This window comes from Lactuca virosa, chromosome 9 (genome assembly GCF_052849685.1).
Source record: "Lactuca virosa cultivar CGN04683 chromosome 9, Lactuca_virosa_CGN04683_v6, whole genome shotgun sequence".
Lineage (NCBI taxonomy): Eukaryota > Viridiplantae > Streptophyta > Magnoliopsida > Asterales > Asteraceae > Lactuca > Lactuca virosa.
The window spans coordinates 200,159,554-200,303,732 of record NC_136434.1 but is presented as its reverse complement, the minus strand read 5'-3'; the positions used below and the strand labels follow the sequence as shown (position 1 = coordinate 200,303,732).

General features: G+C 38.7%; 1 protein-coding gene across 1 annotated transcript; it reads left to right on the top strand.

Annotated features, from left to right (window-relative positions):
* The first annotated feature begins 66,874 nt into the window (after window positions 1–66,874).
* On the top strand, window positions 66,875–67,680 carry LOC145138769 (uncharacterized). Its single transcript, XM_079072791.1, has 2 exons — window positions 66,875–67,162; window positions 67,286–67,680. Exons 1-2 carry the CDS (start codon window positions 67,022–67,024, stop codon window positions 67,490–67,492), a joined length of 348 nt encoding a protein of 115 aa, XP_078928917.1. The 5' UTR covers window positions 66,875–67,021; the 3' UTR covers window positions 67,493–67,680.
* Window positions 67,681–144,179: the final 76,499 nt, after the last annotated feature.

Sequence of the window (144,179 nt, the reverse complement as noted above, 5' to 3'; positions counted from 1 at the left end):
CTCTCCTCAACTGTCATCCTGTCTAGTCACCCGTGTGAAGGCAACCCAAAAGGACCATGCTCACAATCGGGTCAAGTACATACCAAAATAGTTATGGACTTAGACACTAATCTAACAGTCTCCCACTTGGATAAGTCTAATAACTATTCTGCGTATGACTTCAGAACCTGATCAGCAATCGTAGCTTTCAAAAGCCGCTGTCAACTCTGATCAGTAACTTGTCCTTTAGATAAGGGATCGCATATTCCTCCATTCTCAAGATATCGTATAGACACGAGACATGGATTTAAATCATTATCTCTGTCTATGTATTGTTTCCCGACTTCTGATTCATGACGACTGACAACAGACTACAATTGAACACATCAACTTAGTCCCGACTTGGCCAAGCGCTTAGGTGTCATCACTAAATCATCGAGGGGCCCACAGATATCGCTTTTATCCCACTTTGGGTAAAAGGAATGGATAAACTTTGACTCAAATGCTTGCTTGCACCTACTAATCGAATCACACACAACAATAAGTTTTATAACACCAAGTTACTGGTGCGTTTACTTATCATCAATGTGCAACCGACCAGCAAATAACAACTCACACGTCTCGGTTTCAAGAATATACAATGTTATTGTCTCACTAATCACCCGTGATAAATCCATGAAGTGATTCAAGTGAGCGTGGGTTTAATCCAATACTTTAATCTTACCAAAGCACTCATGAACTCTGCAGCAAACTTGTGCTATGTCTAAACACTTTAGACAATCTGCAGACAGATTCATGACAGTCTTCCTTCATACCTACTTCCAACGTATGACCAACTGTGGAGGTTCGAATAACCCAGTTATTCTGGAAGTCAAAACATGCAAAGTGAAACGCAATAATAATATTAATCCTATATGGCCCCAAAACTTTTGAGCGTAAATAAAAACACTTTTATTTAAACACCATATTGATTACTCATTATTCATTGCTTACTGTTTCGGAAAATCAACTTATTACTCGAATTATAACCACAATTGTCCCATGCTCCAAGCATGCACACTTTGGTTTCCTATGGTCCATACTTTGTGAAATAGATCAATTGAAAAACTTTTACAATGAAACTCATTTCACAATCCCCAATCCTTATTATTAGTATAAGAATACCAAATTCTTGCCACTTTTAGAATATGTCAGATTCTAACATTTTATGCAATGATTCTTTCGTAATGTCATAGCACAAAAGTCACCAAGACCCGGCTAATGAAATTACAAGTTATTCTATCGGAAATTGTTACAAGACAATTCCATAGACGTGAAGTCTCACATTCAAAGTACATTCCTTTGAACATCCTTCTCGCATAAAAGTTTCTAATCTAGACATATTTCTTAATATCCAACTCCCATTAATGGAAACATTTCCATATTTGTCATATGACAACTCATTCTTAATAAAATCTTATCTATTCATAATAATGTCAATATAGTCCATCCAGTACTATACTTCCAACTACTCACAAGCGACAAATCCTCAGTGAACCTCAGATCGTCCTTTGATAGTTGTTTAATTATTTTAGTCAAAACCGATTCTAGTCCCTTTTTCCCTCTTAATGCCCTAGGCATTTGGAAAATTTTAGAATGGTCAAATATTACAGCATATGCAATCGATCCTATACCCGAAGCGTACTAGACACAATGCATAATGTCTCACATAAAGACATGATACTTTATCGGTCTTTTTCCATAATATTTTGTTAGCCATGTTCTCACAATTCGAACTATGAAGAGGGATGTCGTAATCATAATCGAATTTTGAGAACGTGCTATGTATCCTTGACTAAATTTTATTAACATTTCTTGATCTAAGCTTTTAGATTTTGAAACGAAGTATAATATTCTCTCCCTTAATTATAGCAAAACAACTTTTCAACCCCTACAACTTTGCAAAGTTAATCTTTGTTTTCTATAATTAATATTGCTAACTCGCAATACTTGAAATAATAATCATGCTCCCACTAACACAATGATTATTTCCATACAAGCATAACACTTATGCTCCCACTAGCTTTGACATGTATTCAGAAAACACTTGAACTTCTAGAAAACAATGCTTATTGAATTCCTTAAGTTCATATTTCTAATACCTAATGCTTTGATAAGCCTTTATCTAAGCTTTTTAAGCTCATACACCTTTCCTTAGATAGCTCACATGTGTGTCTAAACAATTCAGAATTTATGTTACTAAGTCCCAGATGTTCAGACTAATTGCCAAATCTCACCATTCGAACTATGAAGAGGGATGCCGTAATCATAATCGAATTTGAGAATATAATTATCACAATTGCTATCTTCTTAAAATCTCTCTTAGTGAAAGCATTTCCTCACAATCATTTTCATGAAGGAGGGAGACCTTATGACACTTAGATTTTAAAGTGTATGTGTTCCTATCCATTTGAATTTGTCATAACAATAATTGTAAGACAATGTTCGTGACAAATCTAACTCATATGGACTGAACTTGTTCAATCTCGATTTCCTGCCTCATGGTAGCACGAATGCCCACCATTGCTTCCAGGTCGTTGAGTAGTTCACCCTTTCCTATCAATGTATTTTCCATTGATTAGGGTGCCTTGCCTTTATGCAATCAATTCATAGAACTCATATTCCATAGTTGACTTCATCTGGAATGGCGCAGAAACAAAATTATGTCAACACGATAGGTCGCCAACCTCAAGTCGTGTGCTAGTGATTAACTATCGGTTTATTCTTGATTTGTTCTTGAAACTTTTCAAGACAATTGAGACTCCCACTGACCTCTTGACATATATGATTCTCTTGTCAGGAACCTTTCCTAGACAAAACAAATATTCAAGAGTTAGTGTAGTTCTTATCAAGACAAAACACTTCACATAATTGGTCCTAGTTGGTCTTTGTCTTATCCAAGACAGCACAACTCACCAATTTCAAATGTGCAAGAATAAGAAAGCCTTTTCCAAACTCCACATTTGATGAGTGTTATAAACCTACTTAAGACTTGTCACTCAATTCACAATCTTGGAATATAACTCTAAGACTTGATATTGGAACGAAGTATGATTGACTTCTTGATTTTAACCATTTCTACAATTCTCGTTTCCTCTTCTTAGACATACGATTGCACTAAGACTCACTTGGAGGATCAATTGAGATATGGTTCTTAATCATTAAGACTTATCATAAAACACAATAAAAGGTACTCTCCCTTCTTCTTAGAATAGAGAAACTTTTATCTTTCTGCCTACTTGATTCTTCTTATTCGTTCTGCTATTGATTGAAACTCTTTCAATAAACTCATAATTATACTTAATCTATAAGTATAACCATATTTACTAAACTTTAGTAAATCATGACGAATATCTTTATCACTCTTGTGGTGGACTTGATCAATGCACAACCTAGTGTACTCGATCTCCTAGTCCTTCTCTTGACACTTTGTCAAAGAATTAGTCTAATTTCCAAATATGAAGTTTCTCATTCATCACGCAACCAAGTTGCATGACTCCAAGTTTCTGTCCAACTGAAACTTGGGCGATGAGAATCTTCCCTTATTTGTCAAATTCTCGACATTTCCACAAATAACATAATTAAGAATCAAATCCATTATTGCTAACAATAGAAACAATCAAACATCAATTTTTCATACACACTATTGCAAGGATAAATAAATAAGACAAAATCAAAATTTATTTTATTGCGGAAAAATTTGTCCTTACAATGCAATTCAACTAAAAAACTATGCTGTTACATATTTCTTATCAATCTATCCTAACTCTACAGTAGCAGCTCAAAAATCTGATCCTTGAGTCCATGCGATCGAAATCCATTTCTTCATGATCAGATTCAGCACGCTTCTTCCTTAAGCTTCCTCTCTTTTCTTCGATCCTGCAAAAACATCAAAATGTAATCTTGTCACATCATGTATTAAGAATCAAAGAATAGGAACTTATAGAGTTAGTTAGTAGATTTTACCTGAAGTAGAGCCATACGTCTTGACTCTCCCATCTCTCAGATCTCTCAGGTAAATAGGGCAGCTTCGTCTCCAATGCCCCTTCTCTTGGCAATAGAAGCAAATGGACTCTTTTGGAATGACACAAGGAACTATCTCAGAATTTATCTTTTCTGGATTCCCAATGTCACCATTTTCAATGTCCATTGAAGTTTGGGAGTTTGATTCACCAGACAAATTTGCTCGATCAGCACGCCAAATCATTTCTGATTCAGCAGCTATAAGCAAATAGGTCAAATCAATGAGGGTCACGTCATGGTCCATCATATAGTATTCTCTAATGAACTCACTATATGATTCAGGAAGTGACTGAAGAACCCAGTCAACAGCCAACATTTCTGAGATATCGACACCCATCATCCTTAACCTATCAATGTGTGACTTCATCTCTAAGATGTGTGCACACACAGGTTTCCTATCTTCGTGTTTACTTGCCAAAAGGGCTTGAGTGAGCTTGAACTTTTCAAGCCTTTGAACTTGTGGGTTAGGGAGAATAATTGGAGGAGGTGGAGGAAGTGAAACATGACTCTTATTTCCTTGATCGTATCGTGGAACGTCATCTTCATTTGGAAAGCTTGTTCCAAGGGACTTGGGAAGACCATTGTAAGATTTAGACATCTACAAAACGGGAGAAAATTCAAGTTAGTTGATAAGAATCCTTGATGTAACACCCAAATGAAACATCAAGGCTAGGATCCAACACAACATTCTACAACCTAGAAGAGGGATGCCGTAATCTAGTTGCAGAATATTTGAAGGTAGGTAAATGACGATTTACCAATTCCCACCATGAAAAACAAAAATGAAGTTTAAGTTTTAAATGAATTGAAACTCCTAGATATTTTGAGATTCATTGAACTTTTCAATGGCATGTTTAATCTCGATTATGCCCTTCAAATTTGCGACTGGGATACCGAGGATCACAAACAAGGTGTGAATAACCATACGAATCTACGTGATGCACTCAATGATACTATCACCTAATCAATGTGCCGGTTAACCACACACGCTCCATTGATCTATGATAAACATCGAGCCACCCTTCGCCACCAATGACAATCCCAAATTAGTGTGCCGGTTAACCACACACGCTCCACTAACGTTTGACAAGGGTACGAAGTGTAATTCCATGGATTAGCATACAATTTCACATTTTGCCTAAAGTAACTAGAATTTGGGAATTTGTAAAAGCATGTAGTTACTTTGTACTTCATTATACTTATAATGGAAGGTTTCGTCCTATCCTACGCGTTCGGCTAACGACCCTCCACTAGTCAAGAGTGTGATGGGTAAGAGTGGATACCCATTCAATCGCCATTTTATAGGCAATTTCCTTAAACACCCCTTATAGACCAGCTTCGTGAATGAGGCCTACTAACGGTAAGACTGACTGTTTACTCATAGATATATATATATATATATATATATATATATATATATATATATATATATATATATATATATATATAATATTAGACTTTTAATGTCATATATATATATATATATAGTATAGGGTGTATTTTTTTTACACTTTTAAAATACTAGGTGGTTTTATTAACTTTCTCTTTTAATTAAACTTTTAATTAACTTAACAAAACCATAAGGGTGTAATTTGAACTTTTCAAAATACGAGAGCTTTAGAATTTAACATTTCAAAATTAAACTTTTAATCAACTTTTAAATTCCAAAACTTGAGGGCAAGTTTTGAACTTTTCAAAACAATTAGGTTTAAAAAAAAAATTTCGAAAAATTAAAACCTTTTAATCTTAAATATTAAAATTTGATTTAATAATTATCCAAAATTAAACAATTAATTTGAATTATTAAATCTTGGAGGATATCTATTAAATTAAACACTTAATTTAACCTAATCCCTTAAATCCCCTAAAATTCGAAATTATGGGATGAGATAATTCAAAATCTTTAATTATCAAATTTAAACACTTAAAAGATAATTACAAGATATGACATTATCCAAATCCCAAAAATTAGGATCTAATCTTGGGGAGGAGGCCAATTTCGAAATCCTAGGGTTGGATAACCCTAGAATTGGAAATCTTGGAGGCTAAGGAAAAGATTTGGGAAACCCTAACCAAATTTCGAAATTTAGGGTTTGTGAACCCTAATTTCGAAAATCATGCCTTTAGGGTTTATTGGCTATAAATCCTAATATGTCAAATTCATACTTTTGTATAGAATCTAATTGAAAACAAAAACCAATGGCTCTGATACCACTGATGGGTTTTATACAAACAATCCTATGTGTGCATGCAACCCTAGAGTTGGATCTATGTTATCACTATTAGTTATACAACTTTATGAACACAAAAGAACCCTAACATGCATCTACTATTTTCGAAATTGACATAGGAGAATAGAATACATACCTTTTGTTGTTATGTAGTAATAACAACTAGTTCCTTGAGTTTCCTTAGCTCTTGAAAGCAAGCACCACAAGTGTAGTACCTCTAATGGCTCACAAACACACTAGGTGAAAGGATGAATATGGGAGAGAGGAGAGAAGGGTATCTTGCTCTAAAATTCGTCCCTTTTAGGGTTTTCCCAAGGAGTGGTCGAATTCTAGTGCCTTAGGGTGCTATTTATACTTGAGGCTAGCTAGGGTTTCAAGGTGGAAACCCTAATCCCTTAGCTTAGGGCCTAAGCAAGTCCATGGACTCCTTTCATTAAGCTCTTGGACGAAAACTCCTAGATCCTTCTAGGATTTTCGTTCAAGCCTTAATAAAGGTGATCCAATAGCCCAAAGTCTCAACTATCAAATAATTACAAAACAGCCCCTGTACTTTTAATTAATTCCTTTAATCCCGAAATTAATTCCTAATTAATTTCTGATTAAATACTAATTAATAATATGATTCTAAATTATTATATTAATCATATAATATAATTAATAAATTATATTTATTCCCTAATCAACCTCTCTCCTCAACTGTCATCCTGTCTAGTCACCCGTGTGAAGGCAACCCAAAAGGACCATGCTCACAATCGGGTCAAGTACATACCAAAATAGTTATGGACTTAGACACTAATCCAACAGGAAAATCTTTTAGTTTAATTTTCTTTTTCTTCTTAACTTGGGAACCCAAAAACTTAAAATTTTCCTTTCATTTCATTCGAACTCGGGAACAAGGAATTAGGAAAATTTTCCTTCCCCTCCATTTCTTTCTATCAATATATTCATTCCCTTTCCTTTATTGAATTTACAAAAAAAAACTCTGGAACAAGGCATTATTGTTAGTCAAGACTCTTGACTTTGACCTTTGATTAGTGAAAAAGTTAGATAATTTAGATTTGTATGACCCATTTTTTGGTATCTATTACATATTTTTAATAGTTTCGACTTAATGTTTAAGTAGGACCAAAATGAGATGTATTGTGATAAGGAAGGACCACATGTGTAAAATAATTAGTGTCTAGCTTATATTGTGTCAAATGTAAGAAATATAGAAACACGAGGGCCCAAGTGTCAAAAATTAGAAACTATAGACATAAGCTAGCGAGTTATCTTCCTCATTAGAGTGAGATGAATGGTTTTGAGAGGGAAGAAAGTGAAAGGGGAGATTTTCATGAGGATTGAGGAATTAGAGTGAATCACTTGAATAACAAGCTAAGAATTAGCGTTAGAAGTGAAGAAATAAGCATTTAAGATATAATTTTTCCATTGTTTTCCTAGGGATCGATCTAGGGTTTGGCAAGCAACCAAATCCGAAAAATCTATAATCATTTTGTGTGTATTCAACTCTCTTAGCTCAAATTAACAATCTATCTATGATTCTAAGCTCATATTATCATTCCTTTTATTATTTGGAGCTTGAAGGTGATATGAATCATGAACTCTGGATTCATAATGAATGTGAAGAAATGGATTGAGATTGTGTCTATGAGTTATTTCTAAGTGTTTGTTAATGAAAATACTCGTTAACGTTAGCATTGTATTCCATGTCTTTAAATAGTACAAACATTAATACATTTACACAGAAGACCCCTATATTATATGAGAATATGTATCTACACAATAAAAAAGAAACAATATTCTAAAACTCCCCCTCAATTTGATCAGGGTTTTGTTGAATGCTTAAACTGTTTCTAAAATCAATGAACAACTTTGTAAAAAGTCCTTTAGTAAAAATACCAGCAAAGTGGTGAGTGGAGGGAATGCAAAATGTGAACCTGTATACTGGCAATGCGTTCCCTAACAAAATAGTCTTTTTTTCACATGTTTGGCTCTTTGGTGTTGAACATGATTAGAGGTTAAGTACATGTCACTCACATTGCCACAAAACACAAAGATGGTTCGAGTTAAAGGGCACGAAAGTTCAAGAAGAATATTATGAAGCCATGCAGCTTCAGCAACCACATTAGCTAACCCCTATACTTGGCTTCGACACTAGACAAAAAAATGACGTGTTGACATTTTGAAGACCCATAAATGATATTATCGCCAAGATAGACATGGAAGCCGAAAGTAGACCGGCGTGTTTAAGGACAAGCGACCCATTCAATATCAGAGTAAAAGACTAAACCATCGACATGCGATGGACGAAGATAGAGACCATGATGAAGATTTCCCTTAGAATAATGAAAAATGCATTTAAGGGCAAGGAAGTGAGGTTTACATGGGTCATGCATAAAGAGATAAACTTATTGAACAACATAGGCCATATCTGGTCGAGTGAATGTCATATCGGAAACCAAGATTCCAAACGGAGAAAGCTATGGTTTAATGTCCGTCAGAGTGTCACAAGGATTATAGGAAGTCATGTTAGTACGAGACAAAATCTCCTTGACGAACACGGTTTGCAAAAGAAAAAAACCATGAAATTTGCGAGTGGCAACAATACGGAGAAAAAAAATGAGAGAAGGCCTAAGTCTATCATAGAAAACTCATAAGAGATACAAGAATTGACTCTTGTAACTAAAGAATGACTGGAGGCATTGAGGATGATGTCATCAATGTATAACATGAGATATATAGTCTCTGAACCTCGATGATAGGTGAAGAGAGAATTGTCATAGCGACGACTCTTGAAACCAACAGAAAACCTTTGGTACCAGGTATGGAGTTCCTAATTGAGGCTATATAGAGCTTTTCTTAACCGACTACATAGTCTGGATGATGAGGTTGAACTTATAACTCCATTCTAACATACAAGGATACATATAGTGAGAAAACTCACCTGAAACACAGGCTGAAGATTAACACTCATTGACCAAAAGTCTATTACTTAAAGTTCCCAAGTTTGACCAAAAGTCAAAGTAGTCAAAAAGTCAACGGTCAATGGTCAGACCATCGTGTCGTAGCCAACCCCATGGCCACGTTGTGGCGTGTAACACCCATAAAAATCACAAGAAATTTAAACTTTTTAAAACCAACCCAAATTCATAAATTGTTTACAAACAGTTTTCAAAACATTTTCAACATCAGAGTCTCCCACAATCATAAGTCAAACATGAGAATGTGTACGGTCATGCCTTCGCCTTCCCGCAGTCATCTGAAGTAGCTAAAACATAACCCAAAACTGTAAGCCAACGCTTAGTGAGATCCCCCCAAAGTACCAAAACACAAACAAATAACATATACAATAACATCATGTCGGGTCCAATCAACCATCGGGTTGGAATACCCTGTTGGGATTTTGGTATAATACAACATCCTATGGTGCACATACAACCCTAAATACCTTGGATCTATGTTTTATCTATTATACATGCAAATATCAATTTTTCCAAGGTATTGTTCTAACTAGCATAATATGAAGAACATATAATATAAATTCTAGTAGAATTACATACCTCTTTGTTGTAGCTTGATTCCATGGAGCTTAAGAGCCTAGTGCCTCAAGTGTGACACCTCAAATGGTTCACACAACATCACCAACATCTTGGAATAACTTGAGAGAAAAGGTTCCTATGCTCAAATTGGCTAGCCCTCATGTGTACACACACTAGTGCCAATTTCTTGAGCCATTGGGTCCTTATATATGGTGGCTATTAGGGTTACACCATTTAACTCATGTCTTTCCATAATCTTCATGCTCCATGGGTTAAAACCTCCATGGAGTATCCATGGGTTACTCCATGGGTTTAGCCCAACATGAAGAACTATGGATCATAAGCCCACATATATAAGAATGAATGATTTACACAATCAATCCCCATATATTTAATTAGTCTCCTTTTGATCACATAATTAATTCCAAATTAATTCTTGATCAATACTAATTAAATAATATGATTTCATATTAATATATTAGAACTTATAATATATTAACAAATCATAATTATCCTTTTCTCACAAAAGTCTATCCAAATTGTTCCGATGCCATGCAACCCAAATGGACCATGCCAATCGGGTCAAGTACATACCAATTATAGTTATGGACTTAGACACTAATCCAAAAGTCTCCCACTTGGATAAGTCTAAAACTATTATTGCGTATGACTCCAAAACCCGACTAGCAATCGTAGCTCTTAAAAGCTGCTGTCGAACTCTGAACAAATCAATGACACGCCCATTAGATAAGGGATCATATATTCCTCCATTCTAGATATCATATGGACTGAGACATGGATTATAATCATTTTCTCTGTCCATTTGTTGTTTCCTGATTTCCGATTTATGACTACCGACTAATTGAACAAATCACATTAGTCCTGGCTTGGACAAGCACTTCGGGGTGTCATCACTAAATCATCGAGGGGCCTACAGATATCGCTTTTATCCATTCAAGGGTAAAAGGAATGGATAAACTTCGACTCATATGCTTGTTCTACTACTTGTTGAATCATACACAAAGGCACGTTTTATAACATCGAGTTACCAATCCGTTTTCGTACAATCAATGCATAACCATATTTGATTTTTCTCATTCGTTCTGCCATACATCGAAACTTTTCCAATGTTTCAGAATTATACTTAAACTTGTAAGTATAACCATATTTACTAGGCTTTAGTAAATCATGACGAATAGTCTTATCGATATTTTGTGGTGGACTTGATCAGTGCACCAGAATGTGTACTCGATCCCTTAGTCCTTCACTTGACTCACTGTCACACCCCCAAACCAAGGATGGCGGAAACGTCCGGGGGTGGAGGACTTCATGTATAGTATCACAACAACGAGTATAATAGTGCTCAAAGTAAATACAACCATCATAAATATAATTGAAAGAGCTACACCAAAGTATATGTTTACATGATTCAAATCAATTACATTATGATGACAAAATGAACTATTTGACGATTTATCGTCCCATCCTCAAAATGCTGTTGGTCTTCCTGTTTCACTGATTTCCTGAGAATACAAGTAGTTTTGAAAAAGTGTCAACAATTAAGTTGGTGAGTTCATAAGAGTTTTGTTCGAGAAAGAAACCGTTTTCCTTGTAAAAGCGGCAAAATATGTTTCCAGAAAATCCAATATTTTCTTTATTAAGTGAAATGAATGCTTCTATGTTATGCGATAATGAACCCTAGAAAGACCCATAGATTTCTTCTATAATCGCCCAGCGTATATAAGTTGTACAAAATTTAAGTTAAATAAACCGTTGAATATAATGGGTCTGCCCTAGGTCCACAACCAAACAAGGAACAGGAGATGAGGTGGGCCCACCAATTCTAAGTCGATTGTGACTAAATTCTTATATAACTCTATCATATACACTTAGAAATTATAGCTGAAGTCTAACAATTCTAGATGAAATATAGTTTTAACAGAGATATGATTCCAAAGAAAATCCTATATTTTCCTTATAAAAGTTATGTGGTCCTAAATCCCAGGACCGAAAACAAGTATATTTCCATACTTAAAGATATAAAAGCGATTTTAAATCGGCATAAAACCCTTTTTAAAGTTAGGTGGTCCTAAATCCCAGGACCGAAAACAAGTATATTTCCATACTTAAAGATATAAAAGCGATTTTAAATCGGCATAAAACCCTTTTTAAAGTTAGGTGGTCCTAAATCCCAGGACCGAAAACAAGTATATTTCCATACTTAAAGATATTTCCTGTGAGTTAAATCGACATAACTCGCTAATTTAAAACAGAACCCGTAAATCTTATAATTTATTAATACCACATGTGAGCTATTATAACCATGCTAAGACTAGTTCGAATGGCCTCATAACACGACGTTCTTCAGGCGTCGCACGTTAAATGACACTTGTCACCACAGACCTGCCAGTCTAGCTGTTGCATGCAGCTCAGGTGTGGGTTTGTCAAACCCAATATAGATCTATACACAACTATCACGCTCTCCCTACAAGAGACTCTGGTTATAATTTACAGGACTTTTTGATTTATTACCATGAAGGTAACTCGAAGCGAACGACTCACAAATTTATTCATTAACAGATTTACGTGAACTTAACTGAAAACCTTTGGTAAATGAGTTTGAAATGTAAATGATACATAAACTATACCTATTATAGTTTATCCAAAATGTTTGTACTGAAAAATGACTCTTTTATGAAAATACATTAGTGCTATGAATCCATAAACTATGCTTATTATAGCTTATTATATGTGTTCGAAATGAATGAAAAATCTTATCATGAATGACTAAATTTCAGTTTATGATGATAAACTAACAAGAAATTACATTCAATATTTAGAACTTATTGTTATACACTTTGCTCAACATAATACAAAGTGTTATGAAAGTTATAAGTTGTTAACTAGTTTAAGCTTTTTGCACTGTTTTAGAAAAATCATACGAAGTCGAAAACTGAATCCGTAAATTCTTAGAGTTCAATAAATGTGTCTAGTTTATTCATAATTTTTATTATGATTTTTAGAAGTCTTTAACTTGTGTTAAAATGTTCATATTCACAGACTGGTCCGAATTTGTTTCTAAAATGATAGGCAGTTTTGTAAAAATCACCATAAATCGTAGAAAAATCGTATGGAGATGTGCAAATAGTCATTTTAAAGGTATGTACCTGAAATATTTTCAATTAATACAGTTTTGAAAACTAAAATGTTTAAGTTTACCAAAACAGTCCGTGAATGGAGTTGAACTTTTCTGATGAAGGCTGTTAAATGAGTTTAGTTGTGTTCTTGGTGGTTTAACTTGTATTCCCCCCCTTAAAAATTAAGAAAAACATGAAAAGATAGGGGTATGAACTCACCTTGAGTGATTTCAGAAGATGGATGATGAAGAAGAGAAGTGTTCAACTCAAGAACACTTAGAAGATGCTTGGTGATTCGAAGATCTAACAACAAATATGACGATATTTGTGTAAGGAACTCATGATTTGAGTGGAGAAGTGTAAGGAAATCAAGTGTGGGAAGAGATTTACTTACCAAGAGTGGAAGAAAGCTTGATGATCAGCCTTGGAAGTCTCGAAATTGAGAGAGAAGAGTTGAGAGAAAAGTGTTTGATCTTTTGGAGGAAATGAGAGAAAATGAGTGAAGTGAGGAGAGAGGGTGTGTTTTCCAGCACTTAGGACGTGGGGAAGGCTGGAAAATGATGGAAAAGTACATTGACATGACTTAGGTATGGTGGAAGGAGTGTGGCTGGTCATGGAGTGGGTATGGGTGGTTGCTTGTGTCATAAACTAAAGAAAAGTCAACACTCCACCTCTTGTACTTCATCCACTCTTCTTGGATAAGATTTATCCCCAAAAACATGATTAAATAATAAATATGGGGCCTTATATGTTAAAATAAAGTTTTGGGTGAAAATCCCGCGTTAAAATAATTAAAAACGGGCCTAAAATGCAAAACTAGTCGAAAACCGGGTGAAATTGGCCTGCCTGCGAGACCTCTCGGTTCTGGGCCGAGGTTCAGTCCTAATGCTGCTGGGCCCGAAGGCGAAATGGAGCGAAAGGGTAAGAAGCGAAATAGCCCGAAGGCGAAGGTAGGAAGCGAAGGCTTCAAGTTCGGTTCGTCCGCGGTTCGGGCCCGAGAGGGAGGGTTCGGTCCGAAGGTAAGTTCGGTTCATGGCAGCTTCGGTCCTTCAGCAGTTCGGTCCCTATAGGGACCTTCGGTTCTAAGGGGGTTCGGCCCTTTAAGAGGGGTTTCGGGTCCTTAAGCCTAATTTACCCGTATTTACCCCGTTTTAAGCGGTTTTTGACCCGGTTAAGGGTCGGAATGGCCCGAAAGACTATAAAAAGTTAAAGGAACTTTTGAGAGAGATTCGGAAGAGATTTAGGAGAGATTTGGGAGAGATTTTTAATAGAGAGAGATAGAGTGAAAATGATCGAGAGAAGTTTCGTTTGTGACATTTTTGAGTGTCCGGCTTCGCAACGCAAGGTTTGTGAACCTCGTTAAGTCTTGTTATGATTGTTATATGCCCCCGAGGGTTAAGGAATAATGTTTTATCGAGTAGTTTCATCACTTGCCCTGACTTGGGTTTAGAATTTCCGAACACGTGAAAACTCTAAGTGATACTTTGTATTAAGATTGCGGGTTGTTCAATAAGAAATATAATGGAAACCCTAATGTACAAGGGTTAGATGAGTTGACCGGTTTGACTTGTTGACTTTAGTTGACTTTGACTTGGCCAAAAATTGACGGTTGTCACACTCACATATTCATGTGAACAAGCAATTAATCTTAATTTTCCAAAGATGAAAATTCTCATTCATCATACTATACAACTTGCATGATTTCCAAGTTTCTATCCAACCGAAACCTTGGGTGATGAGAATCTTTCCTTATTTGGTAAATTTAGACACTACCACAAATGAAAGAATCAAATTCATATTTCCATTATTGCTAGAAATATAAAAACATCAATTTTCCATAAGTGCCATTGCAAGGACATATAAAATAAAACAAAATTTTATTTATTTATCAAATGCGGAAAAACTTTCCTTACAATGCAACTTTAAATGGAAATTATGCTATTACATATTTCCTAGCAATCTATCATAACTCTCTAAGTAGTAGCTCAAGAATCCGATCCTCGAACCATGCGACTGAAATCCATCTTCACGATCAGATTCAACATACCCTTTTTCTAAGTTCCCTTCCCTTTGCTTGATCCTGCCATACATTAAAAATGTATTAAGAATCTTCAAATAGGAACTTAAGAGAGTTAGATAGTGGAGTTACCTGAAGCAGAGTCAATCGTTTTTACTAGACCTTCTCTCAGATCTTTCAGGTAGTTAAGGCAGCTTCGCAACCAATGCCCCTTCCTTTGGCAACAAAAACATATTGGACCCTTTGGGAATGGCACACGGGACTATCTCAGACTTAGCCTTTCTCTTTACCATTTGGTCAACCGAGTTGACTATGGCCAATCCCTTTCCATTGGGAAGAGAAAGCTTTTCTGGATATCCAATGTTACCAATTGCCAATGTCCATTGTAGTTTGGGAAGTTGATCTTCTAATCAAATTTGCTTTACTAATCCTCCAAATCATTGCTGATTCAGCAGCACAAAGAAAATAGATAAGATCATTAAGGGTCATGTCATTGTCTTTTACATTGTAGTCCATAAAGAACTCACTATGTGTCTTAGGAAGTGATTAGTCAACATCCAACTTCCTCAAGACTTTGACACCCAAGTCTCCAGGCTTGTAAATATGTGACTTCATCTCCAAGATGTGAGCACACATAGACCTTGCTTGCCAATAGGGCTTGAGTGACCTTGAACTTGTGGGTTAGGAAGAATAATTGGAGGAGGTGGAGGGAGTGAAGAATGATTTCCGGGACATCATCTTCATTAGGAAAACTTGTTCCAAGAGTTTTTTTGGGAAGATCATAGATGTCTGAACCAGACATCTTTTGGGAGATATTCAAGATAGTTGATTTAAAGTCCTTAATATAACACCCAATATGAAATATTAAGGCTAGGACACAACACAATATTTTATAACTTGGAAGAGGGATGCCGTAATCCAAGCTATAGAATATTTGAAGGTAGGCGAATGACGATTCACCAATTTCCACCATGAAAAACGAAATAGTTTATTAGGTTTTAATTGGATTTGAAACTCCTAGATCTTTTGAGATTCATTGAACTTTTCAATGGCATGTTTCAATCTCGATTGTGCCCTCTCAGGTTTTGTGACTGGGATGCCGAGGATCATAAAACAAGGTGTGAATAACCATGCAAATATACTTGGTACCCTTAATATTTACCCCTCAATCGATGTGCCGGTTAACCACACGCGCTCCATCGATACTATGATAAACATTAAGTTACCCTTTGCCTACCTTGTTAAATCAAGCTAGTGTGCCGGTTAACCACACACGCTCCACTAACCGACTTAAGCAAAGTGCAAAGTGTAATTTCATAGGTTAGCACCAAATTCACATTTTCCTAAATTAACTAAGATTGGGAATTTATAAAAGGTTTAGTTACTTTATATTTATCATTAATACTTTTAATGAAGGGAGAATTCTAGTCCTTGTTCTACCCGTTCGGCTAAGGACCCTCCACCAGTCAAGGAAGCGGTGGGTGAGAGTAGACACTCATTAAACTGCCATTTTATAGGCAGTAACCTTATACCCCCCTTATAGACCGGCTTCGTGAATGAGGCCTACTAACGGTAAGACTGATTTGCTCTTATATATATATATATATATATATATATATATATATATATATATTATTAACTTATAATACTATAAAGTATAAGGGTTGAATTTTAAACTTTTAAAATTCTAGGGCTTGATTTGGAATTAAAGCATTCATAAGTAAATCTTTACAAATTCCAAAACTTGAGGGCAAGTTTTGAAACTATTCAAAACTCTTTGATTTTCATAACTTATGAGTTTAATTAAAGTTTTAGAGGCTTAAATGAAGAGACTCTTGAACATCCATAACTTGAGGACAAGTTATGGAGTTCATAAAAACTATTTATGAGAAAAAGACTATTCATTTTGTAACCTATGGCATTATTTATGAGTTTTAAGAATCATAAATGTGTCTTTTCATATAACTTGAGGACAAGTTACAAAAACACATTTTATGAACAATTTGTAGATTAATTTGGATTGAAAACAACCAACACAAAGTTTTTTCATTAATGTAAATTAACTCATAAAACAAGGTAACACGAAAAAACTTTTGATAATCCATAACTTATGGAAGTTTCAAAACTCTTAAGATCATAACTTTTAAAAAAGAGTTTTGAGTTCCAAAATTTTATGACAAAATTTGTAACTCCTTAAAAAATTTAGATCAAACTTTTAAAACAAATAAAATAATGATATCATTCTATCTTTTAATAAATTGACCGAATTCAACTCTTGTAGTAAAACTGACTCAAATTTTACAAATATCTAGTTTTCCATAAAATCAAGTAATTATCTTAAAATTTGACAAACTTCATGTTTTTTTCCTTTTTGTTTTCAACTTTGAAAATCAAACATTTGCATCAAAATATAATAGAAAACAACCCATGGCTATGATACCACTGTTGGGATTTTGGTATAATACAACATCATATGGTGCACATACAACCCTAAATACCTTGGATCTATGTTTTCTCTATTATACATGCAAATATCAATTTTTCCAAGGTATTGTTCTAACTAGCATAATATGAAGAACATATAATATAAATTCTAGTAGAATTACATACCTCTTTGTTGTAGCTTGATTCCATGGAGCTTAAAAGCCTAGTGCCTCAAGTGTGACACCTCAAATGATTCACACAACATCACCAACATCTTGGAATAACTTGAGAGAAAAGGTTCCTATGCTCAAATTGGCTAGCCCTCATGTGTACACATACTAGTACCAATTTATTGAGCCATGGGGTCCTTATATATGGTGGCTATTAGGGTTACACCGTGTAACTCATGTCTTTCTATAATCTTCATGCTCCATGGGTTAAAACCTCCATGGAGTATCCATGGGTTACTCCATGGGTTTAGCCCAACATGAAGAACTATGGATCATAAGCCCACATATATAAGAATGAATGATTTACACAATCAATCCCCATATATTTAATTAGTCTCCTTTTGATCACATAATTAATTCCAAATTAATTCTTGATCAATACTATTTAAATAATATGATTTCATATTAATATATTAAAACTTATAATATATTAACAAATCATAATTATCCTTTTCTCACAAAAGTCTATCCAAATTGTTCCGATGCCATGCAACCCAAATGGACCATGCCAATCGGGTCAAGTACATACCAATTATAGTTATGGACTTAGACACTAATCCAACATACCCCTGGCCCATCAACCATCGGGTTTGAATGTCAATACACTATGGATCCAGTTAACCATTGGGTTGGAATACCCTAGGCCCATCAACCAACGGGTTGGAATGCCAATATACAACGGGTCCCGTCATCCTCGGGATGGAATACCCTCGGGTCCACTCAACCATTGGGTTGGAATTCCCCGGTCTGTTGGCTCACGTACAAAGCAGTAAAGCCTCAACCACCAACCAAATATTTGCACATATACATAACAGATATAATCAACCAACAAACAAACAGGCAGATCTACTGATTACTAAGCATAGCAACATCCTATATACTAGGATACCGATCTAACAAATCACTACAACTCAATAACATACTATTACATAACAGGAAATCAAATCCAAAGGGTCGGCCTTGGTGCCTTCGACCCGCAAGTAGAGTGAGGAAGACTCACCTCGCAAACTAGACAAAGTTGATGAGGTCTCGACTTAAAATCTCAGCTCTCTAACGAACACCTATTCCAACCAAATAACCAATCTCCATACAAATTCCAAAATACCCTTAAGGTCAAACTTGGTAAAAAATAAAGTCAACTGGTCAAACCCACTGAGTCAACTGAGTCAACCCAACCGAGTCAACTCGACCGAATCCACTCAGGGTACATATGTAGGGCGTACTCCGAAGGTATTCTAGGCGTACACGAAGCCGTGCAGGTTGACCACCATCAGAGTGGTTGTCCTCGTACGCAGGGCTTACTTCAAGTACGTGCGGCGTACCCTCACAAGTCAAAAAAACCATTAAGAGCTTAATGGCTTAAATCCTCTTAGGAGTCATAAAGTCTCCAACTTTATGACTTAGCATGTCCAATAAGTGCTTAACTCAAGGTATTATTCCATTAAGACCTTCTAAATAATGCATGAAGCAAAACTAACCACTTGGAACCCATTTTTATGACTTAAGACCCCTCTTAGGGTTTGAAAGGACAACTTAATGGTCAAGTACATGCCATGTTCAAGATCTAACATTTTTGGGACCAAAAACTTCATAAAGACATCCAAAACTTGATCTATATGCTAGAGGGATAAAGTTGCAAGCTTTATACCTTATGAAGGTTGCAAATGATGTAGAAATCCCAAATCGAAGTGTTTCTCTCCTTCAAGATGAGCTTAGCTTCCTTCCTTCTTCTTTTAAGGCACCAAAGTACACACTCTAAGCTTGAAAAGGCTCCTCAAGGTGAAACTAGGGTTACAAGGACGTATGAGAGGGATGGAGACAGATAAGGTGGATGAAATAAGGCCATAAGAGTGCTTAAATATGAGTCACACCCTAAAAATTAGGGTTTCCATATGTGGAAAGTACGCCCAGCGTACACTGATGTACGCCCCACGTACTAGAGCGCACCCTAGTACACTCAACGTACGCCACGTACGCATGGCGTACTCTTAAGGCCAAAATTAGAAAAATGCCCATTGGGCTCCTTTTTCAGACTTTCTTGAACTTAGGGACCAAAATGCAACATAATTAAATTGTAGGGTTAAAATTAGAAGTACCTTATCATCGGGATATTACAATTCTCCCCCACTTGGTCTAGACTATGTCCTCGAAGTCTGCTACAAAGAGTAACTCAGGATAATGCTCCCACATCTCAGCCTCTGGCTCCCAGGTCCACTCGGAGCCTCTCCGATGCTGCCACTGTACCTTTACCAAAGGTATCTCCTTGTTGCGCAGGACCTTAATCTTTCTCTCCAAGATAGTCACCGGCCTCTCAACATAGTTCAGGCACTTATCGACTTGAATATCGTCCAAGGAAACCACTGCCTCGTCATCCAATACGCACTTTCGCATCCGCTAAACATGGAAAGTGTTGTGAATCTGACTGAGCTCCTCAGGTAGATCCAACCTGTAAGCTACCTTGCCAACCCTGACAATCACTCGAAAAGGCCCAATATACCGGCGACCCAATTTCCCCCTCTTCCTGAAGCGTATCACACCTATCTAGGGTAAGACCTTCAAAAGGACCAAATCGCCGACCTGAAACTCTAACTCTGACCGACGTCGATCGACATAACTCTTCTGCCGACTTTGAGCTGTCTGTAGTCTCTACCTGATCTGTTGAAGAAGATTTGTGGTTTGAAGGACTACTTCGGTCCTTCCCATAACCCTGTGACCAACTTTTCCCCAACAAAACGGGTTATGACACCTCCGACCATACAAAAGCTCAAATGCAATGTTGGAGTGATAACTATTGTTGTAGGAGAACTCCGCAAGGGGTAGGTAAGAATCCCAACTGCCACCGAAATCAATGACACATGCCTACAATATATCCTAAAGGATCTGTATCATTCGCTCACTCTGGCCGTCGGTCTGCGGATGATATTCAGTGCTGAAATACAACCTCGTGCCCAATTCCTCGTGGAACTTCTTCCAGAATCGGGAGGTGAACCAAACATCACGGTCTATAACAATGGAGATCGGAACCCTATGATGAGCAACGATCTACCAAACATACACATCGGCCAACCTTTAGGCCGAAGAGCTCTCCCGGATAGCCAAAAAGTGGGCACTCTTGGTTAATCGATCCACGATGACTCATATAGCATCAAAACCCTTCGCCGTCTTCGACAACTTGGTTATAAAATCCATAGTGATCTGCTCCCATTTCCACATGGGAACTTCCATAGGCTGCAGCTTGCCATGCGACCTCTGATTCTCGGCCTTGACCAACCTGCAGGTCAAGCAACTCTCGACATACCATGCAATCTCCCTCTTCCTACACGACCACCAATAGCTCAATCTCAAATACCGATACATCTTGGTGACCCCGGGTGAATCAAAAAGCGAGACTTATGAGCCTCCTCCAACACAATCTGCCTGATTCCACCCGAAACTGGAACCCAAACTCAACCACACCGGGTCAACAACCCTCGACTATCCGTGACAAACCTGTCGATCTCACCCATGATACTTTCCTGTTTCTAGTTCTCCTGCCGAACTCCCTCAACCTGAGCCTCTCTGATCAAACCCAAAAGTGGAGAATCAACAAATATCCTAATACACATCTCCTCAACCAAATATCCAACCGACTTGCAGCTCAAAGCATCCACTACCACATTTGCTTTACTCGGATGGTAAAAGATCTCGCATTCATAATCCTTGACTACATCCAGCCACCTGCGCTGACTCATGTTCATGTTCGGCTGACCCATAAGATGTCTCAAACTCTTGTGATTTGTGTAAACCATACAACGGACCCCATAAAGATAATGTCTCAAAATCTTGAAGGAAAAAACCACTGCCCCTAACTTCAGGTCATGAGTGGGATATCGCGTCTCATGCAACTTCAACTGCCACGAAGCATAAGCAATCACTCGTCCTCTCTGCATGAGGACCACCCCTAAACCGGTGATGGATGCATCACATAATACCATAAAATCCTCAAATCCCTCCGGGAGCGTCAATACTGGGGCCTCACATAACCTCTGCCAAAGAGTCTTAAATGTCGATTGTTGCTTAGGACCCCGTCGGAAAACTGCCCCTTTCTCATCAGACGAGTGAGGAGTACCACAATCTTGGAGAAGTCCTGAATAAATATCCGATAGTACCCTGCCAATCCCAATAAACTCCTGATCTATGAGGGAGATTTTGGAACCAAAATCCCATCCTGGTTAACGAGATGCCGAAGGAATTGGACCTCTCGTAACCAAAACTCACACTTCGCGAACATGGCATAAAGTTGTTCCCGCCTCAAAACCCCAGAAGCTCTCGAAGGTGCTCTTCATGCTGCTCTCTAGTCTTGGAATAGACCAAGATATCATCAATACACACAATAACGGATCGGTCGAGCATCGTCCTGCATACCCGATTCATCAAATCCATAAACACAACAGGCACATTGGTGAGCCTAAATGACAGCACCACGAACTCGTAATGCCCATAACGAGTCCGAAACACGGTCTTCTCCACGTCCTCCTCTTTCACTCTCACCTGATGATACGCAAACCTCAGATCTATCTTGGAGAACCACAATGCACCATGCAACTGATCAAAGAGGTCATCAATCCACAGAAGGGGATAACGGCTCTAAACCGTTAACTTGTTCAAATCACGGTAATCAATGCACATCCGGTGCGAACCATCCTTCTTATTGATGAACAGTATCGATGCTCCCCACGGAGAACTGCTCGGTCTGATGAACTGCTTGCCTAGCAGCTCCTGAAGCTGAGATGACAACTCCTGCATCTCAGGTGGTACGAAACGGTAAGGTGCATTGGCGATCGGAGCCGAACCTGGCACAAGATCAATCTTGAACTCAACCTACCTCTCAGGAGGCACACCGGGTAACTCCTCCGGGAACACATCAGCAAACTCCCTGAAAACTGGAACCTCTGAAACTGAAATCTGATCCCCAAATCGAGTATCAACCACATAAGCCAAGTAACCTGCACACCCGTGCTGGATATACTAACGATCCCTGGCCGTCGAACAAAACCCTGAACCTACCCTGGTGCCCTCTCCATTGATGACCAGTTCTCCCCCACTTGGGGTTCAAACTACCACTCGCTGTCCCTCACAGTCAGTCATGACACCAAACCTGCTCAACCAATCCATACCTACTGTCACACATACATCCCCCATGGGAATAAGGATCAGATCGATCGGATAAGACACCTCGAAGATCTCCAATATACAACCTTGATACACTACGAATGCAGAAACTCGATGTTCGTTGGCGATGGAAACTCGCAACGGACACTCCAACTCCCTAATAGGCATATCAAACTACCTACTGAGTGATCGAGATACAAAGGACCGAATCATGCCTGAGTCAAATAACACAAGAGCAGGTAAAGAGTTCACTAAGAACGTACCTATGAGGAGCATAGATATAAGAATAAAATAAAACATAATCAACAGAATAATAAATAGAAACATACCGGTCACGACGTTTGGAGCCGACCTGACCCCCTCTGCCGTGAGCTAGAAATCTCGACCCCAAGCTCTCGGGGGCTCCGCCCCGCCCTGAATCCCATCCGTGATCCTCAAAGTAGCCGGCGCTGGAGGCTGTATCGACCTGGCAGGAAGCAAGGGGTATTGGCCCTTTATAAGGCTCACCTGTTCACAATGATAAAAAAGTCTGACGCTGGAAGCTGGAGCCTGCTGCCGGCAGTCCCTCGTAATGTGGCCCTGCTTGCCACATTTGTGGCATCCCGAAGAAGATTGACAAGCTCCAATTTGTCAAATTTTAACACAGGCAAACCTCAGACCAGATCATCAACTACCAATTTGTTGATATTTCGAAAATTCAAGTGAGAAAGTCTTCGATGCCAAAGCCAGCTAACATCAGCTGAAGCTTTCGAAAGTAAACACATTGAGAGTTTTCCTACGATTGGATTGATATCGAGAGTAAACATGTCTCCATGTCGTTTGGATGTGAGCAAAACTTCTTTAGTGTTAACATTTGAAATGATGCTTCTTGCTTCGTTAAACACCACTTGATTGCTAGTGCCCACAACAAATTGTGAAACACTTATCAAGTTATGTTTAAGAACTTCGACATAAGCAACACGATTTACAGTAAACTGTCCATTCGTTACTTTCCCGTAACCTTTTACTTGACACTTGTGATTGTTCCCAAACTTCACTACACCTGCATTGTCCAAACTTCGAAAATCATGCAAATTCTCCTTCTTTCCAGTCATGTGACGAGAGAAACCACTATCAATGTACAATTTCTCATCATATTGCTCGTCACACAAAACCTGCAATTAATGAAAGAATTTAGGTACCCAAGGCTGTTTGGGTCCTTGGTTATTAGCTTTGAAAACGGAGTGAAATGAAGAACCTAAAACCCAATCACGAACTTTTGATTTGAAAATGTCAATTAAGTCGACATCATTAGGTAAAGGAGCAGAAACATAAGTTTTCGAAGGTTTAGGATTGTCACAGACAATTGCCTTTTTGTTCGCAGCTTGTGTTTCAACATGTTTATCTTTCGTAACTGATTTCCATGTTTTCACAGAAATATTTGATTCTTTCGAAGATGAACTTCCGTTTGAAGAATCATTCACATATTTCTCATAAGCTTCTCGAATTTGTTGTTGGGAAAAATTTCGAGATTGAAACATCTTTCCTTTCCCTTCAAGCCAATGGTCGATATTCTTCACATTTGACGAACCCTTTGTGTATGAAACTTTTGAATTCTGCTTCGCATAAGGATTTGGAAAATTTGGTTTTTGAGGAGTGAAATCAACATTTGATTTAGGACGAAATTTTTCAAATTGTCGATTTTTAACATTTGTGGTTCGTGAAAATCAATTTTGAAAATTCTTTGATTGAGTTAATGGATGGGTGTGTTTTAAATTTTGATTTTGAAAGAATCTTTGTTGTGAATGAGGAGAAAATCGTTTTTGAAAATTTGGATTTGGAAATTTCTGTGATGACTGATTGAAATTTTTCGAAAATGATGTAGTGGCTTGAGTTATATCTTTCGAAAATATAGTTTGTGAAATGGATTCAGACAATGATTTCTTAAATTGAGCGGGATTTTTCTGATTGCCTTATTTTGACAAAGACTTATTTTTAACAGATTTGAATTCTGTCTTTTCAGATGTTTTCTTTGTCAATCCGTTTTGTTTCTTTCGAGACTCAACAGTTTGTCAGAAAATTTTCTTTCGTGCTTTTCTTTTTGAAATGTCATTATCTTTCGAAAATTTGTCAATTTGATCTTTAAATTCTTTTGGGTTGATTTTGACAAATTGTTCAGTTTTCTCCTCATTTTGTTTTGGAATTTCGTTTGAAACTCTTTGTTTCTCAATCCATTTTCTTTGAGGTTTTTGTCTTTGAAAAGTGTATGTATTCTTTGTGAGATTATTTTCGATAATAATCAGATTTGCAAAAAATCCTTCATCAGATGTTAGTTTGTTATCTTCCTCAACCAATTTGTTAAATTCTTGTTTAATGGTTTCGACATTTCCTTTTGCCACAAACACTTGATTTGGAAAAACAACATCATCTGAGCATTTGAATTTCGGATACACCACTTGATTAGTTTCGAGATAATGAGCACCCTTCTCAGTCATTACCTTATCGAATTTTTCAATGTCACCATACACCTGATCAACAACAATTCGTTGAATTGCTGTTTCTTTCGAATCGTTATTTGTTGATGGTGTTTTGTTCGAAACTTCATCATTATTTTCATCATCACTACTATCAATTTGACTATCTTTGAGACTCACATGATCGAAATCAAAAACTTTCGAAGTTGAGGGTTTGTCAATGTCAATCTTAACCTTCGAATCATTACACTTTTCTTTTCCTTTAGACTTAGATGCAACATTAACGATAGACAACTGAGAACAATCAACATCCTCAAAATCACTAATTTCGCTAATATTATCAAAATTATCTTTAATATCAGCAAAATTAGATTGAGAATCAGATGTTGAATTCTCAGTTCTTTTCAAAATTTTAATTTGTTCAGTTTTGGTTAAGGTATCATTCACAATATCAACTAATTCATCTGCATCAAGATATTCATCAATTTTCACAATTCCATAAGCATATCTATCATCATGAATTTTATCGAATTCGACAATTGTTTTCTCACAATCATAAGAAATGTTATCAACTTTCTCTCTCTCGTAAGCTAAAAAAGGTAATAACTTCCTATGTTGTTCCTTGCTTATATCAGATGAATGATGCAAAGAAGTTAATTTCGCATAAAGTCTTTTCACAGAATTACAATATATGTTCCTTTGAGCTAGCAACAATTTTACTTCACTACTCAATGAATCCCTATCACACATTATATTTGTAATCAGTAACTCTAGAGTTTCTATTTTTATTTTCTTGAAATCTAACTGCTTCTGAACCTCTAGCAACTGAGAAGTTGATTTCTTAGCTTCGTTACTAGCAGATATAACCAAAGTATCGAAATAAGCAACAATATCATCAAAAGCAATTAGTTCAGAATCATATGCACTTAAAGGAATATTGAAAGATTGAAGAATAGAACGTACCTTTGTTGTCATGGGTGTTTTATCTCCTCCTTTGGTCATAAAACAACGACCAGTCACCTCTACGTTAATTTCTTCCTCATACTTTGCATACATGGCACCATGCGTAGGATTACGCATTTCCTCATCATCCGAACATGACGACCAAATCTGGTAAGTTCCTTCATCATCATCCTCACCCTTCGCCACCAGAGAAATTCCTTTCGCTTTTGCCCGAACTTCTTCTACACGCTCCACATAGTATGCTTCGTCCTTGACTTTATTCTTCTTTTCATCTTTCTTACGAAGCATACAATCATTCGCCATATGATTAGCTCCGTGACAGTAGTGACAATCAATTCCTGAATCTCCTTTAAGTTTCTTCTCAGCTTTGGACTCATCAGTCTTCGCTTCATTTTTCTCAAACTTTTTCTTTTCCTCACCAGCTGACTTTTTAACGAAACTTCCTTTAGCATCACCTTATTTTATCTTTGGATTTAACGGTTTCTTGAAAAACTTCTTTACTCGATTGTTTGAGTAAAAAGCAATCGCCTCATCATCTGAATTCATAAGAAGTCCTTCTTCATCTAAATTCTCTTTTTCAGTCGACTCTTTCTCAGTAACTTTCGAAACAAGTTCCAAAGGACCTCCTAAACTTAGTTTCGACTCTTCTGCCATCTCATTTACCTCTCCTTCGTCAGTTTTCAGAAGATTGTACAAGTCATTCAAAGATGAATTATCAAAACTTGATTGTGTTTTGACCATCAAAGTAACACTTCTCCATTCCTTTCGAAGCCCCATGATGAAACTAAGGTTAAACTCCATTGTTGACCACGTAATCCCAAAGCGATTACACTTATAGATCAGTTCATTCAAACGATCATAGTAGCTTTCAATTGTTTCGTTGTCTTTTTGCTTGAATTCTTTCAACTCAACCAAACATTGCTTAACTGAATTGATCTTAGTTTTCTCGCTTCCTTGAAACTTTTCTTTGAGATTGTTCCAGACGTCTTTTGCAGTTGTACAGCTTCTGACATAGTTGTACACAACAGGAGGCAACACACCACATAATTCTCTCATACATCTTTTCTCAAGCTTCTTCAGCCTATCAGATTGATCAATAACACTTGAAGTTTCAGATGAAGATCCAATTGCTTGAACATTTGGTGGAGGAGTTCCATTTCCATTAATACATGACCAGAGCTCCTCATCCAACTCGTTCAAGTAGTCTTGCATGCGATCAGCCCACTGATCATAGTATTCAGGGATGAGCATAGGAATCTTCGTTGAAGATCCTAGCAGATGAGAATAAGAAGTCATTGAATTCAGGTTGAAATTCGCCATGAACGTACGGATGAATTTTTTAGAAAAACTTAAGAGATTTTGAAAGCAAATTGCTAAAACGATTAGAGATTTCAAGTAGATCACTCGATTCAACAAATCAGTTGCAGAATCGAATCACAACTGTAGATCAAGAACAATTTTCACAACAAAAGGTGTGGAAACTTTTGAATCAAAAATTGATTAAAAAACCTTTTGATTCAGAATGAAAATCAGATCGCAATGATATGATTCCTGCTCTGATATCAATTGATGAAGTATTGAATCGAATAATGAAAGTAGAATCAGAGTCACGAGAATTAAGAACACCGAGAGTAAATAAGATCTTGTTTCAGCTCAATTATGCTTCAAAGTTACAAAGAGAGAATAGACAAGACAGACTCCCAAAACTCTTATCTAACTCTAAGTAACATTTCCTATTTATAGGAAAAAAATAAAGCATACAAAAAATACTAAGGCAAGCATTCGGCTTCGACCAAAAGGTGCCTTAGTAAATACATAATGAAACTAACGAAAACATCTATTACACAGACTTCGACATATTACAATATATTTTCGATCTTACAGCCTGCTCCGGATCTGCTGAATCTTCTCTGTGGTCTTGAGTACCACCTCGGTACTCCCTATGAATCTCTGACTGACCTCACCCCAAAATATTAGGGTCCTAAGCTTCCTCCCGTAGAGCATATCGAAGGTAGGTCGATCTATGCTAGTGTGATATCTGTTGTTATATGAAATCTGCTAACAGAAGATAAATATCCAAACAGCCGCCGAAATCCAATACACAGACACGCATCATGTCCTCTCACTCTGCCCGTCCATTTGAGGGTGCAAAGCGGTACTGAAGTGAAGACGATTACCCATCTCGTCATGAAACCACTTCCAAAATCTGGAAGTAAAACGCACATCTCGGTCTGACACAACCGAAACCGACACTCCATGACGTGCCACTATATCGCGTACGTAGATCTCGGCTAGCCTCTCAGTCGATGTACTCTCATGGATCGGGATGAAATGAGCACTCTTGGTCAATCGATCCACGATGACCCAAATCGAATCCACTCCACATGCGGTCCTGGGAAGCTTCGTGATGAAATCCATAGTGATATCTTCCCATTTCCACACAGGAATATCCAACGGCTGCATCTTGCCGTAAGATCGCTGATGTTCGGCCTTGACTTTCCTGCAAGTCAAGCACCGCTCTACATACCATGCTATGTCCCGCTTCATGCAGGGCCACAAATAATCAGGGCGAAGATCTCGATACATCTTCTTCGCCCCGGGATGGATAGAGAATCTCGACTTGTGAGCCTCATCCATCAGAACCTGGCATACTCCGCCCCATTAAGGAACCCAAACCCTCTGATGCAGGGTCAACAACCCACAGTTGTCATAGGAAAATGAAGCCACCTGGCCTACGATCTGCTAACACTTCCGACACTCTTCTTTCATATCCTCGACATGCGCCTCCTGAATCCGTTCCAGCAACGGAGTAATCATTGTCATCCTCAGACATATATCCCGAATCGGAGTCGCCACTGCCTTGCGGCTAAGAGCATCGGCCACCACGTTGGCCTTCCCTGGGTGATAAAGGATCGCACAGTCATAATCCTTCACCACATCTAACCACCGACGATGCCTCATGTTCAGATTTGGTTGATCCATGAGGTACCTCAACCTCTTGTGGTCTGTGTAAATGGTACAACAAACCCCATAGAGGTAATGTCGTCAAATCTCTAGGGCGAAAACCACAGCCCCCAACTCCAAATCATGCGTCGGGTAGTTCGCCTCATGAGGCTTCAACTGCCTCGAAGCGTATGTTATCACGTGACCCCGCTGTATCAGCACTTCACCCATACACGTGATCGAAGCGTCACATTAAACCAAAAAATCGTCGACGCCCTTCGGCAAAGTCAGAATCGGCGCCTTGCATAGCCGCTGCCTGAGAGTCTTGAAAGCTGCCTGCTGCTCAGGCCCTCAGCGGAATGTCACCGACTTCTTGGTCAGTCAGGTCAAGGGAACAACAATCTTGGAGAAATCCTGGATGAATCTCCAATAATAACCCGCCAGACCAAGAAAACTCCGAATCTCAGTTGGAGACCTCGGAACCTCCCACTGCATCACGACCTCTATCTTGGCCGGATCGACCAGAATACCCTTCTGGTCGACAAAGTGCCCAAGAAATTGCACCTCGCGCAACCAGAACTCACACTTGGAGAATTTTGCGAAAAGTCTCTCCCTCCTTAGTGTCTCCAGCACCTCCCTCAGGTGCTCCTCATGCTGCTCCTGAGTCTTGAATAAACCAAGATATCATCTATGAAGACTATCACAGACGGGTCCAACATCGGTCTGCATACGTGGTTCATGAGATCCATGAACGCGGCAGGAGCATTGGTGAGCCCAAACGGCATCACCACGAACTCATAGTGACCATAGCGAGTCAGAAAGGCTGTCTTCGACACTTCTCCGTCCCTGAATCGCATTTGGTGATAACCCGTTCGTAGATCAATCTTGGAGAACGAAGATGCACCCTGAAGCTGGTCAAATAAATCATCAATCCTCGAGAGGGGATAACGGTTTTTCACCGTTACCTTATTCAGCTCTCGGTAATCTATGCACATCTGATGTGACCCATCCTTCTTCTTTACAAAACAGGATCGGGGTTCCCCATGACGAACTGCTCGGCCTGATATCCCTTGTCTAACAGTTCCTGTAGCTGTTTAGAAAACTCCTGCATCTCGAGAGGAGCCAACCGAATATGGTGCCTTGGCTATCAGAGCCGCACCAGGAACCAGGTCAATCCTGAACTCTACCTGTCTCTCCGGAGGTATCCCATGCAAATCCTTTGGGAACACATATGGGTACTCCTGTACGATCGGTACATCATCCATGGTCGCCTTACCCTTATCCTGGGTATCCATAACATTGGCGACATAACCTGCGCAACCTTGCTGGAGGTAGCGCCTAGCTCTCGCTACTGAACACAAAGTTGGCCCATGTTCCGGCCTCTTGCCCTAAATCACCAACCCTCCCCCACTTGGGGTCCTAACTCGCACCTGCTGCTGCTCACAATCAATCACTGCCCCGTTGGGGCTCAACCAGTCCATACCCACAATAACCTTATTCCATTGTAGGGGAATGGGGACTAAATCCATAGAAAACTGCTCATCAAATAACTACAATGTACATCCTCGATGAACCCTCGCAACCCGAACGGTCCTATCATCTACTATCTCTACATCAAGTGGACAGTCCAGCTCCCCAGGAGCTCCTACAAATCGCTTGCCGAGCGCGAGCGACACAAAAGATCGGGTGGCCCCCGAATCAAATAATACCAGAGTAGATATACCGTTCACAAGGAACGATCCTACAATGAAACACATAAACATAAGAAATAATCAATATAAATAAAGAGATAAGGAGAAGATACATACATGTCACAACATCGGGAGCTGCACGTGCCTCCTCTGCTGTCAGCTGGAAGGTTCTACTCTTTGCCACAGGCACCTCTGTCCGGCCCTGACGGCCATCACTAATCCTCAATGTAGCAGGAGCGGGTGCCGCCACCCGTCCTGCTGCTGCCAAACTCGGACACTGGGACCTCTTGTGGCCCCTCTGATTGCAGTAGAAGCAAATCAAATCAGATACTGCAGGGGTGATGGTGGTAACAGTACAGTCCCCGATGACATGACTAGTTCGGCCGCACTTGAAGCAGCCCGAATACCCGCCCTGCATGTCCCCTCGTGCGACCTACCACACTTTTTGCATCGGCCTCGACCCTGCTGGCCCTTCCCTCGAGAATCTACCTTGGGCTTCTTGCCCGAGCCCTCCACACTAGCTATCACATCTGGCTTCCTCTTCCTCTCCATTTCTAAATCAATCTCCCTCTCACGAGCCCTCGCTATCATATCCTCCAGCGTCTTGCAGCTGGATCGGCTCACACACTTGCGGATATCACTCTGCAACATCTCATGGTACCGGTCCTTCTTCATCTCCTCGTCCGCCACATACAGCTGAACAAGAAGGGACCTCTCCCTGAACTTGGCGATGATCTCAGTCACCGTCTCAGTCGTCTGCTAGAGATCCTGGAACTCCCTAAAAAGTTGTTGCACCTCAATCACAGGTGTGAACTCGGCCATGAACCTGGCTGAAAAGTCACTCCAGGTCATCACATCTAAAGCTGCATCATCTCCAATGTCGTGTCCAACCTCCTCCCACCAGTCACGTGCTCTGTCCTTTAGGAGACAGGAAGCAAGTCGGACCTTGTCCCCCTTGGGACATCGGATCGTTCGGAAGGCGTTGGCGACATCAGCCAACCACCTGCTGCTAGCAATGGGGTCCCGAGCCCCATTGTGACAACCCAAAATTTTTTTGCCTTGTAAGTCCAGCCATTCAATTCAACCGAGAGTGAGACTTGTTTCTGCTATCTTTTAGCTTTGTTAAGGGTCTGTTTGAGGGTTCTAAGCCTAGTACACTTAAGGATTGGTTGTAGGGTTATGACAACTTAAGTCATTGGTTTGCAATCGAGCCAGAAACTCCATCACAAGGAGTTTACGACCGCAAACTAGGAGTTTACGGCCGTAAACTCTTGGCTGGCCGTAAACTCCTCCCATATACATGATATTCCTTCATTTCTCACCACTTCTCACACTTCCAAGTCTAGATAATTGATTCTCTCTCAACCATCATCGAGTTCTTCGTCCTAGATCATAAAAAACGTAAGTGTTTCTTCCATCTTTGAGTTGTTATCCTTCTTAATCATGTATCACCCTTTGATTTCATCCATGGAAATCATCTTTTTGGGTAGATCTTCAAGATCTTCATCTTTCACCAAGAACACCAAGAACATAAACTTGTTCTTGGTGGCCGAAAACACCTTTTAAGGCTTCTAAATCGTGAGTATTCCTTCCATACACGTGCTACCTAGTAGAATCATTAGCCTAAATGCCTGGAACAAACGATTTGAGGGTGATCTCCAGGAGTTTACAGTCATAAACTCCCTTGGCCGTAAACCCCTTGGCCGTAAACACCCTAGACCATAAACATCATGGCCGTAAACACCTATGTGTGGCCGTAAACCCCCCTTTGATCAATCACATGCGATTCTAACACTTTGTCCAAGTGTTTCTTAGTACCTAAGCGTGTTTCCTTGCATGTTAGTTGCTTTAAACACTAAATACATGCCAATATATGCCATTATATGTCATTACGACTCGTTTGTGTCTCGGGAATTCATTCGTGGAACTTCTCATCCTTACGCGCATATTCGATTGAATCACCCACATAAGGTGAGTTTATACCCCTATAATCAATCTTTTAACTATTTTAAATGTTTTTAAGGGGGAATACAAGTTGAACACAATGATAATTATGTAAATGTTTTGCTATAAACATCATTTTAACAGATTGCTTATGTATTTATAAGTGATCAAAACATTTCAAAAACTCTTTTTAAGTTATGTTACTTTATAGTTTACAAAACTCCGTTTTTAAAGTACAATCATAAGTTAGTAGATAAATGAGTCTTTTCTTCAAGTCAGTAACAGTTCAAGTAAACATACTAGTAAACTATAATAGGTATAGTTTAGGAGTTCAAACATACTATAATGAGAAATAGGGAGAAACATACTATACACTATACAAAGAGAACATGCAATACATTAGAACAGAGAGAACATACAATACTAATATAAGAATACTATAACATTAATGTGAGCCACTACTTCACAACGTAGCAATATACTTGCTAGGTTGCGTTTTGTAACCAGAGTCTCCTGGAGGGAGAGCATGAGTTTGTGTATAGATCTATACGGGATTGACACCCCACACCTTGTTGCTAGCTACAGTGGGACTTGCAAGTCTACGGGTGACAAATGTCACATCAGTTTCGGTGCCATTAGGTCGTCGTGGTAAATCACGTGTCATATCAGTATGGTTATAATCGCATCACATTTTAAACTTTATTAACAAACTGGTTTTAAGGTAGTTTGTGTTTCAGTATGAAAGACGACTGAAAACTTACATCAATACAAGCGACAAACAGAACAGTCGAGTCATAATACATTCAGTAGAAAGGGGCCTATAATGCTAACTTTATGATTCCTTAGTTTATACATCAGGAATATATATTAATCGGATCCGACAGGTAGTAGGATGTGTGTTTTCCGCTTCATTTCCTGTTGCTTGTTTGGTTGTGGGCTTAGAGCAGATTCACCCAACCTACTATCAACCCGATCTTAGCTATATATATATATATATATATATATATATATATATATATATATATATATATATATATATATATATATTCCGTATACACCAAGTAATCATAAGGAGTACTAGGTATGGGTCAGGTCATAGTATACAAATTCAATGCATCGTTTTCTAGTACAAAAACATACTTTTTAGATAGAACATGTAGTAGACTGAACTAGAAACTTATCAGTATAAGGGCTTAATCCATTTTATTAAACCAGTGTAACTTAAAGAACCTTAGGTGGTTAATTCTATAATACCTTAGTTTATACATCAAGGTTATATATAATTAATACCCGATAGGTAGTTGGATGTGTGCTTTCCGCCATACTTCCTATTCCTTGTTTGGTTGTGGGCTTAGGGCAGCTTCACACAACTAACTATCTATTCGATATTAGATTATATATAGCTAGTATAAACTAAGTGATTATAGAAGGAACCATTGTGGTTACCATTTTTACTAAAAGAAATAAGGGTTTTCTTAAAGAATGTTTTCATCCAATATAAAGGAACTATTACAGTTAACTCCGTGAGTACCAAGTGAATACGCCAGGGTTATATACAACGATGATCTAACAAACAATGGGATGTGTGCCTTTCGCATCGTTCCCTGTTCCTTGTTTGGTTGTGGGCTTAGGGTAGATACGCACAATCGATTGTTTGTTTACTCTGGGTTTTATATAACTTGTATCCATTTAGTACTCATAGAAATGATTGTAGAGTCATTTTTACTTATCTTTCATCAAAGCAGGAAATATAGGATTTTCTGGAGGAACAGGCGAACTTTTCTAAAAAGAACTTACAACTTACTTACATCACTAAAATCTTATGAACTCACCAGCTTAAATGCTGATCTACTCTTTCAATATAACTTGTATTCTCAGGAGACCAGTAGACAGGTACGCGCACTGGGATTCAGAAGATGGAGCATAATAGCTTCATGTCTTGTTTTGTTATTTACATATGTAGTCTATATTTTGTGAACCACATACTTTGTAAACACTTTCTTTCTAATGAAATGGTTGTTTATTACTTTGATTACTATGATGCATGTCTTGTGATACTAAACATGACGTCCTCCACCCCCGAACGTTTCCGCCGTTCCAGTTTTGGGGTGTGACACCCATGATATTCTAGAGCTCCAAAAGCTCAGAAATCCCAGAATGTCATCGTGCACGCCCCTAGCATGGCCGTCATCTCAGTGCGGAATGCACCCAAACTCTCGTCTTGAATCTCCAAGATGCCCTCCTTGACCGTATCGAAGATCACAAGAGTCTGGTCCAAAACACTGCGCGTGACCTCAGATGAAATGAACTCTCTCATCTGCTCGTTGAGTTGCCCGGCTCCAGAGTCCGAACCTGATCCCTCGTCTGCGCCAGAGCTGCCAACTGTCCTAGTGCGTAGCGTCACCATACTGAAAATACACCATAACAAACATCAGAATACTCATCATAACTCGAGGGATTACACACACTACAAGTTCCCTGGATTCATCTCAACCTTCCATGATTCGAGTACGGATCCTCTGCTTTCAGTAGTACGGGCCCATACTACCTTCCACATGTATCCGTACTTTCCTCAAGAACTGCCTTGACTCCACCAAGTCCTCTCTACTAATACTATTGCTTCACGCGTTAATCTCATAATAGGCTTGCCCTAGGGAAATCTCCATCCCACTCTCCGCCATCAGCTGCATAAGAAGTCCCTGCTCTCTTCCCTTAACTAGCTTGCGAATACCATTACATATCACTAAGAACAGATAATTCTTCGAATGAAATTTCCTACCCTACAACGGTTAGACTCAAACGAGAGCTGCGAAATAGAGGTAAACCTAACCTTCTGAAATTATTTAGTCCTCGTAATATGTAACTTAACATATTCGTTTACTAGTTAGTTAAAGATAACTGGAACTCCTAAAAGCACAAAGCAAGCAACATTCGAGCATTGAGTAAACAAAACCCAGCATATCCTAATCAGGTCAACATATTACTGACTAATCAATACTAGCATACAGTTCAATAAGCTCATACAACAGGCATATAAGGCATCCTTCCTAGATCCTTAGCCCTAATCTAGCATGTAGTTCTCATACACATATAACAAACATACAAGGCATCATTCCTAGATCCTTAGCCCTAATCTAGCATGCAGTTCTCATAATCATATTATAACATAACAACTTGTATGGGTAATTTAGGAGATATTACTTGAGCTCGGCTGATTGCATGTACCACACCCTATTTCTCTTTTCAAAATCCTTTTGTAAAATGATTTTTTTCTTTTTTTTTAAACAAAATTTATATCAAGTCCTCAGTTTGAGTTCAGACACACCTGAGAGTATGCCCGAATCCCTCAAACCAAGGCTCTGATACCAACTTGAAACATCCCAAAAATCAAGACCAAAAATTTCATTTTTAATTACTAAATAAACCATAATTACTGAAATCATTTCATCCAAAAGCACAAGTCATTGTATCAAACCAGAGTATCATATCCAAAACACATGTCAATATATCAGAGTAAAACATCCCAGGCTAAACAAAATGGTGTGTGCACTGTAGTCATCCCGAGCTCTTCCCCTTGCTACCGGAAGTACCTGAAACCAAAACTGAAACTGTAAGCACGAAGCTTAGTGAGTCTCCCCAAACTACTACATACCAAACATATAACTAGGAGATACGGGCCCCGCCCACACTCTGCTGACTATGAGATACAGGCCCCGCCCACACTCAGCTAACTACGAGATACGGGCCCCGCCCACACTCGGCTAACTACGAGATATGGGCCCCACCCACACTCGGCTAAATATGAGCTACGGGCCCTACCCACACTCAGCTACTAAACATCCATAAAAGTATCACACAGACAACAAATATAGCCATATCTATCATTCAGTCCTATATACATACTCAAATAGTGCTAGGAGATACGGGGCTCGCCCACACACAAATATCTATGAGATACGGGCCTCGGCCACACTCAGCTACTAATCAACACCAATAAAATATATACAGGCGACCTTGGTGCCTTCGACCCGTTCAAACTAGGGGAAAACTCACCTCTATGTCGTGTGAATAGCCGAAACGTCTCTGCTCTGCACCCGACTCTACTCACACCCTATACAAAACAACTTCTTAGATACCATTCCATACCTAAAACCCCTTCACGGGTCAACCTTGGTCAAAATCAAAGTCAAGGTCAAAGTCAATGTCCTGGTCAAAGTCAACATTCTGGTTGACTCAACTCGCCGAGTTCCATAAATCATAAAACCCTGAAATCGCGATCTAACTCGTCGAGTCCCTCCTATCAATAGAATCGAGACTTCTCAATTCAGCTCGTTGAATGTGACAACCCGAAATTTCTAACGTGTACATTCTTCATTTTTATCAAAGTTAGCCTCGTTTCGCTATTTTGTAATGAAGTTTTGGGTCTATATGAGTGCTTGAGGCTTAGTATAACGTTGATATGAGTCTTAGAAAGGGTGAGAATGTATGTAGCATCACTAAAACAGGCCAAACACACCTAGCAAGGTGTGTGCGGCCGCACACCCGAGTGTGCGGCCAGCCAGCCGCACACAGCCGACCGCACACCCTCCCTGCCTCACACTTCAGCCTATATAAAGGCCCCTAAGTCAACCTTACACCCTTTTCCCACTCCTTCAAAGCTGGAACATTTTCTCTCTAGAATCCTTCAAGTTTTCCTCTCCAATCATCAAAAAAAGTAAGTAAACATCCTTAGATCATTACTACAACACATTTGAACGCCTTTTCATCGAGTTTGATCCATGAAATCATCGTTCTAGATGATCTTCATGTGTGTACGGCCGCACACACATCATGTGTGACCGCAGACACATCTTTTGGTCCTAAAATGGGCTTAAACACCCATCCAAGCTTAGCATCGACCAAAACACCTTCTAAGGATCATCCCCAAGCCTTGGAAAATCGATTTGGACACATTTGTATGGGGGTGTATGGCCGCACACACCTGGCCGCACACGCCATGTGTAACCGCACACACCCTTTTAAGGGTCCAAAATGACAACAAACTCCCAATCCGGTTAAGAAATGGTCAAAACACCTTCACTAGAACATCCCAAAGGCTTGGAACCACGTTTTTGACACACTCCATAGTGAGTGTGCGGCCGCACACTCTAGCCGCACACACACAAAGCCCATGTTTTTGTGGCCTTACACTCCAATATAGGGCCATACACTCCTTATGTGCAACCATATGAGTTGGTAACACTTAATTCCAAGTGTTTTTATGTCCTTAATACATGTCCCTATCACCATTGGTGGTTATATCTACTAGTGAATTCATATAAGTGTTATTACATGGAAAATAGGATTCGTTTGTGCTCAAGATTGCAATTGACACCCGGCGATCCTACATCGACCTGTCATTTGAGTTACTCACTGCAGGTGAGTTCATACCCCTGAATTAACCTTTTAAATGATTTTAAATGCTTTTATGGGGGGGGGGGAATACAAGTTGACCACTTTTAGTTATTGCTATAATCACATGTGATTAATAACTAGAACAAACAAGAAGATTTGTTACTACTTTCTAATTGCTATCAAACTTATGGATTTTTTCAAGACTTTCTAACCTTTTATTTAAACTATTTAGATGTTAAAACTGTTTTCAAACTCTTTTATGCTTACAATATTTTCAAATCCATATGTACACCAATATATTTATATAAGTAAGACTTGAAGGACTTAGGACTGATAGCTCACCTTACTTCCTGTTCCTTGTTTGGTTGTGGACTTAGGGTATCCTGTTATTTGTCCGAATGTCGTTGAATTCTTAGTTATATATCATATATATATATATATATATATATATATATATATATATATATATATATATATATATGTAGGATATAAAGGCTTTTCACTTCAGTTCAGTACCTTTGTGTAAGAAAGGCATCCAAACAACCTTGCTATTTAACTATTATAGGTATAGTTAAGGGATTACTACTCACTACTATTATTACAATGACCCATACAAGAGTCAATACATTTATGTGTCACTACTTAAGTACTACATTGAGTATGAGGACATACTATACACTATACGAGAGAACATACTATACACTATACAAGAGAACATACTATACACTATACAAACATTAAATACTAAAACAGAATGTGACATACTACTTCTCGATACGACACTTCATTGTGCTATCACTGTGTAACCAGAGTCTCCTGGAGGGAGAGTGGGCATTATGTGTATAGATCTATACGGGACAGACACTCCCACATCCTGACTGCTAGCTACAGTCCGAGCCGTTAAGGCCCAGGGGTGACAAAATGTCACCATACTACGTATGACCTGGAGGGTCATCAGTTTTTCAGCCGTCGATCAGCATGGTTACATACGAGTTCACATTCAAACCTTAAATTAACTAAATAAGGATTTAAGGCAAAAATGGACTTTTCGAGGCGTATCTCCTGGAGTCTACATATTTCTACTTGGGACTTTTCGAGGCGTATCGCGTGGAGTCTACATATTTCTACTTTGGACTTTTCGAGGCGTAACGCTTGGAGTCTACATATTCTACTTAGGACTTTTCGAGGCGTATCGCCTGGAGTCTACATATTTCTACTTTGGACTTTTCGAGGCGTATCGCCTGGAGTCTACATATTCTACTTAGGACTTTTCGAGGCGTACCGCCTGGAGTCTGCATATTTTTACTTTAGGCTTTCGAGGCGTATTGTTCATTCAGTACCACCTGGAGTCTGTATTTTCATTACTTTGTGACTTTGTCACATAATCGTTTCAGTAAACTATATTTTTATACTAATAGTTTTCACTGGGGAAAAACCCTTACATTTACGAAAGAACAAACACACAACCAATCGGGTCTTGGTAGAAGACTACTTTTACTAGGAAACATAGGGTTTTCTAGGGAGTATACTATTTCCAAAACATTTGAAATCAATTACTACACTACATTGTTACTAACATTTTTATACAAGCAATGACACTAAATACTTATGAACTCACCAGCTTTATGCTGATACTCGCTTTCAAATAACTTGTATTCTCAGGTCATTAGTAGACAAGTATAGATGAAGCTTTTGAGAAGATGGAGCACATATAAGACTCATCTTTTATTTTGATTATACTTTTGGTGTCTTACAAACTATGCAGAACACGCTTGTAATACAATTATTATATTAATGCAATGGATGTTGTTGCTTGTTTTTACTATTATGCATTGTTATGATACTGTACATGACGTCCTCCACCCCAGAACGTTTCCGCCGTTCTCGGTTTTGGGGTGTGACAGATTGGTATCAGAGCACTGTTTATATTGAATCAAGTATATCAACCCATAAAAGATATACGAACTATAAACACATCGGGATTAAAACACTCTGACCAAGAATATATTCTTTTAAATAATAAAATGTTTAACTAAGTATATATATACATTTATTCATACCAGGGTCAGTATCATACTAGAACAAAACAAAAGTATTATGATTGTTGAACATCACAATTAGGTTTAGAGACATATAGTCAAACCTAAGGGGATATAGCCTGATCAACTATATTTTCTGAGGAGTGACTAGCATGTGCCTAAGAATGATGGTCATGTTGCAACAAGTCTAAAAACTTACCAACACTACCACAACGAGAACATTAGAACAGAATACCATAGGGATATTCTGCATTACTGTAGTTTACGTATGTGAGAACTAAAAAGGTCGTTACTAGTAGGGCAATAGTGGCTAAGTGGATACTCTAAGGTTACATGCGACTAAGGCGTTATAGACTCAGAATCTGTGATCTTTGCTTTACTTCCTGTTCCTTGTTTGGTTGTGGATTTAGAGTTAGGGTCACCTATTCGAAGGTCTATCCTGCTTTGGTTGCATGTAATTGGTATGCACTATGCAAGTATTGAGTCAACTAATAACGATCATCTTATAAGTATCTTAGGTTAGTACGTCTATTAACTATCCCTTCTCTTTTCTCGCATAGATACCATGGCTGACTGAAGGGTTTGCCCAAAGGGTGCCCGACGCCAGTGTAAGGTTATCTGCTCATCCTCTTTCTTCTTGAAAGAATAGCCTTCCTCTTCAGTATCTCTGTTTCACTTGTCTGTAAACTTTCCTAACCTTGAAAGTACTCTAACTAGACTACTAAACTGCCAACTTTCCCTTCATGGTTTGATGTAAGACCTACTGTTAGGTCACTTTTCCTGAATTCATTTTACATCATTAATACCAGTAATATTGGCAGTTGTATAAATCTATGGGAAAGTCTGTGCTTTTGCACTTCCCTACTCTATTGTTATAACTCTATCTGATATTTGGACTATGGCGATTTAGTCCATGGAACCCACTCTCATCATACTCACAATCGATTCTTACTATTATCATCATCTCTATCAATTTTCAGTAAAAGATGCCGCCTCGTCCTCACCCGACCAGAGGCAGACCTGCTAATCAAACTCCACCACCACCTCCTCCACAACAGTTTGATGCAGTGATGTTCCAGGCAGCTGTGACTGCAGCTGTGACCGCCGCCATGGCCCAAGTAAACTCTGGTGGCGTTAGTGGAACGGGGACTGGCACAAACTCTAGCCATGGTGAAATCCATCCACGTGCACGGGAGTGTACTTATAAAGATTTCATCAGCTGCAAACCTACATACTTCAACGGAACCGGAGGGATTCTTACACTGTCCCAATGGATCGAAAGAACAGGAGCAATCTTCGAGATGTGCTCGTGCCCTGAGGGAAGCAAGATAAAATTTGCTGCTTGCACCTTCACCCAAAGGGCCCTGACGTGGTGGAATGGCCATGTCAAATCCCTCTCACTGGTAACAGCCAACGCCATGGGCTGGGACACACTGAAGGACCTTATGACAAGGGAGTACTGCCCGAGGGGCGAAATACTGAAGCTCGAGGAGGAACTCTGGAACCTCAAAATGCAGGGTTCCGACATAGTGGCGTATACAGCCAGGTTCTGCGACCTAGTGGCTCTATGTCCTAACATGGTTCCCACCGAAAACAAAAAGATCGAGAGATACATCTGGGGTTTGGTGCCCCCGTATCGTGGAAACGTTCTAGCTTCAAACCCTTCGACCTTTGATAGTGCCAAGGAATTGGCCCAAAGGCTGATCGATCGTGAAGTCCCTTCTACTCCATCAACAACTACAACCACTACCATGGCACCAACCAACGCGACCGACAACAAAAGGAAGCGTGGGGATCGAAGGAAGGGTAGATCAAATCAATCCTCTTCCAAGAACCAACAGACGATGGCTGTCCATGCTGCCACAACTCCTGCTGCCCCTGTACCAACCAAAACATATGCAGGGAACTTACCCAAGTGCACCAAGTGCTCCTTCCATCATAACGGCCCCTGCCGTGAGATGCACTGCACTAACTGCGACCAGAAGGGCCATACCGCCCGGTTTTGCAGAGCTCAACCCAAGCCCATCACTCAGGTTCCCAGTACCGGAGTGAGTCAAGCCTGCTACGGATGCGGCGAGACAGGTCACTTCAAAAGAAACTGCCCTAAAGTTGGGAATGCGGGAGGAGCAGGAAGACTACTTTCTATTGGCCACAATGAGGCCGTGGCAGACCCCACGGTAGTCACGGGTACGTTCCTTCTCGATAACTCTTATGCTTGTATCCTATTCGATAGTGGGGCAGAAAGAAGCTTCGTAAACCAAAAATTTAAACACCTACTTAAACAATCACCGCAAATACTAAAAGAAACCTTCGTCGTAGAAATGGCTAACGGCAAGACAAAGAGTTCTAACGAGATCTAGATAGGTTGTTACCTCACGCTAAATAATCATTCGTTCCCTATCGACCTCATACCAGTAGCTATCCAGAGTTTCGACGTCATCATAGGCATGAATTGGCTGAGTCTCTATCGTGCCGACATTTTGTGCTTCGAAAAAGCAATCCGCTTGAATCTACCGAATAACGAAACCTTGTTGATCTACGGAGACAAAGCCAGTACGAGCCTTCGTATCATCTCGAGTATTCAAGCCCAAAAGTACCTGTGTAAGGAATATCGTGCATTCCTGGCGCACATTGTCGATACGAGCCAGAAAACAAAAGACCTAAAAGACCTCCTCGTAGTACGCGATTTTCCCGACGTCTTTCCGGAAGAACTCCCGGGTTTACCCCCGCAACGTCAAGTCGAGTTCCGAATCGACTTAATTCCAGGAGCGACCCCCGTAGCCAGATCGCCCTATCGTCTAGCACCTGCTGAGATGCAAGAACTGTCCGGCCAACTTAACGAACTGCTCAGCAAGGGATTTATAAGACCAAGCTTCTCACCCTTGGGAGCACCAGTCTTGTTCGTAAAGAAGAAAGACGGATCGTTCTGTATGTGCATCGATTACAGGGAACTCAATAAGCTTACAGTCAAGAATCGTTACCCTCTTCCTCGCATAGACGATTTATTTGACCAACTGCAAGGGGCGAGCTACTTTTCCAAGATTGATCTAAGATCCGGGTATCACCAGTTACGAGTGCTGGAGGAGGATGTCCCGAAGACAGCCTTCCGAACTCGTTACGGACACTACGAGTTCGTAGTGATGCCATTCAGATTGACCAATGCGCCCGCAGTATTCATGGACTTAATGAATAGAGTATGTCGTCCTTACTTGGATCAGTTCGTCATCGTCTTCATCGATGATATACTTATCTACTCTCGAAGTAAGGGGGAGCATAACGATCATTTACGACAAGTCCTAGAAACCTTACGATCGAAGAAGCTTTATGCGAAGTTCTCTAAATGTGAATTTTGGATCCGAAGAGTCGAATTCTTAGGACACGTGGTTAGCAAAGAGGGAATCCACGTGGATCCATCCAAAATTAAGGCTATTGAGAACTGGTCAGCACCAAAGACGCCTACAGAAATCCGTCAATTTCTAGGCCTCGCTGGCTACTACCGCAGATTCATACAGAACTTCTCTCGAATCGCGAAACCCCTTACGACATTGACCCAGAAGGGTGTGGCCTTTGACTGGGAAGAGAAACAGGAGAAAGCATTCCAAACGCTAAAACGAGCCTTGTGCACCGCACCGATACTGTCCCTCCCCGAAGGAACAGAAGACTTTGTGGTCTATTGCGATGCGTCAAACCAAGGGCTCGGCTGTGTTCTGATGCAACGAGGTAAGGTCATCGCCTACGCCTCAAGACAGCTGAAGACACACGAGGTCAACTACACCACACACGATCTCGAACTAGGGGCAGTTGTGTTTGCCCTAAAGATCTGGAGACACTACCTGTACGGTACGAAGAGCACTATCTTTACCGACCACAAAATCCTCCAACAAATATTCAACCAGAAGGAGCTCAATATGAGGCAACGACGGTGGGTCGAGCTACTCAATGACTACGAATGCGAAATTCGTTATCATCCGGGTAAAGCCAATGTGGTAGCAGACGCCCTAAGTCGGAAAGAATATTCTGGTCGAAGAGTCAAGTCATTGACCATGACTATCCATTCGCATCTATCCGCACAAATTAAGGAAGCTCAGCTCGAAGCTTTGAAACCTGAAAATGTAGCGGGAGAATCCCTGCGAGGAATGGATAAGAACTTGGAAGCTAAGGGTGACAGAGCCTTATATCTCATGGACCGGATCTGGACACCTAAACACGGTGGCTTCAGAGACTTGGTCATGAAGGAAGCACACAACACTCGATACTCCGTCCACCCAGGTTCAGATAAGGTGTATCTGGATCTCAAAAAGTCATACTGGTGGCCTAACATGAAAGCTGAGATTGCTACCTTCGTAAGTAAATGCCTTACTTGCGCTAAGGTCAAGGTCGAATACCAGAAACCATCAGGTTTACTTCAGCAACCGGAGATACCTGAATGGAAGTGGGAGCGGATCACTATGGTCTTCATAACCAAGCTACCCAAGACAACGGGTGGACTTGATACCATTTGGGTCATCGTCGACAGATAGACCAAGTCCGCACACTTCCTACCCATCAAAGAAACCGACAAGATGGAGAAGCTCACAAGAACATACATTCGGGAGATAGTACGACTGCATGGTGTTCCTATATCCATTATCTCCGACAGAGATAGTATATTCACTCCGAGGTTCTGGCAGTCGCTACAAAGCTCCTTAGGAACGAGGCTGGACATGAGTACAGCCTACCATCCTCAGACCGACGGACAAAGTGAGAGAACTATCCAAACCTTGGAAGATATGTTGCGAGCCTGTGTGATCGACTTTGGGAAGGCATGGGATACTCACTTGCCTGTCGTCGAATTCTCTTACCACAACAGCTATCACACGAGCATCAAGGCTGCTCCATTTGAAGCCCACTACGGCCGAAAGTGCAGGTCCCCTCTGTGATGGGCTGAGGTGGATGACACTCAGTTAGCTAAAGGACGAGTTCCTGACAGCACTCTCACGGGTCCGGAGATCATTTGGGAAACAACAGAAAAGATCGTTCAGATTCATGAACGATTGAAAGCCTCTAGAGACCGACAGAAAAGCTACGCAGACAAACGGAGGAAACCTTTGGAATTCCAGGAGGGAGACCGAGTCCTATTAAAGGTCTCACCCTGGAAGGGCTTGATACACTTCGGAAAGCATGGAAAGCTAAATCCAAGGTACATAGGGCCTTTTAAGATTCTCGCCAGAATCGGCCCTGTAGCATACAAACTCAATCTACCCCACGAGCTTAGTAACATACATCCTACCTTCCATGTCTCGAACTTGAAAAAGTGCCTATCCGACGAAACTCTTGTAATCCCACTCGACGAGATCGAGATCAACGAGAGCCTCAACTTCGTGGAAGAACCTGTAGAGATCATGGACCGCGAGGTCAAACGAACGAAACAAAGTCGCATCCCAATCGTGAAGGTTCGCTGGAACGCCAAGCGACAACCGAAATTCACATGGGAGCGCGAGGATCAAATGAAACTTAAATATCCTCATCTTTTTACTTAGTTATTTGTATTAACTTAGTTGCTTGAACTCTAATTTCGGGACGAAATTCCCTCTAACGGGGGGATGATGTGACAACCCGAAATTTCTAACGTGTACATTCTTCATTTTTATCAAAGTTAGCCTCGTTTCGCTATTTTGTAATGAAGTTTTAGGTCTATATGAGTGCTTGAGGCTTAGTATAACGTTGATATGAGTCTTAGAAAGGGTGAGAATGTATGTAACATCACTAAAACGGGCCAAACACACCTAGCAAGGTGTGTGCGGCCGCACACCCGAGTGTGCGGCCAGCCAGCCGCACACAGCCGACCGCACACCCTCCCTGCCTCACACTCCAGCCTATATGAAGGCCCCTAAGTCAACCTTACACCCTTTTCCCACTCCTTCAAAGCTGGAACATTTTCTGACTAGAATCCTTCAAGTTTTCCTCTCCAATCATCAAAACAAGTAAGTAAACATCCTTAGATCATTACTACAACACATTTGAACGCCTTTTCCTCGAGTTTGATCCATGAAATCATCGTTCTAGATGATCTTCATGTGTGTACGGCCGCACACACATCATGTGTGACCGCACACACATCTTTTGGTCCTAAAATGGGCTTAAACACCCATCCAAGCTTAGCATCAACCAAAACACCTTCTAAGGATCATCCCCAAGCCTTGGAAAATCGATTTGGACACATTTGTATGGGGGTGTATGGCCGCACACACCTGGCCGCACACGCCATGTGCAACCGCACACACCCTTTTAAGGGTCCAAAATGACAACAAACTCCCAATCCGGTTAAGAAATTGTCAAAACACCTTCACTAGAACATCCCAAAGGCTTGGAACCACGTTTTTGACACACTCCATAGTGAGTGTGCGGCCGCACACAGGCTTGGCCGCACACTCTAGCCGCACACACACAAAGCCCATGTTTTTGTGGCCTTACACTCCAATATAGGGCCATACACTCCTTATGTGCAACCATATGAGTTGGTAACACTTAATTCCAAGTGTTTTTATGTCCTTAATACATGTCCCTATCACCATTGGTGGTTATATCTACTAGTGAATTCATATAAGTGTTATTACATGGAAAATAGGATTCGTTTGTGCTCAAGATTGCAATTGACACCCGGCGATCCTACATTGACCTGTCATTTGAGTTACTCACTGCAGGTGAGTTCATACCCCTGAATTAACCTTTTAAATGATTTTAAATGCTTTTATGGGGGGGGGGGGGGAATACAAGTTGAACACTTCTAGTTATTGCTTTAATCACATGTGATTAATAACTAGAACAAACAAGAAGATTTGTTACTACTTTCAAATTGCTATCAAACTTATGGATTTTTCAAGACTTTCTAACCTTTTATTTAAACTATTTAGATGTTAAAACTGTTTTCAAACTCTTTTATGCTTACAATATTTTCAAATCCATATCTACACCAGTATATTTATATAAGTAAGACTTGAAGGACTTAGGACTGATAGCTCACCTTACTTCCTGTTCCTTGTTTGGTTGTGGACTTAGGGTATCCTGTTATTTGTCCGAATGTCGTTGAATTCTTAGTTATATATCATATATATATATATATATATATATATATATATATATATATATATATATATATATATATATATATATATATGTGTAGGATATAAAGGCTTTTCACTTCAGTTCAGTACCTTTGTGTAAGAAAGGCATCCAAACAACCTTACTATTTAACTATTATAGGTATAGTTAAGGGATTACTACTCACTACTATTATTACAATGACCCATACAAGAGTCAATACATTTATGTGTCACTACTTAAGTACTACATTGAGTAAGAGGACATACTATACACTATACGAGAGAACATACTATACACTATACAAGAGAACATACTATACACTATACAAACATTAAATACTAAAACTGAATGTGACATACTACTTCTCGATACGACACTTCATTGTGCTATCACTGTGTAACCAGAGTCTCCTGGAGGGAGAGCGGGCATTATGTGTATAGATCTATACCGGACAGACACTCCCACATCCTGACTGCTAGCTACAGTCCGAGCCGTTAAGGCCCAGGGGTGACAAAATGTCACCATACTACGTATGACCTGGAGGGTCATCAGTTTTCCAGCCGTCGATCAGCATGGTTACATACGAGTTCACATTCAAACCTTAAATTAACTAAATAAGGATTTAAGGCAAAAATGGACTTTTCGAGGCGTATCTCCTGGAGTCTACATATTTCTACTTGGGAATTTTCGAGGCGTATCGCGTGGAGTCTACATATTTCTACTTTGGACTTTTCGAGGCGTAACGCTTGGAGTCTACATATTCTACTTAGGACTTTTCGAGGAGTATCGCCTGGAGTCTACATATTTCTACTTTGGACTTTTCGAGGCGTATCGCCTGGAGTCTACATATTCTACTTAGGACTTTTCGAGGCGTACCGCCTGGAGTCTGCATATTTTTACTTTAGGCTTTCGAGGCGTATTGTTCATTCAGTACCACCTGGAGTCTGTATTTTCATTACTTTGTGACTTTGTCACATACTCGTTTCAGTAAACTATATTTTTTTACTAATAGTTTTCACTAGGGAAAAACCCTTACATTTACGAAAGAACAAACACACAACCAATCGGGTCTTGGTAGAAGACTACTTTTACTAGGAAACATAGGGTTTTCTAGGGAGTATACTATTTCCAAAACATTTGAAATCAATTACTACACTACATTGTTACTAACATTTTTATACAAGCAATGACACTAAATACTTATGAACTCACTAGCTTTATGCTGATACTCGCTTTCAAAATAACTTGTATTCTCAGGTCATTAGTAGACAAGTATAGATGAAGCTTTTGAGAAGATGGAGCACATATAAGACTCATCTTTTATTTTGATTATACTTTTGGTGTCTTACAAACTATGCAGAACACGCTTGTAATACAATTATTATATTAATGCAATGGATGTTGTTGCTTGTTTTTACTATTATGCATTGTTATGATACTGTACATGACGTCCTCCACCACAGAACGTTTCTGCCGTTCTCGGTTTTGGGGTGTGACATGGAATCCATCCATGAACTCGTCGAGTCCTTCTTTGACATAATCGGCATACTCTGACCCAACTCGTCGAGTTCCTCTATGAACTCGTCGAGTTCTTCAGTCTGTTAAGCTTTCTTCATGGATTAAGCCCCCATGTTTCATATCTAAGTTCCATACTCACATATATATTGAAAATGTCCTTTTAAGGGTAAAGTTTCCAAATTTACCCGTTAATACCCTTCCTTAATAGATTTATCTTAAACCCTAACTCTTTAAGACCTAGATATTGATCCAAAAGCCATTAATACTTCAAGCTAAGGCATGCATACTGAGATCTAGACCCTAGACACTATGTGAACATGTAAAGTCTGATTTTCTCTCCATGCATGGCCTTCTGGAGCTTAAAAAGACAAAATGATATCCTAAAGCTTGCATGGGGCTTTAATGCCCATAAAGTTTTCACCTTTATGCCATGAAAGCCCTTCAAGGCTCTAGATCTGAAAGTATACACACTTGGGACGTCCATTTCCCAAGGATCATACTAGTTGGACCAAAAACCCAATAAAAGTGATAGGAAAGAGATCTAAGTAATCATTAAGCAATTTGTGACTTGCTTACCAGAAAATGTTGAGAATAAAGTTAAGTTGATGGATCTATAACCTCCTTCTTGAGTCTTCAAGCTTCTCCTTCTTCCACAAGCTTCACACATAAGATTTCTCTCAAAAATGACTCACAAGCTTACACAATGAATTAGGGTTTTGAGATCTAGGGTTTGGGACTTGGAGGCTGGAAATGAGGCTAGCATGAGGGGATAAAGATGCTTAAATAGGGTGCAAAACCCCGAAATTAGGGTTTCACCTCTGGCAGCCTACTCGTCGAGTTGAGGGCTCTCAACTCGTCGAGTAGGTTACTTAAATCCCGCGTCTCATTTGATCTCTACTCGACGAGTTTGGGCTTCCAACTCTTCGAGTTTCTCTATAAAAATGAATAATTATAATTTAAATACATACCAAGAACCAGACGCTACACAATTACTCAGTCACCTGTCTCAAATCTAAGTACTCCTGGGCCAACCTCTCACGCTCCACCAGCAGAACATATCTAGAACGAAACATCTCCGAGAATTAATCCCAAGTCACTGTAGTCCTCTACTTAGGCGAATACGAGCTGGTAACAAGTCTCCACCAATCCTTGGCTCCGGACCTAAGAAGGTTCGGAGCGTACTTGACCCTTTGATCAGTTGGGCAAGAGAAAATGAAGAAACGTCCCTCGATGTCAGACAGCCACCTCATGAATCTGACCGGATCCTTCACTTCAGCAAATGTCGGGGGCTTCATATTGTCGAAGTCTTGATACTGAAAGGCTCTCCCAGCACCAACCCCAACAGCAACAATGGCTGCAGCGGCAGCAACCTCAGACAATGCAGTGTAACTCTTATCAAAGTACTCCACCATGGCGGTATTAATAGACCCGAACATCTCTGGAAACTAAGCTCGAAAGTGAGAAACAACCTCCTCCTAAAGGATCTCCCTAATCCTGTCCTCGGACACAGCTGGCCCATCCTGGCTTCCAGCTCCCTATCCCAATCCGGACCCTGTCTCAAATCTTCTCGTCGTCGCCATACTGAAAATAAACGAGGGAGATATCAGATAAAACACATATCATACGAGGGGAACCAACTCCCAAAAAATACCTAGGGGTCATGACTTCCCTGTTACGCGTACGAGTCCTATGTTTTAAGTAGTACAAGCCCATACTACCTTCCACACCTACCTGTATTTGTCTCAAGGATCGTCACAACAACCCTAACAATACACACTAGAATACGCATATGCCCAATCCTCACTCCCTAGAGGAAAGCTAAGCATCACGAAACTGGCCTGCTGACCCCACACAACTCATCCACTAAACTTCCACTAACCCTGCAGCACTCGTGTATACTAATCATACATAACAGTGGACCCTATAGACAGCCGAATATCTGATCCTACCCTAAGCCCTTCATCAAACAAGAACATGAAATAAGGCCAAACCAAACATTCTCAGGCTATAGAATCTTAGTTATGTACAACTATGATGCATACACTAAGCAACTACAAGAATGATGTCAATTCCATAAAAAGAAGAAACCAGTGTGGATTTAACATTTGCATGGGATGAATATGAATAAGAGATGTCCAGATAATTTAACTTCTCTTTTATGATTTTTCAAAAGGATGTTGATTACTTTGAACTCATATGGTATTTTCAAATTTGTGTTCCATGACCAATATCAAGAAAGGATTCTAAGCAGTATCTTATTTGGATGTAATTTCAACCCAGAAGCATATTACCTCTTGGACCCTTATGGTAATTTTCACTATAAAGGTTTATTTTCTGGGTTTTGGTCAATATTAACAACATTATCACTTTGTCAATATGAACAAAATGAATTGGTGTTCTCATATTGACCATTTAGGTCTATACTTAGCGTGTTGGTCAAAAATACCATTATGGTCATTTTGTCATTTTCAAACTCCTATTTTCAAGTATTATATTGTAATATTTTACTATTTTTAAAATAAAGATAAAATATTTTGATGCAGGTCTTGATAGATGCATGCTATATTTTGTGTTTGGCTCTCGAGGGTTCAAAAAAGGATAGTTACTTCCATAAAATAGAAGAAAATGTTTCTTGGAAGTTTACTTCAATGTGCATGCTAGTAACTACTCCGTATGGTGTTTCGGACCTAAATTGACAATATTACCCTTATTACTTTCTTTGAGTTAAAAAATTGGTATTTAGATATAATTATAAGATTTTAGTATATGTTTTTATCCTTTTAATTGTACTATTTCCAGCACATTGCTGTCAATTCATATTTAAGACAATTTATTTACTTAGTCATTGACCTTTTTCATTTCTTTTTGTTGAATTGTGTGATCAGAAGTCGAAAAGGTGTCCTTTAAAGTTGAATGCTATTTTTGGTATTCTCTATGTGAAATTGTTTTTGTTCGGATTTTCAGGTCTAAAAGGAATATAAGAAAACTGGGACAGTTTTACTACAAAAGGACAATATGGTATTTTACTTTTCTTGAGGTTCTGATGCAAAAATTGGTACAAACCCTAGTAACGGTTTATGTCCCCTTCTAGAGGGTATTTTGGTCGACTTAAAGGAGACCTTCAAATGCCACTTTAACCATTTGTTTTGTACATGTTGACATCACTCCAACCATTATATGACCAAAATAAGTTCCAAAAGTCAAACTAGTACATGATCAAAACTCATTTGATGTAGGGAATTCCAACAGTCTTCAAACGAAAAACATGACATTTTTTTACAAAAACTGTCCCAAAGTCTAATAATACGTTATGCATTTTGGATGGGACTCGATGACTTTATATAAGTCAAATGGTTGACTAGTCAACAAAGGGTATTTTGGTGAAGAATATTCTTTAACTTTAGACATACATTAGTACAAAAAGAATGACCATTATATAATCATAGTCACACATTCAATGACCATAGTATAATTATACTGATCAGATATTATATTTCTTCTATTACTAGATTTACCTATAGACACACATAATAATTGTAACGATAACCAAATGCTAATTACACTCACACTATTTGATTTTTCAAAGCCAATTCATCATATTTTGACACACATAATAAAAGGCATTTGAGCATAAACTGCTACAAGTAACTTGTTGAATTAATATTCTGAAGATATGATTATGGTTGAGGATTTAGGTGACAATGGTTGAAGTGTTCATGACGGTCTCCCAAATTATTTTTGTATCATTTTCTTTTTGTTTTCTAAAAGTTACCAGAGGGTCTCCCTCTCTCTCTCTCTCACAAAAAAAAACGAAGCACAAAATATATTAATAAGTCACCAGTAAATACTTACAATAACATTTTTTATGAAGACTATTCTTTAACTTTAGATATACATTAGTACAATAAGAATGACCATTATATAAACATAGTCACACATTCAATGACCATACTATAATTATATTCATAAGACATTATATTTCTTCTATACCTAGATTTACATATAAACACATATAATAATTCTAAACATAACCAAATGCTACTTACACTCATAATATTTGTTTTTTCAAATCCAATTCAACATATTTTGACGCACACATTAAAAGGCGCATGACCATAAACCACTACAAGTAACTTGTTTTCTTGATTTTATTAAGTCACTATTAAACACCACCCTACGGACACACAAATATTTAATGTGGCCATATGTATCACACGTTAGCTACATTGGATTTCATATGTCTAAAAAGGCACCATGATACAGAAACATATACAATTGCCTCATATCATAATATATTTATCTATTGTTTCTTATAAAAAAGTATCATAATGTTAATCAATAATCGTGGTTGGTGATGACATATGACCACAATGTTCGAGTTATGGCTAATAATTTTCACATTTGGTATAATTAAGTGTGGTTAATGTTTTGATTATCTATACAATGGTCACACAAACTAATTTAAATGTATCCAAAAATAGTCTCTAAATGTTTTTAGTGACCTTTGGCCACACTTTTAATAAACACTGTGACAGACTGTTTCTCGAAAAGTGTGACTGTTGGTCATTTTTGTACTAGTGTGGTAAAAACTTCATATTTGTGACGCAAAGGAAAGAGAAAGAAAAGACCCACAAAAAATGAGAATAATCGTCCAAAAAAAGTATGTCGTATTTAAAAGAAAGACAACAATGTTTTCCAATTTTACAAGCATGACAAGTAAGTAGTTTATTAGAACTACTAGAGATAAACTTGCGTTGATGTGAAAATTAAAGAACCAAGGACTCTGGATAACTGAGACGACAATGCCAAGTTAGAAACGAGACAATGTTGAAAGAAGTGGTAGTGAGCAATGGTGACTCAGAAAAAGTGAGCGAGTACAAATACCCAACGCTATCGCATTATTGAAGACGAGTGTCGATGTCAAGACCCTTAACAGATACACCAAATGGGTCAAAAAGATAGAAACAAAATTATCTTTTGTAAATATTCGAATGTAAACAAGTTTTTTAATCATATGACGTGACACTACAACATCATTTAACGCAAAATTAGTGTTTTGATTAGAGAGTTTAGTGTGACCAATGTGACTACCGGGAACAACTGCACCATTATCAACCATGATGGACTTAGAATTACAAGGTATTAGAGAGAGCATATGAGCATGTTACCTTGATTGAAGGACATGTGTGCACTAGTGTCGGTATCCATATAATAGTTGTTATCTGGAGGTGGTTGAACAAACATCTCTTGAAACGCTGAGTTTAGATATGTGTACTAAGAAAGTTGTTGTGAAAGTGGTGTTGGGACACCAAAATAACTCTAATGTGGTTGTGGAGGAAATAATGAGGCAATAGGACTCTGTTGAGTTGTTAGGCTGGCAGAGTTGGTGGGCCGTAAGCAGCGGTTGGGCCAAGAAATGAAGTTGCACCGAAAGAAGGCTACTACAGAGGAGCTAAAATATTTGATTGCCCAAATTTGTTGATGGAAAAATATTGTTATTGCATCGTAGTGGGTCCGACTTTAAAGTTGCTTCCATAAAAAGTGCATGTTTGAATTAGGCATACTAGGTGTAGCACCCGTAATTCATGAAAATTGATTTTGAGCATTTGCTGGAGTACCTACAAAAGTATTATTATTAGTAGAAGAGTTAGAATTACCCCCCCCCCCCCCATCAAATTAGAAGTACCCCAATTATTATTTCGACCTCTATTTCATTTATTTTTCTATTTTCCGGGTTGATTGGCGATAGAATATAGGTCGCATGGTGTGGTACTTCCCAAATCGGAACTGGAGTCGGAGTTTTCTTCATGAGACCCATGGAGGAATAGCATATTCTTTGCTTCTAAAAAAAGATGGGAACGGTTTTCTGTTGGTAATCATGTCGACAATGTTATGATAAGATGGTGGCAATTGTCATAAGATTTGCATGACGAGTTCAATTTCATTAATAGTGGAGTCAACCACCACAAAAGAATCGACAATGTTTTTTAGGGCATGACAAAATTCCATGGTAGAGGAAGAGCCTATTTTGGTGTTGCGGAATTGATCTTTGATTTGAAGCATTCTTGACATCTTGTTGTATAAGAAAAACTTGTCTAGCTTGTCCTATAAATCTTTTGTGGTGCAACTATCAATAGAAACAATTTGCAAAAAAAATTCAGGTCAACGGTGGAATAAAACTACGATTAAACATGCGAGTGTATAGACTCCCAGTCTTCATCTTCATCACCGATGGTTTGGACTTTCCACTAATGTGCCCCATAACTTTTGTACCCTTATAAATGTCAAGAAATATACGATATCATAACTTATATTTGGAGTAATCCACTATAAGTTTAAAACTAAAATGTTGGTACATATTTGTAATAACAAAGATCAACTGATGAGATGCCGGAAAAGTGGTTGATGACTGAGCCGGTGTCGACATTGACCCGGAAAAAACAGAAAAACTCACTAAATAAAAGACAAAACAAATATCGAGAACCTTACCATGGGTAGAAGAATTGTATCCTCGGTACTAGACTAATCTAATGAAAACCGAAGGGGTAGCGAAACATAGAGATTGAGAGAGAGTGCATATGAGCTTGAGAAAACTATTAGCATGTACTTATTGTTTGTTATACTTAGTTGTATTATTGTCCATTACATATCCCATCGTATTTTGTTTTTGGCCCATAAGTGCTTGTATTGTATTTATACACTCATTCAATAATATATGCATTACAGGAAAATAACCTTTAGCATGGGATCAAGCTGATGGGTTTTGAGCAAAAGAACCTCCTATGTGCACATGCAAAACCCTAAAGCTTTGGATCTAGGTTTCTCTATTGTAGATACAAATTTATCCAAAGCTTGTAAAACCCTAATCTAGCATACTATAAAAATCGAGATCTATAATAAAACAAGTTTAGATGATACCTTTCAATAGTTGCAAGAATCTTCAATCTTCAAAAAGCTTAGTATCAGAAGTGTAATACCTCTAATGGCTTACAAACACCAAGGCAAGAAGATGATTGAGAAGACAGGAGGAGGAGGCACAATTTCGGCTATAGTAACTCTAGGGTTTCTTCTGGTAGTCGAAAACTGTCGCCCTGGGGTCCCTTAAATAGCTGAGCAGCTAGGGTTTTAGTCAAAACCCTAATTGGATGAATTAGGCCCTAAGCAGCTCCAAGAACCTTCTGGAATAAGGCCCCTTGGACGAAATTAGTGTGGGCTTCCACTCTAAATTTCGTCCCCCTTATTTCCATAAGGATTCACAACCCAAATTCAATTATTTTATAATTGACAGTTCCAGTCCCCTTTATTTAATTAATCTCTTTTAGTCACGAAAATTAATTCTTAATTAATTCTTGACTAATATTAATTAAACTATATAATTTCTCCTTTAATATATTATTCATATAATATATTAATAAACCATAATAACCTCTCTCTCTCCATAAATCATCATATCCAGTTGCTTTGGTGAAGACAACCCAAAAGGACCATGCACAACCGGGTCAAGTACATACCAAATATAGTTACGGGTTAGACACTAATCCAACAGTCTCCCACTTGGATAAGTCTAGTAACTATAAATGCAAGTAGGACTTCAGGATCCGATTAGCAATCGTAGCTCTCAAAGATGTTGTAGAATTCTGATCTTATTAGTAACCTGTCCTTTAGATAAGGGATCGTATAGTCCTCCGTTCTCAAGATATCGTGCGGACAAATACATGGAACATAGTCATACTTATTGTCCAACAGTTTGTTTCTCGATCTCTGATTTGTCTGACATAGAACTTTATTGAAAACATCAATCCAGTCCTGACCGGGCCCGACACATAAGTCAAACCAAATCATCGAGGGGCCCAGACATCGCTTTTACCCTTTTAGGATAAAAGGAACAAATAAACTTCGACTTATATGCATTTACTATTCACTCATTGAATCATGCACAACAATGAGTTTTATAACATCAAGTTACTGATGCGTTTACGCATTATTAATGCACAACCAACTTGCAAACAATAAACCATATATCTAGGTTTAAAGACTATATGATATTATCGTCTTGCGATCACTCGTGATAAATTCCATGAAGTGATACTAGAAAGCGTGGGTTTAATCCAATGCTCAAATCTTATTCATAAGCACTCATGAATGTTGCAGCAAACTTTTTCTATGTCTAATACACTTTAGACAGTCTACAAACTAATTCATGACAATCTTCTTTCATACCTACTTCCAAAGTATAAGCGAATGTGGACCGTTCGAATAATCTTATTATTCAGGAAGTCAAAACATGCAAAGTGAAACAATAGGTAAATAATTAACACAAGACAGTAACTTTACTCATAAATAATACTCCTTTATTTATTCATCAAATGTTAATTACAATTTATCTATTACACGTTTTGAAACTATCAAATCTAAACTAATATCGTCCTTCAGCCCAATGCTCCTAGCGTGCTGCAAGTGCTTAACCCTACTCAGTCCCTTCGTAAGGGGATCTGATGGGTTATCCTCTGACGATACCCTCTTCACTACGAGGAGTCCCTCTTCCACCCGATGTCTAATAAAGTGATATTTCCTGTCGATATGTCGGGATCTGCCATGATCCCTCGGTTCCTTGGTCAAGGCAACCGAACCTTCGTTATTGCAGAAAATTTCCATAGGCTCCTTTACGACTGGAACAACTCCAAGGTCTCCGATGAAGTTCTTCAACCATATTGCCTCCTTTGACGCTTCACTCGCTGCTATGTACTCTGATTCGCATGTTGAATCAGCTACGGTCTCCTGCTTGGAACTTTTCCAAGTTACTGCTCCTCCATTCAGGGTAAAGACCCAGCTTGACTGAGATCGATAATTATCTCGGTCTGTCTGAAAGCTGGCGTCACTATATCCTCGCACCCTTAAGTCATCACTCCAACCGAGGACTAGAAACCATTCCTTGGTCCTCCGAAGGTACTTAAGAATATTCTTGACTGCGGTCCAATGTGCTCTACCAGGGTTCCCTTGATATCTGCTGACCATGCTCAAAGTGAAGGCCACATCAGGGCGAGTACAAGTCATAGCATACATGACCGAGCCAACTGCGGAAGCATAAGGTACTCGACTCATTTCTGCTATCTCGGCCTCGGTACTCGGACTTTGAGTCTTACTCAACTTGGTATTACTTTGGATCGGTAACTCCCTTTTCTTGGAATTCTCCATACTAAAACGCTTTAGTACCTTATCCAAATAAGTATTCTGACTAAGTCCTATTAGTCTTTTACTCCTGTTTCTCACTATCCTTATTCCCAGAATATAGGCAGCGTCTATGAGGTCCTTCATAGCGAAGCACTTCCCAAAGCAGGACTTAACCTCCTGCAGGGTCGGGATGTCGTTTCCTATGAGTAGTATGTCATCGACATACAATACGAGGAAGCTAACTATACTCCCACTGGCTTTGACATATACACACGACTCATCCTCGCTTCGCAGGAAGCCAAACTCTTTGACTTTCTTGTCGAAACAAAGATTTCATCTGCGAGATGCTTGTTTCAATCCATAAATGGACTTCTCAAGCTTACACACTCTATTGGGATGCTTCACATCGACATAACCCTCTTGCTGACTCATGTAAACATCCTCAGCCAACTTTCCATTAAGGAAAGCGGTTTTGACATCCATTTGCCATATTTCATAGTCATGAAATGCAGCAATGGCTAGCATCACCCTAATAGACTTTATCTTCGCAACCGGTGAGAAGGTCTCATCATAGTCAACTCCGGGAGTTTGAGTAAATCCCTTCGTAACCAATCGCGCCTTATAAGTGTGTACTTTACCATCCATGTCGGTCTTCTTCTTGAAGATCCACTTGCACCCGACCGTCTTACGACCCGACACATTGTCAACCAAATTCCAAACTTGATTGTCATACATGGACTGAATCTCACTGTCCATAGCCTCTTTCCATTTCGTAGACTCCGGGCCTACCATGACTTCCTTATAGCTGTTAGGTTCGTCCAAATTTACTAGTGTACTATCACTAATAAACGTATCCCCTTCAGTAGTAATATGGAAACCATAAAACTGGGGTGGAACGCTAACTCTTTCGGAACGTCTAAGAGGTAATGACTCGTCAATCGGTTCAACATGAGTTTCCTCCTCAAGTCTAGTGCCAGTGTTAGAGGTTCCTTCATCGTTCGATTCTTGAAGCTCTTGAACATCAATTTGCCTCCCACTGTCCCCTTGGCTTATGAGTTATTGCTCTCGGAAAACCCCTCTCCTCGCTACGAAGACAACATTGTCACTCGGTCTATAGAAGAGATAACCAAAGGACTTCTGCGGGTAGCCGATGAAAATACACCGTTCACTACGAGGTTCGAGCTTTTCGTGAGTCTCTCGTCTTACGAAAGCCTCGCAACCCCAAACCTTGATATGTGCCAACGAGGGAGCATTCCCCGTCCACATCTCGTGAGGTGTTTTGGCAACCTTCTTTGTAGGGACTAGGTTAAGGATATGGGCGGCAGTCTCTAAGGCATACCCCCAGAATGAGATAGGTAGCAAAGCACGAATCATCATGGAACGAACCATGTCGAGCAAGGTTCGATTACGCCTCTCAGCCACACCATTCAACTGCGGTGTCCTAGGTGGCGTCAATTGCGAAACTATTCTACATTCCTTGAGGTAGTAGTGGAATTAAAGAATAAGGTACTCTCTACCTCGATCGGATCGAAGCATCTTGATTTTCCTGCCCAACTGATTCTCCACTTCTTGGTTAAACTCTTTGAACTTTTCAAAGGTTTATGACTTGTGCTTGATTAAGTAGATATACCCATATCTGCTATAATCATCGGTGAAAGTCACATAGAAGCGGCTCGCATCCCTTGTGGTGGATCTAAAGGGCCCACACACATCGGTGTGTATGAGATTCAATAAACCCTCACCCATTTCACAAGTACTAGTGAAGGGTGACTTGGTCATCTTTCCAAGTAAACAAGACTCGCACACATCATCGTCCCTAAGGTCGAATGAGTCCAAGACTGCATCCTTTTGGAGTTGGGCTATGCGTTTCTTGTTGACATGTCCAAGACGAAAATGCCACAAGCATGCTTTGTCCATACTATTGGAAGAATCGATACACAACACATCATTTCCTAAATTGTCTACAACCATCACAGTTTCATATATTCCATTACAAGGAAATGCTTCAAAATAGAAAACACCATTAAGAAAAGCATTAATAGAAACTTTTTCATTATCAAACGGAAATCTAAATCCTTGTTTATATAAACCATGAAAAGAAATGATGTTTCTTGCCATATCTGGCGAATAGCAACAATTATTCAACTCTAGTCCTAACCCACTACTAAGCACTAAAGAGTAAACTCCAATCTTGGTGACAGGCGACGATCTTCTGTTCCCCTTGATCAAGTTTATTTTCCCATGCTCCACATCCCTATTTCTTCTTAGGCCCTGCAAATCAGAACAAATGTGAAAACCACATCCTGTATCAAGTACCCAAGAAATAACATGCGATGAGTTGTTAGATTGAATAGTGTAAATACCTACGAAGGACGACTTGATCTTCCCATCCTTGATATCTTGCAAGTACTTCGGGCAGCTTCGTTTCCAATGCCCCTTCTTATGGTAGTAGTAGCACTCTGCATCCTTTGGGTTGGAGGTGGGTGCAGCTGTTGGATAAGGTGTCTAAGTCCATAACTATTTCTGGTATGTACTTGACCCGACCCGGCATGGTCCATTTGGGTTGCATGGCACCATGCAATTGGATAAACTAAAATGAGAGAAATAACACTTATGGTTTATTAATATATTATAAGTTCTAATATATTAATAATATTATTTAATTAGTTTGATCAAGAATTTATTTAGAATTAATTAAGTGATCAAAAGATAACTAATTAAATATATGGGTAGATTATGTAAATCTTCCATATCTTATATAGTGGGCTAAGAGGCTCCATGGATTATCAAGTTGGGTTCCACCTATAGGATGCTCCATAGATGCTCCATGGGAGTTACAAACCCATGGGTCATGGAAATGAAGAGTCATGATACATTAGGGTTTACATGGTGTAACCCTAGATGTGTCAACACTATATAAGAAACCCATTCTCCACCAAAATAGGCTACACTAAGAAACAAGAGGGCTAGAGCCGATTTTGCAAGTGTAAGATTCTCTCAAAGTTTACTCCTTTGCATTTGGTGTTGTGTGAAGCATTTGAGGCATCACACTTGGGGTGCTAGGCTCACAAGGTTTCAAGGATCATAATCAACAACAAGGTAAGTTATTCTATCTTTCATTCAAGTTAAAAATGTTCCCCATGTATGCTAGATAGGAATATAACCTTGGAATTCAACTTTGCATGATTATTAGACAAACATAGATCCAAGGTTATTAGGGTTGCATATACACTTAGGAAGTGTTAAAATGCTCAAAACCCATCAGCAGCAGGACCAACCTTGGTTCCACTAGAAGAGGATCCATCATGGGACTTTCCCTTATGGTGACTCTTGGAAGGAGCCTTCCTCTTCTTACCCTTCCCCTACCCAATTGCCAAGACGGGGGCAGCAGTAGGAGTTGATGCAACAGATTTATCCTTGAGGTTGCTCTCAGCAGTCCTCAATAACCCTTGAAGTTTTCTCAATGTGACCTCCTCTTTGTTCATGTGGTAGGTCATGCGGAACTGGTTGTAGCAAGGACATAAGGAGTAAAGAATTATGTCAATCGCCAGCTCCTCATTGAAGTCCACATTTAACTTCTGTAGGCGGTCAACATATCTTTTCATCCTCTAGAGATGAGCAATGACAGACTCTCTGTCTCTCATATTGGTCGTGATCATCGAAGTGATGATCTCGTACCTCTCCTGCCTCGCCCTTTGATGGTACCTATCCATCAAATCTTGATGCATCTCGTATGGGTAGAAGTCCTCGTAGGAATTTTGGAGTTCTGCGGTCATGGTAGCGAGCATGATGCAATGGACTTTCGTATCATCTCGCTCGTGGGCCTCATAAGCAGCAATCTCCTCGGGAGTAGCAGTTTCGAGATTAACTTCCTTCAGCTCCTTATCGAGGACATACTCCTTGTCCTCGTAGCGGGTAACCATTCGTATGTTGCGGATCCAATCATTAAAATTGTTTCCGTCGAAGATTACCCTGCCACACAAATTCATGAGTGAGAACGAGCCGGAAGAGTTCGAGCCTTGAGCGTTTTTCGAATTCGACATCTGAAAAGGAAAAGAGACAAAGTTTGATTAGATAAGAATCCCCAATTAAACACCCAAATGAGAAATTAGGGCTAGGATCCAACAACATTATTTACAAATTAAAACAGGGATGCCGTAATTTAAATTGCAAATAATTTGAAGGTAAGTGAATGACGATTCACTAATTTCTACCATGAAAAACGAAAAAGATTAAGTTTTAAATGTATTGAAACTCCTAAATCTGTTGAGATTCATTGAATTTTTCAATGGCATGTTTAAATCTCGGTATGCCCTTCAAGTTTGTGACTGGGATACCGAGGATCACAAACAAGGAGTGAATAACCATGCGAATGTACTTGGTGCCCTCAATGTTACAGTCACCTAATCAATGTGCCGGTTAGCCGCACACGCTCCATTGATCTATGACAAACAACGAGTCACCCTTTTCCACCTTTGCTTAGAGCCAAATTAGTGTGCCGGTTAACCAAACACGCTCCACTAACGTCTTAGTAAGGGTACAAAGTGTAATTCCATGAAATAGCATCAAATTCACATTTTTCTTAAAGTAACTATGATTGGGAATTTTATAAAAACATTTAGTTACTTTATTAATCATTACACTTTTAATGAGGAATTAGGTTGCCCTATCGTACCCGTTCGGCTAACGACCCTCCACCAATCAAGGAAGCGGTGGGTGAGAGTGGACACCCATTAAACGACCATTTTATAAGCCATCACCTGTACCCCCCTTATAGATCGTCTTCGTGAATGATGCCTACTAACGGTAAGACTAGCATTGATCTTATACATATATATATATTAATTATTCTTATAATATTATAATAGTATAGGGTTGAATTTTAAACTTGTAAAATTCTAAGGTTTGGAATTTAATTATTTCAAAATTAAACTTTGAATTAAAAATTTAAATTCCAAAACTTGAGGGCAAGTTTTGAAACATTTCAAAAGTATTTAGATCAAAATTCAAATAAACAATTAAACAATTAATTTGGTGATTATCTAATTTTGACCTAGTCCAATTTTGATGCAAGATAATTGATCAAATAATTCAAATAATTAATATTTATCAAATAAGGTAATAATTATCTAATTAAATGACCAAAAATCTTTTATTTTGACAAAGATAATCATATACAATCAATAAAATTCGGATTTTATTAATTAGAAAAACTTATGGTAATTATCTCAAGTCAAAATAAACAAAATCCTAAAATTCCCTCTATCTGACTGCCCGACTCGCTGAGTCCCTTACTGGACTCGTCGAGTTCATCCGACTCGACGAGTCTGTCAGGCAGAAGGCCAAAAATCGAATTCAAGCAAAGAGTAATTACATCCACTACTACAGAAAGCATTTGTTGATGCGGTTAAAATAATTAATTAGTGCGGTTATGGAACCGCACCAAAAAATATCGCATTAGAAAATACCCTTATTTGATGATGCGGTTACAAAACCGCACCAATAAATAACCAAAACCGCACCAAAAAACAATATTGGAATAATACAAATCGCACCAAAAAACAATAAAAACCGCTCCAAATAAAGAAGCAATACCAAAAAAAAAGCCTCCCACATTCGCACCAAAAAATATATTTTGTTCTGGTGCATAAACTTCCGATCAATGGTGCTCGTTGCAGGTCCATTTGGATGGTGGGAGGGAAAATCCATCCTCCTTGAAGCTATCAGAACAGGTCCATTTGCAGGTCCATCTAGAAGAGATCAAACACCCACCGAAACCACCATTATTTCCGACACATGTTCGCTGTCGAGAACACAACAATCACCAAGGCACCATTTTTCCACCATTAACCACCGTACAACATCTTTAAATCAACCACTTTAACAACCGAGCTCACAAACAATAAACCACCACCAGTTCACACCATCACTATCTGCCTTACCTTAGCCGGAAATCACCCCTTACCATCTTCACTTCCTGAAAACAACTCCTACATCTTCACGAGTCTGCTTCACCTCCGGTTCACTATCTCGCCACCTCCGACCACCTACCATCTTCACCACTAACCACCGAGAACACCGCCCGTAGAGCACCTACCTTTTGCTGAGAACCATCCATGCGTCATCATCTCCTACATACTTCCGATTCACCACCATTATTCCACCTTACACAACCCGATGCCACCAAACATAAATCAGAAAAAGAAAAGGAAGAAGAAAAGAAATTGGTTTATCTACATACCTACCATCTCCACCACTAACCACCGAGAACACCGACCACAACCCCTGCCTTTGCCGAGAACCATCCAAGCACCACCATCTCCTACATATTTCTGATCCGCCACCCTTGTTCCATCTTAAACAACTTGACACCACCGATCGAACGTGAAGCAGAAAAAGAAAAAAAGGAAGAAAAACAGAACTGTTTCGTATGTGTTTTGTTTTGTTTGCAAAGGGGGAAAAACACTCACATAATAAGTAGGGTACTGGACTACTGGTGCTTTTATGATGGGATCCCCATTCTTTAATGATGCGTTTATTAGATTGAAGAGTAGGAGGGAAATGAAAATTTTGGTTTGTAAGAAAATCAAAAGTTTGAGGGAAATGAAAAATTAGAATGAAATTTTAGAGGGAAAGATTAAACAAATGGTGCGGTTACCCTATATTTTTTGAGGCGGTTTTTATCTATTAAATGTGTTTAATAGTGCGGTTTCAAGCTAACGCATCAAATAATGCATTTTAATGTCTTTTAATGCGGATATAAGAAAACCGCTCCAACAAATGATTTAAATGATGCGGTTTCTTAGTTTATTAATGCGAAAGTGTTTTAATGGTGCGATTTTAGGCTCTCACCGCACCAAAAAAGAAAAAGCCATCGCACTATTAAATACGTTCTGTACTAGTGATCATGCATCAAATACAATAGAAACCAAGCAAAGCTCTGATACCACTGATGAGTTTTGAGCAAAAGAACATCCTATGTGTACATGCAAAACCCTAAAGCTTTGGATCTAGGTTTCTCTATTGTACATGCAAGTTTATCCAAAGCTTGTAAACCCTAATCTAGCATACTATGAAAATTGAGATCTATAATAAAAACAAGTTTAGATGATACCTTTCAATAGTTGCAAGAATCTTCAATCTTCAAAAAGCTTAGTATCACAAGTGTAATACCTCTAATGGCTTACAAACACCAAGGCAAGAAGATGATTGAGAAGAGAGGAGGAGGAGGCACAATTTCGGCTATAGTAACTCTAGGGTTTCTTCTGGTAGCCGAAAACTGTAGCCCTGGGGTCCCTTAAATAGCTAAGCAGCTAGGGTTTCAGTCAAAACCCTAATTGGATGACTTAGGCCCTAAGCAACTCCAAGAACCTTTTGGGATAAGGCCCCTTGGACGAAATTAGTGTGGGCTTCCACTCTAAATTTCGTCCCCCTTATTTCCATAAGGATTCACAGCCCAAATTCAGTTATCTTATAATTGACAGTTCCAGTCCCCTTTAATTAATTAATCTCTTTTAGTCACAAAATTAATTCTTGACTAATATTAATTAAACTATATAATTTCTCCTTTAATATATTATTCATATAATATATTAATAAACCATAATAACCTCTCTCTCTCTCTCTCTCTCTCTCTCTCTCTCTCTCTCTCCCTCCATAAATCATCCTATCCAGTTGTTTTGCTGAAGGCAACCCAAAAGGACCATGCACAACCCGGTCAAGTACATACAAAATATAGTTACGAGCTTAGACACTAATCCAACACATGCTACCCTAAACCCTAACTGTCGATCGTGCAATCTTTTCTTCTTTTTATCGTATGATCTATTCTTCTGTTTCTCTACTCCATCTTTGAAAATGCCAGGAGAAGAAGGTCCCTTAACAACAGCCCCTCATAAAGCTTATGGCATAACCAATATCAAAACATAAGTACCCCTCATTCTCGATATTCCTATACACAACAATAAGCCATGGAGATTGATATTCATTTTGTCTGTGATCTGGTTGCTCGGGACGTTGTTCGTGGGCTCCATGTTCCATCCTCCGCTCAGTATCCTGACATCTTTACGAAAGGAATTTCGACGCAACTATTCAACGACTTCAAGACCAGTTTGAACATTTAGAATTCTCCTTCTTATCAAACTGGGGGGAGGGGGATGTTAGCGAATACTTATTGTGTGTTATACTTAGTTGTTAGCGAATACTAATTGTGTGTTATAGTTAGCTGTATTATTGTCCATTACTTAACTCATTTTATTTTGTATTTGGCATAAAAGGGCTTGTAATGTATTTATACGCTCATTCAATACTATGTACATTATGGGAAAATAACATTTATCAAAAATAGCCGACGAGTGAAGGCTGTAGAAGAAAAGGACGACACCGGCGACAACGTGAAGGCAGTGTTGGTCGTCGGAAACTTGATACGACGGTAACAGAGGGTGGCCGACAAGATGTGGGCCGGTCACTGAGATGGTCGACGGTAGGCTAGGGCTGTCCAAAAAAAACACTTTGTTTGATACAATGTTAATTATGTGAAAATACCTGTTAAGATTTATTGTTACAATTTATGTATTATTCCATTGCAATATATAAATATTATAATATAATATTTACAGTAACCCAACACTATATTAAAATTTAAAATACATCTAATATTATTTAACGCAGTTATATAAAAGTAAAGATACAATTTCAAGTTTTAGCTATAAACTACCATGTTCCAGCTATAATAGGAAAGATGATGGGTTCAAAGTATTAATATTTGATTTCTGAACGTATTTTTTGGATTTTAAAATTCTAATTTTTTTTCTAAAATTGATAAATATATATAAAAAGGAATGGATGACGATGAGTTCTTACACAAACTGACCGATAAATTTGGACCAACCTCCAAACACTTCGTGCGGTCGTTCGACAAACATGCATCTATCCATTTCCTCTCCCTCCTATATAACAATATATCCTCCTTCATTTCACTCTACGTTCATCAAATCATTGAAATAGACAAGGGAAGTAAGATAGCATATCTCATAGCAACGTATTCAACGAAATGTCTTCAACAAAAGTAACAGGAATAGGAATGATGATTCGCAGGCATAATCTCCTTTACGCCTCAAGACCTGCTCTCTTCGCCAATGGTCAGTTAGGCGGCGGTTTCGCCTCCTTCTCCGACTCTGATTCTCGCCCTGAGGTACCCACACAATTGCAGTTCATCAATTTTTCTTTTATATATAAAGATCTGGACTTTGTTCTTGCACATACGTGAAATTCAGATTTTGATAATTATACTAAAACTGGAAATGATCTTTTGCAGGATGAAGGTAATGCACTGGCAGATAGGGCAAATCAAACAATGGGGAAGATGATGGGTGCAGCTAAAGACACCAGTGAGAACGTTAAAGATCGAGTCACCGGAACTAACACCAGCCACCCAAGTAAGGACCCAGAGCTTAATCATGGCGTTGAGAAGACCGATAATAGCTGTGAAGACGTGAGGGATCGACCCGGTGGATACAGCTGAACCATCGGAATCAATGGAGTTGGCTCGACTTTCGTTTCATCAAAAGGATTCATCGGAATCAATGGAGTTTGCTCACTTTTCCTTGAATAAAATAGCATTGTATGTGTTATTATTTTGTCTTCTATATATAGTTCTTGTAAATAAAATGAAATACGGTTGCTGTTATTATTATATACTTCTCTTCTTTCTCTTGTGTTGTATATTTTAGGTCATATGCTTGAAAACATAATTAATGTCAATAATTGGAAAAATCCTTATATATCTGAAAATTTTGTGCTTATAAAGTTTACTATTAAACATTTACTATGTTTTTTCTTTACGAATGTATACAATATGTTGCATTTTAAATAAGGTTTATAATGATATATTGCGTTTTTTAGGTTAAAACAATTTATTACCAGTGTTTCTCCTATTAGTTTAAATAATAGAAAGATTGTAATAGTTACAAATTTAATATAGATTTTGTTTCAACAAATTATTTGAGGTTCTTAGTCATATTTTCATGCATAAGATTTTGGTTGAATCGGTAGCTTCGATATAAACGTCTTGAAATTAAAAAGAGCAAATAACTAAATTCATCAAACAGGATTTAGTTATTTACTATAAGTTTTCTTTTTCCTTCAAATAAAAAATAGAGTTAAATCGTAAATCTACACGAATTTATCGGAAATATTCTAATTTTTAAAGGAAAAGTAGATAGTAAATCTTTATTTATTTTCTAACTTTTTAGTTGGGGAATCCTATGAAGGCTTTTAGGTATAAAAAATCATTGCTTAAATCTTTACTTTTTTACTGGACGAATGTTAAAATGTAACAGCATTCCGATAAAATCCAAAAAATTTATTATATATGTGAAACAAGTCAAAACTTTCAGGTTTGCAGGTACTTATCTTTTTTAGTTCTGATTGAGAATATCCACATATATTTAGTTTTTCCACGTGGCTTCCATAGATAAGGATAATATTATATTTATTAATGAATGTCCATTTATAATAGGTTTGCTTATCCTTACACTGAGAAATCCTAGGTCTTCGTGCTGGAAGTTATAACATTATTGATAATTTTAGTTGAATTTTGATAGTAACTAGGAAAAAGGCGGGTACGTTGTACAGGTGAAAGTTTAGTGGCAAAAATATAAATAAGTAAAAATAAAGTGCCAAAATTATAAAGAAGAAAAGTTTGTTGAAACTTTAGTGGCAAAATTAATAAAAATAAAGTACCAAAACTATAAAGAGGAAGAGTTTATTGAAACTTTAGTGACACAATTATAAAAAAGTAAAAATAAAGTGGTAAAATTATAAAAGAATAAAGAAAAAGCGTTTTAAAGAAGTAAAAGTGAATATTTATTGGCAAAAATATAAAAAAATAAAAATAAAGGGGCAAAATTAAAAAAAAAAAAATTTGTTAAAACTTTAGTGGTAAAATTAAGAAAAAATAAAAATATAGTGTTAAAATTATAAACATGAAAATGGTAATAATAAAAGTATATAGATTGAGCTTATAAGAAAAATATATTACATTTTTTCTTGCGGGTAAATTGGTGTAGACCCCAAATCAATGCTAGTCAAATCAAGAGATATTTTAATTGCAAAAATATTTCAAAAACGAATCTAAACCGAAAATCTAACAATCGGATTAAAGAAACAACATTTCTATTTTACTTGATATGGCTCGTTTTAATGGTTTATAATTGACGGAGCTATATATCCATTCGAACCTCATTTCTACACAATGTTCTAAAAACCGGTTTGAACTGCCCGGTCGAACCGGTTGGACCGGGAACCGTGGGAGGGAGCGGTTCAACTATCACCGGTTTTACGTCGATTTCTGAACCGGATTGAACCGACTGGTTTTAGAAAAATCCGGTTGAACCGGTTAAAATAAACCAGTTAAACCGAATAAAAACATCTGAAAAAGAACCATTGGCATAATAAACTTTGATGATTTTTTTTTCAAATTTATTTTGTTTTCTCTAAATAAAAACATATGGTGTATGTTATAAAGTTTTTTGATGTGCTCACTATTCATCTAAAACTATACTTTGTTTCGGTATTATACTTTATTTTCTTTTTGATATATATGGATTGATGTAAATACTAAAACTTCTGGTTATGTCTTATTTTAGTGTATTTTGATTGATTTACAACTTAATTTGATGTATATTTTTAATGTTTGAACTTGTAAACGTCAAATCATGATTTATATATGTATGTATGTGTAGGAAAATAGAAAAAAAAAATGAAAATTATAGAAACCGGTCAAACCGGTTGAACCGGGAATCGAGCACCGTACCGGTTCAACTAAAAAACCGGTTTTTAAAACATTGTTTCTACATCTATAGGAGTTTAGACCTAACTCATAGTTCTTTTTCGGTTTAGAACATAAGGCAACTGATGTTGAATATCAAAACCAATAGACACGTAAGGAAATCAACAATATATTAAAAATTATATGTCGATTAGTTGTGAATAATAAATCCAATTATTATTAATATAATTACGAAGTTTCGTCCAGAAAGCAGATCAATCCTTCTCGATTAGATCTGATTATAAGAAAAGTAGAAGAGTGTCATGTAATTGGACGAAAGTAAACGCAAGACAATAATGTAAAACCGACCTGTTGACGGCTGATTAGAGAACTACACGGATCAAACTCCTGTCCTTAAAGGTTTTTACTTTGCTTTTACTTGCTGTAAGCAACAGAGTAAAATCCCGGGATTTAATGCAGACTTATCGGTTTTCCAACAGCAATGGAAAACAATGAACGCAAAGTGAATCCTCACAAAGTGGAAGAAATCGCCAAGTGTGAGATAGAAAGATCTGTTAATTTTCGAACAGAAAATACAGCTCCTAGAGAGCTGTATTTATAGGTTTTGAAGCCCTAGAAGGTAGCAAAAAACCCTCATGGGCCGACCCCTAGAAACCCTAGGGTAATGCCTTGCTCTCCAAGCAATCCATTTTCTGAGCCTTTTAGAATATTCCGAACAAACCAGATTCGGGCAGACTCGACCGATTCCAAAACTGCTAAAAATAAAAGCTCCTCAGCTCCCAGCGACCGATCCGTTGTGCGAAGTGCCAAGTGCCATTTTGTGCGCTCGTGACGTCGGCTAATGCTAGGCTAGGCGGGTGCGTATATGGGCTTGACCCATCCCTTGATCCACTAAGAGCCTTTGAAGGTCTATCAAGAGAAAAAAACATTATAAACCCACTAAAGGTTTCTTAGCCCACCAATATCGGATAAAGGAAAGTAGCCAACTTGCTATTATGCCTTCATAATTTCCAAAAAATTATTATTTACTATGATTAAAACAATTCATTCGGTCCAAATAAAAAAAGGTCGTTATATATATATATATATATATATATATATATATATATATATATATATATATATATATATATACACACACAAATTCCAAAGAGAAATCATGTTCATTTAATACTTTTACATCTAAGATTAGGGGTAAAAATAGATATTTTTTTTTTGGAAACGGTGATTTTATAAAACAAACAAACAAATAAATAAACAATGCCCACGCTTAGGAGAAAAAAGGCAAGGAAAGAAACAAACAAGCAACCAGTTACAAGTTTTTAAACAGATAGCAAAGCCAATCAGTCTAATTACAAGTACCCAGACTACCTTATAATTCTCCCAATTAAACACACTTTTATAATGCAATTCACCGTCTTGGTAGGGGGCTGGACCTCTTGTTGAAAATCTTGTTATTTCCCGCCTTCCACACACACCAAAGGGTACCATAGATGATGGAAAAAGAAAAAGTTTTTTTTTTCAGGGCAACGGCCCCAAGTGACTGCAAAGGTGATGATTTTCGAAACCGAGTTGCAAGGCTGATAGGATGTGTTGCACCATTTAAAAATCTAGGTAAGAATCTTCTGGATGTAGGGGCAAAAGGCAAGAAGATGGTCTGTTGAGTCTACACCATTAGGGCGAAGGACACAGGAGCTCAATGTCATGTTTACACCTCGACAAATAAGGGCTATAGCGGAAGGTATATGATCCATACAAGACCTCTAAAAAAATTTGACTTTTAAAGGGACCAACTTCAGCCAAATAGTGGGATTGCTCGTGATACTAGTAAGTTTGGAATCAATGAGATGTTTGGCCTTATAGACCTGGAAGTGACTATCAGCATTGAAACATCCCAAAAGATACAAAGTAAAATTTTGATTTTTAAATCAACCAAAACATCCATTCATTCATTCATTACTTCCAAAAGGATAATCAGAGTAATAAGTATTCTCAAAACAACAATGTTAATCATAAAGACTGTATGGAAGAAAATTTATGGGGGATGCAGTGCGATCACACCGAGCCCTTCCCTCTGAAACTAGAAGTACCTTAAACAACCACAACATAAAGTCGTAAACACAAAGCTTAGTAAGTTCCTAAAAATACCACATACCATACATAAAATAGTGAATACTATGGGCCAAATCATAGTCTTACAATCACTTCATTCCATGCGCCAAATCATCGTATTTTCTTGCCAATGTCATGGATCAAATCCTAGTTTTACGTGTATTGTCAGGCGCTGGATCCCAGTCTTTTATACAATTACCAGGGGTCGGTTCCCAGACTTACATACATACGCCAAGGGCAAGATCTTGGTCTTACAAATATATGGCAGGGGCTGGATCTTGTTCCTCTATGCAAGCATCACAGAGACAACTACCATACAACATATATATTACATACAATTGCTATGGATAAGATCCTGGAATTTCATACATATATCAGGGGCCACATCCTGGACTTCCATGCAAGTCATAAAGATAAACAAGTGTTGTGATCCAACCACAGTCGATGTGATCCAACCATAGTCTTAAACACACGTGTTGTGATCCAACCATAATCTTTCATGCACGGGTAACAAAGACCATCTAACAACCTACCTAATATAGTGAGAAGACACACCTGATTCTAGCAAGCTGAATCCTAATAACACTACTGTCATGAGCTAGATGGATTACTTCCTTACCACACACTTACTTCCCATACCAATAAATATATTTAGATTATTTCATGATAGTATGTATCTTATATTTTATTTTTACTTTTATACAAATATTAGGGTATGCCTGTTTCCGAATACCATCTTAGGTTCCGCACCAAGTTCAAACCAAGCACACACAAAACTCTAAACTAACGATTACTTCTTGTTTAAAGCACTTGTAATCAACCAAACTTCTAACACATGATATAAGTTATGCTTTAACAGCAAAACTTGGTTCAAAATCAGATTCCATGGACAAAGAACATCATAGAATATTAGCTTTAAGCTTTGAGGGTTTTTAATACAAAAATAAAGTAAAAAGGATGTTGTTTACTTGGCTCAAGGTATCGATACAAGACCAAATAATTTAAGGATGTTGAATACATGTCCGAGAAACATCTAACCGGTCCAAGAAATGCTTATACTCACAAAATAGGAAACAAACCCAACATTTACAAAACTTGAGAATAGTGTGCACAAGAGGTTTTGAACTCATTTCAAGGTTGAATACTTGGTTCTAGCAGTCCAACCATGGTCTCAAGTGATAAAAGGACTAGGAAACATTTATAGCCAAGAACCAGGGGTCTAGGACTTAACCAAAACAATTAAAAACAGTTAGGAACAAGAAATCTTGCAATATGTTCGGTTTTGGAAGTTCACAAGTATTTTTCAGGTGATTCATTTGATTCTAACAGCGTACACTCGATCTGAAGTGTTAGGGGGCTTAGAAGTCATCATTAGAAAGAAATTGAGAGGGTTTAAACCCCACAAAAACGACAGCCAAGTTGTCACAACAGAAAACCCATAATATGTATTTTTCCGGTGAATATCAAGCTATCGGATGTTGCTCCGGCCTCCACAACTCTGATGCAAGCACTTAGAAACATTATGGATGGAGTGGGCAGAAGATATACCTGCGATATGGATTTAAGACGAACTTTTCAACAGCAAAACTCGCAAACCCTAGCTATGGAGGTTAAGAAGGAATCTCGGTAAGCTCACGTGATTTTCATCCAAAAAGAAGAAAATAATCGATCAAATAGTCAAAGGGAGATGGTGCAAGAGGGACTAGACACAGATGCTTTCGAGTATGAGCTTTTTCAGTCGCCAAAAACGAAAAAATGCAGGTCTCGGGTATGTACGCAAAAGCAAAGGAAGAAGACAACTGCTTTGTCAGAAATTGTCACAAATAGTCCCTCGGGTTTAGCATATGAATAGAATCTTACATATGTTCAAGTTATCTTAACCAAACAAGTTTCTAAAAATTACAAAATAATCCCTAGACTTATAATTACAATTATTATTATCATTATTATTAATAATTTAACCATTTATTTAATTAGCTCACCTGCGAAAACCTATAAAATTTAGTCTTTAATTATACAATTATTCAATATTATTTATTAACTCTATATTGAAATAATTAAATGAAAACCAGGCGTTACAACTCTCCCCAATTTGAATTACATTTAGTCATTGAAATCTGTCCTTATGACTTACTCCTACAACACCCTCCAAAACCCTTATGGGTTTCCATGCCCACTCTCTCCAACATGATTCGATGCCGTCATAATCACCAAATTCTACAACGACCAACAAAAACATTTGAGCAAAAACCCGTGTGGTGACTCACATGGCCAGTGTCGTATCTAATGCAGCATTGAAAGGACACCTTAAATGGACTACCACTTTCCAATACCGAAACCAAACCGATCCTTAGTGGAATGCTATGTGAACCGAAAAAGAAGCGGATACCAACAAGAAAAGGACTAACCGCAACATCCGAAATCTGAAACTCTATAGCATGTCTGACTACCAGACGAACAAGGTCACCCAATCCACAGTCATGATGACCAAAGTTCACAAATCCGACCCTACGAAGGTCTCCCTGACCATGCATTGTCTTACTAAAGGATGAAATCCTCAATTAACCGTTGTAGCCGACAACTTATACAAAGCGTGAAAATGAACTTCGGGCATGGCCCAACAAACGTATGTTAATCTTGCCTAAATAACCATATGGACTTAAAGCCCTGACGACTCAACCAAGAACAATGGCTAATCCATCAATAGCAGGTCTGCATCAACCCATGTGATTTCTACTTGCCAAATTTTAATTTTACCATCACTCCCGCAACTGCCTACATCCACTAACATCCTAACCCATCTCAAATGAATGCTAGGGGCCACATCCTAGTCTTACAGAACATCTTGCCATGGGTCTTTCCTAACAACTCCAACTGTCATGGGTCACTCCCATGATCTTTCATACAAGGCATGTATTTATATGTAGTCAGGGATCAGATAGACAGTCGAACAGATGATCCACCTGAGAGTGAACAATCAAACGAGAACATCACAGGCAGGAATTAGACTAGACTTCTCAGGCTACCTAACTTAGACTAAATAAATCCTCAAGCTATCAACACCATATAATTTTACCACTCAACATATTCCATTGGTAACTAGCCTTCCTTAGTTACACTACCATTAACCACTTCTCAAACAAGTCCTTTGCTGGTAAAACATATATAATCCTGATAATTAAGCTTTCCCAATTAATCTAACCAAATAATCTGTAACATCAGGAACCCTAAGGTACTAAATTCATTCATTTTTTCATTTTGAGGGTCCTCACGATGTGAGATATTGGGGGAGGGGGGGTCACGTCGTGAGTGACCATTGACCGGCATCTTTGGAGTCTCACGACGTGAGATATAAGGTCTCACGACGTGAGCGTGGCTTAATGACCTCAAACCATAATTTATGGGTATTTAAGGGAATGAGAGGCTAGGGTTACCCATCCTCAGCCTCTCTCACCCTCTAAGCCTCAGGAAACCCTATATTTCATGTAACCTTGAGTTATTTGGTATTTTGCTTATGGAAAAGAAGGAAAAGGAGAGAAGAAGAAGCATCTTGGGAAGGAAGCTACTTGGGATCACCATCATTATTAGTTCTCATGTTGTTTGGATCATTGTAAATATCAAGACTCAAGCTTTATTGCATTTCATGACTAGATCTCGGTTTTGGCCCATTTTCTCATGTTTTTGCTTGATTAGAGTGGATTTGATCCATAAAGTTAGCAACTTTATGGATTCTAATGGTATTTTGCGCCTTATATCATTTATATATGGTATTTGGTAGAGTAATAGAGCTTGCATGAGAACTTGAGGCCATATTTGCACTTTTTGACCTAAAATGGTGAAGAGACATTCATGGTGCATGCATGTCTATACAACAAGCATTTTTATGGACCATTAGGGTCCTATTTAACTTATTGAAGGGGTGAGATTAAGGGTTGAATGGATTAAGAACATCAGAAAGGCGGTTTTGGCTTCAAACCGTTCTCACGACATGAGACATAAGGTCTCACGACTTGAGCATGAGTCAGCGTTCTAGCAGAATCGTATGAGTCAGGAGTGAGCCCCGGAATCGGATCGGACACGTCTCACGACATGATCAAGGATTAGTCTTGATGTGAGGCGCTATTTTGGGCTTTTAGGCCTTAATGGGCCACTAGTTTCAGACTTTGGGCCTAACTGTGCTTGGGCCCATTTGGAACCTTGGGTGTCATTTAGGAATTTGGGACTTATTGGATTAGGTCCATGAGGGGTTTTGGGCCCATTTAGGAAGATGGGCCACTATTGGGATTTTTGGTGTTAATGGGTTGGGCCTTGGTTTTGCGCCAAGTAAGAAAATAGTAAAATGGTCTTTTACCCTAGATAATGGACAAGTGAATTAGATTCTTGGTTATGGGTTAAGACATAAATCTTAATTGGGTATTATTGATGATATTAGTGTGGGGATTTTCCGGAACAACAGACACATACTTTACTTGAGAGACTCTGCAGCTTGATGTGGGTTTCCTCACTGTGTTTAGCGGGTCGAAGGCACCAATGTCGGCCCATGGTTTGATATGCTAGTTGTATGCGTGACTCTCGCATGTGTTATATGTTTATATGTTTACCGGGAAGGACCCAATGTCGGGCGGGGCCCGATGACTACCCTATATGCTATTATCTTTGTGATTATCGCATGTGTTTGTATGATTATATGTTTATATATATATATATATATATATATATATATATATATATATATATATATATATATATATATATATATATATATATATATATATATATACCGGGCGGGGCCTGATAACTGACAGATCTGTTTACCGAGCGAGGCTTGATGCCGGGCGGGGCCCGATAGCGGGTGGGGACCATTATATGTTTTATATGTATGGTATGTGGTATTTTGGGGAACTCAGTATGCTTTGTGCTTATGGTTTTCAGCATATGTTTCAGGTACTTCTGGTTCGAAGGGGAAGAGCCCGAGATGATTGTAGTTCACACACCACATCACTCCGTATTTTATATCACTCTGATGTATTTGGATATTATTGATACACTTTAACTCACTATGATTTTGATGATCTTGTTTTGGATAATATTTTTATTAATTTAAAAAATCAAAACGTTTACTATTAAATTTTGGGACGTTACTGTTGGATTAGGTGTCTAAGTTCATAACTATTTCTGGAATGTACTTGACCCGATTAGCATGATCCATTTGGGTTGCATGGCATCATGCGTTTGGATAGACTAAAATGAGAGAAATAACATTTAAGGTTTATTAATATATTATAAGTTCTAATATATTAATAGTATTATTTAATTAGTATTGATCAAGAATTAATTTGAAATTAATTAAGTGATCAAAAGAAGACTAATTAAATATATGGGTTGATTGTGTAAATCATCCATACTTGTATAGTGGACTTATGCTCCATGGATTATCAAGTTGGGCTAAAACCCATAGGATGCTCCATGGATGCTCCATGGTGTTTATAGAACCCATGGGTCATGGAAATGAAAAGTCATGACAATTAGGGTTTACATGGTGTAACCCTAATTGTAACACACTATATAAGCATCACTTTGTTCACCAAAATCGGCCACTAAGGATACAAGTGAGGGCTAGCCGATTTCTAAGTGTTCTTCATTTCTCTCTAAGTTATTCCAAGTGCATTTGGTGTTGTGTGAGACATTTGAGGCATCACACTTGAGGTGCTAGGCTCACAAGGTTTTCAAGGAATCCAAACTACTACAAGGTATGTATTTCTTACTAACTTTTATGATTAAAAGTTCCCCATGTATGCTAGATAGGTTATGAACCTTGGAAAAACAAATTTGCATGTATCATAGATAAAACATAGATCCAAGGTTTCTAGGGTTGCATGTACACCATAGGAGTGTTAGAATGCTCAAAAACCTATAGTGGTATCAGAGCCTAAGCTTGTTTGTTTGATACTTGATGCAAAATTGTGAAAAAACTCAGTTTTTCTGCACTCCGCAACATGAACTCGCCGAGTCCATGGGGGACTCGACAAGTCCATGAGTAAACTCATCCTACTCGTCGAGTAGGTTCATGCACTCGACGAGTAGGAGCCCCAGAATGTAGTTTTTCGAGTTTTGCTGCTGGAAATGGACTAGAAACATTACCCTAAACTGTTTTGGTGTTATAAAACTTGTTTTAGATGGTGTAATGGTTATGCTAATCCATTTTCAATAGCTATTATCAAATTTCAAGTTTTATATGGTTAATTTTATGATTCTTGAAATTGTTGATATGCATGTTCATGAACTTATGAGTTTAGAAGATCATAGGAATTATTTGTAACTTGCTTGTTAGTTTAATTCTTGATCATTATGTGTTTTAATGGAATCCATAATTTGTCCTCAAGTTATGGATTACCAAAAGTCACACTTTTAAAGACCATTAAAGAATCACATAGGTTACATAAATTGAAAAGTCACTCATTTTATTAAACCATTAACTCATAAGTTATGAAATGAAAAGTTTTTTAAAGTTACAAAACTTGCCCTTAAGTTTTGGAACATGTAAAGTCACTTTAAAAACATTAGTTCCAACCCCTAGAATTTTAAAAGTTAAAATTCAACCCTTATACTTTATAATATTATAAGTTTAATAATAATTATATATGTATAAGAAAAAGTCGTTTTACTGTTAGTAGGCCTCATTCACGAAGCCGGTCTATAAGGGGGTATAAGGTTGCTGCCTATAAAATGACAGCTTAATGGGTGTCCACTCTCACCCACCTCTTCCTTGATCGGTGGAGGGTCATTAGCCGAACGGGTAAGACAAGGACTTTAAATCTTCATTAAAAGTGTGATGAATATAAAGTAACTAAATGTTTTTATAAATTCCCAATCTTAGTTACTTTAGGAAAATGTGAATAAGGTGCTAACACATGAAATTACACTTTGCACTTTGATTAAGTCGTTAGTGGAGCGTGTGTGGTTAACCGGCACACTAACCTGGACTTAACAAGGTAGGCAAAGGGTAACTTAATATTTATCATAGTATTGATGGAGCGCGTGTGGTTAACCAGCACATCGATCGAGGGGTAAATATTAAGGGTACCAAGTAATTTGCATGGTTACTTCACACCTTGTTTTGTGATCCTCGGCATCCCAGTCACAAAACCTGAAAGGCACAATCGAGATTGAAACATGTCATTGAAAAGTTCAATGAATCTCAAAGAATCTAGGAGTTTCAAAACCAATTAAAACCTAATAATTATTTCGTTTTTCATGGTGGAAATTGGTGAATCGTCATTCACCTACCTTCAAATATTTTATAGCTTGGATTACGACATCCCTCTTCTAAGTTATAAAATATTGTGTTGGGTCCTAGCCTTAATATTACATTTGGGTGTTTTATTAAGGAATATCTTTATATCTAATCAAAACTTGTCTTTCTTCTTTTCAGATGTCTTCCAACAATGCTGCTTCTGGCTCAAACCCTACCGACTCCGTCTCTCTCATGAACCTTTGTAGGAGAGTCATCTTTGATGGATCCAACTTTATGGATTGGATCAGGAACATCAGGATGGTCACTCGGTATGAGAACAAAGAATATGTTCTCGACAAGGAGCTTAAGGAACCGGAGCCATCTGCTACTCCTGAGGAGATCGCTGAATATGAGGCACATGAAAGAGATGCTACCAAAGTGGCATGCATCATGTTGGCCACTATGACAGCTGAGCTCCAAATGTCCTATGAGGACTACTATCCTTTTGAGATGCACCAGGATTTGATTGACCGCTACCATCAGAGTGCTCGTCAAGAGCGATATGAAATCATCTCCTCCATGATAACAACCCGGATGAAGGATGGTGAACCCATCACGGGCCACATGCAGAGAATGCAAAGGTATGTGGACGGTTTGCTGAAACTGAATGTGAACTTCCCCGAGGAGTTAGCAATATACATCATTTTGCACTCCTTACCTTCGTGTTATGATCAATTCCGTATGCCCTACCACATGAACAAGGAGGAAGTTACACTTAGCAAACTTCAAGGACTCTTGAAGACCGCAGAAACTGGTCTTAAGAGTAAATCGGTTGTTACTACTCCTACTCCTACCGCGGCCCCTGTCTTGGCAATCGAGCAAGGCAAAGGAAAGAAGAGGAAGAGCCCTTCGAAGGGTACCAAGGGAAAGTCTCTTGATGGATCCTCTTCAAGTGGAACCAAGAAAGGTTTCGTCACTCCTTCTGCTAACCCTGAAGAAGCGGAATGCTTCTATTGCCATGAAAAGTCACACTGGAAGCGAAACTGCCCACAGTACCAACAAGATGTGAAGGATGGGAAAGTTAAACCCAACCATGCAGGTATATACACTATATTGTCTAATAATTCACCCCATTCTAATTATTGGGTCCTTGATACTGGTTGTGGTATTCACATATGTACTGATTTGCAGGGACTAAGAAGAAGTGAGAATGTGGAGCATGGGAAGATAAACTTGATCATGGGGAATATGAAAGCTTCACCTGCCACCAAGATTGGAGTTTATTCTTTGTTGCTAAGTAGTGGATTAGTATTAGATTTGAATAAATGTTGTTACTCATTTGAAATGGCGAGAAATATTATTTCCTTTCATGGTTTGTACAAACAAGGTTTTACCTTTTCATTTGATAATGATAATGGTGGTATTAATGCTTTCTTTAATAATGTATTTAATTTTAAAGTATTACCTTGTGATGGTGTATATGAAACTGTATCGGTTGTTGATAACCTAGGAAATAATGTATTGTGTATCGATTTGTGACAACCCGAAAATTTTTGCCTTGCAAGTCCAGTCAATCAATCCAATCAAAATGTCAGACTTGTTTCTGCTATCTTTTAGCTTTGTTAAGGGTCTGTTTGAGTGTTCTAAGCCTAGTACATCCAAAGAATGTGTGTTAGGAAGTATCTGCTTGAGTTCACTGTACATGATTCAAGCCATAAACTCCATCACATGGAGTTTACGGCCGCAAACAAGGAGTTTACGGCCGTAAACTCTTGCCAGCCGTGAAGTCATGCCCTTAAGTATCATATTCCTTCACTTTTCTTCATTCTTACACTTTCACCTCAAGAACACTTGAATTCTCTCTCAAGTATCATAAGAATCTTCATCTTGATCTTCAAAAATTGTAAGTGATTCATCCATCCTTCTTGTTATTCCTTCTTGGCCTTGTAAGCATCTCTTGATTCATCCATGAAATCACCTCTTTTGGTTAGATCTTCAAGATCATCAACTTTCACCAAGAACACCAAGAACACACACTTGTTCTTGGTGGCCGAAAACACCCTTTTAAAGCTTCTAAATCGTGAGTATTCCTTCCATACACTTGCTACCTAGTAGAATCATTAGCCTAAATACCTGGAACAAACGATTTGAGGGTGATCTCCAGGAGTTTACGGCCGTAAACTCCCTTGGCCGTAAACACCCTAGGCCGTAAATCCTTTGGCCGTAAACACCCTAGACCGTAAACATCATGGCCGTAAACACCTAGGTGTGGCCGTAAACCTACTTAATACAATCACATGTGATTGTAACACTTAGTTTTAAGTGCTTCTTAGTCCCTAAGGGTGTTTCCTTACATGTTAGTTGCTTTAAACACTAAATTCATGCCATTATATATCATTTAGGACTCGTTTGTAGCTCGGGAATTTATTCATGGAACTTCTCATCCTTACGCACATATTCGATTGAATCACCCACATAAGGTGAGTTCATACCCCTATAATCAATCTTTTAAATGTTTTAAATGCTTTTAAGGGGGAGAACACAAGTTGAAAACAATGATAATTGTGTAAATGTTTTGTGATAAACATCATTTTAAGGATTTCTTACGTGTTATTAAGTGATCAAATCATTGCAAAAACTCTTTTAAAAGTTATGTTACTTTATGGTTCATAAAACTCCATTTTTAAAGTGAAATCATAACTTAGTAGATAAATGAGTCTTTATTTCAAGGTAGTAACAATTCAAACAAACATACTAGTAAACTAAACTAGAAACTTAACAGTGAAAGGTTTAATCCATTTTATTAAACCAGTACAACTTAAAGGACCTTAAGTGGTTAATTCTATAATACCTTAGTTTACACATCAATGTTATATATATATATATATATATATATATATATATATATATATATATATATATATATATATATATATATATATATATATATATATATGTAATATCCGACAGATAGTTAGATGTGTGCTTTCCGCCTTACTTCCTGTTCCTTGTTTGGTTGTGGGCTTAGGGCAGATTCACACAATTAACTATCTGTTCGATATTAGATTATATATAGCTAGTATAAACTAAGTGATTGTAGAAGGAACTATTGTGGTTACCATTTTTACTATAAGAATTAAGAGTTTTCTTAAAGAATGTTTTCATCAATATAAAGGAACTATTACAATTAACTCCGTGAGTACCAAATGAATGCACCAGAGTTATATATAGTAAAAATCTAACAAACAACGGGATGTGTGACTTCCGCCTCATTCCCTGTTCCTTGTTTGGTTGTGGGTTTAGGGCAGATTCACACAATCGATTGTTTGTTTGATCTGTATTCTATATAATTTATATTCATTTAGTACTCATAGAAAGGATTGTAGAATCGTTTTTACTTATTTTCATTATATCAGAAGATATAGGATCTTCTGGAGGAACATGCGAACTTTTCTAAAAGAGCTTTCAACTTACTGATACATCACTAAAATACTTATGAACTCACCAGCATAAATGATGATCTACTCTTTCAAAATAACTTGTATTCTCAGGTAACTTGTAGACAGGTACGCGTGCTGGGATTCAGAAGATGGAGCATAGTAGCTTCATGTCTTGTTTTGTTATTTACTTTTGTAGTATATCTTATGTGATCCACATACTTTGTAAACACTTTCTTTCTAATGAAATGGTTGTTTGTTACTTTGATTACTATGATGCATGTCTTGTGATACTAAACATGACGTCCTTCGCCCCCAAACGTTTCCGCCATTCCGGTTTGGGGTTGTGGCAGATTAGTATCAGAGGATTGTTTATAGTGAACTAAGTATATCAACCGATAAAAAGATATACAACTATAAATACAATGGGGCCGAAGTGCTCTGGATAATAATATATTTTAAATATATAACAATACCTTATAAAAGTATACATACATTCTTATACATATATACATACTAGAACAAGTATCACAAGAAGAACAGAACATAAGTATTTAAAGGTTGAACACTGCGGTCAAACCTAGACAGTTATGTAATCATAGATAGGATCAATATAGCCTGATCAACTATATTCATTCGAGATGTGACCGACATGTGTTTGGGAGTGATGTGGTGTTGCAACAGCCTTAAAACTTACCTAACTCTATTCAAGGGATTTCTAAATTAGTACACAAAGTTAAAATACTATGGGAGTAATTTATGATACTACAAAACAACAAGTTAAAACATATCAAGTTCAATACATTAAAATATTATAGGAGTATTTTAGGCACTATAAACAACTTAGGTGAGAACTTAAAAGATCCTTCTGGTAGGTCTATGATTCCGGAGTGTATACTTCCAAGGTTTTATATAATTGAGATTTTATAGACTTAGAATTTGTGATATGTGCTTCACTACCTGTTCCTTGTTTGGTTGTGGTTTTGGAGTAGGATCACTTATTCAAAGGTCTATTTAATCTTAAATTATATACAACCTGTATACATTGCGCAATTATAGGACATGGAAAGGATCACCCCATAATGTTACACTTAAACTCATGAATTCTTTAAACATTTCCATTCTTGCACGACAAACCCAGTTAGATGTAACCACTTCTTCATAGCGGTCAGTAGAAGAGTCAAGGAGAAACAAGAGCAGGTTCATGAGAAGTTTTCTGAGAAGGATCAGCCAGAGAAATTAAAACGTCCTATGCATCACACTAATAAATAATAACCTTAATTGACTTAGTAAGTTAGTGAATACACTACTCACATTGTGTGTTAAGATTATTACTTTTCATGCAACCAGTAACAGATATTCAGTTCACAGAAATTCATTCGAGGATAACCACTTCTGATTCATGAAGTTTATTTTATATATAGACTTCCATTATGAATTATTTTCCAGAATCCTATGAAAGTCAGAACCAGATACACTAGGAAACGAGGATAAATTAGTTCAAATATCAATCGTACAATACCCACTTCTACTTACTATCATGGACATATCTCATAAATGTTGACAAAAACATTGAGAGTAGTCCAAATTATGTCTTCACCAGGAGGAAACCAACCAACAGGCGACGCACCAATTCTGCAGATAGACTCCGCTACATTTCAGGCTGCAGTCACAGCTGCTGTGACAGCTGTCATGGCACATTTCAATGCTAATAACGCCAGCGGAAGCGAAAGGGGTGTCGGTCATGCTAATCGCAGTAACAGTCAAGGGAACCATCGAGTGTCTGTTGACAAGGACACCCCATAACATAAACCTAAGAACAAGAAACGAAAGAAAAAGGGGAAAAAGTCGACTCAAGGTTCTAACAAGAGACGACAGCCTGTGACTACCCCTACGGTCACAACAAAAGTCACAACATCTAGCATTTCATCTGCCACTACAACCCCCGTCAAACGATATGCTGGAAATCTCCCAAAGTGCAACAAATGCAACTACCACCACAACGGAGCTTGCCGAGAGATGCAATGTACCAATTGCAGCAGGAAGGGGCACACTGCCCGTTTCTGCAGAGCGTCGGCACAGCCAATCTCCCAAGTAAAACAGGTTTGTTTCAAGTGCAGCGAATCTGGACACTTCAAGAAAGACTGCCCAACAGAGAGAAATGACGAAGGAGTTTGCTTCTACAGAACTCCGATTCAGCATATCACTTCAACCACCGATGCTAGTATAGTTCAAGTATGCCATGTTAGTGGTGAAATGGGACATTCCAAGAAAGACTGCCCAACAGAGAGAGGTGACGGATGAGAAGGAGAAATCTAACGACTTGACATAAAGGAGTAACGAAGGACCCCTCTTTTGAGATTTTGGTACGTCTCCTAAATAAAATTACTTTAAAATTTAATTTATATTTATATAAGATTAAAACTTAGGGAAAAAATTTAAAAGTAATTATAATAACTCATTCATCTGAACAAGTCACACCATTCACAAGAGAACTAAAGATCCATTCAGGGAAGCTATGCTGGCCTAGTATATACATCAGGGTTGTGCATAAGTAAGATTTTGCAGACTTAGAGTGAGTGATTCCGCCTTAATTCCCGTTCCTTGTCTGGTTGTGGATTTAGGGCAGAGTTACTCAGTCGACCGTCTTACTCATCTTAATTATACATAACTTGTATACGCCAGGCGATCATAGAGGTACCGAAGAGGATCGAAACATGAAGTACTGGCAGTAGTTATCAAAACACTTGCACTATTAGTACCCGCTCATCACGGTACGATTTGTGGCAGTGGTAATATCAAGGAGAAAACAGAAAGCACTAGAACGTTTACACAGAGTACATTGTCGAACACACTCGGGATACACCATCGAATAACAAACGTTCCTTACAAATCGGCTTAACATTTGTTCAGTAAAGAGTCCATTACTATCATTCGTCATGAATTGGAGTGGTCCTCACCATACTAAGTTCATAAGTTTCCATCGCCTTGACCGTCAAATTCACGAAACCTTCGTCATTCGTAACGACAGTCCGATCCAGACTTCGGAATCGTCTACCTCGTATTCTAAACCCCGAAGTACTCATGCGAAGAGTACTTTGCCCTCCGAAGCCTTGCCACCGTATACTCAGCAGACCTTCCCGAAATACCACTCATTCAACAGATCAAGTTCAAGCACAGAGGCTAAGGACGAATACAGCCCACCTATCACTATTAAGTGTATACACAAGAGTGGTATATAATTATGATTATGCAGATTTAGTATGTGTATTTCCGCCCTATCTCCTGTTCCTTGTCTGGTTGTGGACCTGGGGCAGAGTTGCACATCCGACCGTCTTAATAATCTTAATTATATACGACTTGTATACACGAGGTAATGATAGATGGACCAGGTATCAATCCTATCATGGATACATCACTAAAATACTTATGAACTCACTAGCTTAAATGTTGATCTACTCTTTCAAAATAACTTGTATTCTCAGGTAACTAGTAGACAGGTACGCGTGCTGGGATTCAGAAGATGGAGCATAGTAGCTTCATGTCTTGTTTTGTTATTTACTTTTGTAGTCTATCTTATGTGATCCACATACTTTGTAAACACTTTCTTTCTAATGAAATGGTTGTTTGTTACTTTGATTACTATGATGCATGTCTTGTGATACTAAACATGACGTCCTCCGCCCCGAACGTTTTCGCCGTTCCGGTTTGGGGGTGTGACACGATTCTTCCACTAGCTTGGGTAAAGCATCTTTATGGCATTGTCGTCTTGGACATGTAAGCAAGAAACGCATAGGCCAAATCCAAAAGGTTGGAGTCTTGGAGTCGTTTGACCTAAAGTCAGATGATAGTTGAGAATCTTGTTTGCTTGGGAAAATGACAAAGTCACCCTTCACTAGCACTTGTGCTAGGGGTGAGGGTTTGTTGGACCTCATACACACTGATGTGTGTGGACCCTTCAGAACCGCCACAAGAGATGCTAACCGCTTCTATGTGACTTTTACTGATGATTTTAGTAGATATGGATATGTCTACTTAATCAAACATAAGTCAGAGACCTCTGAAAGATTCAAAGAGTTCAAGCAGGAAGTGGAGAATCAGTTGGGCAGGAACATTAAGATGCTACGATCTGATCGAGGTGGTGAGTATCTTAGTACAGAGTTCCTTGACTATCTTAAGGAATGTGGGATTATCTCACAATTGACACCTCCCAGGACACCACCGCTTAATGGTGTGGCTGAGAGGCGCAATCGAACCTTGTTGGATATGGTTCGTTCCATGATGAATCGAGCTTCGCTACCAATCTCATTTTGGGGGCATGCCTTAGAGACTGCCGCCCATATTCTTAATCTAGTCCCTACAAAGAAGGTTGCCAAAACACCTCATGAGGTGTGGACTGGAAAAGTTCCCAATCTGGACCACCTCAAGATTTGGGGTTGCGAGGCTTTTGTGAGGCGCGAGTCTCACGATAAGCTCGAACCTCGAAGTAAGTGGTGTATTTTCATCGGCTATCCACAGAGATCCTTTGGTTACCTCTTCTACAGACCTAGTGATAATGTGGTCTTTGTAGCAAGGAGAGGAGTCTTTCGCGAGAGAGAATTCATGAGCCAAGGAAACAGTGGGAGGAAAATTGACCTTGAAGAAATTCAAGAGTCAAGTGGTGACGGAACCTCAAACCCTAGCAATCAACCTGAGGAGGAAACTCCTGTTGATCTGACAAAAGAGTCTGTACCTCTGAGGCGTTCCACGAGGGTTAGGAATGCACATAATGAGACATCCCCATTTTCACGGCCAGAAAAGGCCGATTTTGTTTATGCTTTATAAAAATCAGAGTACCTCTTTTAATAAAAATGTTGCTGAATTTGTTCCCAGAAAAACATGATAAATACGTTATCAAAGCATTTCCAAAGAAATGTATTTTTATTCATTTTAAAACATTGGGATGTCATCGTCAATACAGAAACATAAGCATAAACAGAAGTTACATTCATTATAACTAGTGATTTATATCTCCTTAATCTCTCAGTGTAATGTAACTTCATATCGACACCTGTGATTCAAATAAACTGAGTGGGTCAGGTTGGGAAACCTGGTGAGTACATAGAGTTTTCAACCCACAATAATATAATTATATGTTTAATCATCAAACAGTTAACCCAATTACCCATCCCCATTATCTTCTTTACTCATAATGATCTACCCTAAGAATCAGCTATTTCTCATTCATTCATTCCTAAGGATTATCCTAAGGAATAGGTACAAAGTCCATCGTTGTCAATGACACAGCTGTCAAGCACAGCTGCTAGTTCTATCACTTAGGCGCAACTGCCAGAATTGTGACATTCTATGTGAGGCACAGCTGCCAGTATTGTCCTTCGAGCACAACTGCTAGGGTTATCTCGTTTATTGACAGTATCGTTTTCGAGAGTCCACTCGCAATACATGTCAATGGGTTTTTAGAGTACACCGGTGAACACATCGTTCACAACACCTACAGGTTGCGAGCCTGCTAGTGTTCCACTGGACTGTCTAGAATAGTCCATGGTTGTCATCCATACTCTGCTAGATGACGGGGCCAACATTTGGGAGTAAGGCTTCTCACATCGTCCACCTCTCACCCTTACCTCCTGGTCTATATCACCTCTCACCTCATCATCCATCTCATATTTCATCTATTACATCTACCCATGTTTTACCCCAACATTTTCATAGATATAAAATACATATACAGTCTAAATCATTTAAAACGTGTATAAAATCGTTCATCTAGCATAGACAGCAAGTACTCAGACAATATGCACACATAGCACGTAATTTATATAAAATACTTCGTATCTATGTGTAAGATGAAAGTAACTATGCACTCACTTGATATGGTGGTGACTCGGCACTCGGACAACACTTCGTTACTCTTAAAACAATTTCCTTCGACAAAACCTAGTACCATTACCACTAGGGTTTAGTCTAATATTTACCGAGACTAATTAATAGTCTAGCCATTATTACTATTATATAAGCGTTAAGCAACACTCTTATATAACTCATAATAATAGCCCAAATAATTATTTTAAGGTCCTAATAATGTTACTATATTGAAACATAAGCTATACTAAAGATAGGGTAGACATAGCTCACTTACAGCGGGTTTTTCTCAAAACCGGGCTTCACTGGAGCAGCGTTCCCGAGCCGAAAGGCCCTTCTTCTTGGAGCCGTCGGGCACTCCGGGGCTTCCGCCTCGTGCTAGGGAGGTTCCTTAGGCTTTTCGGGGGGTTTCGGGGCTAGAGAGAAGTTCTAGAGAGAGGGGGAAGTGATGGGAGGTGTGAGGAATGAAGAGGGATTCACTTCTTATTTATAGGAGGCTGGAGGGTCACTCACGTCGTGAATTTTTAATATTCACGTCGTGAGCCAACTTGGGCACCAAGGCAAAGCCTGGTGCTGACACGTGACATCGCACACAGGGTGGAAATCAACCGATTTTCAAAAATTCATAACTTTTGAATACGAGCTCCGTTTTTGACGTTCTTTTTTTCCATGCGTAGGTAAAAACAAGATCTACAACTTTCATTTAGACTCCGTCGGCTAATTCTCGACCGATCTTAAATTTAACAGTAGGAGGAGATTAGACTGTTAAATGACCACGAAGAATTCGTAACTCCTTCATACTGACTCCGTTTTTGTCTGTCTTTTTATCGTTGAGTTCCTATTAATGAGATGTTCAACTCTCATTTAGGTCGCATAAGCCAAAAACCGCTCGAACTAAAATTCGAGTTTCGGGTCGTGCACTGCGAAGCCGAAACTTCGAAAAATCATAACTTCCTCATACGAAGTCAGATTTGGGCGTTCTTTTTATGGACACTCTCGGTTTAACGTATACTACGACTTTCGTTTTGGTCGCTAAGGCTAAAAGTCGCTTTATCGTAAATTCACTATTTACGTCTCCCGGTGTCGTGCCGGTTTTGCCGTAAAACTTCGACGGACCATAACTTCTTCGTTATAATTCGGATTTCAACGTTCTTTATATGTACGGAACCCTTGAGACGTATTCTACAACTTGGTTAAGATTATTTATTCTAAATAATCTTTTGTCAAAAAGTCGTTTTCGACCCATATCATCTCTAAATTGACTAGCCCGGATCTACGGGCGTTAAACCTAAGCATTACTATGGTTTCCATATTACTGCGGAAGTTGATACACTTATCAGTGATAGCACACTGGTCAGTCTAGATGAACCTAACAGCTACACGGAAGCCGTGGCAGGCCCTGAGGCTGCTAAATGGAAAGAGGCTATGGACAGCGAGATACAATCCATGTATGACAATCAAGTTTGGAACTTGGTTGACAATGTACCAGGTTGCAAGACAGTCGGGTGCAAATGGATCTTCAAGAAGAAGACCGACATGGATGGTAATGTACACACCTATAAGTCGCGACTGGTTGCAAAAGGCTTTTCTCAAACTCCGGGAGTTGATCATGATGAGACCTTTTCACCAGTAGCGAAAATTAAGTCTATTAGGGTTATGTTAGCCATTGCTGCATTTCATGATTATGAAATATGGCAAATGGATGTCAAAACTGCTTTCCTTAATGGAAAGTTGGCTGAGGATGTTTACATAAGTCAGCCAGAGGGTTTTGTTAGTACGGAGTACCCTAATAGAGTGTGTAAGCTTGAGAAATCCATCTATGGATTAAAGCAAGCACCTCGCAGATGAGAAAGTCAAAGAGTTTGGATTTTCGAGGAGTGAAGATGAATCTTGTGTATATGTCAAGGCTAGTGGGAGTATAGTCAGCTTTTTGGTACCGTATGTGGATGACATACTACTCATAGGAAATGACATCCCAACTCTGCAGAAAGTTAAGTCCTGGCTTGGGAAGTGTTTCGCTATGAAGGACCTTGGAGAAGTTGCCTATATCCTAGGGATAAGGATTTTGAGAGACAGGAGTAAAAGACTAATTGGACTTAGTCAGAGTACCTACTTGGAGAAGGTGCTGAATAGATTCAACATGCAGAATTCAAAGAAAGGAGATTTACCGATCCAGAGTAACGCCAGACTGAGTAAGACTCAGAGTCCGAGTACAGAGGCTGAGATAGCAGAAATGAGTCGAGTACCGTATGCTTCCGCTGTAGGCTCAATCATGTATGCTATAAATTATACTCGTTATGATGTGGCCTTTGAATTGAGCATGGTCAGCAGATATCAGGGGAACCCTGGCAAGGCTCACTGGACTACGGTAAAGAACATTCTCAAGTACCTGCGGAGGACTAAGGACTGGGTCCTTACCCTCGGTGGGAGTGAAGACTTGAGAGTATTGGGGTATAGTGATGCTAGCTTTCAAACTGATAGGGATAATTTCCTCTCTCAGTCAGGCTGGGTCTTTACCTTAAACGGAGGAGCAATTTCTTGGAAAAGTTCCAAGCAGGAGACAATGGCTGATTCAACTTGCGAATCAGAGTATATAGCGGCAAGCGAGGCAGCAAAGGAGGCTATATGGCTAAAGAACTTTATTGGAGACCTTGGAGTTGTACTAGCTATAAAGGAGCCTATAGAGATTTTCTGTGATAGTGAAAGTGCAGTTGCCTTAGCAAAGGAACCAAGGGATCACGGGAGATCCAGACACATCAATAGAAAATACCATTTCATCAGACATAGAATAGAAGGACTCCTCGTGGCAAAGAGGGTATCATCGGATGAGAACCCAGCAGATCCCCTCACGAAGGGACCGGGCAGGGTTAAGCATCTCCAGCATGCAAGGCGCATAGGGATGAATGATGATATTAGTTTTAGTAGTTAGATAGCTTTGAAATGTGTAAAGTGTAATTGAAATTTGATGATGAATAAAAGGTGTATTTATTTATGAGTAAAGTGTTGCTATATTTTGTCAATCGTTTACTATCATTTCATTTTGCATGTTTTGACTTCCAGAATAATTATGATATGTTATTTCATATTATTCAAATTCTCCACAGTCGATCATATGTTGGAAGTAGATATGAATTAAGACTGTCATGGGTTGGCTTGTAGAGGTCTAAGATGTTGGACATGGCTACAACACTCATGAGTGCTCATAAGTTCTGAGTATTGGATTCAACCCACTACTTGCAGTTATAGTTATTAGACTTATCCAAGTGGGAGACTGTTGGATAAGGTGTCTAAGTCCATAACTATTTCTGGTATGTACTTGACCCGACCCGTCATGGTCCATTTGGGTTGCATGGCATCATGCGTTTGGATAGACTAAAATGAGAGAAATAACACTTAAGGTTTATTAATATATTATAAGTTCTAATATATTAATAGTATTATTTAATTAGTATTGATCAAGAATTAATTTGGAATTAATTAAGTGATCAAAAGAAGACTAATTAAATATATGGGTTGATTGTGTAAATCATCCATACTTGTATAGTGGGCTTATGCTCCATGGATTATCAAGTTGGGCTAAAACCCATAGGATGCTCCATGGATGCTCCATGGTGTTTATAGAACCCATGGGTCATGGAAATGAAAAGTCATGACAATAAGGGTTTACATGGTGTAACCCTAATTGTAACACACTATATAAGCATCACTTTGTTCACCAAAATCGGCCACTAAGGATACAAGTGAGGGCTAGCCGATTTCTAAGTGTTCTTCATTTCTCTCTAAGTTATTCCAAGTGCATTTGGTGTTGTGTGAGACATTTGAGGCATCACACTTGAGGTGCTAGGCTCACAAGGTTTTCAAGGAATCCAAACTACTACAAGGTATGTATTTCTTACTAACTTTTATGATTAAAAGTTCCCCATGTATGCTAGATAGGTTATGAACCTTGGAAAAACAAATTTGCATGTATCATAGATAAAACATAGATCCAAGGTTTCTAGGGTTGCATGTACACCATAGGAGTGTTAGAATGCTCAAAAACCTACAGTTACAAGTTGGTATCAGAGCCTTAGTTTGAGGGATTTGGACATAATCTCGGGTGTGCCTGAACTCAAACTGAGGGTTTGGTAAAAAAAATTCAAAAGGAAATTTTTTATAAAAGGGTTTTCTAAAAATTAAAGAAGGGTGTGGTGCATGCAATGGACCGAACTCAAGTATGTTATCCCAAAATACCCATACATGTTTTATGGTATGCTTTGATTTGTGAATCTGTGAATTGTTTGCTAGTTAGGGCTAAGGATCTGCTTAGGATTTGCATGATAGAATGCTAGGAGAGATGCTTTTGTATGTCTACTTTATGAGCTTGTAGACTTGAATGCTAGTTGGTTTGTTTAGGTTATGCTTGTTCCGATTACTCAATGCTTGAATGCTGCTTACTTTGTGCTTTTTAGGAGTTCCCATTAGCTTCAACTAACTAGTGAGAAAATATACCAAGTTACATATTGTTGAGACTAAACAATTTTAGAAGTTTAGGTCTTAACTCTATTGCGCAACTCTTGTTTGAGTCCAACCGTTGTAGTGTGAGATCTTTCATTCGAAGAATTATCTGGTGTCGGTGATATGTAATTGTATTTGTGAGCTAGTTAGAGGAGGTTATGTGGAGTTACTTCTACAGCTGATGGCAAAGAGTAGTGTGGTGGTTGCCCTAGGAAAGACTAGGAAAAGGTTTAATACGGGGAGCCTTGTCTTGTTGAGTATTGTATGTATGGATAGGAAGTGACTTGGAGGATTCAAGGCGATCCTTGAGAAAATTACAGATAGATGTGGAAGGTAGTATTGGCCCGTACTACAGGAAGCAGAGGATCCATAATCGAGTCAAGGAGAGCTATGAGGAAACCAAGGAGCTTGTAGAGTATGAGACTCCTCGATATTATTTATGCATGTCCTGATGGTTTGTATGGTCTATTTTCAGCATGGTGACTCTTCGAGGCAGATTGGTTAGTGGTTTTGGTGCTGGTGAGGTTTCATGCTCGGGTTGTGGAGTCGGGAAGTTGACTGATCAGACGCGGGACTTCATTTTGTCTGAGATTACCCGCAACATACTTGAGCAGATTCTTGTGATCTTTGGTACGGCCAAGGAGGGCATTCTGGAGATTTTAGATGAGTGGTTGAGCACCTTTCGGTTTGAGATGGTGGCATTGATTGGGGCACGTTCATTGACTTTCAAGCAGTTCCAAGCATACGGGGGTCTAGAGTACTTCAGGGAGAAGGACCTGACCGTGAGCATATGTTGGTTAGCGGATGTCGCTAATGCCTTCCACACTAGTAGTTGTCCCGATGGGGCAAAGGCCATACTTGCTTCTTTTCATCTGAAAGATAGAGCCCGAGACTAGTGTGAGGAGGTAGGACATGCCTTGGGAGGCGAGGAGATTGATTCAATGACATGGGATGATTTCGTGACTAGATTCAGAGCTGAGTATGCACTGGTGATCGAGGTGCAACAGTTGGTGAGCGAGTTCCAATTCTCTGCTAGACTACTAAAATGGTGGCTGAGATCATCACGATGTTCCGTGATAGGGCTGTGTTGGTTCCACAGTATGTGGCGGACGAGAAGATGAAGAAGGCGAGATACCATGTGATGTTGATGAGTGATATTCAACAGTTTGTGAGCCGATCTAGTTGCAAGACACCAGAGGACATGATTGCGAGGACTAGAGAGAGAGAGAGAGAGAGAGAGAGAGAGATTGAACTGGAGATGGAGAAGAAGAGTAAGTCAGATCAGGCTCAGGGTTCAGGGGGTTCGGGAAAAAGGCCCAGGGTATTTCATTCGAGATCGAGAGGCCAGCAGGGTTGGAGCCGCTGTGGGAAGTGCGACAAGACGCACGATGGGGCTTGCAGGGTAGGTGGTTATGGCTGCTTCAAGTGCGGCTGGACGGGTCATATTAGAGGGATTGCACTACTACTACTACCACCACAAACCCCGTATCTGATCTGATTTTCTTCCATTGCAATCAGAAGGGCCACAAGAAGGCCCATTATCCTAGTTTAGCAGCAGTGGGACCAGTGGTAGCACCAGTTCCAGTGACTCTACGGATCACTGATGGCCGCTAGGTTAAGGAGGATGTACCTGTGGTGAAGTGCAAAGCTTTTCAGCTGACGGTTGAGGAGGCTCGTGTAGCACCAGATGTGGTGACGGGTATGTATCTTCTCCTCATCTCTTTATTTATGTTGATTTCTCTACTTATATTGTGTGTATTATTTTAGGATTGTTCCTTATGAACGGTATCTCCGTATTGGTATTGTTAGATTCAGGGGCTATCCGATCTTTTGTATCGCTTGCGCTTAGCAAGAGGTTTGCTGGAGCTCCAGGGGATCTAGATTGTCCATTAGAGGTTGAGATTACGGATGATCGATCTGTCCGGGTATCGAGGTTTCATCGGGGTTGTGTTCTCGAGATGTTCAACGAGTAGTATCCGATTGTTTTAGTTCCCATTCCCTTGCGTGGGAACAAGGTTAATGAAGGAATGGACTGGTAGATCCTTAATGGGGCGGTGATTGATTATGAGCATCAGTTGGTACAAATTTGGATCCCAAGTTGGGGAGAGTTAGTAGTTCAGGGAGAGAGAGCTCAGCATGGGCCGATTCTATGTTCAGCAGCCAGGGCCAAACACTATATATAGTCCGAATATGCCGCCTATGTTATGGATACCTGGGACAAGGGTAAGGTGACTTTAGATGATGTGTCGGTTGTGTGGGAGCAACCAGATGTGTTTCCGGAGGATTTTCCTAGAGTTCCTCTGGAGAGGTAGGCGGAGTTTAGGATTCACCTGGTTCCTGGTGCGGCTTCGATAGCCAAAGTACCATATCGGTTAGCTCCTTCGGTGGTGCATGAGTTCTTTACACAGCTGCAAGAGCTGTTAGAAAAGGGGTTCATTCAACGTAGCAGTTCGCCATAGGGAGCATCGATCCTGTTTGTGAAGAAGAAGGATGTGTCTCATCTGATGTATTGACTACCTGGAGCAGAATATGCTAACAGTGAAGAACCGTTATCTACTTCCAAGGATTGATAATTTGTTTGACCAACTTCAGGGTGCATCTTGGTTTTCCAAGATTGATCTGCATTTGGGTTATCATCAGATGAGATTCAGAGAGGAGTTTGTGAAGAAGAGAGCTTTCTGAAATCGTTATGGTTATTACAAGTTCGTAGTGATGCCCTTCGAGCTCACCAATGCTCTAGCTACGTTCATGGACTTCATGAACCGCGTATGGAGGCCGATGTTGGATCGGTCTGTGATTGTATTCATTGATGACATCGTAGTCTATTTTCTAAGACCCAGGAGCTACATGAGGAGCACTTGAGAGAGGTATTGGAGACTCTAAAGAGGGCGAGACTGTATCTGAAGTTCTCCAAGTGTGAGTTTTAGTTGTACGAGGTGTAGTTTCTCGGGCACCCTATCAACCAGAACGGTATTCCGGTCGATCCGGCCAAGGTTGAGGCCGTGATGAGGTGGGAGGTTCTGAGGTCTCCATCTAAGATTCGGAGTTTCCTTTGGTTGGCAGGCTACTATCAGAGGTTCATTCGTAATTTCTCCAAGATAGCGGTTCCTATGACTCGGTTAAAGAAGAAGACTGTCACTTTTTGTTGGGGGCCTGAGCAGCAGGAAGCTTTTGAGACCTTGAGACAGAGATTATGTGAGGCACCGATTCTGACCCTACCGGAGGGCATTGAGTATTGCGTGGTTTATTGTGATGCGTCGATCACGGGTTTGGGTGTAATTTTGATGCATAAGGGCCGCGTGATTGCTTACGCTTCGAGGCAGCTGAAGCCTCATGAGTCGAATTGTCCGACACATGATTTAGGGTTGGGGTTGTGGTATTTTCCCTCAAAATTTGGCGACATTACCTCTATAGGGTCCGCTGTACTATTTTCATGGATAACAAGAGCCTAAGGTATCTGATGGATCAGCCGAATCAGAATATGAGGCAACGCCGATGGTTGGTTGTGGTAAAGGATTATGATTGTGAGATCCTTTACCATCCGCGGAGGACCAATGTAGTTGCCGATGCTCTTAGCTGCAAGTCGGTCGCGGCTCCGATCAGGAATATTTGTTTGAGAATGACTGTGATTACTCCATTTTTGGAGCGGATTCGAGAGACACAGGTTGAGGCTATGAGGGATGAGCACCGAAAGAGTGAGTGCATAGTGGTTCAGGTGGCTTCGTTTGATTATGATAGTCGAGGGTTATTGGCTCTCCATCAGAAAGTGTGGTTTCTGCATTGGGGTGGTGTGCATCGGGGTTTGATGGAGGAGACGTACAAATCAACATTCTCTATTCATCCCAGGGTGACAAAGATGTATAGAGATCTTCGTCCTGATAATTGGTGGCCCTATATGAAGCAGGATGTAGCTTGGTACATGGACATGTGCTTGACTTGCAGGAAAGTCAGGGTCGAGCATCAGCGGCCTCACGGTAAGATGCAACCGTTAGACATTCTCATTTGGAAATGGGAGGAGATCACCATGGATTTCATTACAAAGTTACCTCAGACTGCGCGTGGAGGGGATTCGATTTGGGTCATCGTGGATCGATTGACCAACAACACACATTTTTTTTCCAATTTAGGAGAGTATCACTATGGAGAAGTTGGCCAAGATATACATCAAGGAGGTTGTGGCACGTCATGGAGTTTCAGTTTCTGTGGTTTTAGACAAGGACATCTGATTTATTTCATCACGGCCTTCCACCCGCAGACTAACGGTTAGAGCGAGTGGATTATCCAGACCTTAAAGGATATGCTACGAGCGAGTGTTTTGGATTTTGGTGGGAGTTGGGATACGTATCTTTTGTTAGCGGAATTTTCGTATAATAATAGTTATCACGCCAGCATTGATCGACCTCGTTTGGAGATGCTCTATGGGAGGAAACGCAGAACCCTGATATGTTGGGGTGAGGTCGTTCAACGAGTTATGGGATGTACCAAAGTGGTACTCGAGACTATCGAGTTGATTCGACAAGCACATGTAAGAATTAGAGTTAACGGTCAGAGCGAGTGGACTATCCAGACCGTGAAGGATATGCTTCGGGCGAGTGTTTTGGATTTTGGTGGGAGTTGGGATATGTATCTTTCGTTAGCGGAATTTTCGTATAATAATAGTTATCATGCCAGCATTGATCAACCTCGTTTGGAGATGCTCTATGGGAGGAAACGCAGGACCCTGATATGTTGGGGTGAAGTCGTTCAACGTGTTATGAGATGTACCGAAGTGGTAATCAAGACTATCGCGTTGATTCGACAAGCGCATGTCAGACTTAGAATTCCAGGTTAGGGATATGGTTCTCCTGAAGGTGTCACCTTGGAAAGGTGTCATTCGATTCAGGAAGAGGGGCAAGTTGGGCCCCAGGTACATCAGTCCTTTCAGGATTTTGGCTTGGGTGGGCCGGGTTGCTTATCGCTTGGATCTTCCCGAGGAGCTTAGTCAGATCCATAGCACATTCTATATCTCTCAGTTGCAGAAATGTTTAGTGGATGATTCTGCGGTGGTTCTATTGGAGGATATTCAGGTGGATGATCGCCTGAATAATATCAAGAGACCGGTGACGATTCTTGACCGGAAGACGAAAACCTTGAGGAACAATAGTATGGTCCTTTTGGGTTGCCTTCACCATAGCAACTTGACTGGATGAATTATGGAGAAAGAGGTTAATTATGATTTATTAATATATTATAGGAATAATATATTGAAAGAGAAATCATTTTATTTAATTAATATTGGTCAAGAATTAATTTAGAATTAATTTAATGGTCAAAAGAGATTAATTATATTAAGGGGACTGATACTGTAATTATAAGATAGTTACAAAGTTGGGCTTAGGATCCATAAGGAAGGGATGGACGAAATCTATGTGGGAGTCCACACAAAATTCGTCCAAGGGGCCTTCTGGAAGGATCCTATGGGCTGCTTAAAGACTAAGCAACTGGATTATGGTTTTGACTGAAACCCTAACTGCTCAGCTATATAAGGACCCCTATGGCATCCCAAAATCGGCCACCAGAAACCCTAGAAGGATCTCCAGCCGATTTTGTGCCTCTCCCTCTCTCTCTCTCTCTCTCTCTCTCTCTCTCTCTCTTTCTTCCAACTTGCTTTTGGTGTTTGTGATCTATTAGAGGAATCACATTTGAGGTGCTAAGTTCTCAAAGGTTGAAGATCAAGCAAGCTACAATTAAAAGGTAAGATTCTAACTATGTTTTAGATATGAATTTCGATTTATGCATGCTAGTTTTGGGTTATAGCTTTGGATGATTATTATTGCATGTACAATTAGAGAAAACCTAGATTCAAAGTTTTAAGGTTGCATGTGCACCATAGGATTGATGTAATGCTCAAAAATCGTCTGTGGTATCAGAGCCTAGGTCGTTTTTCTATTGTATTTGATGCATTGCTTAATTGTTCTTAGCTGAAAAGATCGAAAATCCAAATCTATCAGATGAACTCGTCGAGTCCTCTGGTGAACTCGACGAGTTAGGGCTACTCGACGAGTCCAAAGTTTGAGTCCACGAGTCGGCTCATCAGTTGGCAGATTTTCGGGATTTTGACCAGAATTGGATTGGGATAATTACCAAAAACATTTTTGACTGATAAAACTCGAATTTTATTATATGGTAATGATTATCCTCATCCAATTAGAAGATAATTGTCAAGCTATAAGATAATTATTAGTTTATATGATAAAAATAATTAGTTGTGTTATTTGATGTGAATTATCTTGCCATAAATTGAATTAGGTCAAATATAGATAATGACAAATTATTTGATTAATTAAATTATTTTAATTTGATCTAGAAAGATTTTGAAAAGTTTCAAAACTTGCCCTTAAGTTTTGGAATTTAAATTTTGATTAAAAAGTTTTAATTTTGAAATATTTAAATTCTAAACCCTAGAGTTTTAAAAGTTTAAAATTCAACCCTTATACTATTATAATATTAAAAGATTAATAATTATATATATGTATAAGATAAGTCAGTCCTACCATTAGTAGGCATCATTCACGAAACTGGTCTATAAGGGGTGTTTAAGGAAGCGGCCTGTAAAATGACTGTCATTGGGTATCCACTCTTACCTACCGCACTCTTGACTAGTGGAGGGTCGTTACCCGAACGGGTAGGATAGGACAAACTAATTCCTCACTAATAAGTATAATGATTGGATAAAGTAACTAAAAGTTTTCATAAATTCCCAATCTTAGTTACTTTAGGAAAAATATGAAAATGATGCTATTCCATGAAATTACACTTTGCACATTGCCAAGTCGTTAGTGGAGCGTGTGTGGCTAACCAGCACACTAATTTGGGACTAGAAAGGGTGGCAAAGGGTAGCTCGGTGTTTATCATAGATTAATGGAGCGTGTGTGGTTAACCGGCACATTTATTAGGTGATAAATGACATCAAGAGTACCAAGCACATTTGCATGGTTATTCACACCTTGTTTGTGATCCTCAGTATCCCACTCACAAACTTGAAGGGCATAATCGAGATTTAAACATGCCATTGAAAAGTTTAATTAATCTCAAGAGAATCTAGGAATTTCAACTAATTTAAAACCAAATGTTCCTTTTTGTTTTTCATGGTGGAAATTGGTAAATCGTCATTTACCTGCCTTCGAATTATTTGCAATTAGATTACGGCATCCCTTTTCTGAATTGTAAATAATTTTGTTTGGTCCTAGCCCTAAAATTTCATTTGGGTGTTAAATTGGGGATTCTTATCTAAACTAAACTTTGTCTCTCTTACTTTTTAGATGTCGACTTCAAACAATGCTACTAACTCCAATGCTTCTTGCTCCTTCTCCCTCATGAACTTGTGTGGGAGGGTGATCTTTGATGGATCCAACTTTAATGATTGGATTCACAACATACCCATGGTCACCCGCTACGAGGACAAAGAGTATGTTCTCGACGAGAAACTAAAGGAGATTGACCATAACACTGCTACTCCCGAGCAAATCGCTCAATATGATACTCATTAGAGGGACACGACAAAGGTGTCATGTATCATGCTTGCGACCATGACTGCTGAACTCCAAAATTCCTACGAGGACTACTATCCCTACGAGATGCACCAAGATTTGATGGAAAGGTACCATCAAAGTGCTAGGCAGGAAATGTACGAAATCATCGCCTCCATGATCACTACAATGATGGAGGGTGGAGAGTCCATCACGGCCCATCTACAAAAGATGCAAAGGTACGCGGACCGCTTGCTGAAGTTGAATGTAAACTTCGACGAAGAGTTGGCCATAGATATTATCCTACACTCTTTGCCTCCTTGTTATGATTAGTTTCGTATGACCTATCATATGAACAAGGAGGAGGTCACTCTAAGCAAGCTTCAAGGCCTTCTGCGAACTGCTGAGAGTAGTTTGAAAGGCAAGTCTGTTGCATCTACTCCTACTGCTGCTGCCCCTTTCTTGGCAATTGGACAAGGGAAATGGAAGAAGTGGAAGGCTCCTTCTACGAGCCACAAGGGAAAGCCCCATGATGGATCCTCTTCTAGTGGGACCAAAGGTGGTTCTGTTGCTCCCTCTTCCAATCCGAAGGATGCAGAGTGCTTCCACTGTCACGACAAAGGGCATTGGAAACGAAGCTGCCCGAAGTATCTGCAAGACATCAAGGATGGGAAGATAAAGCCCACCTTAGCATGTATTTATACTATTCAATCTAATAACTCATCACATGCTATTTCTTGGGTCCTTGATACAGGATGCGGTTTTCACATTTATTCTGATTTGCAAGGTCTAAGAATAAGTAAGGATGTGGAGCATGGGAAGATGAACTTGATCATGGGGAACAGGAAAGCATCGCCTGTCACCAAGATTGGAGTTTATTCTTTAGTGCTTAGTAGTGGGTTAGGTTTAGAGCTGAATAATTGTTGCTACTCGTCAGAAATGACACAAAACATTATTTCTTTTCATGGTTTGTATAAACAAAGTTTTAGATATTCATTTAATAATGAAATTGGGGCTATTAATGCTTTCTTGAATGGTACTTTCTATTTTGAAGGATTGCCTTGTAATGGTATATATGAAACTGTGATGGTTGTAGACAACTTAGGAAATAATGTGTTGCATATCGATTCGTCCAATGGTTTGGACAAAGCATTCTTGTGGCATTGTCGTCTTGAACATGTCAACAAGAAACACATAGCCCAACTCCAAAAGGATGGAGTCTTGGAGTCATTTGACCTTAGGTCCGATGATACGTGCAAATATTGTTTACTTGGAAAGATGACCAAGTCACCCTTCACTGGTACTTGTGAAAGGGGTGAGGGTTTATTGGATCTCATACATACGGATGTATGTGGGCCCTTTAGATCCACCACAAGGGAAGTGAACCGCTTCTATGTGACTTTTACTGATGATTATAGCAGATATGGGTATATCTACTTAATCAAGCATAAGTCAGAAACTTTTGAAAACTTCAAAAAGTTTAAGCAAGAAGTGGAGAATCAGTTGGGCAGGAAGATAAAGATGCTCCGATCCGATTAATGTGGTTAGTATCTTAGTATCGAGTTCCACGACTATCTTAAGGAACGTGGAATTGTTTCGCAATTGACGCCCCCTAGGACACCGCAGTTGAATGGTGTGGCTGAGAGGCGCAATCGAACCTTGTTGGACATGGTTCGTTCCATGATGAGTCGAGCTTCGTTACCTATCTCATTCTGGGGGTATGCCTTAGAGATAGCCACCCATATCCTTAATCTAGTCCTAACTAAGAAGGTTTCCAAAAAACCTCACGAGATATGGACATGGAAGGTTCCTTCGTTAGCGCATATCAAGGTTTAGGTTTGCGAGGCTTTCGTAAGACGAGAGACTCACGAAAAGCTCGAACCTCACAGTGAGCGATGTATTTTCATTGGCGACCTACAGAAGTCTTTTGGACATCTCTTCTATAGACCGAGTGACAATGTTGTCTTCGTTGCGAGGAGAGAGGTTTTCTGAGAAAGAGAACTCATATGCCAAGAGGACAGTGGGAGGCAAATTAACCTTGAAGAGCTTCAAGAATCATACGATGAAGGAACCTCTAACACTAGCGATCAACCCGAGGAGGAAACTCCTGTTGAACCGATTGACGAGTCCTTACCTCTTAGACGTTCCAGTAGAGTTAATGTTCCACCCGTATTATATGGTTTCCATATAACTGCTGAGGTTGATATGTTTATTAATGTTAGCACACTGATAAATTTGGATGAACCTAACAACTACAAGGAAGCCATGACAGGCCCGGAGTCTGTGAAATGGAAAGAGGCGATGGACAACGAGATTCAGTCCATGTATGGCAATCAAGTTTGGAACTTGGTTGACAAGGTGTCAGGTCGTAAGACGGACAGGTGCAAATGGATCTTCAAGAAGAAGACCGACATGGATGGGAAAGTACACACATATAGGGCGCAATTGGTTGCAAAGGGCTTTACACAAACTCCTGGAGTTGACTATGACGAGACCTTTTCACCAGTAGCGAAGATCAAATCTATAAGGGTTATGCTAGCCATAGCTGCGTTTCATGATTATGAAATATGGCAGATGGATGTCAAAACCACTTTCCTTAATGGGAAGTTGGCTGAGGATGTTTACATGAGTCAGCCAGAGGGTTTTGTCGATGCGGAGTACCCTAATAGAGTGTGTAAGCTTGAGAAATCCATCTATGGATTCAAGCAAGCATCTCACAGATGGAATCTTTGTTTTGATGAGAAAGTCAAAGAGTTTGGTTTTTCGAGAAGCGAGGAAGAGTCCTGTGTATATGTCAAAGCTAGTGGGAGTATAGTTAGCTTTCTTGTATTGTATGTGGATGACATACTGCTCATTCGAAATGATATCCCAACCTTGCAAGTCCTGGCTTGGGAAGTACTTCGCTATGAAGGACATCAGAGAAGCTGCGTATATCTTAGGGATAAGGATATTAAGAAATAGGAGTAAGAGACTAATAGAACTTAGTCAAAGTACTTACTTGGATAAAGTGTTGAAATGTTTCACCATGGAGAATTCCAAGAAAGGGGAATTACCAATCCAAAGCAATACCAAATTGAGTAAGACTCAAAGTCCGAGTACCGATGCTGAGATAGCAAAAATGAGTCGAGTACCTTATGCTTCCGCTGTTGGCTCGATCATGTATGTTATGACGTGTACTCGCCCTGATGTGGCCTTCGCTGTGAGCATGGTCAACATATATCAAGGGAATCCTGGTAGATCTCATTGGACTGTGGTAAAGAACATTCTTAAGTACCTGCGGAGGACCAAGTACTGGGTTCTTATCCTCGGTGGGAGTGATGACTTGAGAGTGCGAGGGTATAGTGACACCAGTTTTCAGACCGACCAAGATAATTTCCGCTATTAATTGGGTTGGGTGTTTACTTTGAATGGAGGAGCAGTGACCTGGAAAAGTTCCAAGCAGGAGACCGTAGCTGATTCAACGTGAGAATCAGAGTACATAGCAGTGAGCGAAGCATTGAAGGAGGCAATATTGCTAAAGAACTTTATTCGAGACCTGTGAGTTGTACCTGCCATAAATGAGCCTATGGAGATTTTCTGTGATAACGAAGGTGCGGTCGCCTTAACCAAGGAACCGAGGGATCATGGCAGATCCAAGCACATCGACAGAAAATACCACTTCATAAGACATCGGGTAGAAGAGGGACTCCTCATAGTGAAGAGGGTATCATCAGAAGAGAACCCAGCAGATCCCCTTACGAAGGGACTGAGTAGGGTTAAGCATTTGCAGCTTGCTAGGAGTATTGGGCTGAAGGACGATATTAGTTTTAGTGATTAGATAGCCGTTTAGAAACTTGTAATAGATAAAATATAATTGACGTTTGATGATTAAATAAACGAGTTTTATTTATGAGTAAAGTTACTGTCTTGTGTCAATTGTTTACTATTTTTTCATTTTGCATGTTTTGAATTCCAGAATAATATGATTATTCAAACCATCCACAGTCGATCATACTTCAGAAGTAGGTATTGAGGCAAGACTGTCATGAATTGGCTTGTAGATTGTCTAAGCGTTTAGACATAGCAAAAGTTTGCTGCAACGTTCATGAGTGCTCCTGAAATAAGTTTTGAGCATTGGATTAAACCCGCGCTCACATGAATCACTTCATGGAATTTATCACGAGTGATTCTGAGACGATAATATCGTATAGTCTTTAAACCGAGATATATGAGTTGTTGTTTATGAGTTGGTTGTGCATTGATAAAGCGTAAACGCATCGGTAACTTGTTGTTATAAAACGTATTGTTGTGTACGATTTAATGAGTAAATAGTACAAACATATAAGTAAAGTTTTATCTGTTCCTTTTATCCTAAGAGGATTAAAAGCGATATCTTGGGCCCCTCGATGATTTTCTTTTGACTTATGTGTCGGGCACGGTCAGGACTGAGTTGATGTGTTCAATTAAGTTCTATGTCAAACAAATCAGAAATCAGGAAACAAACTGCTGGACAATAAGTATGACTATGTTCCATGTATTTGTCCACACGATATCTTGAGAACAGAGGACTACATGGTCCCTTATCTATAGGACGTGTCAGAGTTCGACAACAGCCATTGAGAGCTACGATTGCTAATCGGATTTTAAAGCCGTAATTGCTTTTATAGTTATCAGACTTATCCAAGTGGGAGACCGTTGGATTAGGTGTCTAAGCCCATAACTATATTTGGTATGTACTTGAGCCGATAGTAACATGGTACTTTTGGGTTGCCTTCACCATAGCAACTTGACTGGATGAATTATGGAGAAAGAGGTTAATTATGATTTATTAATATATTATAGGAATAATATATTAAAAGAGAAATCATATTATTTAATTAATATTGGTCAAGAATTAATTTAGAATTAATTTTATAGTCAAAAGAGATTAATTAAATTAAGGGGACTAATACTATAATTATAAGATAGTTACAAATTTGGGCTTAGGATCCATAAGGAAGGGATGGACAAAACCTATGTGGGAGTCCACATAGAATTCGTCGAAGGAGCCTTCTGGAAGGATCATATGGGCTGCTTAAGGACTAAGCAATTGGATTAGGGTTTTGACTGAAACCCTAACTGCTTAACAATATAACGAACCCTATGGCATCCCAAAATCGGCCACCAGAAACCCTAGAAGGATCTCCAGCCAATTTTGTGATGGGTTTTGAGCAATTCTAACACTCCTAAGTGTACATGCAACCCTAGAAAACCTTGGATCTATGTTTGTCTAAAATACATGCAAAATACTTTTTCCAAGGTTCATAAACCTATCTAGCATACATGGGAAACTTTATAATATAATAGATAGCTAGAATTACATACCTTGTAGTTGTTATGATTCCTTGAAACGTTGAGAGCCTAGCACCCCAAGTGTGATGCCTCAAATGTTTCACATAACACCAAATGCTTTGGAATAACTTTGAGAGATATGTAGAACACTTGCAAATCGGCCTAGCCCTCTTGCAACTTCTTGTGTAACCGATTTTGGTGTATGACATGTTCTTTATATAGTGTGTCACATCTAGGGTTACACCATGTAAACCCTAATGTGTCATGACTCTTCATTTACATGACCCATGGGTTTGTAACTCCCATGGAGCCTCCATGGAGCATCCAATGGGTTTAACCCAACTTGATAATCCATGGAGCCTTTTAGCCCACTATACAAGTTATGGATGATTTACATAATCAACCCATATATTTAATTAGTTATCTTTGGATCACTTAATTAATTCCAAATTAATTCTTGATCAATACTATTTAAATAATACTATTAATATATTAGAACTTATAATATATTAATAACCACAAGTGTTATTTCTCTCATTTAGTCTATCCAAATGCACGATGCCATGCAACCCAAATGGACCATGACGGGTCGGGTCAAGTACATACCAGAAATAGTTATGGACTTAGACACCTTATCCAACAGTCTCCCACTTGGATAAGTCTAATAACTATAACAGCAAGTATGACTTCAGGAACCGACCAGCAATCGTAGCTCTTTTCAAGGTTTCTCGGAACTGAGAAGATGATGATACGCCATTTAAGATAAGTGATCATATAATCCTCTGTTCTAGATATCAGCCGGACAAATACATGGAACAATGTCTTACTTTTGTCCAGCAGTTTGTTTCCCGATTTCCGATTTGTTTGACATAGAACTTAATTGAACACATCAACTTAGTTTTGACCGAGCCCGGTACATGGGTAAAAACAAAATCATCGAGGGGCCCAGATATCGCTTCTAATCCAAGAAGGAACAGATAAACTTCGACTCATATGCTTGATCTACTACTTGTTAAATTACACACAAACGTACGTTTTATAACATCGAGTTACCAATGCGTTTTCGTACGATCAATGCATAACTAACTTATAGTTAACAAGTCATATCTCTTGGTTTAAAGACTTATATGATATTACCGTCTCGCGATCACTCGAGATAAATTCCATGAAGTGATACCAGCGAGCGTGGGTTGAATCCAATACCCAGAACTTATGAGCACTCATGAGTGTTGAGGCCATGTCCAACATCTTAGACCTCTACAACCAACTCATGACAGTCTTACTTCATATCTACTTCCAACATATGGCCGACTGTGGATAATTTGAATAATATGTAAACACAACATAAATATTCTGGAAGTCAAAACATGCAAAAGAAATAATAGTAAACGATTGACAAGAGATAGCAACACTTTACTCATAAATAAACACAACTTTTATTCATCATCAAATGTCAATTACACTTTACAAATTTCAAGACTATCTAACTACTAAAACTAATATCATCCTTCAGCCCTATGCTCCTTGCATGCTGGAGATGCTTAACCCTACCCAGTCCCTTCATGAGGGGATCTGCCGGGTTCTCATCCGATGATACCCTCTTTGCCATGAGGAGTCCTTCTTCTATACGATGTCTGATGAAATGGTATTTTCTGTCAATGTGTCTGGATCTCCCGTGATCCCTTGGTTCCTTTGCTAAGGCAACTGCACTTTCACTATCACAGAAAATCTCTATGGGCTCCGTTATAGCTGGTACAACTCCAAGGTCTCCAATGAAGTTCTTTAGCCATATAGCCTCCTTTGCTGCCTCGCTTGCCGCTATATACTCTGATTCGCAAGTTGAATCAGCCACTGTCTCCTGCTTGGAACTTTTCCAAGAGATTGCTCCTCCATTTAAGGTAAAGAACCAGCCCGACTGAGAGCGGAAATTATCCCTATCAGTCTGGAAGCTAGCATCACTATACCCTACAACTCTCAAGTCATCACTCCCACCAAGGGTAAGGACCCAGTCCTTAGTCCTCCGCAGGTACTTGAGAATATTCTTTACCACTGTCCAGTGAGCCTTACCAGGGTTCCCCTGATACCTGCTAACCATGCTTAAAGCAAAGGCTACATCAGGACGAGTGCAGGTCATAGCATACATGATCGAGCCTACTGCAGAAGCATAAGGTACTCGACTGATTTCTGTTATCTCAACCTCGGTACTCGGGCTCTGAGTCCTACTCAGTCTAGCGTTACTCTGGATGGGTAACTCTCCTTTCTTGGAATCTTGCATGCTGAACCTCTTCAGCACCTTCTCCAAGTATGTACTCTGACTAAGCCCAATTAGTCTTTTACTCTAGTCTCTCAGAATCCTTATCCCTAGAATATAGGCAGCTTCTCCAAGGTCCTTCATAGCGAAACACTTCCCAAGCCAGGACTTAACTTCCTGCAAGGTTGGGTTGTCATTTCCTATGAGTAGTATGTCATCCACATACAATACCAAAAAGCTAACTATACTCCCACTAGCCTTGACATATACACATGATTCATCTTCACTCCTCGAAAAGCCAAACTCTTTGACTTTCTCATCAAAGCAAAGATTCCATCTGCGAGGTGCTTGCTTTAATCCATAGATGGATTTCTTAGGCTTACACACTCTATTAGGGTACTCTGTGCTGACAAAACCCTCTGGTTGATTCATGTAAACATCCTCAGCCAACTTTCCATTGAGGAAAGCAATTTTGACATCCATTTGCCATATTTCATAGTCATGAAATGCAGCAATGGCTAACAATACCCTAATAGACTTAATCTTGGCTAATGGTGAGAAGGTCTCATCATAATCAACCCCTGGAGTTTGAGAAAAGCCCTTTACAACCAGTCATGCCTTATAAGTGTGTACATTACCATCCATGTCGGTCTTCTTCTTGAAGATCCACTTGCACCCAACTGTCTTACGACCTGGTACATTTTCAACCAAGTCCCAGACCTGATTTTCATACATGGACTGTATCTCGTTGTCCATTGCCTCTTTCCATTTAGCAGACTCGGGGCCTGCCATGGCTTCCGCATAGCTGTTAGGTTCATCCAGACTTACCAATGTCTCATCATTGATAAGTATCTCACCTTCCGCAGTAATATGGAAACCATAGTAATGCTCAGGTACATTCCTAACCCTTGTGGAACGCCTCAGAGGTACAATTAGAGGTATAATTGGATCAATAGGAGTTTCCTCCTCAAGTTGACTGCTAGGGTTTGAGGTTCCTTCACCACTTGACTCTTGAATTTCTTCAAGGTCAATTTGCCTCCCACTGTTTCCTTAGCTTATGAACTCTCTTTCTCGAAAGACACCCCTCCTTGCTACAAAGACCACATTCTCACTGGGTCTGTAGAGGAGATAACCAAAGGATTTTGTGGGTAGCCGATGAAAATACATCTCTCACTTCGAGGTTCGAGCTTGTCGTGAGTCTCGCGTCTCACGAAAGCCTCGCAACCCCAAATCTTGATGTGGGCTAGACTAGGAACTTTTCCAGTCCACATCTCGTGAGGTGTTTTGGCAACCTTCTTCGTAGGGACCAGATTAAGGATATGGGCGACAGTCTCTAAGGCATACCCCCAAAATGAGATTGGTAGCGTAGCTCGACTCATCATGGAACGAACCATGTCCAACGGGGTTCGATTACGCCTCTCAGCTATACCATTCAACTGTGGTGTCCTGGGAGGTGTCAATTGTGAGACAACCCCACATTCCCTTAGATAGTCGAGGAACTCAGTACTAAGATACTCACCACCGCGATCGGATCGAAGCATCTTAATGTTCCTGCCCAATTGATTCTCGACTTCCTGTTTAAACTCATTAAACCTTTCGAAAGTCTCTGACTTATGCTTGATTAAGTAGACATATCCATATCTACTATAATGATCTGTAAAAGTCACATAATAACGATTAGCATCTCTTGTGGCAGTTTTGAAGGGTCCACACACATCCGTGTGCACTAGATCCAACAAACCTTCACCCCTAGCCTAAGAACCTGTGAAGGGTGACTTTGTCATTTTTCCAAGTAAGCATGATTCACAACTATCATCTGACTTTAGGTCAAATGATTCCAAAACTCCATCCTTTTGTAGTTGGCCTATGCGTTTCTTGCTTACATGTCCAAGACGACAATGTCATAATGATGCTTTATCCAAGTTATTATCATTAGTAGAATCAATACACAACGCATTATTTCCTAAATTATCTACAACAGACACAGCTTCATACAAACCATCACAAGGTAATTCTTTGAAATAAAACACATTATTAAAGAAAGCATTTATTCCACCAATTTCATTATCAAAGGAAAAGGTAAAACCTTGTTTGTACAAAGCATGAAAGGAAATAACATTTCTTGCCATTTCTGGCGAATAACAACATTTATTCAAATCTAAAGTAAACCCACTACTTAGCAACAAAGTATAAACTCCAATCTTGGTGACAGGTGAAACTTTCCTATTTCCCATGATCAAGTTTATCTTTCCATGCTCCACATTCTCACTTCTTCTTAGTCCCTGCAAATCAGAACAAATATGAATACCGCAACTGGTATCAAGGACCCAAGAGTTAGAATAGGGTGAGTTATTAGATAAGATAGTGTAAATACCTGCATGGTTGGGTTTCACTTTCCCATCCTTCAAATCTTGCTGGTACTTTGGGCAGTTCCGCTTCCAGTGCGCCTTTTCATGGCAATAGAAGCATTCAGCCTCTTTGGGATCAGAAGAAGGTGTAACGAAACCTTTCTTGGTTCCGCTAGAAGATGAGCCATCAAGAGTCTTACCCTTGGTACCCTTCGAAGGGTTCTTCCTCTTCTTCCCTCTACCTTTCCCGATTGCCAGGACATGTGCTGAGTTTGGAGTAGTAGTAGGAGTGGTCACAACCGACTTACCTTTGAGACCTAATTCTGCGGTCTTTAGGAATCCTTGAAGTTTGCTGAGGGTGACTTCTTCCTTTTTCATGTGATATGTCATGCAGAATTGATCATAACACGATGGTAAGGAGTGCAAAATAATATCTATTGCCAACTCCTCTGGGAAGTTCACATTCAGCTTCATCAAACGGTCCACATACCTTTGCATTTTCTGCATGTGGCTTGTGATGGGTTCACCATCTTTCATTCAGGTTGTGATCATAGAGGAGATGATTTCATATCGCTCTTGACGAGCACTCTGATGGTAGCGGTCCATCAAATCTTGGTGCATCTCAAAAGGATAGTAGTCCTCATAGGACTTTTGGAGCTCGGCTGTCATAGTGGCCATCATGATGCATGCCACTTTGGTAGCATTTCTTTCATGTGCCTCATATTCAGCAAACTCCTCAGGAGTAGCAGTTGGCTCAGGTACCTTAAGCTCCTTGTCGAGAACATATTCCTTGTTCTCGTATCGAGTGACCATCCTCATGTTTCTGATCCAGTCAGTAAAGTTGGATCCATCAAATATGACTCTCCCACAAAGGTTCATGAGAGAGAAGGAGCCAGTAGGGTTTGAGCCAGGAGCAGCATTGTTGGAAGACATCTGAAAAGAAGAAAACAAGTTTAGTTTGGATATAGAGAAAGTCCTTAATAAAACACCCAAATGTAATATTAAGGCTAAGATCCAATCACAATATATATTATAACTTAGAAGAGGGATGCCGTAATCCAAGCTATAACATATTTGAAAGGTAGGTGAATGACGATTCACCAATTTCCACCATGAAAACGAAATATAAATTATTAGGTTTTATTTGGTTTTTAGAAATTCCTAGATTCTTTTGAGATTCGTTGAACTTTTCAATGGCATGTTTCAATCTCGAGTGTGCCCTTCATGTTTTGTGACTGGGATACCGAGGATCACAAAACAAGGTGTGAAGTAACCATGCAAATTATTTGGTACCCTTAATGTTTTTCACTTAATCGATGTGCCGATAAACCACACACGCTCGACCGACCTTATGAAAAACCTTAAGTCACCCTTTGCCTACCTTGTTAAGTCCAAGTTAGTGTGCCGGTAAACCACACACGCTCCACCAACGACTTAAACAAAGTGCAAAGTGTAATTTCATAGATTAGCACCTTATTCACATTTTTCCTAAAGTAACTAAGATTTGGAATTTATAAAACATTTAGTTACTTTATGATAATCATTATACTTTTTAATGAGAATTTTAAGTCACTGTCCTACCCGTTCGGCTAACGACCCTCCACCAGTCAAGGAAGCGGTGGGTGAGAGTGGACACCCATTAAGCTGCCATTTTATAGGCAACAACCTTATACCCCCCTTATAGACCGGCTTCGTGAATGAGGCCTACTAACGGTAAAACGACTTGATCTTATATATATATATATATATATATATATATATATATATATATATATATATATATATATATATATATATTATTAAACTTATAATATTATAAAGTATAAGAGTTGAATTTTAACTTTTAAAATTCTAGGGGTTGGAACTAAAGTTAATTAGATGACTTTACATGTTCCAAAACTTGAGGGCAAGTTTTGTAACTTTTCAAAACTCTTCAATTCATAACTTATGAGATTAATTGGTTCATTAAAATGAGTGACTCTTCATTTTATGTAACCTATGTGTTTCTTTAATGGTCATTAAAAGATAAAACTTTTGGTAATCCATAACTTGAGGACAAATTATGGATTCCATTAACACACATGATGATCAAGAATTAAGACTAGCAAGAAGTTACAAATAATTCATATGATCATCTAAACTCATAAGAACATGAATATGAATATCAAAATTTCAAGAACACATAAAATCATGGAATTTTGATATTAGCCATTGTAAATGAATTAGAACAACCATTACACCATCTAAAACAAGTTTAATAACCCCAAAACAGTTTAGGGTAATGTTTCTAGTCCATTTCCAGCAGCAAAAGTCGGAAAACTGCATTCTGAGGCTTCTACTCGTCGAGTGCACGAACCTAATCGACGAGTAAGATGAGTTTGGTCATGGACTCGGCGAGTCCCCCCATGGACTCGGCGAGTTCATGTGTCAGAATGCATAAAAACGAGGTTTTTCACAATTTTGCATCAAGTATCAAAACAAACAAACCTAGGCTCTGATACCACTGATGGGTTTTGAGCAATTCTAACGCTCCTAAGTGTACATGCAACCCTAGAAAACCTTGGATCTATGTTTGTCTAAAATACATGCAAAATACGTTTTCCAAGGTTCATAAACCCATCTAGCATACATGGGGAACTTTATAATATAAAAGATAGCTAGAATTACATACCTTGTAGTTGTTATGATTCCTTGAAACCTTGAGAGCCTAGCACCCCAAGTGTGATGCCTCAAATGTTTCACACAACACCAAATGCTTTGGAATAACTTTGAGAGATATGTAGAACACTTGCAAATCGGCCTAGCCCTCTTGCAACTTCTTGTGTAACCGATTTTGGTGTATGACATGTTCTTTATATAGTGTGTCACATCTAGGGTTACACCATGTAAACCCTAATGTGACATGACTCTTCATTTCCATGACCCATGGGTTTGTAACTCCCATGGAGCCTCCATGGAGCATCCAATGGGTTTAACCCAACTTGATAATCCATGAAGCCTTTTAGCCCACTATACAAGTTATGGATGATTTACATAATCAACCCATATATTTAATTAGTTATCTTTTGATCACTTAATTAATTCCAAATTAATTCTTGATCAATACTAATTAAATAATACTATTAATATATTAGAACTTATAATATATTAATAACCACAAGTGTTATTTCTCTCATTTAGTCTATCCAAATGCATGATGTCATGCAACCCAAATGGACCATGCCGGGTCGGGTCAAGTACATACCAGAAATAGTTATGGACTTAGACACCTTATCCAACATTTTGTGTCTCTCCCTCTCTCTCTTTCTTCCAAATTGCTTTTGGTGTTTGTGATCTATTAGAGGCATCACTTTTTAGGTGCTATGTTCTCAAAGGTTGAAGATCAAGCAAGCTACAATTGAAAGGTAAGATTCTAACAATGTTTTAGATATGAATTTTGATTTATGTATGCTAGTTTAGGGTTATAGCTTTGGATGATTATTATTGCATGTAGAATTAGATAAAACCTAGATCCAAAGCTTTAGGGTTGCATGGGCACCATAGGATAGATATAATGCTCAAAACCCGTCGCAATGTTTTTGAGTCGGTGAAAGTTCAGTGACAACACCACAATGGGTCAGAATAGGCATAGGAGCCAAAGGACGAGATGAGGGAGCATTACCCAGAGCTATTTGGGGCAGTGGACTTCAAGGACAAAGTTTGATTCAAGTGGCGAAGAATTGTAACATCCGGAACCGTAAGGTACTAAATTCATTCGTTCTTCCATTTCGAGGGCCCTCACAATGTGAGATATTGGGGGATCACGTCGTGAGTGACCATTAACCTGTTGACCCAGATCCTTGGAGCCTTACGACGTGAGACATAAGGTCTCACGATGTGAGCATGGCTTAATGACCCCAAATCCTAACTTTTGGGTATTTAAGGGAATGAGAGGCTAGGGTTACCCATCCTTAACCTCTCTCACCCTCTAAGCCTCTAGAAACTCTATATTTCCTGTAACCTTGAGTGATTTGTTATTTTTGCTTGTGGAAAGGAAGGAAAAGGAGAGAAGAAGAATCATCTTGGGAAGGGAGTTGACTGGGATCACCATCATCATCAGTTCTCATCTTGTTTGGACCATTGTAAGTATGAAGACTAAAGCTTTATTGCATTTCATGGCTAGCTCTAGTTTTTTGGCCCATTTTCTCATGTTTTGTCTTGATTAGAGTGGAGTTGATCCATAAAGTTAGCAACTTTATGAATTCAAATGGTATTTTTAGTCTTATATCATTAAGATTTGGGACTTGGTGGAGTAATAAAGCTTGCATGAGAACTTGAGGCCATAGTTGTACTTTTTGAAACAAAATGGTGAAGGGACATGTATGGTGCACGCATATCCATAAAGCAAGCATTTTTATGGACCATTAGGGTCAAATTTAACTAATGGAAGGGGTGAGATTAAGGGTTGAATGGATTAAAAACGTTGGAAAGGTGGTTTTGGCTTCAGACCGCTCTCATGACGTGAGACATAAGGTCTCACGACGTGATCATGAGTCACCGTCCCAACTGAATCGTCTGAGTCGGGAGTGAGTCCCGAAATCGGATCGGACATGTCTCATGAAGTGACCAAGGATTGGTGACCACGTGAGGAGCTCTTTTGGGCCTTAATAGGCCACTAGTTTCTTACTTGGAGCCTTGGGTGTCGTTTAGGAATTTTAGCTTTCTTGGGTTCGGCCCATGAGGGGTTTTGGGCCCATTTAGGAAGATGGGCCACTATGGGCCGTTTTGGTGTTAATGGGATAGACTTTGGTTTTGGGCCAAGTAAGAAAAGGCTAAAATGATCTTTTACCCTGGATGATGGACAAGTGATTTAGATTCTTGGTTATAGGTTAAGACCCAATTCTTAATTGGGTATTACTGATGATGTTAGCACGGGGATTTTCCCGATCAGCAAATCGGGACTTTACCTGAGAGACTCTGCAGCTTGAGGTGACTTTCCTCACTGTGGTTAGCGGGTCGACAACAGCAATGCTGGCCCATGGTTTGATATGTTAGGATGCTAGTTGTCTGTGTGACTCTTGCTTGTGTTATGTGTTTATATGTTTACCGGGCGGGGACCGATGACTATATTGTATGCTATTATCTTTGTGATTGTATGATTATATGTTTATATGTTTATATGTTTATATGTTTATATGTATTTCGAGCGGGGACCAATGCCAGGCAGGGCCTGTTAATTGACAGATCTATTTACCGAGCGAGGCTCGATGTCGGGTGGGGCCCATTATATGTTTTATATGTATGTTATGTGGTATTTTGGGGAGCACACTAAGCTTTGTGCTTACGGTTTTCAGTTTATGTTCTAGGTACTTCTGGTTCGAAGGGGAAAAGGCCGGGATGATTGCAGTGCACACACCATATCGCTCCGCATTTTATATTACTCTGATATATTTGGATATTATTGATACACTTTGACTCACTATGGTTTTGATGATGTTGTTTTGGATAATGGTTTTATTAATTTAAAAGTCGAAATTTTTAGTCTTAAATTTTGGGACGTTACATAATCTCCTAACCGCATCATACGATCAAACGGTCAAGGCCCTACCAGCCTAACATTCCTGACTAAATCCTTGGCGTTCCTGAGAGAAAAATTGACTATATCATGCTTCTAGCCCAACAACTTCCATAGTAGGAACATCACATGTGTCTCCGAAGTCACAAACCTAACGATAACTTGTTGTATGTTCACAATCTAACCAATCTTGAATTCTTCCCGACCACAAAGAACTTCGGCGTATCCTTAAGAAACACATCGATCCAATTCTCCAACCATGGGTACATCGATGATAGTCTACCCACTCCTTCTCTCTCTCTCTCATGTAGTAAAATCCCAATAAAAAAGCTTGCATACTCACATCACAGATTTAGTTGCCCTAGGTATGAAAACCCAAAAATTTACCATGCATATATCCTCAAATCAAACTACTCGGTTCTCCCCCACTTAAGGTTCAAACCACTACCTGTCTGTGAAAACAATCAAACTATGCATCAACAGTGTCCTTGAAGTCCATCTCCACTGTCATAGACAATCCATGCATCTTTATCAGAACCAAGTTGATCGATCACCTCTAACTTCTAAAGGCAGTAAAAAACTCCCACTACAACAACATTTTCTCACTAAAGGAGAATGATTATGGTATGAACTCGTTTCCGAGTCAAAGTTAGTTTAAACACTTAGGCACAATACTAATTAGATAGAAAGTTGAACAACAATTCTAAGGTTATGCAAACCTATTCATGCAGCTTCCCAAACATGGTCATATTATAAATGACACAAACCCGAATATATAGACCTAATGTATGTAACTAGGATATGAAAATAAAATTTAAAGCATGAAGGATACATACCTATGAGACCTTGAGGTATTGTCTTTGCCTCTTGAAAAATCGCGAGTGATGGGGTCTGAGTCGCCACAACCGCTAAACGTGTGCAATTTTCCCTAATGTGACCAAGTTGACGACAATAATGACATAATTCTTCCTCCATGGTGAAATCTTGGCAAACATGGCCCTTCCTTACACACCTTCCGCATTTGAACTTGTAACACACAGGCTTGTGGGTTCCTCCACCCTTAACGTAAATGTTGTAGTCCTCCTGGCCTCCAGTTTTTGGCATGGCAACATTTAGCTTATTAGATGTTGTTAGTAGAGTCGAGTCATGTGTCCACTTCTACTTTCCCAATTGCGTCTCTAAACCAAGCTCCCATTCTTGGGTCACCTCGACAATCCTATCAGCCCGCTGAACGGCTGCAATCCGCTCCTCGAACTTGGCGACCAACCTGTCAGTGATATGCCTAATAATACCAGGAAAGTCCTCTTGTAAGGTCTGTGAGACCTCAACATGCGCAATGTCGTGTTGTCAAAACCCATCCCAGAGCTCTCTGTCATGTTATGTGTAGTCAACATTCTATTGAAATAAATAGAACTCGTCACCATCTACCCAAAAGGGTCTTTATTACACTACTTTACATCTATCAGTCCAATGGCGTCCCCGATCATCAATCTCAATCAAATGGTCAATCGTTAAAACGATGTACTAACACACTATTAGTATACTTACTAATTCCCACTCAGCTCCTTAGAATCCTCATGACTTTACTTGATTCGAGTACATATCCTATGATTTCAGTTGTACGGGCCCAATACTATGTTCCATACCTATCCATACTTTCCTAAAAAAAATCATCCCGAATCCTGTAAGTCACTTCCCCAAGCAGATACTCGCAAGCCTTGATAATCAATGCTCTCGTCGAACAAACATACTTCCTAGGTTCTCCTAAGATTTCCCTCTCTCTCACCCTCTACTATCAGCTGTAAAAGAACCTTCACCAATGTCAAACATCGAAAATTAAAAAGTTGTCTGACTAAAAGACCTAGCACTGTAACGGTTAAGCTCAAACGAGAGCTACACAATAAAGCCAAATCTTTCATTCTAAAACCGTTCAATCCTCGTGGGATGCAACTTAACACATTTATTTAATATATATCTAACATCAATAAAGATTCCATAAGCAAAAAGCAAGCAGCATTCGAGCATGGAAACTAACAGGCAAAAAGGCATCAACTAAATATGGCAATCATAACTTGCAATTCCGGAAGATCTTTAGCCTACCCACTAGCATGCATCAATTCCAATTCTCATAACATGCATAAAGGCCTCTATCCTAAGCAGGAACCCTAACATGCAAAACTTAGCAGATCCTTATTCTAACTTCTTGCATGCATACTCTACTATAAAAATATAACATATCAACATGTATGGGTATCTTGAGAATCGCTTACTTGATCTCGGCTGATTGGACGCATTACACCCCCTTTCCTTTATAAAACATTTTTAGAAAACTTGTTTTCTTTTGAAAGATTTTATCAATTCCTCAGTTTGAGTTCAGAATCACCTGAGAATGTGCCCGAATCCCTTAAACTAAGGCTCTGATACCTTGAGGTAAAAATTTCACATTTAAATTAACCAAAACAATTCATCCATTCATTAATTCCAAAAGGATAATTAGAGTAATAACTATTCTAAAAAAACAATAACAATTCATAAAGATAGTGTAGAAAAAAATCTATGGGGATGTAGTGCGATCACGTCGGGCCCTTCCTTTGGATCGAAATCCGATTCCATGGACAAAGAGTACCATAGAAGAGTATCTTTAAGGTTTGAGGGTTTCTAATACAAAAATCAAGTAAAAAGGATGTTATTTACTTGGTTCAAGGTATCGATACAAGACCAAGTAATTTAAGGATGTTGAATAGATGCCCAAGCAACATCTAACTGGTCCAAGAAATGCTTATACACACCAAAAAAGGAAACGAACCCAACATTTACAAAAACCCGAGAATGGTGTGCACAAGAGCTTTTAAACTCATTCCAAGGTTGAATAATTGGTTCCTGCAGTCCAACCATGGTCTAAAGTGATAAAAGGACTAGGAAACATTTTTAGAAAAGAACTAGAGGTCTAGGTCTAGGACTCAACCAAAACTATTGAAAACAGGTAGGAACAAGAAATCTCGCAATATGTTCAGTTTTGGAAGTTCACCAGTATTTTTGACGAGCCTACACTCGATCTGAAGTGTTAAGGGGCTTAGAAGTCATCATTAGAAAGAAATTGAGAGGCTTTAAAACCCACCAAAATTGCAGCAAAGCTAGCGGTCACAACAGAAAACTCACAATACGCATTTTCCGGTGAATATCGAGCTGCCGGAGGTTGCTACGGCATCCACAGCTCCGACGCAAGCACTTAGAAACATTATGGATGGAGTGGGGAGAAGATATACCTGTGATACGGATTTAAGACGAACTATTAAACAACAAAATTCACAAACCCTAGCTATGGCGGTCAAGAAGGAATCTCGATAAGCTAATGTGACTTTCATCCAAAAAAAAAAAGAAAATGATCGATCAAATAGTAAAACGGAGATGGTGCAAGAGGGACTAGACACATATGCTTTCGAGTATGAGTTTTTACAGTCGCCAAAATCGGAAAAAATGCAGGTCTCGGTTCTGTACACTGAAGCAAAGGAAGAAGACAGCTGATTTGTCAAAAGTTGTCACAAATGGTCCCTCGGGTTTGGCCTGTAAACAAAATCTACCCTAAGTTGAAGTTATCTTAACAAAATAAGTTTCTGAAAATTACAAAATAATCCCTAGACTTAATATTTCAATTATTATTTTCATTATTATTATTGTTACTATAACCCTTTATTTAATTAATTCACTTTCCAAACCTAGAAAGTTTAGTCTTTAATTATATAATTATTCGATATTATTTATTAACTCTATTTTGAAATAATTAAATGAAAATGGGCATTACAAGCATCGAGGCAAGATCTCTAGGAATCATCAATGTCAGACAGGGAAAACTTGCAAGAAGATTGTGCAATTGAAACAGTTCTTGCAATTCACCAACTTGGCTTGGTGTCTTTTTCCAGCTCCATGTAATGTCGCCTTGGGAAATTCTCTGCGCCACCATGGAAGACTTCAAGAAATCTAAATCCGCAAGCTAAGTGAAAAGAATGGTAAAGGTTCCCCTCAGTCCAATTGTCAAGACAAGATAACTTCTTATGCCCAGAGGCTAGAAAAAGAGTTATGATTTGATTTAAACTTACATCGATGTATTCAAAGCTAGATATGGTTTTGATGATATTGCCCCACACACATAGATTGGATTTTAACGCAAGCTTGGTCACCAAAATTCTATGGAGATTATGGATGAAGGGTCTAGTTAATGGTTTGGGCTAGGCTAATTGATGTATAGGTCTTTGTGTGTTTAGAGTCTTGTAATTGCAGTATGTTGGTGTGTTTACGGCCAGAGTGTGTTTACGGCCGTAAACATGTTTACGGCCGTAAAACTGTTTACGGCCAAGTCTTTGTCCCTATATATAGGGTATGTCTAAGTCTGTTAGTGGTTGTTGATGATCCATTGAGTTTACAGTCACTGTCAAAGTTGTACTAGACGGTTTCAGTTATAAACGTGTGTAAGCTTTGTTTCATTCTTCTTATACTCAATTCTCATCTTATTTGATTGTTAGATTGCTTGATCACTGGTTAAGATCCGTTTCTAGAACCTTACAATCGGTATCAGAGCAAAACCGGTGTCAAATCATCTTTCAATCTCGTTTTCGGTCAAAGGAGCTTAGTTTCATCACTGTTCGAGACTGGATTTGGTGTTTTCGTGGCAAAAGGGGATTAGATCTGCTTAAAATTCGTGTTTTCATCAAGATCTGGGCATTTACGGTCAAGGGTTTACGACCGTAAACTTCTATTCACGACCGTAAACAAGCAATCTTCAATAACCGTAAACAGACAATCTTCAATAACCGTAAACTCTCCTTAACTGTAAACTCTCCTCAACCGTAAACTCTCCTTAACCGTAAACTCTCCTCAACCGTAAACTCTCCTCAAACCGTAAAATCTCCTTAAACGTAAACTCTTCTCAACCGTAAACTCCTCTCAAACGTGAACTTACAACCATAAACGTTGACCGTAAACTCTTGTTTACGGCCGTAATCATGTGACTGCAAACTGTTTGTTTGACATTTTAGTTTATATTTTTTTAAGTCATTTTCAATTAAAAAAAATTAAAAAAAATGGATTCTCAAGGTCAAGCACTTCATCATGAACTGGATTCCATCATGGGAACAACCACTCGCATTCCACGATTGTTATCTGCAGAAGGGTTCCCGGAATGGAAATATAGGATCGAGAAAATACATCAAAATGAAAGATTTTAAGGTTTGGCGAAACATTCTCAAAGGACCAGTCAGAGTTACTACTAATCTTCCGAATGGACAAATAATTGACAAATTGTATGCTGATTACACTGATGAAGATTTCGAAAAGGTTGAAGAACAGGAAAGAGAACTGGCTACTTTGACTATGGCTTCATCTCCCGATATTGCTCAAGGATTCAGAGAATACACTTCAGCCAAAGCACTGTGGGAAGCTTTAATTGAGGTCTATAAGGGAAATGAAGATATGAAAGAGAGCTGTCAGGATATGTTAAGACAGAAGTTCAATATGTTCAATTATATCCCTGGAGAAACCTTGGAAGCTCAGTTGAAGCGATTTACTGCACTCACTACTGAGATGAGTATAGCTGGAATTTACTTGACTAAGTCTGAGATAAACAAAAAGTTGCTGAATTCACTTCCGAAGACATGGGATATGAATGTGGCTGTCATCAAGAAGACAAAATATCTCAATCGTCTCAGTCTTGCTGAAACAATGGCAATCATCAAAGCATGTGATCTTGATGATAAACAACGAGAGATTAATCATGTGAATTCCTATTCGACTGCAAATCTTGGGATTTCTTCAAATAAGGCTTTTTCATCCTTTACCTCCTCTCCAAGTCAAGCTTTTGTCGTTCAAAAACCTCAGAATCCAGCCTTTATTACTCCATCTGTTGCACCTTTTGTTGCTTCATCATCTATGTCTCATCCACAAAGTCAGTCCTTTGTTACTCCACAAGCTGTTTCCTCCTCCAATGCACCAGTTATGGTTCATGCTTCCAATTCCAAAGAAAGCGATGAAAACTTAGCTCTTGCCACTGGACTTGTCAATTGCTACAATGCTTTTGTAGCTGGGGAGCTTCCACCTCAACTTTCATTTGCTGACCTGGATCAAATTCATCCAGAGGATGTGGAAGAAATGGATATTACTTGGCAGATAGCTATGGCAGTATTCAGGGCAAAGCAATTTGCTAAGAAGACAGGAAATAATAATTAGGGAATGAATGCGGATAAGAACGTAGGGTTTAACAGGGGAAAGTTGCGTTGCTACAACTGTCACGAGCCGGGTCATTTTGCTCGTGAGTGTCCTAAACCAGACAGAAGAGTAAGTAGTGATCGAACAATGGTTCCAGTAGGAAATGGTCGCGGAAGTACTGCTGTCAACAGTGAGACTGCTAATCTGCCAGTGGTTGCTCAGTCCTTTGACTGGGAGGACCATATTCAGGCACTGAATATTTTAGGACCTGAAAATGCTCACTTGGCTCAAATCAATGATACTCCTGTGGAAGAAGCTGGAGTTGATCCTGAAGAAGAAATGATGGAGTTGCAGTTTGCTTTTATGGTATCTTCTACTTCAGAACCTGAAAAGAAAGAGGTAAGTCAGTCTTCTTGTTCTCAAACATGGATTGATAAAGTTAACAATCTTCTTGAGCATATAAAATTATTACGTAGAGAGAATGAGGAATTGAGATATGAAAGGTATCAACTTAGGAAAGGACAGAAACCTCTGAAGGCTGAATTAGAAACAAAAACCAAAGACTTTAGAAAACTTCAGGAAGAGTATAGCAATAAGAGTGCGAGTTATATATATGTGACTGAACAACTCGCTGAGGTAACTGCTGAGCTTGACATATTGAAAAACAAATTTGAAAATGCAGATTTTACTTTTAGAAAATTTGATATGTCAAGTGAAGTAGTTGCATCCATGATAGAAACTAATTTGAAATTCAAAGCGAATCAGTCAAAGGGTTTAGGATATGATATGAAAGAACCCCTTTCTAAACTTTCATATTTCTGAAAGACCCAAACTTTCACACTTGACAATATAGTTACTCCAAAACATGCTACTTGCATATTCATAAAAAACAATATTTTACATTGATAAAGTGATTACAAACGATTGGATACAAACCGACTATTACAAAATGTTATATATTACACAACTACACAGGATACTATACTTTTATACATACATGATCCCTAAATACAAAAGTAATATTACAACTATTCTAAACCTTCCAACAGTATATAACTATACTGGTTACTTATCTCCTGCAAATTTGTTAAACATTGAGAGGGTAAGCGGTGACGCTTAGTGAGTTCAATAATAGATACAATATAACGTTATGCCATATATATACTTCAATATGGCAGAAGCAAAGAGGAACAAGGAACAACAAAGGCATATGTGAATCATGTGAAAAACTTTACATATCAATCATTGATTTGATTCAAAGATATACAATCAAGGAGACATAACAATTTCCATACTTGATATACATCAATAAAGCTTTGGCCCAAATGGCACAGAAGACATACAACTTCAGATTAACATTTTGGTAGATTTCGGGCTTATAGCCCTGTCTAACCGTCTGCCAATACCATAGAATAGAAATCATTCTCTTACAGAGACATGTTCTACATGGCCAGAGGCTACATACCAGTACCAATGTGAATCTAAGTCCTTTCACTGATCACATGGTCAAAGGTATAACTTTGTTATTAAAAATAGCGAATAAAAATAACACGGGAAAATAACCTGGAATAATAACACTGAAAAGCACATAGCACATATAACACATAACATACAATTGTTCCTACATATTAAACTCACCTTGAAATAACCGGGGGTCAAAATAATAAATTGTGCAGCATTTCGGCTCTAAATATGACTTTATTCGTTGAAAACCGGAAGATTTATTGAAAAACCGAGCCTTGCGAAGGTAGAGCTTCAAACTGAAAAGATAAATTTCTCGGGCTCTCCGGGCACTTCGGAACGTATCTCAGGCTTTAAAAATGATACTGAGGCTTCGGGGGATGTCACAATAGTAAAAATATGGATTTAGGGGTGAAAAATGGCAAAAATCCCATTTTACCCGGGTAATCTCGCAACCCTTGTATTTATAGGGCGAGGGTGCGAAGGTCGGACGAGAAGGAGCCAGGCGTCAACAGCAGCGAAGGGCACGCGGTAGCAGCAGAGCGAAGCAGGTGGCGCGCATGCGAGGGCCCGGGTGCGAGGCTTGGAAGTGTGACACGGGGCGAGGCGCGTCGGACGCACATTGGACCGAAGCTCTGGGCGAACCGGACTGCGACGCGTGTCGGACACGAGGTGTGATCTCGCGAGGGTGACGTGGCCGGCTCCAATCCATGCGAATTTCTCAGAAATTGCACCCAAACCTTCTAAAATCCATAACTTTCGCATACGGACTCCGTTTTTGACGTTCTTTATATGCACGCGTAGGGAAAATTATGCTCTGCGACTTTTGTTTAGACTTCGTCGGCTAACTTTTACTTTATTTTTAATATTATTATTTTTAACAGACCGGGACAGGAAAATCCGTTAAAAATTCATAACTTCTTCATCCGACGTCTGTTTTCGTCAGACTTTTTACCGTTGTACTACTATTGACGAGACCTTTGATTCTCGTTTAGGTTGTGTTGGCTAAAAATCACTCAATCTAAAATTCGAGTTATTAGCTGTCTACTGCTAAGCTGAAACTTAGAAAAATCATAACTTCCTCATACGAAGTCAGATTTTGGCGTTCTTTTTATGAAAATTCTCGGTTTAACAAATACTACGACTTTCATTTAGATCACCAAGGCTAAAAAGTAGTTTATCAAAAACTCACTTTTTACGTCATTCGGTGTCGTGCCGGTTTTGTCGCGGATCTTCGATTGGTCATAACTTCTTCGTTATAACTCAGATTTCGACGAGGTTTTCGCCTAAATGTTTCTAACGAGATTCTTTACAAATTTAAATAATAAAATTTTACTTATTTCAAATTTTATATTTTCGCTAAATTTCACTATTTGGCTTTTAATTGGAATCTCATAAGACTTCCAATATTTTATGAGTGATTCTAAACATAATTTTACTTCATTTCTAGTAAAAACTATCTGTTAGAACTCAACACTAAATTTCACATAATATTTGATAATATTATTAACTTTTCAAATTACATAACACGATTTCAAAACGTGTATGTTACAAATACCTCCTCCTTTTGAGGATTTTGTCCCCGAAATCACAACGATTTAGACAAATAAGGATATTTCGCTCTTATCTCATTCTTATTTTCCCTAAGTATAATTTGGGCCTCGATGGTGTTTCCACTTGACAAGCACCAACTTCACTTCTTTATTACGTAGATTAGTTGTTCTTTCATTTACGATCTCTTCTACTTAATTTATTATCCTGTTTCACCTCGGATAATGGAACCGTTTCATCATATACGCTCAAGCATTTACGTAGATATCTTACATGAAATACATCATGAATACCTGCCAAATCTTCAGGCAATTCCCAGCGGTATGCTTGTTGACCAATTCTCTAGATAATTTTGAAAAGTCCAACAAATCTAGGACTCAATCTCCTTTTCTTCTCAAATTTCATAATACCTTTCCACGGGGATACCTTCAGTATCACCCACTTGGAATTCTATTGGTCATCTTCTCTTTTCTGCATAGAACTTTTGTCGATCCTGGGTCACTTTCATTCTTTCTCATACCAATTGAATCTTATCAGTGGTATATTAAATCAATCCAGGGCCTCCAAGTATTTTCTGTCCTACATTATGCCAACATAATGGTGTTCACAGTTACTACCGAACTCTAAGACACATGCACGAAGCATATCTTCTACTGTTTGGATTGTTCTCTCCGTCTAACCATCTGTCTGGGGATGATAAGCTGTGTTGAGAGCAACTCGAGATCCTAATTCACATGTCATACTCGCCCAAAAAATTAGAAGTGAAGCGAGTATCACGATCAGAAATAATCTTTAGTGGCACACCATGTCTCGCCACAATTTCGTCTAAGTAAACTTGTGCGTATTTCTCCATTAGAACCGTTGTACGTATGGCGAGAAAATATGCATTCTTAGTTAGTTGGTCGACAATTACCCAAATGCTATCATTCTATATAGCAGCCTTTGGCAATTAGAATAGCACCAAGCATAAGGTCAATTCAGAATTCTACTTGCCTATTCGGGGTAGTCCAGGCAATTTATCGGGAAGAACATCAAGATTTTCATTAATAATGGAAACATCATTTATAGTTTTCTTCCCCTCTTTTGAGATATCAACTGCATTAGCCGGATAAGTAGAATATCCCTTCGATATAACTTTATGAGTTTTTAAGAAAGAAGTTATTATTTCAACGTAGACATAAATAGAATCCTCTTCTTCGATAGGGATGCATACTATCTCTTTGTAGCACAAGAGTTTTGCGTGGTTCTTTGACAACCAATCCATGCCAAGAATAATATCAAAGTTGGGCAAGGAGATAGGAATTAGGTTAGCAAGAAGATTATAACCTTCAATTCCTATGACACTATCTCTATAGACTTTATCAGCAAGTAATGATATATTTCCTATGTTATCTATATGAAATGATTAGACGATTGCGTAACAAGCAATTTGAAAAGCATGTGCGAATTTATAAGGCACGAAAGAATCTGAGGCATCACAATCAAATAAGATGTGAGCAGATCTAAAGTTTACGAGAAAATTACTAGTCACAACATTCGAGTCCTAACTTACTTCCTCTGTGGTAATCTAAAATGTACGATATTTAACTTTTGGTTTGGCAAACGATTGTTAAAACTCAATTCTCATTGCAGACTCCTGCTCCTTCTTGGTTTATAGACTAAAACCAAGATAAGGTCTTTACTTTTTCTATAATAACAACTCGAATGGTCATATTCTAATGACCTTTGATTTTATAACGCACAAGACACATAACGAACCAAACTCTTGTATTAGAATCAGATCGAATAAATCGAGCTGATGGAATAGAGAAAACAAAAAGAGTTTGATCAACACGTGGATGCTTCGGAACAGGAAGAATAGCACCACATATCTCTAATTCGTGCTTTCGGACATACACATCAATTTTGTCAAATGACAGAATATTTCGATTGATTACGAAATCACGGATTTCATACTGTAATCCTTCCATGAATAACTAAATTCTCCATCGCCTTCATAACATGTAACATCTCTAGTTAATGGTTGCTCAATTCTTTAATGAAGATTGTTATATTTCTATCGACCATCTCTACCGTCTCCTTCTTGACTGAAGTTTCGTCATTACTCAATACATGGCTTTCTAAACCAATCAACTTTATCTTTGTAGATTTATATTAATCGGACTCCACTCTTTATGACATTAAGATTTGAACGATAATTATCTTCTTAGTCATTACCGAAACGAAGGTAACGACACACATGAATAAAACAGAATCATTTATTAGCTTCTTGGTAAGCTTGTGACTTTTTCTGATCCAAGCGTGAGTCATGTGCTTCTAGTAGTATAGGCCTCTACTACTATTCACACCTACTCATACTCGTCCCAAGTATTGTCTCAGTTCCCAAGTCACCATGCAAAAGTTTTCACAAAGCAACTTTTCACACCTGAGTGTGTTCAAACAAGTACATACAACAATTTCTCTTAGACTCAACTAGGGATTTCGCGTTTCTATCAAACATATTTAGATTTCCTAGACTCGTCTTCTAGAATTCTTCTCACGTATATGCTTGATCTAGCATATTCTAATAATTTTTCATAGGTCGATATAAATTTTACTTCCAATTCTTCATATAAATTTTTCTCGGGTAGTGTCTACTCTGCAAGACATACTACACCGAAAATTTACTCTAGCAGTGTAAAGACAAACGATTTCCAACTACTTGCATCATCTTCTAACTCATGTAATTCACCATATACATTTGTTCATTCCATTTTCCTTCCATGACATCGTCATTCTTGTATCTGAATAAGTCTTCTTCTCATGATTGCATCTTTTAAATCTACTTCATAGGAGTCTATCCTAAGAAGTTTTCATTATAGCTGCATCTCAACAAGCTCTACTAGCTTCAAATTGGTTCTCGGTCATTCCTAACTACAACATTTCTTCTCATACAATACTATGAGTGTATTGCTTCTTCAATTAAGCATTCTACCTTACTTAAACAAGTAAGTTACTTAACCTTTTATTACTAAATGACTTAATTCACCATCCTAATCATGTATGTTAAAGTCGGCTTAACACATAATGGAACTTTCATAAGGATGTGATAGAAGTGAATCATCACTCATTATTATTAAATACTAAGTCTGAACATCTTGTATAGGGTTACTACTCGAACTACATAATATATCACAAAGTCTTGGCCTATTGAGTCTGAAAACTTCATTAGCCTTTCCTTTGATCTTCATTTAATTCTTCTAAATCTTGTACCACATAAATTTCAATACTGTCGAACTATTTATCACCAGCTTCGGTTCTTCCAACTCTATAAACAATCACTGCTTCAATCTGGACAGCGATGGAACAACTTCATGGATTTGTACCAACACATTTATCTCACCGAAACGTGTTTCAAACGCACATCTTTCTTCCAAATATGTTATTATATATCAAACATACTTTAAATGTATATTACCACTCTATTGGTGTTAATATACTATTTACGATAACACTTCATATTTATTATTTTACGATATCCCGCGATCGTTTATTTATAAACTTATCAATGTCAACTATCATAAATCTCTTTATCACTTCGAAAAGTTTCATGTAAATTTTATTACGAAAATTCTTAGAATTCTGAACATAAAATTTTCTAATCCAAGGTCGGCAACAGACCTTAAACTTTCTCAAATAATAGCAATATAGGTATGAAACCTAAAGCATGCTATATTTACTTATCATTTAGCACTTAATAGAATATAAGACATATCTCCTCTTAATATTCTAGTGCTTGTCCCCATTAGGTATTCAACCTAAAGTATACTAGATACATATCGTATCATCTTTACTTAACAATCCATGTTTAAATCTAGAAATTCTCAAAATTCCTAGTTCACATAAACTAATTCTCTAAAATTTTTGAAGTAACTTAATATCTTAGAATACTAGGGTTTATCAATACCCAATACCCCACTTAAGTATTTCCTATGGTTTGTATCCATATATTTACAATGATTCAATTCATATATTGAACTTCCAATAGTTTAAGTCTAAATACCAATCCATGGAATTTAGTTCACTTAAACCACCGCTCTGATACCATGATTGAAAGAACCCCTTTCTAAACTTTCATATTTCTGAAAGACCCAAACTTTCATACTTGACAATATAGTTACTCCAAAACATGCTACTTGCATATTCATAAAAAACAATATTTTACATTGATAAAGTGATTACAAACGATTGGATACAAACCGACTATTACAAAATGTTATATATTACACAACTACCCAGGATACTATACTTTTATACATACATGATCCCTAAATACAAAAGTAATATTACAACTATTCTAAACCTTCCAACAGTATATAACTATACTGGTTACTTATCTCCTGCAAATTTGTTAAACATTGAGAGGGTAAGCGGTGACGCTTAGTGAGTTCAATAATAGATACGATATAACGTTATGCCATATATATACTTCAATATGGCAGAAGCAAAGAGGAACAAGGAACAACAAAGGCATATGTGAATCATGTGACAAACTTTCCATATCAATCATTGATTTGATTCAAAGATATACAATCAACGAGACATAACAATTTCCATACTTGATATACATCAATAAATCTTTGGCCCAAATGGCACAGAAGACATACAACTTCGGATTAACATTTTGGTAGATTTCAGGCTTATAGCCCTGTCTAACCTTCTGCCAATACCATAGAATAGAAATCATTCTCTTACGGAGACATGTTCTACATGGCCAGAGGCTACATACCAGTACCAATGTGAATCTAAGTCCTTTCACTGATCACATGGTCAAAGGTATAACTTTGCTATTAAAAATAGCGAATAAAAATAACACGGGAAAATAACCTGGAATAATAACACTGAAAAGCACATAGCACATATAACACATAACATACAATTGTTCCTACATATTAAACTCACCTTGAAATAACCGGGGGTCAAAATAATAAATTGTGCAGCATTTCGGCTCTAAATATGACTTTATTCGTTGAAAACCGGGAGATTTATTGAAAAATCGGGCCTTGCGAAGGTAGAGCTTCAAACCGAAAAGATAAATTTCTCGGGCTCTCCGAACGTATCTCGGGCTTTAAAAATGATACTGAGGCTTCGGGGGATTTCAAAATAGTAAAAATATGGATTTAGGGGTGAAAAATGGCAAAAATCCCATTTTACCCGAGTAATCTCGCAACCCTTGTATTTATAGGGCGAGGGTGCGAAGGTCGTCCGAGAAGGAGCCAGGCGTCAGCAGCAGCAAAGGGCACGCGACAGCAGCAGAGCGAAGCAGGTGGCGCGCATGCGAGGGGCCGGGTGCAAGGCTCGGAAGTGTGACACGAGGCGAGGCGCGTCAGACGCGCATTGGACCGAAGCTCTTGGCGAACCGGACTGCGACGCGTGTCGGACACGAGGCGTGATCTCGCGAGGGTGACGTGGCCGACTCCAATCATGCCAATTTCTCGGAAATTGCACCCAAACCTTCTAAAATCCATAACGTTCGCATACGGGCTCCGTTTTTGACGTTCTTTATATGCACGCGTAGGGAAAATGATGCTCTACGACTTTCGTTTAGACTTCGTCGGCTAATTTTGAATTTATTTTTAATATTATTATTTTTAACAGACCGGGACAGGAAAATCCGTTAAAAATTAATAACTTCTTCATCCGACATCCGTTTTCGTTAGACTTTTTACCGTTGTACTACTATTGACGAGACCTTCGATTCTCGTTTAGGTTGTGTCGGCTAAAAATGACTCGATCTAAAATTCGAGTTTTTAGCTGTCTACTACTAAGCTGAAACTTAGAAAAATCATAACTTCCTCATACGAAGTCAGATTTTGGCGTTCTTTTTATGAAAATTCTCGGTTTAACAAATACTACTACTTTCATTTAGATCACCAAGGCTAAAAAGTAGTTTATCAAAAACCCACTTTTTACGTCATTCGGTGTCGTGCCGGTTTTGTCGTGGATCTTCGATTGGTCATAACTTCTTCGTTATAACTCGGATTTCGACGAGGTTTTCGCCTAAATGTTTCTAACGAGATTCTTTACAACTTTAAATAATAAAATTTTACTTATTTCAAATTTTATATTTTCGCTAAATCTCACTATTTGGCTTTTAATTGGAATCTCATAAGACTTCCAATATTTTATGAGTGATTATAAACATAGTTTTACTTCATTTCTAGTAAAAACTATCTGTTAGAACTCAACACTCAATTTCACATAATATTATTAACTTTTCAAATTACATAACACGATTTCAAAACGTGTATGTTACATGATAAAGTGCCTCCTCCTTTTAATCATACCTATTTTAATAACCCTTTGACAAAAGAGGAAAAGGACAGAGAAACATTTCGTAAATATGGATTTGTGTCAGAAGGTAGTATTAATGTTGAAAATACTAATGTTTATACTTCCTATGCAGATCAATCTTTAAGTCAATGAAAGCAAGAAGCTGACGGATGTGTTTCTGAAAATAAAAAAGTTTCTGATTTTGCTGTTTATGTTTCAAAAAATGACTCTTTTGTTTCTGATGTTAAAATCAATGATACATCTTGTGATACTTCTGCATCGGATCATGTTGATTTAAATTTCTTTGACATATTTGATGATTTGTTTGATAATCCTGATGTTTCTGTTTCAAGCACATCCACTCCACCAATCACACAACCGGATTCACCCTCACCTATCACACAATCTGATTCTTGCACATGTTCTTGTGGAAAAAGTAAGGGTGCCAGTAAAGAAAGTAAATCAGACAAAGGCAATACCAGTTACAATAATAATAAGCAGATTTGTTTTAACTGTGGTACTGCCGGTCACATCGCTAGGAGTTGTCCGAATAGGGCATTTATGCATTTTTCGTCTCAAAGAGGAGAGAACGAGTCTCGAGGAAGGTCTTTAACTAGAAAGTCCTCAAGATCTCGCCCTCGAGATGATGATTGGAAGGCTAATCAAAACAATAAAAGGGCAGTTTTTGAAAAGAACAAACAGGTTTTCAATAATAAAGTCACAAATAGTTTGCCAAAATCGAACAAGGCTAAGCCGAGGTCGGTTTCGTCAAAGAGCATATCTGAATCTTCAACCAATTATGGTAGAAAATCCAAATGCTCAAAGCAAACTGAAAAAAAAAATGTTTCAAAATCACCTGTGAGTTTTCAAAAACCTAAATATCAGTGGGTGCCCAAATTAACTTTTAACCAATCATCATCATCCTCTGAGAGTATTTTAAATGATGTTTCAAAATCAAAGGGTTCAAAAGATAAATCTGTGATCATGGAGGGTCAACCCAGGAAAGTAATGACCTGGGTCCCCAAATCTAAATGATCCCGCTCATTTTGCAGGGACAGTTGCGGAGGAATGTCGTCAGACCATGGTATGTCGACAGCGGCTGTTCCCGGCATATGACAAGAGACATCTCCCAATTGACCGACATTCAAACTTTTAATGGGGGATTTGTTTCCTTTGCGGGCGGAGAAGGCGGAAAAATCACTCAGAAAGGAATTGTGACAAACGGAGTGCTGAGTTTCGAGAACGTCAAGTATGCTCCCGAGTTAAAGCACAGCTTGTTAAGCGTCTCTCAGATTTGCGACAAGGGTTATAAAAGACATTTTACTGATAAAGAGTGTCTGATCTTAAAGCCAGGCATTGTCATCTCGGATGAGTGGATTCTTATTAAATCAAAGCGGGATGGAAATACATACATCATCGACATGAATAGCAACATTCCTGAGCAAGTCACCTACCTCTTTTCAAAAGTTTCAGAACAAAATACTATGCTGTGGCACCGACGACTCGGTCATGCGAACGCTAAGAATCTGAATCGTCTTGCTAAAAATGAAATGGTGCGTGGCCTGCCTGTCAGAGACTTCATAACATTTGAAAAGTGTGTGTCATGTGCCCAAGGAAAGCATCACATAAAACCACATTTGCCAAAACAGGTCAATTCAATCAGCCAGGTGCTCCAATTATTGCACATGGACTTATTTGGTCCGGTCAATGTCCTAAGCATCAATAGGAATTCATACTGTCTCGTTGTGATCGATGACTTCTTGCGTTTTACGTGGGTTTTCTTCTTATCCAACAAAGCTGGGGTATCTGATCTGATCAAGAAGTTCATTGTAATGATAGAGAACCAAACTAATAACCGAGTGAAGGCGCTTCGAACTGATAATGAAACAGAATTCAAGAATGCGGTTCTTGATCTCTTTTGCGCAGAAAAGGGTATCATGCGTCAATACAGTTCAGTTCGCACGCCTCAGCAAAACGGTGTTGTTGAACGGAGGAATCGAACGCTGCAAGACGCTGCAAGGACGATGCTGTGTGACTCCAAATTACCAGTTTTCTTTTGGGCTGAGGCGATCAACACAACATGTTATGTTCAGAATCGTGTTTTGATCAACAAAGCCCAGATGAAAACTCCGTACAAAATTCTACACGGTCACAAACCATCTGTCAGCCACTTCGGAGTATTTGGCTGCCCTTGTACCCTTCTTCACCTGGAGTCCAACCCGAAGTTTAATGCCAAAGCTGATGACTGTTATTTTGTGGGGTATGCTGCTCGCACTGCGTACAGGGTCTACAACAAAAGAACAAAGCAAATTGTAGAATCCTTCGATGTGCGCTGGCTGGAGGAGAATGAAACGGATGCTAGAGTGGGTCCTGATTGGCTGTTTGATTACACATCTTTGTTCAAATCGTTCAATGTGTGTTCAGATAGTTTATCTGGTTCTACTTCTGGTTCGAAGATTGTACCTGAAGATGAAGACGAAGACGTTGTTTACAAAACGCCGATAGTGTCTTTTGCAATTCCTACGGTGGATTCATCTGTTCTAATTACTTGTCCAGAATCTCCAAGTCATCAACAAGCTCTAGATGCTGATGCCACTCCTCTTACTCCTGATGAAAGAGAGTTCATGTCCCGAGATGCTTCCGCTGTTACTCAATCTTTTATGGAACTTCTCTTTCCTGAGCAAATTACAAATGAGTTTGTGGCAGATCCTACTAATAAGACAGGCTCATCTGAAGTGGATCATTCGTCAAATGATGGCGTTATCAACATTCACAATCTTCTTCTTTCACTCAATGACATTAGCCAGGAGATACCTTCACGCATTCAACGCGATCATCCGATCAATAATGTCATTGGCCAGCTGGGTGGTGGTGTTAGAACAAGAAGCCAGAGTGGAGATGTTAATACATGTCTCTATTCTTGCTTTATCTCTCAAATAGAGCCAAAGAACGTTGAAACGACTTTGAATGAGCCCAACTGGGTAGATGCTATGCACGAAGAGTTAAATCAATTTGAAAAGCTCGGGGTTTGGACGCTGGTTGAAGTTCCTAAGGGAAAAAAGTCTCTTGACACACGCTGGGTATACCACAATAAGCAGGATGATTCTGGAGTAATAGTGCGCAATAAGGCGAGATTGGTGGTTCGTGGGTTTAGACAAATCGAGGGTCTTGACTACACTGAGGTTTATGCTCCGGTGGCTCGCTTGGAGGCTATCCGTATCTTCCTTGCATACGCTTCCTACATGAATTTCACTATTTATTAGATGGATGTCAAGATGGCTTTCTTGTATGGCAAGGTGAAGGAAGAAATCTATGTGTATCAACCCCATGGGTTTATTAACTCGAAGTTTCCCAATCATGTCTACAAGTTGGACAAGGCGTTGTATGGGTTACATTAAGCTCCTCGAGTGTGGTATGCAACTCTCACAAAGCACTTGCTTGAACATGGATATTCTCGCGGAACTATCGATCAAACTTTATTCATCAAGCATGTGGGTGATGATCAGATTCTAGTTCAGATCAATGTTGACGACATTATCTTCGGGTCTACAAATCCGCAGCTATGCAAAGAGTTCGAAGGAGTGATGAAAAAGAGGTTCGAGATGAGCTCTTTAGGCGAAATGACCATGTTTTTGGGGCTTCAAGTCCAACAAAGATCAACCGGGATCCTGCTCCATCAAGCAAAGTATATGGAGGATATACTTGAGAAGTATGGGTTTCAAGACGCAAAACCTGCTTTGACGCCAATGGCCGAGAGATCCCTGCTGACTCCAGATACTGATGGCGAATCCATAGATCAAACTCACTACAGATCAATGATCGGTTCGTTGATGTATCTAACTGCAAGCCGACCAGACATCATGTTTGTAGTTTGTCAATGCACATGTTATCAGGCTAATCCTAAACTTTCACATCTTATTGCTGTCAAAAGAATCTTTCGGTACCTCAAAGGCAGCCCAAAAACGGGTCTTTGGTATCCGAAAAATTCTGAATTTGATTTATATGCATTTACTGACAGTAATTATGGAGGCTGTGAGCTTGACAGGAAATCTACGTCTGGAGGGTGTCAATTCCTTGGTGACCGGCTAGTGTCTTGGCAGTGCAAGAAACAACACACCGTCTCAACCTCAACAACAGAAGCGGAATATGTTGCTGCCTCTGCTTGTTTCTCTCAAGTTATATGGATCCAACATCAGCTGTTGGATTACGGTTTGAATTATTTAGAAACCCCCATATTTTGTGACAATGAGGCTGCAATTCAGATTGCCAAAAATCCAGTCCAACATTCCAAAACCAAGCACATTGACATCAAAATTCATTTCATCAGAGATTGTTATGAGCGTTCGCTCATTCGGCTAGAACAGGTTCCTACTGCTAAAAATGTAGCGGATCTGTTCACAAAGTCGTTCAACAAAGCTCGATTCGATGTGCTTGTGAGCTTTTTGAAAATGCTACGTTTTGAGGACTAGTTTTTGCTTTAGGTTAGTTTAAATTTGCGCATTTTAATTTCATTCTCACCCATGCACAAATTTAGGGGGAGAAATAAACAAAAACCAAACAAAAATTAGAAAATTAAAAATCCAAAAATAGTGTTATTTATGTTTTATTTTTTTTCAGAAAATATTCCAAAAACATTAGAAAATCAGAAAATCAAAAATATGTTGTTAATAGTTTTTGTTTGTAGGTGATGTGCTGGGAAGTAATATAATCATGTGATAACAGACAATCTGAATCTGTGTAAGGTGCCAAAGTCGAATTTTCTGAGCTCTGTGTTCGATGCGTTGGTAGGCACGAAGGGTTTTAAAATGGACTTGACTAGGATCAGATGAACTTAAGGAGTTTAGAGACTTGACAAATCTTGACCTAGATAGTTCCATTTAGTCTGACAATACGACGCTTGGGTAGGTTGAGCAGAGAGATATACATGGGAATCTGCAGATACACTAAATGATCTGTATCTAGAACTGTGGATTAACTTTTCCTCGATGTGCGGACTTTGTCCTTAATTCCAGTATTGACGGGGCTACTGGGGAATTCCGATAAATTAGGTCTGTAGAAAGTTATTTTCTTTCTTTCTTACTGTCAGTCAAATGTTACCTCCTCTGTGTGATCGAAAGATCCGTCCTGGACTATAACATATGCAACTCTGTCTCTCTGCATCTTCCTCTATGCTATTCTTTCTACCTGTTAGCCATATGTTGTCTCCTTTGCGTGATTAACAATCCGACCTGGTACACAGCATATGCAACCTTCTACTTCTCAATCCCTCTAAACTCTAGTTAGTCATATGTTTCACTCTCTGCGTGATTGGAAGAGATCCGACCTGAGTGTACAACATACACATTCTAAATCTGAATTCTTCCTTAATAATTGTCTTCTCATCTGAAGTAAGGAGTATTCTGGAAGTCCTTGATTATTGGGGTATATCAGGAAGCAGGAAACACGTTCTAATACAATTAAAATTGAACACTTATAGGTTGTCTGTAGATCTCACTGCTCAATTTAGGTGGACAACAATATTCTTGGTCGTCGTCAGCTGAATGGTCTTTTAGGAAAATTATCTAAGTTCATAGGATCTAATGTCTTGTCACTTATAGTATATCCTAAATTTATCACAATCTTTCGTGTTTAAGTGGACCATAATACCGGCGATCGACCAGACATAGACATGAAGGTAGAAATACCGATAACCGTAGTAAGGCTGTCTAATAACATTGATCCCAGTGTCTCAAAAATATTTTTAGTGTTAGTTCTCTTTAAATTTTGAGAGAATTTCAATTTTATTTTTATTTTTATTTTTAATTTTATTTTTTATTTTGATAAAAATTTTGATAAATTTTTTTTAGTTTAGTTTTAGAAATTAGTTTCATTTTATTATACTTTTATTTTTATTTTATTTTTGTCCTCAAAATGTTTTATTTTTTATAAAGATTTTCGGGTATTGGACTTTATTCTTGTGGATTGCGGCCCATTAATTTTTTGGACCAAGTATATAAAGAAGAAATAGCCGTGAACCCTTGTTTACTTCTCATTTTCAAATTCCTGGCCGCAAACCCTCCATATTCTCTCTCTCTCTCTAAAATTTTTTCGTGAAAATTAGTGAAATTGATCCGATAGCTTCAAAGGTATGCTGATTCCGACCAGGAATATGCTATTTTTGCATCAAATCGACATGTTTTTGAAGGTTTAATTGATGAAAAATCAACTGTCGGCGTTTACGGCCAGACCATTTACGGCCAGGCCGTTTACGCCCAGGCAGTTTACGGCCAGGCTATTTACGGCCGTGAACTCCCTTTTGGTCAATAAAAATTGATTTTTCTTTTTGTGTTTCACTTAAAAGCCAATTTGAACTGCAAACATGAGAAAAACATCAATTTTAAATGTTTAAATATATTGTTTTCTCATTTGGCTTGTTTTAGTGCATATTGAAATGGTAGAGCTCAAGTTTGCTGACAGTCACAACCTGGCTATCCTCTTGGCTGATCCTACGGCTGCTCACGGAGAATTCAAATCAATGATGCATGGCCTGCAAGAATGTTGTCTGTCTATTGCTCTGACTGTCAATCCAGATATTTATCAAGGCTTGATCAACGAATTCTGGAGGTCAGCAGATGTGAAGAAAGGAAGTGATGGATCTGTTACTGTTGAAGCTAAAGTCAAAAATTGCAAAATCATCATCACAGAACAGTTCATCAGGGATGTTCTCAAAATTGGCGATCAATCAACTTTTTCCTCTGAGATCGAGATCACTCAAGTTGAAGAATTTCTTGTTAAAATTGGATATGAAGGTGTTTTCCCTCTGACCTTGAAGAAGTTGCTGCCACCATTCTGGAGGTTCTTAGCTCATACCTTTGTGAGCTGCATTTCCGGAAGAAAGTTAGGGGCAGATGAAATTTCTCTGAGAAACACTGGTGCCATCATCTCTCTGGCTGCGGGACTGAATTACAACTTCTCGAAGTTTATTCTCGAAGAACTGATTGCAAACATCAAAGGAAAGACTAGAGACAAGTTCTTGTTGTACCCTAGGTTTATTTAAGTGTTTATTGATGAACAATTTCCCGAAATGGCCAAAGATGGAAAAATTCTTGACATGAAGTCTCTTAGGCCGAACACCGTCGGATTAATGAAGCAAAACCGAAAGGGAAAAATTACTTTTCAAGGAAAGTATCCCTTAGTGAATTTTGGCTTGTTTGCTGATTCATGTGAGGCATTTGAGTCTCATGTATCATCAGACCACGTGACCTCTGAAGATGAAATCTTTTCTGAAGACGATGTTATTCCGGTCTTTGATCACGAAGATGATGAAGCTACACCTGCTGCTATTGTGGCTGAAGAGCATGACCTGCACTCTGTACAGGTTGAGAGTGATTTCAACGAGGGAGCAACATAGGATGCGATAGAGAATGATGGAAATGATGCTGATTCTTTTGAAGATTTGGATCTTACAGGTTTTGACGAGGATGATATTTCCTTGAACCTTGGAGGCAATGCAAATCTCTTGTCCAATGAGGATCTTGACACGTTCTTTGACACTATCCATGATGTTGCTCATCCAGCAACAGAGATAAGGGATTCAGAAGACGTTCCCGAAACTATGCCTCTTTTTCCAAATCAAATGGTTGAAACTTCAACTCCTATGGAGACATCTTCAGAGATTCCTCCCTTTGAGAATGTTACTCCTACCATTGAGCTAACAGTGAGTGAACCGCTGACAACTCAGACCTCCCCGTCTCCATTGAAAAGGAGAAGACTTGATCCAAGACTTGGTGTCTTTGTTCCTGAACTATCTCAAGGCCTGTTGACTCAACCAATAACTACTCCTGCTACTACTTCACCTACTCCATCCCATGAAAGACCGAGCACCTTTTATGAAGCTGGTGGCTGATCAGTTCCCTCGGGATCATCTCCTCTCAGGCCTTATCATGATGCTGCCTCTGTGAGGCTTGCTCTACATCTGGCACAAGAACAAAGCTCAGTGCCTTCCTCCCAAGCTAAATGAATTTGTATTGAGGAAGACCACTCAGGAGAGAGTGATCCCACCATTCTTGGACTTTAAAAGGAGATTAGTGTGCTCAATCAGAAGAATATTGAGCTTGATATCCGTGTGGCTGATCTTGAAGCTGAAAAGGCCCAACTTAAAATTCAGGTTGCAGATCTTGAAGCAGACAAAACTCTGAAATCTCAACAAATTCCTTATTTGCAAACCCATCTGGGATCCTTAACTGCAAGTTATTTTGATCTGAAGAAGAAATTGGCAGAGGAATTTGGTGACAAGTTCAAGTCTTCTGTTCAACAATTCAAGTCTGGCCAGTCATCTCAAGATCCTCCTGTTGACCCGCCCATTCAAAGAAGTACTCGGATCGTTGATCGATTTGAGACCGAACCAGTTCAAGCACCAAATGTAGTTGCTCTTAAACGTGCAAAAATTGCAGCATCTGACAAGAAAAAGCAATTACTATTCAAGAAGAGCTCAGTCCAAACCGCTTCTGGAAATCAGCCCATTGTCACCGTTACTAATCTTGAAAAGAAGAAATTTGGACACAGGTACGGTGACAGAACATGAATTGTCTCATGGGGCTTTCATGACGGGCTAAACATGTGGTTAGTGAGACGTAAAAGCAAAAACGTGGAGTATTACAAAGTCTTCCATGATTTCAGTTCCTAGACTAGGGTTGACCTTTCAGAGTTAGCAAATGCTCCATTCGCCAATCTTTCTGGAGATCCAAAGGCAACTCATTTCAAGCTGTTCTTGAAGGACCAAGTAAAGAAGGGATTTTCTGGCATGAAGACTGCTGAGTCTTTCATTAAGAAATTTCCTAATGTACTGGATCCCAAAACAAATGAGCCTTTCCAGACTGTTATGTGGCCGTCAACCAATCAAGTTAGACAAATTCTGGTGCCACAGACCTTCAGTGATGGATCTCTTGCAAACATGCTATACTGGATCTATGATGAAACCAATTCGACTGCTATCATCATGTTCCAAGATGGTTGCTTTCGCCTGTACGACAAAAGAGACCTACTTCAATTTGGAAAGTGGGATATTCATCATCTGGCTCTTCTTAAGATCAAGGTGGCTGAAGATATTTTCGAGTCTGCTGCTAAAGAGTACACAACAATGGTTGCTGAAATTATTGCAAAGGAGATGTGGAAAGGGGCAATGGGAGGATCCGATGTGCTTATAATTGAAAAGGACTGAGTCACAGCTAGCCCCAAACCAAGGGGGAGATTGAAGGGTCTAGTTAATGGTTTGGGCTAGGCTAATTGATGTATAGGTCTTTGTGTGTTTAGAGTCTTGTAATTGAAGTATGTTGGTGTGTTTACGGCCAGAGTGTGTTTACGGCCGTAAACAGGTTTATGGCCGTAAACCTGTTTACGGCCAAGTCTTTGTCCCTATATATAGGGTATGTCTGAGTCTATTAGTGGTTGTTGATGATCCATTGAGTTTACGGTCACTGTTAAAGTTGTACTAGACATTTTCAGTTATAAACATGTGCAAGCTTTGTTTCATTCTTCTTCTACTCAATTTTCATCTTATTTGATTTTTAGATTGCTTGATCACTGGTTAAGATCCGTTTCTAGGACCTTACAATGGATTCCATATATCACTTGCTGCCAAAGTGTGGAGTTGTCATTCTTCAACCACCAAACCAATTATAATAGGAAGGAGATATTGATACTTCTAAGAGACCTGATATCAAGCCCTCCATGATCTTTACTAGTGAGGGTCAACTTCTAATTCACCCAACAAATCTTATTTTTTTCATTAATACCGCCCCATTAAAACCATCTATGAAGTTTCTCGATGTCGTTAATGATAGAAACAAAATCTCTAAAGAGAGAGAAGTAGTAAAGGGGCATACTACCTAAGACGGACTTCACCAGTGTAGGACGACCTTCAAACGAAATGGTTTTAGCTTTCAAAGATGAGATTTTGTTGTTTACTCTCCCAATAAGAGTCTTCCAATTCCGCTTAAGGGCCATATTTGCCCCCACATGCATACCGAGGTAGATAAAAAGGAAAGAGGCAGCTTCACAACCAAGAATATTTGCGCAACCAAAGAATTCTCCAAATATGTAACGCCAACCACAAATAAGCGAGATTTATTGAAGTTTACTTTCAAAACCGGAAACCACATAGGAACATCTGAGAATCCTCTCCATGTTTTTGAAATTGGGGTTGGACCACTCCCCAAAAAATATTGCATCATCAGCGTAAAAAATATGCAATATAAATGGGCCATTATTTGGGGTTTGGATATCATGGAAGAGAGAGAGGAATTGCATGTGGAATTCATAGCAATACTCAACCCATCTAAGGAAATGATGAACATGAAAGGTGAGAGGGGATCACCCTGCCACACTCCTTTGGTGATCTTGAACTTAATTGTCGGACAACCATTAATAAAAATGGAGGCACTAGAAGATACGAGACATCCCCTGATCCAATAGCACTAATAGTTTCGAAAGCCCATTTGAGAAAGCACCATATCTAAATAATTGCAATTGAAGGGATCAAAAGCCATATCAAAGTCGACCTTATAGAGACATACTTTTTTTTTTTTTTTATCTTTTTTTGCCCAGACCAAGATCTGATTGGCAATGAGAGGACCATCCAAGATGTTGTGGTTTTCATTAAACCCAGTTTGGATATCATCCACCACTGATCCAATAACCCTTTTAATTTTGTTTGTCAATGCCTTGGTAACAATATTGTATAGACAACCAATGAGACTAATGGGTCTATAATAATTAAGATTAAGTGGATCTTTTAATTTGGGTATCAAAGTGATGAAGGAAGAACTACATCCCCTAGAAATCTAACCACTAGCTTCAAAATATTAGACAAATTGCATCACATCATCTTGCATTAACACCCAATACCTTTTGGTGAATTTGAATGTGAAGCCATTGGGCCCGAGGGACTTCTCGTTACCATAATTCCATAATGCCTGTTTTATTTATTCAAACGACTGAAAGCACTTTCAATATTGCTACCTGTCCTCCAGGGAAAGCCGCTTAAAGGTCAGATTGATAAGAGAGGGTCTGACCATTTTGTTATCTTTGAACTTGTTGCTGAAGAAGCAAAGGGCTTCGGCCTTGACTGCATCAATGGCAGATACCCAACTGTCGTTTATCATGAGGCCGTGAATGGTGTTTTTTTTATCTTAAGAAAATTATGGTAGAAGCTAGTATTTTCGTCACCTTCTGTCAGCCATTTAACTTTCGATTTTTGTTGCAAATCAAGTCCCACCAAATTTTCTAACTCCAAAATTTTCTTCTTAAAGAGAGTTCTATTCTTGGCCTCCCCAATAATCGTAACCACTTTAGCTTTGATGTCGATAAGAAAGTTGTGGTATTTTTCAAACTCAACAAGTATCTAGTCAATTAAATCGAGCTTGACCGCCTTTAATTTTTTGTAGAGAAGTTTGTCCACAGATTCAATTCCATGATCAATATTGTCTAGTAATAACCAAGAGTTGTAGAATTAGCAGAAGGAAAGTTTGAATTCTCTACGCAATCTGTCTATTCACTCTACCTTGTAACCTCCATTGGCCCCACACACCTTATATTAAAAGAGATAACATTCATTGGAAATCGGTCTGAAATCCATCTTTGAATAAGGACACCCTACAAAAACAAATTAAATGGGGTTAACAACAACAAATAAAGGGTATAAATCAGATATCACTAATAATCAAAATCCTAACATGGAGTGTGAACTTTAATGAAATTAATTTTACTATTAGAAAATGGGCTTTTAATGATACACATTTCATGTTATTAAAAGGTACATGTACCACACAAATACATGTCATTAGAGTCCCCGTCATGAAGTTGACATGTATTTGTGTCATATATTACAACACACATTGCATGTCGTAAGTTTCCAACATTTTTTGTATAAACTCTTGAGAATTATTATGTTTCATGTTTTTGACAAATTATTTAAAACATATATTATTTATAAATTTACCAATATTCAAATTAAATCACATATTTAATGTCTTATATTCAAAATAAAATATCATACCCAAAGAATACAATCTATTGCACAAAATGCAATATGCCATACAAATAAATCATTATTATGGTAAATAAATGTAATATATTGATAGTAATATTCCTATAGTGTGTAAAGTACAAGCCATCTACCATATTTAGAAGCTTCATCACTGAAATTAATAAATAAGATTATATATAATATTGCTCAACAAGGCTAAGAGCTTCATCTTTGAAATAATTAAATAAAATTAGATATAATATAATGTTTAATAAAATAACTTTCTAAACCTTAGGATCCATAAAACAGGAAAGTAATGCCACTTGAGCTCTTTGCGATGTTGACTTAGAGCATTCTCAACACCATGGAGGGTTTTGACCCTTTGAGCAGATTATATTGGTATTTCATTTATAGCCTCTTATATAAACAAAATGATGTACGTGACGAGCAGATTTGTGTGCCACATCATCATATAGAAGAGAATATATATATATATATATATATATATATATATATATATATATATATATATATATATATATATATATATATATATATATATATATATATATATATAACTTTAGTGCTTGTTCAAGAGCTTTAAGTTCTTCATTATCTTCATCAATTCCAACTCATCATCCTTTATCCAGAGGTTGGAAATGCAGTTGTAAACATCGAGGAATTCTGATCATAATCCTTTTAGAATGGAAGAATTTTTAGGAGTATAGTGAGGACCTGATGGTTTAAAGATTAAGATAGAGTATCTAGTAAATCATAATT

What these genes read in the sequence shown, in the direction of transcription:
- LOC145138769 (XM_079072791.1), top strand. Translation starts at nt 67,022, where the DNA reads ATGTCTTCAACAAAAGTAACAGGAATAGGAATGATGATTCGCAGGCAT. An exon ending in ACTCTGATTCTCGCCCTGAG is followed by an intron (nt 67,163 to 67,285) that starts GTACCCACACAA and finishes GATCTTTTGCAG; the next exon opens with GATGAAGGTAATGCACTGGC.